The 144,179-nt window shown below is 42.8% G+C and overlaps 2 protein-coding genes across 6 annotated transcripts; one reads left to right on the top strand and one right to left on the bottom strand.

The window, feature by feature from the left end:
* Window positions 1-36,665: 36,665 nt before the first annotated feature.
* tmco4 (transmembrane and coiled-coil domains 4) lies at window positions 36,666-125,877 on the top strand. Of its 5 annotated transcripts, none has more exons than XM_041206607.1 (16): window positions 36,709-36,750; window positions 40,248-40,452; window positions 40,833-41,023; window positions 43,431-43,605; window positions 43,765-43,792; window positions 49,829-49,967; window positions 55,769-55,866; window positions 57,649-57,792; window positions 62,739-62,858; window positions 66,059-66,223; window positions 67,973-68,109; window positions 80,713-80,797; window positions 100,141-100,258; window positions 101,424-101,541; window positions 123,454-123,534; window positions 125,231-125,877. In XM_041206607.1, the coding sequence occupies exons 3-16, from the start codon at window positions 40,893-40,895 to the stop codon at window positions 125,444-125,446; spliced, it is 1,755 nt and encodes a 584-aa protein (XP_041062541.1). In that variant the 5' UTR covers window positions 36,709-36,750; window positions 40,248-40,452; window positions 40,833-40,892; the 3' UTR covers window positions 125,447-125,877. The 5 variants fall into 5 exon arrangements, with proteins under 5 accessions (XP_041062539.1, XP_041062541.1, XP_041062540.1 ...); XM_041206606.1 differs by lacking the exon at window positions 36,709-36,750 and adding an exon at window positions 37,563-37,682; XM_041206605.1 differs by lacking the exon at window positions 40,248-40,452 and having other exon boundaries at window positions 36,666-36,750.
* Window positions 125,878-133,544: 7,667 nt separating this feature from the next.
* Window positions 133,545-137,629, bottom strand: htr6 (5-hydroxytryptamine (serotonin) receptor 6). Its single transcript, XM_041206973.1, has 3 exons — window positions 136,898-137,629; window positions 135,318-135,476; window positions 133,545-133,979 (listed from the first exon to the last, which is right to left on the bottom strand). Exons 1-3 carry the CDS (start codon window positions 137,627-137,629, stop codon window positions 133,545-133,547), a joined length of 1,326 nt encoding a protein of 441 aa, XP_041062907.1.
* Between the last annotated feature and the right edge of the window lie 6,550 nt (window positions 137,630-144,179).

The following is a 144,179-nucleotide window of genomic DNA, read 5'->3' as shown; positions in this document are numbered from 1 at the left end:
GCGTCAACTCGCAGACACTTCCTCCTACCTCTCCCTGGACCATGACCCCACCACTGAACATCAAGCCACTGTTTCCAGGACTGTCACTGACCTCATCTCCTCTGGGGATCTCCCTCCCACAGCTTCCAACCTGATAGTTGCCCAACCTCGGACGGCCCGCTTCTATCTCCTACCCAAAATCCACAAACAGAACTGCCCCGGTAGACCGATCGTCTCAGCTTGCTCCTGCCCCACAGAACTCATTTCTCGTTATCTTGACTCCCTTCTCTCTCCCCTTGTCCAGTCCCTTCCCACCTACATCCGTGATTCCTCTGACACCTTACGTCACATCAACAATTTCCAGTTCCCTGGCCCCTACCGCTTCCTCTTCACCATGGACGTCCAATCCCTCTACACCTCCATCCCCCACCAGGATGGTCTGAGGGCCCTTAGCTTCTTCCTCGAACAGAGGCCCGAACAATCCCCATCCACCACTACTCTCCTCCGTCTGGCTGAACTTGTTCTCACGCTGAACAATTTCTCCTTCAACTCCTCTCACTTCCTCCAAATAAAAGGTGTGGCTATGGGTACCCGCATGGGCCCCAGCTATGCCTGTCTCTTTATGGGGTATGTGGAACATTCCTTGTTGCAGTCCTACTCCGGCCCCCTTCCACAACTCTTTCTCCGGTACATCAATGATTACTTTGGTGCTGCTTCATGCTCTCGTCAGGACTTGGAAAAATTTATTAATTTTGCTTCCAATCTCCACCCCTCCATCATTTTCACGTGGTCCATCTCTGACACTTCCCTTCCCTTCCTTGACCTCTCTGTCTCAATCTCTGGTGATAGACTGTCCACCAATATCCATTACAAACCCACCGACACCCACAGCTATCTCGACTACAGCTCCTCACACCCCACTTCCTGTAAGGACTCCATCCCATTCTCTCAGTTCCTTCGCCTCCGTCGCATCTGTTCCGATGATGCTACATTCAAAAACAGTTCCTCTGACATGTCCTCCTTCTTCCTTAACCGAGGTTTTCCACCCACGGTCGTTGACAGGGCCCTCAACCGTGTCCGGCCCATCTCCCGCGCATCCGCCCTCACTCCTTCTCCTCCCTCCCAGAAACATGATAGGGTCCCCCTTGTCCTCACTTATCACCCCACCAGCCTCCGCATTCAAAGGATCATCCTCCGCCATTTCCGCCAACTCCAGCATGATGCCACTACCAAACACATCTTCCCTTCACCCCCCTTATCGGCATTCCGTAGGGATCGCTCCCTCCGGGACACCCTGGTCCACTCCTCCATCACCCCCTACTCCTCAACCCCCTCCTATGGCACAACCCCTTGCCCACGCAAAAGATGCAACACCTGCCCCTTCACTTCCTCTCTCCTCACCGTCCAAGGACCCAAACACTCCTTTCAAGTGAAGCAGCATTTCACTTGCATTTCCCCCAACTTAGTCTACTGCATTCGTTGCTCCCAATGTGGTCTCCTCTACATTGGAGAGACCAAACGTAAACTGGGCGACCGCTTTGCAGAACACCTGCGGTCTGTCCGCAAGAATGACCCAAACCTCCCTGTCGCTTGCCATTTTAACACTCCACCCTGCTCTCTTGCCCACATGTCTGTCCTTGGCTTGCTGCATTGTTCCAGTGAAGCCCAACGCAAACTGGAGGAACAACACCTCATCTTCCGACTAGGGACTTTACAGCCTTCCGGACTGAATATTGAATTCAACAACTTTAGGTCGTGAGTCCCCTCCCCCATCCCCACCCCCTTTCTGTTTCCCCCTTCCTTTTTTTTCCCAATAAATTATAAAGATTTTCCTTTTCCCACCTATTTCCATTATATAAAAAAAAAAACCCACTAGAGCTATACCTTGAGTGCCCTACCATCCATTCTTAATTAGCACATTCGTTTAGATAATATCACCAACTTTAACTTTAACACCTATGTGTTCTATTGTACTATTGTTGTTGACATCTTTTGATGATCTGCTTCTATCACTGCTTGTTTGTCGCTACAACCACACCAACCCCCTCCACCTCTCTGTCTCTCTATCTCTCCGCCCCCCACACACACACCTTAAACCAGCTTATATTTCAGCTCTTTCCTGGACTCGAACTCAAGTTCTGTCGAAGGGTCATGAGGACTCGAAACGTCAACTCTTTTCTTCTCCGCCGATGCTGCCAGACCTGCTGAGTTTTTCCAGGTAATTCTGTTTTTGTTTTGGATTTCCAGCATCCGCAGTTTTTTTGTTTTTATCAAATTACACACTCCAGACAAACTGTTGGGTGTTCTGTTGAAGAGTCATACGGACTTGAAACGTTAACTGTGTTCCTCTCCGCAGATGCTGCCAGACCTGCTGAGTTTTTCCAGGTATTTTTATTTTTGTTTTGGATTTCCAGAATCCGCAGTTTTTTGCTTTTATCAAACTATTGGGTGTGTCTTGTCCTTCAAGGGGACCAGTCAGTAACTTGGCCCAACCCACTTGTGTTGCAAATAAACACAGCCATAAATTACTGTCAGCCCTCTCATTTTTGCATGTGTGTGTGAGCGTGTGTGTAAAACATGGGGAATATTAGGACCCAGGGGAATTAAGACACAGCACACCAGCAAGTCTCCTTGAGCAACGTGCAGGCACTCAGGGACTATTGTCCACTATTGTCATTGTAACAAATTCCCAAAATAAATTGAAACTACAGTAATTGCTTCTGACCATTAACAATTAATTCTGTGCACTCCTGGTACAGTTGCATTTCCAGAGTGTGTATAGTATGTTATGGATAAAATTAAACAGCTTGAATAATGTCTGTCCCATCAATGCCTAATCCTCTTACCTTGACTCAGTCCTGGATGGAGTTGGCCAGGCTCACGACCACGCAGGGGGAACGGATTGCAACCAGGAGAATGGCGACACAAGATCCTAAATCCTTTTCTTTTAACAGGCCCTGACTGCAAAGTTCAAGATGAGATGTACAGCGTTCTCTGCTCTTGAGTCACAGACGTGTTGGGTCAAAGTACACTGAATGGCATAGCACCCAGTGTAAGAAAGTTAGCTAATTTGCTTACTTGGCAAGAGGACTCTCAGGACTGCCTGAATTGAGAAGCCTGTGCACTTCACAGAGATAGTTAAGTGGTTGCTGGAAACGGGCACATGGGAATGGCTGTTGCCTAGTCATGGGGCCAGAAGTGGCAGTCTCTTGACATGTGGGTAACATTGGTACTGTTTGCTTCAGGTCTGCATTGGCCTGTCATTTTCAGCCACCTTAGGCCCTGTTGCTGCAGTTTTTGGAGACCCCATCAGGTAGTTTGTACCTGGACCTGGTCTTTAGCACATGCCATCTGAGTATAGGCTGGATATAGCAGCCTACAAAAGGCACATTTACGAGAATGCCTGTGAAGAATCCTGAGATTTCAGAGATCTATTGTGAGACTCAGTGTGGGTTAAAACATGGAATTTACTCCTCTTGCGATGAAATTGTGAGATTTGGCATGTCTATATAAGTTCTCTTTAGGGTGGATTTTAAGATGACACACCTGGTGATGGATGATGGGAACCAAATTAACTGTCTCTGGCAGACTTAAGAGTTGAAACCCTGAACCAGGCAGGTCCACACTGCCTGAGGGTACTATTTATGATCAATCAGCTAACCTTGTTTAGCAAAAGATCTTGGAGGGGAAGACCTGTCATTGGGGACTGGGCATGTCCTTGCCGGCTAAAGCCCCAGTGGGTTACTGGACAAGCAGCAAGAAGTTTAATGTTGCAGGTTAGCTGCATGGTGTTGGTTGGCTAAACCTCATCAATGTGTCTGCATACACTTGTGAGTTCCAAAAACTGTGCTTAAGCTTTTTGGACTTGGGTGAGTGTAATGTGGGGGCCAGTTAACTCAGTTGGCCACCATATGGCTACCATTCAGTGTAATACCAATAGGTGTGTTTGACTCCTGTTCTGGTTGAAGTAGACTTGGGGTCTACCTTCTCGCTCTGTCCCTGAGAGCAGAAGGCAATGGCAAATCATCACTGACAAACACTGCCCAAGAATACAGCTCAGGATGAAGCAACAGCAGACAACGAGCCTGAATTGTTAAATTGGTTTAGAGACTTGAAGCGCATTGATGAATTTTAGTGCATATTCAGCTTGGTAAAAAGAATTTTGTCTATACCTGCCAATATGCCCATGTACTTAATTGGGTCCATTTTTCACACTTTAGTTTTGTTTGCTTAATCCTTCAAAGATTTAAAGTGTGTTGAGGAAACTTTGCCTCTTAAAACCTGACCAGCGTAATGTATCTTTTAAATTGACCTATGCCCATCCTTAAAAGGCCTGAAAGAGGCCTTTACTGTTTTGCTGCCTCTGATCCAATGCGGTCTGTTATTAAGCATTGAAAATGTTAGGGAATTTAATTTGCAGCCCAGATGAAAATGAGATGTTGATCTTGTCTTTTCGTAGTACGCATCCGGATGGGAGGATAATTCTGATAGTCACTCCAGGAGTGAAGAATGAGTTTGGGAATTGTAGCATGATTTGTGTTCTCTAATATTAATAATGGCTAAATTGCTCAACTTTTTACAGGACCCCACCAATATCCATGTTGGCTGCCCTATAGAATCTCATTCCCATTCTTCACGTATGAGCCTAGATGGTGAGTCTCAGCAGGCCACTGTCATAATCAAACCCAATCCTATGCTTACCTACAGCAGCATAGTGGTAATGTTCCTAGACTAGTAATTCAGAAGCCTGGACTAAATGTTCCAGAAATAGTTGAAATCCACCATGGCAGCTGGGAGAGTTTCAATTCAATTACTTAGAAAATCTGGAATAAAATGCTAGTGTTAACAAAAATGATAAAGAAATGGCTGGGTTGTTATAAAAACCCTTCTGGTTCACTAGTGTCCCTCACTAATCTTGCCATTGTTACCTCATCTGGCCTACTGTGACTCCAGACCCACAGCAATGTGGCCGACACTTAACTGCCTTCTGAAATGGCCCAGCAAGCTGCTCCGTTTTTTCAAAATGCTACAGAAAAAAAGTACTGTGAGTGTACCCAGACCACACGGACTGCAGTGGTTCAAGAAAGTAGCTCATTGCCACTTTCTCAGGAGAAATTAGGGATGGGCAACAAATGGTGGCCTAGCCAGTGATGCTCACATCTCAAGAAAAAAAAATTAAAAATCACTTCCTCTGGGGCACATTGTATAGCAATCAGGAGTTGGAGGTCTGGCTGCTATATTTTAAAGCCCCTCGCCTCTAGCTCGGGTGTCAGCCAACTGTAATGATCCAACTGAGATGAACTAACTCAGCCCTGTGGTTGAAGATTTTAAAGTGATTAGTGCTCATAAAACCAATGCCAAACATGGCTGTGTATATAAAAAGGAGAAACAATTAAAAAGAAATGAGGCTCTCCTTGAGGCCAGTAGTTAGAAAATTCCCGATAACTAAGAAGTCTCTAGAAGCTAGTATCTGGTCCCCTCTTTACCTTATTAATAATTATTACAAGGAAGGGGGCCCAAGTAATGTGATCCAGATCCTATTAATATTCAGCCGCTTTCCTTTTCTTCTTCATTGTTTTGTTCTGTTCGAAAGTAGTTGTGCTCCCTGAAATTTTTATAACAATGTTAGTTTAAACATGAGGTTGAGAATTTTAAAATCAGAGCATTGCTGGACTGGGAGCCATTGTAGGTCAGCTAGCACAGGGGTAATGGGTCAGTGAGTCTGGTGCGAGTTAGGGTAAGGGCAGCAAAGATTTGGATGAGCTTATATGTTGGGAGAGTCGATGATGGGAGAGTGGCCAAGAGATCAATGGAATCGTCAGGCCTGGAGATAATAAAAGCATAGATGTTGATTTCAGTTGCATGTGGGCTGGGGCAGGGGTGGAAATTGGCAAATATTACAAAGCAGGCAGTCTTTGTGAAGAAGAGAATATGGAGATGGAATGTCAGCTCTGAAATAGGCCACTGAGGTTGCAAACCATCTGGTTCGGCTTGAAACAGTAGCCAAGGAGAGGGACAAATCAGTGGCTGGATTTTGTGGTGGGGACTGAAGATCATGGCTTCAGCCATCCCAGTGTTTAATTGGGGGAAATTTTGGCTCATCCAGGGCCTGATGTAGTTAGAAAATTCCCGGGAACAAGACGAGCAGTAATGACAACACAAGTAATTACCACTGGCCTAACTTGACATAGTCATGCATTATATACATATTTCCCAATTCCACTTACATTTTGCTTTTAAAACTACCCTTAGCTCATCCAATAAATGTGATTGCTTTGAGTATTACCACCCTTCGACCGAATACCAGGCTAGGCACATAAGCTTGGTGTTATCAGCAAATGTTATTCTACTGTATTTTAGGAAATATTTCCATCCCCCTTCAGGAAGATTGGGTTTGCTGAGGCAAAATGTATTTTCTGATTCCATGATTATGAGGTGGAAGTCAAAGTTGTAACTAAAATTTTGGTTCTTGTGTCAATGTCCCCACATTCATTTTCATAAGGCTTTGTATTTAATTTGTTGTTCATTTGATGTTCTGTCCTCCAGTACAGGGGACTATAGATGTTTATTAACTGATTACAAATGCTATCAAAGGTGTTCAGATGTCATAAGCAGTCTGACATTGTCTGAATGATGCCCGCTCCCACCCACGCCCCAACCCAAGACCCCCAACAACACCCATAATTGTCTCACTGCTTTGATACAAACTAACAGAAGTGCTTGAAATTAAATGATGTATCCCAGCATCCAAAACCTCGCAGGCAAAGACTGCCCTGACCGCAAAACCTAGAGTCTGAACTGTGAAATCGGTCTTTATTTAACGGAACCTTATCTTAACTGGAATATTAACTGAGTGATTTGTAAAATAGAGTCTGGGAACTAAACTGAAAGACTCAGAGAGATGTACACAAATTGACTGGGATTTGGGATGCAGGAATTAGGGAATGTGACACAGGCAGACAGAGAGAGAGTAGGAATCAGGCAGAGAGACACAGACAGACGAGGAAAGAAGGAGACGGAGAACAATCAATGAGGATAAAGATTGGTCTAAAACTGGTACATTCTTGCAAGCTATCTATATTTTATATATATGCAGAAACTAACAAAGTGAGAGTAAAATGCAAGAAGAAAAATATTTAAAATCAATGTTTAATGTGGAATCTCTGAAATTCAGGGAATTTCCAAGATTGTTTACATGTTTCTAATGCCAAGAAGGTGCAGTACAGCTCCTGCCAACTCCAGTATTCGTACTGGTCTGAACCAGTAGCTATAAATGTAGCAGGCAATAGAACCATAGCCGCCTGGAGGCCTGCCTTGTATTTACTCATCTGCAGGAGGTCACTTTCTTATTGTGTACTAAGTGAAAAAGAGCTGATAAGAGAGGCATAATTTTCAATCAAAAATTCATCCATCGTATAAGAGCTCTTTTTTTATTCATTCATGGGATGTGCGCATCACACAAAGTCAGCATTTTTTATTACCACTTCTTGAACCTCTGCAGCCTATGTGGTGAAGATAGTCCCACGGTGCTGTTAGGGAGGGAGTTCCAGAATTTTGATCCAGTTCTTTGGTAACTAAAAAGGAGGTGGAACGGGAGTCTCATGGCCATTGGGTTGATGTGTCAGAATGCTGCATTCCAGCAATGGACTCCTGTGGCTGATATTTCATCATAGTGTCCATAGAGTTTCCAGCATGGAAAGAATCCCTTCAGCCTCAACGATCACTCCGGACCCCAACAGGGAATGACAACAATAACAACTTACATTTGTATAGCACCAAAGTAAAATGTTTCACTGGACTGTTATCAAACAAAGTATGACACTGAACCAAGCTGACCAAAAGCCTGGTCGAAGTGGTACGTTATAAGGGGTGTCTGAAAGGAGGGAAGATATAGACAGATGGGGAGATGTAGGGAGGGAATTCCAGAGCTTTGTGAAAGCACAGCCACCAATTGTGGAGTGACTAAAATCACAAGTGTGCAAGAGGGCAAAATTGGAGGAGGGCAGAGATCTGGTGGAGAGAAATGATGACAATCCAGCCTCACAAATTCCAAACATTGTGCCTTTGGAAATAAAGTTGGGCAGACTGGAATGCTTCTCTTGCCCATGTTTCCCCAGCCTCTGTTGGTATTCCAGAGCCAGTCTCGCAGTGTAGACCAGATTTCCCATTCTGTTGCAGACCTGGATTTAGCCAGCTGTGCTCTTCACCCTGACTTCAATCTGCTGAAAGTTCTGATGAAAAAAAGCCATCGACCTGAAATGTGAACTCCATTTCTCCCTCCACGGATGCTGCTGGGCCTTTGCAGCATTTTCTGTTTCTAATTCCAAGCCTGTGTCACCTTGTTACATGCCCAGCCACTTGAGGTTCAGGTACAGAGTTCCTAACAGCTTCCCTGGTGGTCTAGTGGTTAGGATTCGGCGCTCTCACCACCACGGCCCGTGTTCGGTTCCCGGTCAGGGAATGACGGTTTATTCACCTGGTGCGGAAGGGGGTCGGGAAGGAGGAGGACCTCCTCGTGAACATGCTCCTGGGCCTGGCCAAGTTGGTCATTAACAGGTCCAGGCAGCGGGCGATCGAGGGGGGAGTCCTGCCCGATTGTTTGTCCCTCTTCCGCGGCTACGTTCGGGGCCGGGTGTCCCTGGAGAGGGAGCACACGGTGTCTGCTGACACTCTCGAGGCCTTCCATGCTTGGTGGGCACCACGGGGACTGGGGTGCTTTATTGACCCCCTTAATCACATTTTGGTTTAAAGTTTGTAAGTTTCCTTTAAACTTTGTCCTTGGTTTTACAACTGACCTGAATTAGGGGCTGTGCTTGATTTGTCCTTCATTTTGTTAATTTAGTTTAATTGTTTTAACTCTAAAAGAGTTACAGAGTTCCTAACCTCACCCTCGAGTGTCAAGCAGCAGAACCAAGTCATATCGGGATGAAAGTTGGTCAGCAGGCAGCTCCCTAGCACAGGCCCAGCCTCTATTTAGTGTCATTGACACTAAAAGCAATAACCCTGAAAGAATTTCAATTAGCAGCACCAGCCCCTGTTGGACTGGGTCAGTTAGACCTTATCAAGTCAAACTATAAACTCATTAAACTAGTTACACATTACACTTGATACAACCCTTGGGTGAATTGTGCAATAACACATTTGAGCTGGAAAAACATGCAAATGGCCTGCTGTAAAGCTATAAATATACCGAATGCCCGCAAACAGGAGCAGTCCCGAGGAACTTCAGCTCTGCCTCTGAGAATTGGTTTGAAACTCCCAGTCGAAGAATGGAGAAAGTGGTTGTTGGAAATGCCTCGATGCCAGACTACGACTGTCCAATTTGCTTCAACAAATATGATTATTTAATTCGCAAGCCCAAGGTACTGGCGTGCCAGCACTGCTTCTGTGCGATCTGCTTAAAGATCATGGTGTCAGACAAGAATGGCCCCTGGGTCGTCACTTGCCCCCTCTGCCGATGCTCCACGCCTGTGATGGAAGCACTGGTCAGCAGCCTACCGGACAATGCAAGCCTGATGGAGGTCCTGTCCAGGAGGATGTCTGCCTTGCCCGAGTCTGTGCCCGAGGTGCTGCTGTCTCCCCATCTTCTGGTGCAGACCCACGCCAGCACTTTCACCCTCATCGCCGACGCCACCAGTCACCCAGACATCGAGGACGAGCACTTCAGGAATCGGGTCACCGCATCAGCCATCAGACGCTTTCTGCTGACCATGGTCTTCTGCTGGGTCCTCATGTTTGCCCTACAGTATTTCTTCAAAAACCCGGCGCTGACCTGGATCCTGATTATCCTGACTGCTCTGTGTGCCCTGACAGCACTGGTCCTCCTGTACATCACTTGTCAGAGTGACAGCCGCAGGCACTTAACGGCGTGTTGCAACTGTCTGTCCTTCTTAAACCTCTAACCAGACGCAACAACTTCGTTGCAAACACTGTAACAGTTCGAAAGTCAAACGTTGGTGCCTTAAGATTACATGTTTTGCAGCAATAAATGGGAGCTCATTTGAGAGACAAATGGAATAGGGGGTTCAGTGTTTCACTGAGCTAAATATAAAAAAAATGTCATTTGAACTGATTAACATTGTTAGTTTGGACAGAGCGTTAGTTTTATTAGCGAGCCCTGCTTTGAAAGGGGGTTGTGATGTCGCTTTTGTTGTTCTGGTGGGATCCACCAGTCAGTTGTTTCAGCAAAATAGGACACCTGGAATCTGTATTTACTGAACATCAGTAGGAAAAGAGATTCAAAACGCCCTTCCTGTGGAGTGTAACATTCTGCGATATGAAATGTATGCCCAGGAGTAACAGAGGGAGCCAGCTGGGTCAGTGTCTCTGTGCGATTGTCTGTAACCTGAAATGTTGCCACTGCCTAGAAGTACCAAATAAACTGATTTTTTCTATCCATGTCTTTAAATTGTTTCCACATCAACTCAGGTATTTCCTAGAAAATGTCAAACTAGCCATTCTAGTGTATCTTAAATTATAACAGTTCAGAAGTATAGCAGTCCAATATTGACCAGTCCAACAACTTTTACAAGGAATCAAAGGGGCAAATGAACTCAGAGCACCCTGGAAGACAGAAGAGGTAGAAATTAAGATGAAGAAGAAAAAGTGTGCTTATGACAAGTGTCAGGTAGAAAATATAACTGAAAACCGAGCTGAATATAGAAGGTTCAGAGGAGACGTGAAGAAGCAAAGAGGGAGTATGAATAGAGACTGGCAGCTAATATAAAGGGGAATCCAAAAGTCTTCTATAGGCATATAAATAGTAAAAGGGTGGTAAAAGAAGGCGTACAGCCTGTTATGGAGCAAAACAGGATTTTCACATGGAGGCGGGGGGGCATGGTTGATGTACTAAATGAATACTTTGCATCTGTCTCGACCAAGGAAGAAGATGCTATCCAGGCCATGATAAAATTTGATGTTAGTCAGGTCACTAGATGGGATTAAAATTGAAAAGGAGGAGGTATTGGATAGGTTATCTGTACTTACTTGGACTAGATGAGATGCATCTAAGGATACCAAGGGAGGTGAGAATGGAAATTACTGAGGAAATAACCATAATGTTTCAGTCTTCCTTAGACTCAGAGGTGGTCCCAGAGGACTGGAGAATTACAAATGATATCCCTTGTTTAAAAAAGATTGTAAAGATAAGCCCAGCAACTGCAGGCCAGTCTGTTTAACTTTGGTGGTGGGGGAACTTCTAGAAACAATAATTTGGGACAAAATTAATCATCACATGGACAAATGTGGATTAATTAAGGAAAGCCAGCATGAATTTCTTAAGGGGAAATCATTTTTCACTAACTGGCTGGAATTTTTTGAAGAGGTAACAGTGAGGGTTGTTGAGGGCAATGATGTTGATTTGGTTTACATGGACTTTCAAAAGGCATTTGATACAATGCCATTCAACAGAAACTGTTGAACAGTTGTGAGCAAGATTATAGCTCATGGAATAAAAGGGACAGTAGCAATATGGATATGGAACTGGCTGTGTGAAAAGAAACAAAGAGTAGTGGTAAATGAATGTTTTTCCTGGCTGGAGGAAGGATTGTAGTGGAGTTCCCCAGTGGTCGGTATTGGGACCCTTGCTTTTCCTGATATATATTAATGACCTAGACCTTGATGTTCAGGGCACAATTTCAAAGTTTGCAGATTATACAAAACCATGAGGAGGATAGTGTAGAACTCCACAGGGACAGAGACAAGTTGGTGGAATGGGCAGTCAGGTGGCAGATGAAGTTCAATGCAGATTTATTTGGGTAGGAAGAACATGGAGAGACAATATAAAATAAAGGGTATAACTCTAAAGGGGATGCAGAAGCAGAGGGACTTGGGTGTATATGTACATGAGGCATTGAAGAAGCAGGACAGGTGGAGAGAGCAGTTAATAAAACATACAGTATCCTAGGCTTTATTAATAGGGACATGGAGTACAAGAGCAAGGAGGTTATATTGAATTTATAAAGTCACCAGTTTGGCCTCAGCTAGAGTATTGCATTGCACTTTAGGAAGGATGTGAAGGCATTAGAAAGCATGCAGAAAAGATTCACGAGAATGGTTCCGGGGATGGGAACTTCAGTTTTGAAGATAGATTGGAGAAGTTAAGACAGTTTTCCTTAGAGAAGAGAAGGCTGAGAGGAGATTGATAGAGGTATTCAAAATCATGAGGGGTCCAGACAGAGTAGATAGGGAAAAGCTGTTCCCACTCATGTAAATTTCAAGAACAAGAGGGCACAGGTTTAAAGTAATTAGCAAAAGAAACAATAGTAAGATGAAGAGAAGCTTGTATTTGCATTAAGTGGTTAGGGTCTGGAATGCACTGCTTGATAGTGTGGTGCAGACAGGTTCAAATGAAGCATTCAAGAGGGAATTAGATTGTTCTCTGAAAAGGAAGAATGTGCAGGGATACAGGGAGAAGGTGCGGGAATGGCACTCGGTGAGTTATTCATTTGGAGGGCTAGTGCAGGCATGATGGGCCAAATGGCCTCATTCTACACCGTAATAATTCTGTGATTCTGTGATCTACAGCACAGGAATTGACATTCAGCCCAACTGGTCTATACCAACACTTATGCTACATACCAGCCTCCTTTCACTCCACATCTAACACTATCAGCACAGCCTTCCATTCCTTCCTCCCTCATGAGCTTATCGAGCTTCCCCTTAAATCCATCAATGCTTTTCACCTCAGCTGCACCTTGTGGTAGTGAGTTCCACATTATTACCACTCTGCCCTAGGAAATATATCTTAAGTGTGGGTGTGATGTTCTGGTATGCAGTTCTTGTTTGTGAGTGCCTGATGTTTAAAATTCAAACCTGTGTTTTAAATCACATCTTTCTGTGCTTCAGGGCTTAAATTTACATTTGTCTCTGTTTCACCAACTATAAACTGTTAGCAAGTATTAATGCAAAATCCGCCAATCACATTTCCTGTGAGATTTTACAGATAAATTTAACCTGCTTTCATGTAAACATCCCACTAAAACTCTCAATGTGCCATGTGTTAAATTCCAGGCAATTTGCAGGTAGATTCAGTGGCAGGCACAATGTTCCATATTTTCTGCTGAATTACAAACTTTCTGTTTTTTTTTTAAATAATAGTTTGGATTAAACTTGCAGATAAATTTCTGCCTCAGCTCATCTACTGCTGAAGCCCTCCCCATCCATGTATTTGTTACTTTTTGGCTTAACTATTCCAATGCTATCCCAGACAACTTCCCATCACCCACCCTCCAAAAACTTGAGTTCATTCAAAAGTCTGCTGCCCATGTCCTAACTTGCACTGGGTCCCATTCACCAATTGCCCCTGTGCTCACTAACCTATATTGGCTCCCGGTGTGGCAACATCTTGACTTTCAAATTCTCATCTGTATTTTTAAATTCCCCCCACGGCCTCACCCTCCCTGTTTCTGTAAGCTCCTTTAGCCCTATGATCCTCTGAGATCTCTGCACTCTTCCAATTCTGTCCTCTTGAGCAACTCCTATTTTAATCGCTCCACCATTGATGACCATGCCTTCAGCTGTCCAGGCCCGCAGATCTGGAATTTCCTCCCTAAACCTCCACCTTTCTCCTCCTTTAAGATGCTCTTTAAAACCTAACTTTTTGAGCAAGCCTTTGGCCACCTGTCCTAATATCCTTATGTGGCTTGGTGTCAAATCTTATTAAGTAATACTCCTGTGAAGCACCTTGGGATGTTTTATTACATTAGAAGTGCTATTTAAATGCAAGTTGGTATTTTTGGTAACAAGCATGTGTAAGTCATGCTTAAGTTAACAGCAAGAGTCCTGTTCGCTTTCATGTTTCTTTTTACATTAAGAAGCCCAGATGAAGGCCCGAGCTCCATAATGTGGGCACCATCAAGGTCGAAAAGAGTAAAATGGAAGATGAAGCGAATGAAAAAATGGTGACTAGATAATGTCAAGGATTTAATTTTAAATACCCCGAGATGGTAGGAGTTAAAGGAGGAAGGAGTTGCACAGCTTGAAGCCCCAAGAAAAAATACTCTAGGAGTAGGTGAGGATGCAGTATGTCCTGAATTCAACAGCCAGAATGCGTGGAATTGAAGACTGTATAGGACAGAATTTGGAGTTTGGAAACAAGAGGAAAATCCAAAGTAGCATTGATCACAGTGATAGTGACAAGATAGATAAAGACAAGACAGAGAAGCCGGAGTCCAGAGGTGAGAGAGATTGTCAGATGATAGCCTTTTTCTTGTATCCTACTTGGGAGTGAAAGACAGGTGCAAGCAGGCTCTTCTAGACATGGGATTAATACTCAAGTTTTGGGATAGGCTTGGGCCTAATAGAGTTAGGAGTTATTGATCAGAAAAAGATGCACTTGCTATTTAAAGAGGAAACCAAACCTTTTGGAAGCCTTTTTAGCAATGGAGGTGCAGGAGTTTTAGTTGCGGTTTAAGAAGATAATGACATCAGTAGTATTATGAGATGAAGGACTAAAGTTAGAGCCTTCGCAGGTCGGAAGTGGAAGTTATTGGTTAGTATTGGGAGAGATGAGAATGAAGGTGTCTTTTAAGATTTGTAGCAAGATTTTCCCTGCCCCTCTGAAGGGTATATGGGAGATCAAGAGGCAGCGATTCAATTATTGCACTGTAAGAGTACTGGTGCAGGTGAAGTCAGTGGATTTGCAATATGGAGGAAGTTGCCTCCATATTGCAAATGCGTGGAATACTCAAATGTTTATTCGGTTGGATGATGAATGGAGCAGTTTTTTACATATTCCCACTTGATGGCGCTGTTTACTATTTATTAAATCAGTAGCATACTGGTAATTCCAGTTACTTTACTATGGTTTACACATTTACAAACCTGCAGAACACAATTTTGTAAAGATATTATTCAGAGTAAACCAACTGCATTCTTGATCTGCTACTCAGCAGGGATGACCCCACATTTGAACACTCCACCAACACAGAAAAAATAACCTCTTCTTGGTGGTGCCTGTAGGACTGTATCTCAGACGGAGACAGCTCCTTCAGGAGACGAGCAGAGAAAATCATTTCTATTGTTGAAAAGAACAGTTGAAGATATACTAACAGGAGCTGTCAGGACTAATCCTTAGTCCAAGCAGCCATGTATCTTGCATAAAAAGATCTATATCTAGTTGCTATTGTTTAAATTTGAAATAGCTCCCAAACTTTTTTTAATCCATTCCTGGGATTGAGTAAAACAGAAAATTAACTGTTTGGACCCTGAGGTTTAGTTTGGATTTATAGATTTTGTTCACTGTATCACATCTGCTATGATTGCAGACACCTACATTATAATCTGATTTAATATCTCTGTAATTCTTATTCAGCCCCACAACCCTCTGACATATCTGTGCTCCTCTAATTATGGCCTTTTGAGCATCCCCAATTTTAATTGTTCCACCATTGGCTGCCACCCCTTCGGTTGCCTAGGCCCTGAGCTCTGGAATTCCTTCCTTAAACCTCTCTGCCTCCCACCCTTGCTTTCCTCCTTTAACAGGATCCTTAAAACCTACCTCTTTGATCAAGGGAACCTGATAATCTGACCTAATTTCCTTGTGCGGCTCAATATTATATTATGGTGTTTTTTTTATTCTTTCACAGAGTGTGGGCTTTGTTGGCTAGGCCAGCATTTATTGCCCATCCCTAGTTGCCCTTGAGAAGGTGGTGGTGAGCTGTCTTGAGCTGCTGCAGTTCATGGGGTGTAGGTACACCCACAGTGCTGTTAGGAAGGGAGTTCCAGGATTTTGACCCAGCGACAGTGAAGGAACGGCGATATAATTCCAAATCAGGATGGTGTGTGGCTTGGAGGGGAACTTCCAGGTGGTGGTGTGACTCTTCTTCGGAACTGAAGAGCAGTCATATTGGACTGAAAGCGTTAACTCTGTTTTCTCTCCACGGAAACCAGCTGAGTTTTTCTAGCCACTTCTGTTTTTATTTCAGATCTACTCAGACCTGCGCCTGCTTCTAGTTCGTTATGTTCGTGTGTACATATGTTCGTATCTCCAGCATCTGCGGTACTTTCCTATTATTTATCCTAGTTGTGAAAGGCTGGCGTCTACACACTGCACCATCCAGTCCTACATGGCAGAATGATTTAGATTCTGTGCATAATCAGTTGCAGATCGCACCCTGTGAGCCAGGAGAGCTCCACTTCGCACTCTGCATGTTTTCCTATTTCACATACCACAGCAAAATGTGGAACTTACCATATTTGAAACTGTTCATCTTGTTCAAATGCAAAGTCTGCATTTAATCAGTCCAATTTATTTTTCAAAGATTGATGGAAGAGTTTGCTCAAATTGATGAGGTGAGTATTATGTGTCGCCCTCAACAGGAAGGTCCCTAATTGGAGCTCTGAGACAGCAATTATTAACTACTGTACTCTACTGCTGTACGTTGTAAGCAAGTGATTAATAAATATCTGTTTTAGGCTTTGCAGTACAAATAAGTTCAAAACAAGAATATGCCAGAATACTGTTCCTAAATGCCAGTTTGGCTCACTTGAAGCAATCTCACCTCTAAGTCAGAAGAAGTGTGTTCAAACCTTACCCGAGGACTTGAGCACATATCATACAGGCTCACACTCCAACTCCTGCCTTGAAGCAGTGGTGCATTGTTAAGAAGTGCCTTCCTCTGGATGAGGCAGTAAAGTCAGACAATACAAACAGGAAGTGCTGGAAATATTCAGCAAGCCAGGCAGCATCTGTGGCGAGAAACAAAGTTAGCATTTCAGGTCAATGATTGTTCATGGTTACTCTTACTGATGCCAGCTTTATCATTTGAAGTCTTATTAAAATGAATTCAAATTCTCAAACTGCTGAGGGAGGGATTGTTACATTAGTGTATCCTGGTGAATCTGTGCTGTGCATCCTATGTGGCTCAAAAGTCCTCTTTAATGGGGCACCCAAAAGTGCATATTGTACTTTAACTGTAGCCTAACCATTGTCTTGTATGAACATAACTTTGGTATTAGTACTCTTGGCCCCTGTTTATAAAATTAATGTTATTGGCCTTTTCAAGACATTAGCTACCTAGACTCACACTTTCAGAGAAACACACTCGAACGCCGAAGTCTCCGTATTCCTCTATGCCCTTCAGCTTTCCCCTATTGAGTGTATAAAAATGGGGGGAGACAGTGGCTTAGTGCTAATGTCACTGGAATCCAGAGGCCCAGGCTAATGTTCTGGGCACATGGGTTCAAATTCCAACACGGCAGCTGGAATATTAAAATCTGCAATTGAAAGCTAGCCTCAGTAACAGTGACCGTGAAAGTATCATTGATTGTTGTAAAAACCCATCTGGTTTATTAATGTCCTTTGGGTAAAGAAATCTGCCATCCTTACCTGGTCTGGCCTACACATGACTTCAGATCTACAGCAATGTGGTTGACTCTTAACTGACCTCTAAAATGACCTAGCAAGTTACTCAGTGGTGGCCTTACCAACGAGGCACATGTCCCATGAAAGAATTTTTAAAAACTTATTTACACAACACCTTTCAAAACCACAGGACATACTCCCAATCATTGCCTTTCTTCCCAAGATGCTTCTTCCCTTTATTAAATTACATCTGATAATTCACCTATGTTCTCTTGAAATCTTTCACAGTGCTCCTTGTTTTTTGTCAAGTTCCCAACAGTCATCAACTACTTTTTTTAGACTTTTAATTCCAGAATTCTTTTTTTTTTAAATTCAAATTCCACCATCTGCTGTGGTGGGATTCAAACACAGGTCCCCAGAGCATTACACTGGATTACTAGTCCAGCGATACCTTCCACCAGCGTGATATTGGCTAACCTCCAGTGATAAAGTGTGATATAAATACATCTTTCTCTTATTCCCCCTTTTCTTATGGAATCTTTATCCCTCTATTATTGAACTGAATATGTTTTGGTTGAGGGAGGAATGATGATCAGGATGTCATCCTGCTCATCTTCAAAAAGTGTGATTGGATCTTTAACATTCACCCAAGCCACCAGTCAGGAAATTAGTTTAACATCTCATCTGAAAGATAGCATCTCTGACAATGCAGCACTCCCTCAATGCTGCACTGGAGTTTCACCCTGGATTATATGTTTAAATCTTGAGGTAGGGTTTGAAGCCATTATCTTCTGTCCCAGTCCTGACAACTGAGCAAAGCTAATGCATTATAATGGATTCTAAAAGGTACCAGTGGATTGACATAAAGGGACATTAAAGAGCATTGACTTGAGATTTAAAAAGCTGCCCACCATGATTTAGTTTGTAAATATGCCATCTACTGAACCCTACAAACCAGGAAGATCTAAATATTTCATTTCTGTTTCCTGTTGAGCTAGCCAACACCAGCCAAACATATCGGGAATGATAAGTAGAACACTGGCTCGGAGAACACTTCTGGTAAATACAGGATTTATCAGATTTGTACTTGGACCGTTTTCACCTGTTGGCAACTGATTATTATGTGATCTGGGCATGTTACAGAGGGCAGGTTATTTATTAATCCACATCTCAATAGTGTTGATGTCAGAAGCATGAAAATATAGAGGCATGTGAACAGGTACAGATGATTCAAACCATCACTGATTGACTTTATACAGCCAGAATGTATGTTATCAGAAATAGAAAGGCTGTTAAGAATGAGCTCCGCTCGCGTCAGCTCCTAATGTTGCAATGTTCCCTGATAGACAACAACAGTTCCGACAGTTTTGATTTGTCCAATGTGCAGTTGTCCCCATTACGGCAAAGGTCTCCAAGCTATTCTCAATGGAAATATGTGCGAAGTGTAATGATTCCGCTTAACCATTAAACCAACTGACATCAGGTAACATGTGTCATGGATCACTTGGCTGCCAAAGTGCAATCCAGACTACAAAGCCCAGAGTGTTAGCTTCTGAACAATGCTTCTGATTTGCTGAAGCCTCGACCGAATTGAGTAAAGGGAGTGCTCACGGGGGGTTTCTGGTTGATGTTGATTTTACGTTTTGCTTCAGTTTATATGATGAAATTATTCAAAAAGCTATGATTTTTGACTTGCGATCATGTATTTTGTGCCTTTTGCCTGAATAGCGGCTAAAAAAGATAATGATTGCTGAATTGTCCAATGCCTATAATGCAGGTGGTTTCTTTGTTGGGAGACTTTGATAGAATATTTATAGAAAAAAATTCCAGGAGGCATTCCTGAGCTTCTGCTAGCACCTCAGTTGCTCACACCAGAACAGAGAGCTGGCCTAAGTCCTTCTACCTTTGTGAGGGTAGATGGAGAGACTAAGGAAGCTAACGTGAATGAAGTTGCTGCCAAACATCTCACAGATTTGTTGTTCCTCAGGATCCATCTGATCATTGTTTCTATACAACACTTCCTTGTTCTGAACTTCATGTCTGAATGACAGTTGACCTGGGAACTCAGCAATCAAACAGGGTAACACCAACCAAGAGTCTGACTGGGAGGGAATTGGCAGTGGGAATGGGGGCTGGGGCTGGAATCTGGACCAAGTTACTCCAGCAAGAGACTACGGTTGCATCAAACATATGGCTAAAACATAAATGATGGTTCTGGGCTGTTTTTCATGTCTCTGTGCTTTGAGCAGGTGGCACTTTGTGAATAGATGGCATATCAGTCATTATATAAACCACAGATACAAGCAATTGGAGAGAACATCTAATCCACTCAATTATGTACTCTTTCTCTCAAGTGCTAAGGAACGCAAGCTCCAACAACTCATCGACACCAACACCCATCTAGGACCCTCCAACCCTGCCCATCCCTCCGCCCCCACCCCATCTTCCAATCCCAACCCCAGCCGTGTATTCACTATACCCCCTGACCTTCCCGTCTCTGATGCTGAGCGTTCAGTGCTCAGCAAAGGACTTAGTTTCATACCCTTATGCCCTCACCTCAATGAATTTCGGGCTCGGCATGATACTGAACTCTTCTTCCGCCATCTTCGTCTCCGGACTCACTTCTTTGGGCAGGAGTCCTCTCCCAGTTCAACGGATCCTTTTACCCATCTCCAATATTCTCCCTCCACCTGGACCCCTCCCTCTGGATTCTTACCTTCTCTTGATCTTTTCATTGAGAACTGTCGGCGCGACATTAGTCGTCTCAATTTCTCTGCTCCTCTCACCCATTCTAACCTGTCTCTCTCTGAACTTACTGCATTCCATTCTCTCAGGTCCAATCCTGACATTGTCATCAAACCCGCTGACAAGGGTGGTGCTGTTGTTGTCTGGCGCACTGACCTCTACCTCGCGGAGGCTGAGTGTCAACTTGCAGACACTTCCTCCTACCTCTCCCTGGACCATGACCCCACCACTGAACATCAAGCCATTGTTTCCAGGACTGTCACTGACCTCATCTCCTCTGGAGATCTTCCTCCCACAGCTTCAACCTGATAGTCGCCCAACCTCGGATGGCCTGCTTCTATCTCCTACCCAAAATCCACAAACAGAACTGCCCTGGTAGACCGATCGTCTCAGCTTGCTCCTGCCCCACAGAACTCATTTCTCATTATCTTGACTCCCTTCTCTCTCCCCTTGTCCAGTCCCTTCCCACCTACATCCGTGATTCCTCTGACACCTTATGTCACATCAACAATTTCCAGTTCCCTGGCCCCAACCACTTCCTCTTCACCATGAACATCCAATCCCTCTACACCTCCATCCCCCACCAGGATGGTCTGAGGGCCCTTAGCTTCTTCCTCGAACAGAGGCCCGTACAATCCCCATCCACCACTACTCTCCTCCATCTGGCTGAACTTGTTCTCACGCTGAACAATTTCTCCTTCAACTCCTCTCACTTCCTCCAAATAAAAGGTGTGGCTATGGGTACCCGCATGGGCCCCAGCTATGCCTGTCTCTTTATGGGGTATGTGGAACATTCCTTGTTCCAGTCCTACTCCGGCCCCCTTCCACAACTCTTTCTCCGGTACATCGATGATTACTTCGATGCTGCTTCATGCTCTCGTCGGGACTTAGAAAAAATTATTAATTTTGCTTCCAATCTCCACGCCTCCATCATTTTCACGTGGTTCATCTCTGACACTTCCCTTCCCTTCCTTGACCTCTCTGTCTCAATCTCTGGTGATAGACTGTCCACCAATATCCATTACAAACCCACCGACTCCCACAGCTACCTCGACTACAGCTCCTCACACCCCGCTTCCTGTAAGGACTCCATCCCATTCTCTCAGTTCCTTCGCCTCCGTCGCATCTGTTCCAATGATGCTACCTTCAAAAACAGTTCCTCTGACATGTCCTCCTTCTTCCTTAACTGAGGTTTTCCACCCACGGTCATTGACAGGGCCCTCAACCGTGTCTGGCCCATCTCCCGCGCATCCGCCCTTTCGCCTTCTCCTCCCTCCCAGAAACATGATAGGGTCCCCCTTGTCTTCACTTATCACCCCAACAGCCTCCGCATTCAAAGGATCATCCTCCGCCATTTCCGCCAACTCCAACATGATGCCACCACCAAACACATCTTCCCTTCACCCCCCCTATCGGCATTCCGTCGGGATCGCTCCCTCGGGGACACCCTGGTCCACTCCTCCATCACCCCCTACTCCTCAACCCCCTCCTATGGCACCACCCCATGCCCACGCAAAAGATGCAACACCTGCCCCTTCACTTCCTCTCTCCTCACTGTCCAAGGGCCCAAACACTCTTTTCAAGTGAAGCAGCATTTCACTTGCATTTCCCCCAACTTAGTCTACTGCATTCATTGCTCCCAATGTGGTCTCCTCTACATTGGAGAGACCAAACGTAAACTGGGCGACCGCTTTGCAGAACACCTGCAGTCTGTCCACAAGAATGACCCAAACCTCCCTGTCACTTGCCATTTTAACACTCCTCCCTGCTCTCTTGCCCACATGTCTGTCCTTGGCTTGCTGCATTGTTCCAGTGAAGCCCAACGCAAACTGGAGGAACAACACCTCATCTTCCGACTAGGCACTTTACAGCCTTCCAGACTGAATATTGAATTCAACAACTTTAGGTCTTGAGCTCCCTCCCCCATCCCCACCCCCTTTCTGTTTCCCCCTTTTTTTTCCAATAAATTATATAGATTTTTCTTTTCCCATCTATTTCCATTATTTTTAAATATTTTAAAATCTTTTATGCTCTCCCCACCCCCACTAGAGCTATACCTTGAGTGCCCTACCATCCATTCTTAATTAGCACATTCGTTTAGATAATATCACCAACTTTAACACCTATGTGTTCTTTTGTTCTGTTGTCTGTGACATCTTTTGATGATCTGCTTTTATCACTGCCTGTTTGTTCCTACAACCACACCACCCCCCTCCATTTCTCTCCCCCCACCCAAACCCCACCCCACACACACCTTAAACCAGCTTATATTTCACCCCTTCCTTGGATTCACCTAGTTCTGTTGAAGGGTCATGAGGACTCGAAACGTCAACTCTTTTCTTCTCCGACGATGCAGCCAGACCTGCTGAGTTTTCCAGGTAATTGTGTTTTTGTTTTGGATGTAACTGTGACTCTCTCTCTCCACAGGGTGGATGTGATTATGACTCTCTCTCTCTCTCTCTCCACAGGGTAGATGTTACTGTGACCCTCTCTCTCCACAGGGTGGATGTAACTGTGACTCTCTCTCTCCACAGGGTGGAAGTGACTGTGATTCTTTCTCTCCACAGGGTGGAAGTGACTGTGACTCCCTCTCTCCAATAGGGTGGATGTGACTGTGACTTTCTCTCTCTCCACAGAATGGATGTGACAGGGACTCTCTTTCTCCACAGGGTGACTGAGACTGTGATCCTCTCTCTCCACAGGGTGGATGTAATTGTGACTCTCTCTCTCCACAGGGTGAATGTGACTGTGACTTTCTCTCTCTCCACAGAATGGATGTGACAGGGACTCTCTTTCTCAGGATGACTGAGACTGTGACTGTGACTCTCTGTCTCCACAGGGTGGGTGAGACTGTGACTCTCTCTACAGGGTGGATGAGACTGTGACCCTTTCTTTCCACGGGGTGAATGTGAGTGTGACTCTCTCCCTCCACAGGGTGAATGTGACTGTGACTCTCTCCCTCCACAGGGTGGATGTGACTGTGATTCTCTCTATCTCTCCACAGGGTAGATGTGACTGTGATCCTCTCTCTCCACAGGGTGGATGAGACTGTGACTCTCTCTCTCCACAGGGTAGATGTGACTGTGACCCTCTCTCTCCACAGGGTGGATGTAACTGTGACTCTCTCTCTCCACAGGGTGGATGTGACTGACTCTCTCTCTCTCTCTCCACAGGGTGGATGTAACTGTGACTCCCTCTCTCCACAGGGTGGATGTGACTGACTCTCTCTCTCTCCACAGGGTGGATGTGACTGTGAGTCTCTCTCCACAGGGTGGGTGTGACTGTGAGTCTCTCTCTCCACAGGGTGGATGAGACAGTGACTCTCTCTCTCTCTTCACAGAGTGGATGTGACAGTGACTCTCTCTCTCTCTTCACAGAGTGGATGTGACTGTGACTCTCTCTCTCTCTCCACAGGGTGGATGAGACTGTGTCCCTCTCTTTCCACAGGGTGGATGTTACTGTGACCCTCTCTCTTCACAGAGTGGATGTAACTGTGACTCCCTCTCTCCACAGGATGGATGTGACTGTGACTCTCTCTCTCTCTCCCCACAGGGTGGATGTAACTGTGATTCTTTCTCTCCACAGGGTGGATGTAACTGTGACTCCCTCTCTCCAATAGGGTGGATGTAATTGTGACTCTCTCTCTCCACAGGATGGATGTGACTGTGACTTTCTCTCTCTCCACAGAATGGATGTGACAGGGACTCTTTCTCCACAGGGTGACTGAGACTGTGATCCTCTCTCTCCACAGGGTGGATATGACTGTGACTCACTCTCTCCACAGGGTGGATATCACTGTGTCTCTCTCTCTCCACAGGGTGGATGTGACTGTGACTGTGACTCGCTCTCTCCACAGGGTGGGTGAGACTGTGACCCTCTCTCTCTCCCCTGGGTGGGTGTGACTGTGACTCTCTCTCTCTCCACAGGGTGGGTGTGACTGTGACTCTCTCTACAGGGTGGATGAGACTTTGACTCTCTCTCTCCACAGGGTGGATGTGACTGTGACTCTCTCTCTTCACAGAATGGATGTGACTGTGACTCTCTCTCTCCCTTCACAGAGTGGATGTGACTGTTACTCTCTCTCTCTCCACAGGGTGGATGAGACTGTGTCCCTCTCTTTCCACAGGGTGGATGTGACTGACTCTCTCTCTCCACAGGGTGGATGAGACTGTGACCCTCTCTCTTCACAAAGTGGATGTAACTGTGACTCCCTCTCTCCATAGGATGGATGTGACTGTGACTCTCTCTCTCTCTCTCCACAGGGTGGATGTAACTGTGACTCCCTCTCTCCACAGGATGGATGTAACTGTGACTCCCTCTCTCCACAGGGTGGATGTGACTGTGACTCTCTGTCTCTCCACAGGATGGCTGTGTCTGACTCTCTCTGTCTCTCCACAGGGTGGATGTGACTGTGACTGTCTCTCTCCACAGGGTGGATGTGACTGTGACTGTCTCTCTCCACAGGGTGGATGTGACTGTGACCGTCTCTCTCCACAGGGTGGATGTGACTGTGACTGTCTCTCTCCACAGGGTGGATGTGACTGTGACTGTCTCTCTCCACAGGGTGGATGTGACTGTGACTGTCTCTCTCCCTTCACAGAGTGGATGTGACTGTTACTCTCTCTCTCTCCACAGGGTGGATGAGACTGTGTCCCTCTCTTTCCACAGGGTGGATGTGACTGACTCTCTCTCTCCACAGGGTGGATGAGACTGTGACCCTCTCTCTTCACAAAGTGGATGTAACTGTGACTCCCTCTCTCCATAGGATGGATGTGACTGTGACTCTCTCTCTCTCTCTCCACAGGGTGGATGTAACTGTGACTCCCTCTCTCCACAGGATGGATGTAACTGTGACTCCCTCTCTCCACAGGGTGGATGTGACTGTGACTCTCTGTCTCTCCACAGGATGGCTGTGTCTGACTCTCTCTGTCTCTCCACAGGGTGGATGTGACTGTGACTGTCTCTCTCCACAGGGTGGATGTGACTGTGACCGTCTCTCTCCACAGGGTGGATGTGACTGTGACTGTCTCTCTCCACAGGGTGGATGTGACTGTGACTGTCTCTCTCCACAGGGTGGATGTGACTGTGACCGTCTCTCTCCACAGGGTGGATGTGACTGTGACCGTCTCTCTCCACAGGGTGGATGTGACTGTGACTGTCTCTCTCCACAGGGTGGATGTGACTGTGACTGTCTCTCTCCACAGGGTGGATGTGACTGTGACTGTCTCTCTCCACAGGGTGGATGTGACTGTGACTGTCTCTCTCCACAGGGTGGATGTGACTGTGACTGTCTCTCTCCACAGGGTGGATGCGTCTGACTCTCTCTCTCTCACCACAGGGTGGATGTGTCTGACTCTCTCTCTCTCTCTCTCTCTCTCCACAGGGTGGATGTGTCTGACTCTCTCTCTCTCTCTCTCTCTCCACAGGGTGGATGTGTCTGACTCTCTCTCTCTCCACAGGGTGGATGTGACTGTGACTCTCTCTCTCCACAGGGTGGATGTGACTGTTACTCCCTCTCTCCATAGGATGGATGTGACTGTGACTCTCTCTCTCTCCACAGGGTTGATGTCACTGTGACTCTCTCTCTCCACAGGGTTTATGTGACTGTGACTCTCTAAGTGTCTTTGACTTTCCCCAAGGTGTAGAATTGTTTAAAAATTTTGCTAAAATTTCAAACCACAATTTGTTCTCTAAAGCATCTTAAAAATTTGGATTGAAGCAGCACCAAAACATTTTTTTTTTGGTTTAAGATGTTCAAATTTTACTGTTTTAATTGAGCGAGTCTCAACAGAAAGTGACTGGAATGGGAGAAAAGTGTAGGCTACATTTTTAATATAATCTTTTCCACACTGCCTTTTAATACATACAGTGCAGGTTTATTTGTAACCATTAAAATTAAACACTCCACTCCTCTGGGTGTTTAATAGAAGAATGTTCTGTTTATTTTAAACAATAACCCTGTTCCATGTGTTATATAAAACATCACTAAGATACGTATACATACATATATATTATCTTACCTATAAGTTATTGAAAAAAAATCTTATGAACAACCCACATTTCCTGTACACCAATCTAACTTCCTGTTATCTTGATTTTTGTTCATACCTTCCTGTCAACATTTCCCATTGTAAGCTGCAATGTAAACAATTCCCATTCAATTTTGCTATGTGAACAGCCACAATAAATATGCAGGCTCTGGACACCAGGTGGCTTTGTGGAGAAAATCTCTGGAGACTCCCTCCCATCTCTATTGTTATTTCATTTATTGGAAAAAATTCATATTCATCAACAAATGATGGACATTGCGAAGAGCAATTTAACATACCTTGTACATGATTCTGTTATTTATAGTAGAACCAGTCTGTGTAATATAATTACTATTATATACAAAATATCATTCTACATTATTTATAGCATCTTTATCATATATAATCACACTGATGTATCCAATTATATATTATTATATTTTCTATATCTCTAATATGCAAAATAATTGCTCTGTATTTTATATATAACACTGCTCTGTATTATTTATAACACTGGTCGAAGTGTTATATAGAATAGCTTTGCATATTTATATGTAATGTACACCAGAGTGTCTTTTATAATTATGTTATTGTCTATAATATCGCTTTGTATTATACAATAATGTTATTGCAAATGATGTGCAACACGGTGGTACAATTACCTAGGGCAATGTTACACATAATACAGCAATATTATTCATGATAGAGTTGTTTTATATATAGACATATATAAGTATACAGTGACATTATATATACAGCACAATGTTATATATATGAGTGGTGTCATATATATTACACAAAGCAGTATTTTACATTAAATCATACATGGTATGATATTTGTGCAGCTAAGGTATTTATTTAACTAAGGACAACATTTTTCCAGGGGCCAAGTTACAAAATAATTAATCAAATGTTTGCATAGATCTGTTAGAAACTTACAAACCCAGTGCTGCCAGGTCAGTCTCTTTCACTGTGGGGTTCTCAAAACCTTGCCCGTTAACTATTCCATTAACTAACTGACAGAAGTGAGAATTCAGCATTTAGCCAAAACCTACATCCCACTGTCCAGTTTGGCACAACCCTAGGCTGTCAGTCCTTTTTACTGCCACACCATAGACACTTTTCCACACTGTCAAACACTAATGTTTCAAAACTCCAAAGTCCCATCTCCAATGCTTCTAAATACCTGATACCTACCTTGAACCTAATACATCCTGTATACCAATTTGCTGTGTATTTCCAGATCAGAGACAAAAATGAACAACTTTGGAGAAGGAATGTATGGAAAATAAATGCCATTCATTTGTGAATATAAGAATTATCAAGGCCACTGATCTACAGCTTTCATGGAAAAATGAAGTCATGGGATTCAATGTCCAAAGCACTGATAATCCCAGAATACCGAGTAAGAGAAACACAAGTTATTTAGGCACCATAAGTGAGTAACAATGATAGCATATTTTGCAATGCATGGCATAATATCCTGTTGTTTTGATAGCGCCTTCTCTGACTCAACACCATTGGAAATCTGTTACTAATATTTTACAAACAGCACATCTAGAATGTACAGATAGAACTCCAGATGTCACACTTTGTTAAAAGAAATGTAAACTGTTTGATGGTTCCTTGCTCCAGCATAAACCAATCTGTAAATTTCCCTGACCGTCTAGCAATTAAACTCTGATTGACCTGAGCCTTTGTTGACTTAACAATTAAAAATTTTGGGTCTTACAGGATTTCAGCTTCTCAATAGTTCTATATTATGTAGCAGGTTGCATGGAAGAACAGACCAATCCTTATAAACCAAACTATCACTTGAATTATCAGGAGCAAAATGGTTAACAGCTCCTATACATGTTTATGATTGACAACAAGACTAACCATTCACAGAGAGGGACAGGATGCTCCACCTCACCAATGGAAAATGAAGAAAGCACCCAGACAAGCCATACTGAATGATGAAGACTTCTGCTATATTGAGAAGAAACTCATAATTTTCTGGGCTATCACTGTGATAGATTTAACTTAAAACAATCTACTACTGAATCATACAGTATAAAATTTCATTTTACTTGCAAATTGAAGACATGAAAACTGTTTAATAGTTTAGATGTCATAGGCAAAATCTTTTCATTTCATGATTTGTATTTCCAGCCTTTTGTCCACTTATGCACTTTGTTAGGAAAATAGCTTTCCAGATGCATGTTTCTGTGAAATATCACATCAGGCAAAAACTTTGTACTCTCTTCCCAACAGCACTGTGGGTGTACCTACGACACATGGACTGCAGCATTTCAAGAAGGAGGCTCACTACTACCTTCTGAAAGTCAATTAGGGATGGGCAGCAAATGCTGGCCTTGGCAATGATACTCACATCCCATGAATGAAAAGAAAAAGTCAATGTTGGAGACGGTAACTATGTTTCTCTCTCCACAGATGCTGTCAGACCTGCTGAGTATTTCCAGCAATTCTTGTTTTTATTTCGGGTTTCTAGAATCTGCAGTGTTTTACTTTTGTACACGTTAGTCACTGGTGGTGTGTTTTTGTTTAACTAAAAGCAGGCTTTATATTTCTGTGTCAATGCTTTTATAGAAAATAATCAATATAAAAATAACTGTTTCAGGCATAAAATCTCAAAGGTAAGGTAAAACATCAAACTTCCCTGTGGTTATTTTCCTGCAAAACAATTTAAATTCCTAAACTGCTTTATAGAAAATTACATAGGGCAAATTAAACATTGAACAACATCAAATTTCAAAGTGAAAGTAAAGTGATTTTTTTTTTAATAATTTATTCTCTACAGTTGCAATATTTGCCCTTCATTTGTTTTACCCTAAGTCTTTGAAAATAATTTTTCAAGCAATTAGGAGAATAGTAAAAAGTAGCTCTTACTTATTAAATAACAGAAGTATTTATTTATTTTGTTTAAAAGAAGAATCATACGGACTCAAAAACATTGACTCTGTCTTTCTCTGTCTCTCCACAGATGCTGCCAGACCTGCTGAGCTTTTCCAGCATTTTCTGTTTTTGTTTCAGATTTCCAGCATCTGCAGTATTTTGCTTGTATTTAGTTATCAAGTTGAGTTGATAAGAAAAGGATTATTTATTTCTTCAAGAATCAATCAAAACAGGACAAAGTCACAAACTTTTTTTCCACATTCTTTCACTTGTTGCATCTATCCCTTTCCCACTTCCATTCCCATCTTACAATATGTTTTGGGCATATACACGCTATAACTGTACCTTCAATGTGAAGCAGATTCACTTCATTATTTTTCTAACAATATACTTTATTCATAAACTTATGAGTGCATTACATAACAGTTCAAATTTGACATTCCATAAATTGCAATGCAATTCAATTTGAGTAGCACTGAAAAAGGGACAAGTCAAAGTTTTTCATCTTGCACTCATCAGGACATTTGCAGGAATACAAATGTAAAGGGAACAACAATTTATACTTCATGAGAAGAGAGCGCAGATTGGTTAGCAAGTGGACTCTGATTGGTAAATGTATTGCCATGGAGAATGCACCAGTTAATTGATGACTGACAGTTAACTGCCAAGCAGTGTTTAAATTCAAACCAGACAGTTTGACTTTGATTGGCCAAGGCATTGCCCTGTGGAATAAGTCAGGGCATGGCTGTCACCTATTTCTACTACCATCTACCACAAACCTACCTTCACTGGTCAATATACACGTTGGGATTCCTACAGTTCCACAAGCTATAAGATTGGCCATATTGGCAACCTCGTAAATAGGACCCAAGACATTTCCTCACTGTGCAAGCTTGTTGCTGAAATAGGGTGCATCAAAACCATCCTGTGAGATAACGGATACCCTGATCAGATCATTGCTCACTGTATGTCTCACAAACTTATGAATGTTCCTAAGGCTGCCACTTTTGGTCCTGAAAAGTGCCCAGTCAATCTCAGATTACCCTGGAAGTGTAAGGTACCTCAAAAATTTGAGCAGGTGAAGGTAGCCATCTCACACTGGTACTATGTAGTAGCAACATGAGTGGTGTTCGCCACTAACAGAATGCTGCCATCAAGACAAAAAGACATTCTGCCTATCACACAAATTAATAATGTGATATATGAATGTATGTTTAGCACCGCCTGCTATATTACATTGAGGGGCAGGAACCTGTGTAAAATCCTTTGAGTTTTATGTTGGATATATACATTATCATTATAACTTGTAATAGTAAGTATAGTGAGGTACCTCAAGTGTCACATACTGTAACAAAGGAAATTGAATTGTTTGGTAGTACAGAACTTGAGTATCACTGAAAAAAGAGACAAGTCAAAGCTTTTTGTCTTGCATTCATCAGGACATTTGCAAGAATACTAAATGCAGTATGATGCTAGGTATGTAGGGCGTATGTCCCAAAGGCTGCTGGATCGCATGTCTTTCAGCTGTTTGCAACAAGCAAGGTGCTGACTGTACAAAGCCAGCCCCTGCTTCCAAAACTCAAAACACAGTGCCCAACATATGATGTAATTCCGCAATTGGACAACATTGCTAAACAATCCTGAGAACCAGTTCTAAGAATTACACTAGCAACCAATCTAAGATTATCAGTTGGGCTTGCAGTGTGGTGCGCTAGAAGCTACATATATTAATACACAGGGCCCTGTTCTTTGCACACAGAAAGAACATGTACACACATAGCGCCTGTTTCAACTGATCAAAATGGGCAACTGTGATGCTCTGATTCATTTCCAGGGCAATGCCTTGAGCAGAGTCGATCTGCCTGGTTTGAATTTAAACTATTGCAGTTAACTGTCAGTCATTAGTTAACTGGTGCATTCCCCATGGCAATGTCTCTGCCAGAGTCAACTTGCTAACCAATCAGCACTCTCTTCTCATAAAGTGTAAATTGTTGCTGTGTTCGCGTTTGGTATTCTTGTGAATGTCCTGATAAGTGCAAGATGAAAATCTTTGACATAGAACCATAGAAAAATTACAGCACAGAAGGAGGCCATTCGCCCATCTTGTCCATGCCAGCCCGAGGACACCCGGGTGCCTTTTCTAATCCCAACTTCCTGCACCCTGCCCTGCAGCTTACAGCACTTAAGGTGCAGATCCAGGTACTTTTTAAAAGAGTTTAGAGTTTCTGCCTCTACCACCAACTTGGGCAGTGAATTCCAGACACTCATTTTTTTGGTGATACTCAAGTTGTGTAATACCAAACAATTCAATTTCCTTTGTTACAGTATGTGACACTTGAGGTACTTCACTACACTTACTATTACAAAAAACATTCAGTTCCCCATGCCTGTTCCTGCAGACCACAATTTCTATGTACTTTAGTGTTTTTTTTAATGTTATACCATGCAATATTTTTTCCTTACATAGTTTAAGAATATAAACCTTTTTAACAAGTTCAAAAGAGCAAAAGGGTAACATAAGCTAGAAATTATTGTCCACAGCAATAGTGCATGAATGTTCAATGTGTTTGTTTGACATTTCACCATCTACTATTTTAAGAGATAACCCAGCTACCTTTTAGATTATGTCAAACCAAAACCTGGTTTGCCTATTCCAGTAATGTTAAAGATATCTTTACATTATTCAAAGGGAGCTGTCCAACTATCCTGGCCAATGTTGTTTACCCAACTGACATCATCCAAAACAGATTAGCTGGAGAGTTGTCCAACTATTGATTGCAAAACCTGCTGTGTGCCATACTTACCCACATAACAGCTGCTGCCATTCGTAGTATTCATTGTATGTGAAGTACTTTGGGATATTTCTGAGAAATAAGATGCTACATAAAAGCACTCTTTTTTTCTTGTGTGCCATGTCTTATCCCAAAACTAACAAAGTTTTCTGAAATCATGTGATTTCTTCACCTCATGAATTTTGCCTTGGTATGCCTTGTTTCACTGCACAGGGACACAAGACAGTTTGATGTTATCTGTAACATTTTGTTTTGTTTCCTTTTCAGCAAAACATCAAAATACATGTCCCACAAGTGATCATTAGACCTGTGGCATTTTTATTTCACCTCCACAAGAGCCAGACCCCACGTCATGATCCCCACAGAAATTCTTGGTCTGTCACTCTGTCATGTCTTCGTTTCCCAGCACTTCTGCCTCCCCTGCCCTGCATATATCTTAGCTACAACCCCATCTCTGCTGCACCTAGATGGCCCCCAAAATTAATCTGAACTAAAGCAAATATGACATGAATCACCAACCCATTTGGGAATTTTAAAAAATGATCAAAACAAATCCTTCACCCCAAAATGAAACATTTTTCAGATTATAATCTACAGCTAATTCAGAAGTCTTTTTTGCACTAATTTGTTTTCAAATTATCCAATAGTTTTAATGAGATATTCATGACAATAGTAGCTTTGCAGGAATATTTGTTTTGCTTGTTTTTAAGCCCTTTGAAATCCATGAAGAGTGGGATGCTAAAATGATCACGCGCTATTCATTTTGACATAACTTTGTCAATGTGAGGGCATGTTCAAAAACAGCTTGAATGTTAATATGATTTAACCCAACTTTGATGGTTTACAGATGCTTCACTTCTGCATCTTTATGAGCCACAGAAAATTCTTTAAAGTGTGTTTGGACATAAAGTAGCATAAGATGAATAAAACTGTAATTCCCATGTTCTTTGTAGCTTCTAAAAGACTGGAGAAAACATCAAATAAAGGATCAAAAATCTAATTTATCCCAGAGAACATATCCCCAAATTCTCCCAGAAAATAATCCTGGTGCCTACAACATTTGCATCTGCTTTCATGTTTCGTGCACTTAAAGTGAAGGAATGCTTGGTTTACCCACATCTTAAATTACAAGCCTAAACACCACTACACTTTCAGTCTAATTCCTTGTTCTCACACCAGGGCCTTTGTGGAGTTGTCAGCTGTTCTGGGGCTGTCTCAGTTTTTTGCAAGTTTTCTAGGTTGCAAGTCACAAGGCCTAAGGCCAAGCAGGAAAGGGGCAGGTCAAACATTACATGGTAAGGGATCACATGGGAACATACATGAACATCCCTTAGCAAATCCACTTTAACTACCGAACAAATTCACATTAAAAAAAAATAGCAGATCTCCCGTGCTTAATGTTTATAGATCCATTAGTCATTTTTCCAATATATGAGGACAAATTGCGATAATGCATTTTCTTACTCCAGTGATGTTAAACAGGAGAAATATCTTGTTTCCTTTCATTGAACCCTTTGGAATGCCTACATGTAAGTACCTTGGGTTAAGCAGGGGCAATCTAGCCAGGCTTCCCCCTTCTGTTCACTGTGCAGTGACTCCTGCTTGGAAAGCACATTCACGTCAGACATCTGGTGAAAATTAGATTGGGAAATGTGATGCTCCCCACAGGTGAATAGCCCACTCCTTAATTGTCCATGAGCAATAGACTGAGGTATGGGAGGGTGATCAGTGTTCCTGGAACCTGTACGACAACAGGCGTCAGCACCTTCAGAGAAGGAGAGCGAATAGGAGGAAAGAAGCAATAAAAAACTTGCCATAAATATTAAGAGGGTAGTCTCAGGAAGGTGGGGGCCAATTAGGAGGCAGAGGGCATGGCTGAGGTACTAAATCAGTACTGTCATCTGTCCTCATTAAACAGAAGGATGCTGTCAACATAGCAGTAAAGGAGGAGACAATCACAACTTTCCATAGGATAAAAATAAATAAAGACATTGCACCTAAAAGGTGGATGTCAGTCAAAGTAGAAGAGTCACCTGGTCTAAGCTGGATTCATGCTATGTTACTAAAGGAAGTTAAAAATGAAAATTGTGGAGACTCTGGTTACATTTTCCTAATCCTCCTTGGATATGGCAGTGGTGCCAGAGGACTGGAGAATTGCAAATGCTACGCTCCTGCTTAAAGTAGTTGGGAGGAATAAATCTAACAATTATAGGCCGGTCAGCCAAACATCAGTAGTTGGGGAAACTTTTACAGGCAATGACCAAGATTAATTGGAATTTGGAAAAGTTTCAACTAATAAATGAAAGCTAGCACAGATTTGAAAAAGTAAATTGTGTTTGACCAACTTGATTGTGTTCTTGTAAATGAAGGGATTGATAAAAGTAGTGTGGTTGATATTGTGTATATGAGCTTTCAAAAGGTGTTTGACAAAGTACCACATAATAGATTTGCTAGAAAAATTAAAATCCATGGGATTAAAGGGACATTGGCAGCATTGATACAAAATTGGCTTTAGGGCACAAAATAGAGACAAGTGTTTTTTTTAGTCTGAAGGGAAGTAAACAATCGTGTCCCCTAGGGTTCAGTATTAGGCCTACTGCTCTTTTCAATATATATTAATGACCTAGTCTTCGATATACATGATTTCAACGTTTGCAGATGATATGAAACTCATGTATGTAGTAAACAATTAGGAGGATAGTAACTGACTTCAGGAGGACTTTGGCAGACTGTTGATATGGACACATCAGAGATAAATTTAATACACAGAATTAAAGTATAAAGTGATACATTTTGTTTGGGGAGAGACAATATTCTTCTTCATCTTCAACAGTCCCTCGGGATCAAGGATGACTTGATTCTACACCGGTTCAATGGGTTCTGAGATGGATGGTAAGTCCAATGTGTGATTTGCAGATTCTGCCACCTGCAGGACTGGTGATGCTTGGAGTGTTCGGTAGATGAGTTGCTTGGAGGTTTGTACGTGCTCTCCCTCACTCCAACCTTGCCTCTGTGTGTTCCCGAAAATGTCTCTTGATGTGTTTGGTACCTTCCTGGATAAGCCTTCTCAATTTTGGTCCGTCACAAACCAAGGACTTTCATGAGTCACGGGGATGTTTGACCTCTTCAAGGATGCTTTGAGGACATTCCTAAAGCATTTCTGTTTCCATTTGGAGACAATATAAACTAAATGGTACAATTTTAAAGTGGGTGCAGCAACAGAGTGACCATGCATGTGTACAAATCCCTGAAATAAAGACAATAGTACTGAAGACCTGTGCTCCAGAACTTGCCACGACCTTAGCCAAGCTGTTCCAGTACAGCTACAACATTGGCATCAACCCTACAATGTGGAAAATTGCCTAGTTATATCCTGTACACAAAAAGCAGGACAAATTCTGGGCAATTACCGCCCCATCAATCTACTCTCGATTATCAGTACAAAGATGGAAGGGTTCATCAACAGTACTAGAAAGTGGCACTTGCTTAGAAATAACCTGCTCACTGACACTCAGTTTGGGTTTCACCAGTGTCACTCAGCCTCTGACCTCATTACAGCCTTGGTTCAAGCATGGACAAAAGAATTGAATTCCAGAGGTGAGGTGAGAATGACTGCCCTTGACACCAAGGCAGTACTTGACCGAATGTGGCATCAAGGAGCCCTAGCAAAACTGGAGTCAATGGGAATCAGGGGGAAAGCTCTCTGCTGGTTGGACTCATACCTAGCACAAAGGAAGATGGTTGCGGTTATTGGAGGTCAATCATCTCAGTTCCAGGAAATCATTGCAGGAATTCCTCAGGATAGTGTCCTAGGCCCAATCATCTTCATCTGCTTCATCAACGACCTTCCTTCCATCATAAGGTCAGAAGTGAGGATGTTCGATGATAATTGTACTATGTTCATCAGCATTCATGACTCCTCAGATACTGGAGCAGCCAATGTTCAAATACAGCAAGATCTGGACAATATCCAGGCTTGGGCTGGCAAGTGGCATAATATCTGTGCCACACAAGTGCCAGGCAATAACTATCTCCAACAAGAGAGAATCTAACCATCACCCCTTGATATCCAAAGGCATCACCATTACTGAACTCTCCACTATCAACATCCCAGGGGTTATCACAGACCAGAAACTGAACTGGACTAGCCATATAAATACTGTGGCTACAAGAGCAGGTCAGAGGCTAGGAATCCTTCAGTGAGTAACTCTTCCTGACTCCCCAAAACTTGTCCACCATCTACAAGGTCAGGAGTGTAATGAAATACTCTCCAGTTGCCTGGATGAGTGCAGCTCCCACAACATTCAAGAAGCTTGACACCATCCAGAACAAAGCAGCGCACTTGATTGGCACCACATCCACAAACATTCACTCCTTCCATCCTGACACACAGTACCATCTATAAGATGCACTGCAGGAATTCACCAAGGTTCCTTAGGCAGCACCTTCCAAACCCATGACCACTGCCATCTAGAAGGACAAGGGCAGCAGATTAATGGGAAAACCACCACCTGGAAGTTCCCTTTCAAATCACTCACCATCCTGACTTGGAAATATATCGCTGCTTCTTCACTGCCACTGGGTCAAAATCCTGGAACTCCCTTCCTACCAGCACTGTGGGTGTACCTGCACCACATGGACTGCAGCGGTTCAAGAATGCAGCTCACCACCACCTTCTCAAGGGTGATTAGGGATGAGCAATAAATGCTGGCCCAGCCAGTGATGCACACATCCCCTGAATGAATTAAAAAAAAGTTCTGGGCGTCATACTTTATAAAGGATGTCAATTCTGTGAGTTCCCGTGCAAAAAGGATCAGAATTATTTATAAATGAATTGAACCCGCCTGTGCCTCAGATTGAAACCATTCACTTTCCCCCAGGCACGCGCGTTCCCGACTGCCCATTGGGCGCGCCCCTCCCCCGCCCGCGCTGGGGGCCCTGTACGTGCGCGCTCCTGCCGGATGAGCGGAAGCGGCGGAAACCCGGAGCTAGCCTCCTGCAGGTAATCGTTCCCACCCTGGGCCCACTCCCAACTGCAGCCTGAGGCCGCGGCCTAGCGAGCGGCTCGGTGTCCCCGGACCCCGGAGGTTCCTCTAACCCATCCCTCCCCAGGGCCCGAGTCGCTTTTTGTACCGGAGGCTCGGTTAGGGAACACGGGCCAAAGCTGGTGTTAACTAATTAAGTGACTAACTGCTACTACTGCTGCTGATGTGAGCCTAACCTCCTCTTCACACAGATAAATAGTCTAAAGTGTTGTCTGCCTTTATCGGGAAATCACTCAATAATACCCACCTGCCCTCAGGTAAATACAGGGAGCAACCTGAGTAAATAGTCCACCTGCAATAATAACTAAATGTAAATATCCCGAGTAACCCGCTCCCTCAGTCAGAATAATAACTGCCCTCATCTTGGGAAAATATGCTGAATAATACCCACAGCCCCTTGATGAATACAGAAAGCAGTAATGCTCTCCGCAGGCCAAATACCCAACTGATGCCACTTGTTTGCTGAATTTGTGACCATTGAATCCAAATCTGATTGGAAAATTCATTTTGTTTATACAAGTAGATTCCAGGTTCAATGCCATGAGAAGCCTTAGGTCGCACTTTCTGCTCCATCCTCTATTACAACCTCTTGTAGCCTCCAATGTGGAGCTTGGTGCACTGCACATAACCAATTAGTCACCATATGTTTTTGATGGCACCAAAGTTTGCTGTGAAACTAATGTGTGCAATGAAGCTTCCTTTTTTTAATCCAACTCATTGGCAAGTTGATGACAGGGTGCAAATCATTTATGTGTTTTTTTACACTTAGCTTCAAAGGTAAATTGCTAGCTTGTTTCTATCAACTGAAACCACTATTGAGGATTTAAAAAAAACAGGGAAACAAGATCCCATCTCGTATTGCCAGAGGGACAGAACATAGGAGCCGATGGTAAAAATGATCTTTATAAAATATTGAAATGATTTCACATTGAGTGCAAAGCATCTCCTAGGCTAACAGTCAGCTTGTATAGAGCACTGACTTGCTCAGCAAGGAAAGCTTTTGAGTAGTCAAATCTAAAGCTGCCAAACATTCTTGATAGGGTGGGCACTGAGAGATTGTTTCTATTGATCAGGGGGATCTAAAACACAGGGACACAGTCTCAGGATAAGGGGCCGATCATTTAGGACTGAGATGAGGGGAAATTTCACTCAACAGATTGTGAATTTTTGGAATTCTCTACCCCAGAAGGTTGTGGATGCTCCATTGTTGAATACGTTTAAGGCTGGGTTTGACAGATTATTGGGGTCTCAGGGAATTAAGGGATGGATATAGGGAGTGGGCCGGAAAATGGAGTTGAAGCCCAAGGTCAGCCATGGTCGTATTGAATGGTGGAGCAGGCTCAATGTGCAATGTGGTCTACTCCTGCTCCTATTTCTTATGTTCTTATGAAACTATTTCACCCAGTAAACGATGAGTGTCTGGAGCTCACTGCCTGAAAGGGTGATAGAGGCAGACGTTTTCCATGCATTTAAAAAGAATTTGGATATGCATTTGAAATGCTCTAAGCTACAAGGCTCAGACCAAGAGCTGGAAAATTATTTTTCAGTTGGCATGGACATGATGGGTCAAATGGCCTCCTCCTGTAGGGCAGTAGATTTTCTGCATTTCTATGTACAAAGCTTGTGGTAGTGGATGTTTGAGACCTTGTTGATATCATGTTTGATGTGAAACTTGGTCCAGGTTGAATAGGATGTGAAGCTTGTGAATTTCACCACAGCTCTTCCGCCATCACCATGGGAAAACATTCACATGGTTCATAACCCTGAGCACTGGACCCTCACATGGGTCTGGAGCGACTTGCAAAAGGGCAGAGACAACTGAGGCCCTGAGGCCTCAAATGAGCTTGCTATCCAAGTGTATTAGATTTTATGAAAGTACAGGAAGGGTTTGTCAGAAGTAGAGAATCCTGCTCTCCATATCTCCTTTCTTCTACAAAACTTGTTCACAGTCCATTACCTGTTCCCTGTTGACTGAAATCACTTCCTATCATGGGGCAAGTCATTTATTTTGGGGATTCTATTCGACTGCTTGGTCCATACCAGGCACATCTTTAACAATGAAGTGTCATAACCCTTAATGAGATCTGGCAGGCCCAGTGTTAAAATCCAGCACTAAAAGGTGTCAGCCTTGATTCATTGGCAGCCTCAGTTGGAAGGTTGTGGGATCAGGCCTCACTCTGGAGACTTGAACACATAATCCAAGCTGACACTTCAGTGAAAGACTGACAGAGTGTTGTTATCTTGAAGGTGTTATCTTTCATATGAGATGTTAAACTGAGATCCCGTCTGCCCTCTTAATTAGATCTGAAAGATGATCAGGGAAATTCCCCTGACCAATATTTATCCTGCAACCAACATCTTGAAAACAGATTATTTAGTCATTATTACATTGCTGCTCATGAGAACTTGCTGTGTGCAAATTGTCTATAGTCGTTTTTACACTGCAACAGTGACTACACTTTAAAAGTATTTAAATGGCTGTAAAGTGTTTTGGGACATCCTGAGGTAGTGACAGGTGCTATATAAATTCATGTACTTTCTTTCATCAAGATATTTAATACCCACAAACTTACAGTACTGATTATCTCTGCATCCATTATCTGAAACCCTTGGGGCTGATTGCATTTCAGTATTCAGAAATTTTTGGTTTTCGGATGTGATATGTCTACTGTGTATACAGTAAGCCTCACCTACTGACATTACAGTAGCCTAAGCCCAGGCTAGCTATCGTCTACAAATTTGACATAGTAAAATAAAAGCACTAAATAGCCGCAAAAATCAAAAGGTAACGCAAACAACAAGACTTTCCGCGATAAAGGTCAGGTCTGATCGGCGAGGTTCATGTTGGCTTGGGTCACAGACTTCCCGTGTAAAAAGTGTTCGGTTTTTGGATGTGTTCGGTTTTTAGATGCATGCGTAAAGGATACTCCACTTGTAGTACCTAAGCAGGAGGTGGTTCATGGACAATTAAGGACCAGTCAACCTTGTTTGAGATCAGTGTGCAAAAATGTGTCATGTAAAATTCATGCAGCCCCTTGAACTGGCTCTGGGGTGTGGAGCCAGGGAGGTTGGTCATATTTGAGATGGGGCTCTGTGGATTCTGGATCTTTGACTGTTTAACTGAATGCATTTTAACAACTGTTGTGAGAAACTTATCCTCAGAAGCCTTCGCTCCATTCTGAAGCTCACTTGAGTTATTGTAGCACGCAAATAATCCCCTTTCTGTGTGTCAGGAGTCTGTGTGTGTTATTGGAAATCGTTCACTCGCCAATTGATCGTACATAGCAGTTACTTAGGGAAATGCAGTAAACTAAGATTTCTTTAACCTCAGCTGTTAATGAAAATCTAGTCCTCCTCAAGTTTGAGTACTGGATTGATGCAGCCCTCACTGACTTGTGGAGCTTGTTTTGAGCAACTTTTTTACAGTTGGATCATATTTTACACTTTGCTGCAGGGCATCTGTGAATTTGAAGGTCACAACCTACTCATAAGGTTAATGAACCACACTGTGAGCTGAATTTTTCACAGCCTCAAGTTTGAGGAACATTGTAAGAAGTTCCTGTTTCCGTACTGAGATTTGCTATGCTGCAGTTGAGTATGCATGCTCAAAACTGAATGGAACATTTCAATATGGAACAATACCTGGATCTCATTAGAAGGTAATGGTCTGATTAAGGAGTTCAGGTGACATTTTTAGCTCCAAGAGTGATGGTTGAGTCATAACTGAGTTATTACTGTTAACTGAAGAGTTCAATTTGAAAACACACTGCTGCATTTGGTATATTCTGTGGTTCATAATGTAACTTCCATGGGGGCTTTTTTAAGTTCAGTTTACTGTTGGCAATATCTATCAGTATGGATGCAGTGTTGAAAATTGTTATCCACACAGAACAATTAACGAATGTGATTTATTGCCACCAACTTATTGCAGAATAATCATCAGGAAAAGGTGTGGCAGTTGTTTCATGTTAATGCTATTCTTGCTTTTCTCTTTATTTTTGTTGTTTAATTTTTTTGTTAAAAAACTTCCTTTTCTCAGATACCAGCTGAAAATGTCCACACCACTGACCAGTTCAGAGCAGCTCACAGCCCTGTGAAGATGAACTGCTCAGGTGAAGAGAAAGAACCACTGGAGTTGGTTGGCCGACTACTGAGTGAACCAGGAAGGTTTGCGTATGGCGGCCTGTGTGGTGTTACATTGTCATTGTTGTTTTCCGAAGAAGAACACAGGTTAGTACTCTGATGTAAGACGCTAACACAGCAGCTTAATACTGAGTGTCTTAGTTCAACATCCGTTATGCACACAGACTTCCAGCAAGGAACACTGAATAGCAATCAGACGATGGAATTCAAGCTGAGTTTTCTTTTCGCTTACCTTAACCTTGGGGCAGAGGCCACTTATTGTAGTTCTACTCCAGCCCTAACTGAGTTCGGATAACTTAGTCCAGACCAGGGATGGAAATTGAGACCAGTCCATATGGGGCAGCTGCCAAGCCCAGGATCAGTTTCTAGTGGATTTCCATTTTGTACAATGCCCTGCGATCAACTGTCTCCTTTAAGTACTAAATTTGGAGAGGTTCTAAGCAAGCTGAACTGATCCACAAACCTGTGTGTGTTTGTGTACATTTATGAGCATGTTGATATGTGCTGAACGTTAGCTTTCAACCCAACTGTTACGATTTCTCACTGGTATTGGAGGCTATCAGTATTAACCAAGCAGATCATTGAGAAAGCAAGACTATGGTTGGAAGCAGATAAATTGAATGGTAGGACTGAAACTAATTCATCAGTGTTATTTTCTCCCATTGTTTGTTATCTAGATTTGAGGCAGAAAAAAATAAACTAAGCTCTCGGTTATGGGTGTGTTTGTTTAGAGTTTGTCCCCAGCAAGGTTCATATACAACAAGGTTCAAAAATGCAGCTTCTAAAACCCTTGTATTATCTTCAAAAGCCACTTTCTGAATTATATCCCGCTGTTGAGTTATGCAAACTTTATTTTCTTTGATGCTGGTTGCGACTGTTTTTTTGAGACAAGGTAGATGTTCCCTGGTGTGAACGTATTAACTAGCTTCATTTGATCATTTCATGCCACTAAACATGTGGAATTGCCATGGTTTGGAACTAAGTGGGATTGAAATGATTTGTTTTCCTTAAATAGAAAATACTGAGGTGTGCTTTCAGAATCGCAGTAGATTCCAAAATGGAATTAAATGCAGCTAATCACTTGTCAAGTTACAAAATGTTTGCAAGTATGTGCTTCAGAAGTTATATCCTCCTCCTGTAATTTCTAAGTCACCACTGTTACTAATTGTGCTTTTATGTACTGTAATAAAAGTGATGCAACATTGGGTAACCTTGCAATTTAGGCTATGACAAACCCATGTCCCACAGAGCTTTCAGTCTAACTCCTCGTTTTCACGTACCATCGGTCTAAATCCAGGACTCATTTCGTGGAATGGTCAGCACAGGAGGAGGCCATTCAGCCTGTCATGTCTGTGTCTGCCTGTTCTCTGCAAGAGCAACTTACCTAATGCCACTCCCTTGCCTTTTCCTATAATCTTGCAATTTTTTTCCTCTTCAGATAATTGGTTGTCAGCTTATTCTAGGATGCTGTCAGTGTCCAACATTAGATGTGATTCTGCGATTGGATGTTTGTTAAATAATGCTCTCTGTGCTAAGAATTACGTTGACAACCAATTTAAGATTTTCAGTTGGGCTCGCAGTGTGGCGCACTTGCGTGTACTGGAAGCTACATATATTAATACACAGGGTCCTGTTCTTTGCAGACAGAAAGAACATGTACATTCATTACAATAAAAGCAAAATGCTGCGGTTGCTGGAAATCAGAAATAAAAACATAAAATGCTGGAAAATCTCAGCAGGTCTAGCAGCATCTGTGGAGAGAGAAACAGAGTTAACATTTCAAGGCCGAATGAAGAAGAGTCATATGGACTTGAAATGTTAACTCTGTTTCTCTCTCCACAGATGCTGCCAGGCCTGCTGAAGTTTTCCAGCATTTTATGTTTTTAGTTATGTACACACATTGTGCCTGTTTCATCTAAACAAAATAAGTGAGCCATTCGCTGACTCATTCCTTGACTAATCAGGGTCAAGCTGCCTGGTTTAAATTTCAAACAATGCTTGGCAGTTAACTGTCAGTAACCATCATTGGTGCATTCTCCATTTAACTGTCAGTAACCATCACTGGTGCAACACCACTTGCCAACCAATCAGCACTCTCTTCACATACAGTAAAAATAGTTGTTTTCCACTTAAATTGGTTTTCTTGCGAGGTATCCTGATGAGTGCAAGGCGAAACGCTTAGAAATTTCTCTTTCTTCAGTAGTATTCTTTGAAGCTGTTAGTTAGTCTTTAAAGGGTTTACAGATTGATCTGTAGGAGATGCATGTGTACAAATGCACAAGTACGTTTCATAGTGTTGAGTCAGTGTACATGCATGCATGTACATGGGTATGTTTGTGTGACTGCACATGTGCATAAAAGTAGGTCTGTTAGTATACATGTTTATATGCATGCTTGCATATTATGCATGTATGTATACTTGTATGTACTAGACAGTTTTATTTACAAATCTTATTAAAGAAAGGTCACTAAATACATTTCTTTGGTTTTGTAGACAGTTCAGAATGAAATTTATTGAAGGGCTTGTACATTGGCTGCAGCTTTCAGAATCTGTCTTGCCCGTCATGGAGGCTTTTGCCAATGGAATGGGAGGCGAAGGAACAGACACATTTGCAGACCTCCTGCTAAAAGAACTGGCTTTGAAGGACAGTCCAATTCTAATCACTCAGGTACATATTCTGTTTGGCATCCTTTTGTGCTGTTGTGCCTGCATTCCCTTATCGTATTTTTGATTGTTTTCTTGGTTTGTGTGAAAATTTCTGTGAAATGTTTTCTTTTATTTTGGAAGAGCTCAAACATTCAATCTAATTTTTGCCCTTCTGTTTCAGGACCTTGTTTCCTTTTCACTGAAAGATGGTGAGTTCTGGATTCTGTAACCGTAAAAGCAGAAAATGCTGGAAACGCACAGCAGTTAAATGAGTTTATATGTTGTGTTGTAACATCCCTCCCCTTCTACTAATCAAATCACTGAACTGGAGACCATAGTCCAGTGTTTCCTAAATTTTTTCTCACTGTGACCTCATTTTAATTCTTAGAAATTGGTGCAACCCCAGAGTGAGAATGGGAATGATGGTGGGGGGTTTGAAGAATTGTTGAGCGGGGACTGATACTTTTGCCCACAACCATTTTGCACTCTGATGGGGCCTTGGAGGTAAGAACCATGCATTCGAATAATGCAGCCTCAGCATTGATCCCACAATTGTCCCACCAGAGTCTCTGCTTGGAGCTCATGACCCCAAATAATTGTCCCACAACCCCAGTGGGGGTGGTTGCAACCCATGGTTTGGGAACCGCTGCAATTGTCATTTCAGTCTAGCTATTCAACCAATGAGATTCTAGAATCAGGAAGCAGATCCTGGAAACATCTCTATAGTGTCATTTCTGATTCTTCCATCACAATAATGGCCCTTCAAATCAAAATAATGTTTTATCCACCTCTCCCCCCCCCCCCTCCACTATGGCTATCTGTACCTTGCTCGTCCTGCTTTCTACCCTTAATGTCACCTATTAGCACATTTCTTAGCTAATATCACCACTGTCAACACCTCTTTGTCCTTTTGTCTATGACATCTTTTGGCAATCTCCACCTATCACTGGCCCTCTATCCAACTCTACCTGTCCCACCCGCTTTAAACCAGCTTATATTTCACCTCTCTTCTATTTTTCCTTAGTTCTGTTGAAGAGTCATACGGACTCGAAACATTAACTGTGTTCCTCTCCGCAGATGCTGTCAGACCTGCTGAGTTTTTCCAGGTATTTTTATTTTTGTTTTTGTTTTGGATTTCCAGCTTCCACAGTTCTTTGCTTTTATCCACATTATTCTGTATCATATAGCTGCCATGATTGTTCCTGGCACACCACGTTATATACCCTTAATAATAAATCATGCATAAAAATTCAATAAATTCATATATATGCTCTTAGATTTCCCTCTCCTAAACAAGATTGGCTCCAGCCCTTTTCCATCATGCAAGCGTCTCATCTTGGTTATGGGACCGTTAGCACTATGCCTATACACCCATACCTCTGTGCTACAGGGCCTGGATCAATTTGACCTTAATATTCAATATCATGACCATATATACATGAAACATGGGTGTATACATTTGTTAACAATTCCATTGCTACTATAACAGTGATGTCTAAGAGACAGCCCATGAGCTTCTTTGACCTGTGAATCTCTTGTAAATGCCTTGGGATGATTTACTACATTAAAAGCGTTGTATAAATACAAGTTGTTGTTCCCTTTTTAGCTTGTATAGAAAGCCAACATCAGCACTCTGAAGAGGTTTAACATTTTTGGGCCTACAAATAACTGCTTTCTGATTGTGGAGCAGTCCCTGCAGCTCCTCATGCCATGCCATTCCTTCCCTCTCCAATGCTGTGGCAGTCTCTCCCTTACCCTGTGCTGGCATAGTGTTTGTTTTGACACGTCTTCACCCAGAGTGCAGGATTCATTGGCGTCAGAATGATCACCACTCATCTTTGGAATATTCTGAAGGTCCTTTATTGGTATTTGCAGCACAAGTAATTTTGACTATGACAAATTCTCCCCACAAACTCCAATTTCAATCCAGCTGAGTGAAGGCATCATAGGATGTGGATCTACAGTGGGGGAAGGAAGGGATTTCTCTAAAGCAACAAATCTGGCATTGTAAAATGAAAAATTGCAAATGATTTATTTATTGTAGAATCATAAAATGCTGAGTGTTCTGATAACGTGAAGTTGAGTTTTTGTTGGTGCCTGAAATATTGAATTTTCTCCTGCAAGCTATGGCTTTTCGATTGTTGCATTGCAAAACATTCTGAATCAGGTCATCATTATTCATAGAAGAGCCTCATAACCCTGGCTTGAAATTAATAATGCAGCAGCTGCTTTTGGGATTAGCCTTGGACATTTTCCTGATGCAGAAAATCACCAAAGTATGGATATGGTTTGTAAATTGCCAGCCTGATTGCAGAAAAGCTTCAAAGCTGCTGTTTTGATAAATTGATTGAGAAAGTAACTAACCTGGGAGGAATTGAACAAAGCTCAGGATTCCAATAAATTGAGTTCTATACTGGGGTAGTGATTTAACTGATTCTGTAATGTCACAAACCTTGACCCAGTTCCTGGTTTTAAGTGAGCCACTTACTTCCCCACCTGTGACATTGAACAAAAAGTAATATTACGGGGAGAAGAAAACATTGGGAATGCTGTAAACTTGAAAGGCAAAAAAATAATGGCAATGCATACAACGTCTGTTAGCACAAGAAAAGTTTAATGCTTGGGACTTAGAGTGAGGAAGGTTACATGAAATGTTCATGAGATGTTACTGTATCTAACATGTGCAACAGCACATGACTAATCTACATCTGATACATGATGCCCATGACCTGGGGATGCTTGATGCAAACACTGCTGTGCACCCTAAATAAAAAGTCTTCCAGAAGCATCTTGAATTCAGGGGGGCAAGAAGTAACTAAAGAATGACCAGTTGTGCATCTGAGATGCTTGGCACCTGTGTAACTAAGTCACCAAGGGGCTGAAGCCTTCAGGAGACGAGGAGGACAGGTGAAAAATTGCCCATGAATGGAAAGGAGAGAAAAGAAAAGGACCTGTGGAAAAAATGAATTTCATTAGGGGATAATTCAGTGAGTCTTATTTTCAACAGAGTGAGTATATAGGGAGAAGAGCAAGCGTGTAGGACTGAATATTTCAAACTTAAGAAGAAAAGAAGAAAGAACTTATACAAAGACGAGATTATAAATATTTCCTTGTTTCTTTTCTTGCCGCACCACCATTCTCTTTGACCCTGGAAGACTAATTCTTCTGTCATTCAACTCTCCTGTCTTTCACCCTTTCACAGATCTTTTGTCCTTGTCCCACCCACCTTGCTCAAAACTTATTGCAGTTTTACCTTTTCCCAGTTTCGATGAAAGGTCACAGGCCTGAAATATTAAATCTATTTCTCTTCACGTATGTTGCCAAAACCTGCTGAGTATTACCAGCGTTTTCATTACAAATATTCTTCATTGGCTTCACACACCAAGTGTGAGATAGCCAAAGCAACAAAGGAAACCAACACCATTCTGCATCCTTTTAATAGGCTCCTGTGACAATGCCTCCCACACTGACATATGGGCCACATTTTAGAATTTCTGTACAACATCTACAACATCTCCCCCCACCACCACCGCCATCAGCACCACCCACCATCCTGTAGGAGAGAGGACCATCATTTTCCAATCCTGTCTAGCTAACGGGCATGTTTCTGGAGGACTGATAACATTGTATCTTTGTTTAAAAAGGCAGAAAAGGATAGACTAAGTAATCACAGGCCAGTCAGCCTAACCTTGGTGTTGGGTAGACTATTGGAAAAAATTGTTGTTAGAAAGGCACAGGTTAGTCAATGGCGGTGAACATGGATTCACTCTGGAGAAGTGTAAGGCAGTGCTTTTGGGGAGGGCAAACAAGGCAAGGGAATACACAATGAGTGGCCATTTAATGAGAAGTAGAGGAGTAGAGGGACTTTAGAGTGCATGTCCGCATATCCTGCAGGTAGGACAGATAGATAAAGTGGTTAAGAATGCATAGAAGGCACTTTCATTAGCCGAGGCATAAAATATAAGAGCAGGGCAGATATGCTATAACCTTGTAAAACACTAGTTAGGCTGCAGCCAACGTGCTGCATACATTGTGATCACCATATTACAAGAAGGATGTGATCTCTGGAGATTTACAAATATGTTGCCCATGCCTGGAGATTTTTAATTATGAAGAAAGTTTGGATAGGCTGGGGTTGTTTTATTTGGAACAGAGTCAGCTGACAGAATATTTAATTGAGGTGCATAAAATTATGAAGGGCCATGACAGAGCAAATAAGCAGGACCTATTTCCCTGTCAGTAACAGAGGTGGGGCGGGGTGGGGGCATAGATTTAAAGTAATTGGTCGAGGGATTAGAGGGAAGTTGAGGTGAAATATTTTCACCCAGAGGGTGGTGGAAGCCTGGAACTCACTGCCTGAAAGGGTGGCAGAAGCATAGAGGCTGAAAGCCCCATTTCATTAAAAAGTACATGGATAATCATTAGAAGTGTCATAACATACAAGCATATGGATCAAGAGCTGCAAAGTGGAATTAGGTTAGAAAGCTCTTTAGGGGTCTTGTAGTGCACTGGTAATGTCCTTACCTCTGGGCCAGAAGCTCCCACTCCAGGACTTGATAGCCATGGAAGTTGCATTCATAATGTGGCTAAACAGGTGGACTTTGTCCCAGCTGATACCAAGTACCTAGAATAAAAAACATTCATAGAAATTCCTCACCTTGATAAGCACAAAGATTTTTAATGTTTATTATCATTAAATATCATGTTTAAAAACTCCTTTGTGTACATTTTTTGCATGTATTTTGTTGTCTGTGCTTATGACAGGAACATTCACTTTAGAAAGTAAAGAATTTGCCACAGTACTGTGTAGTGTCTTGGTGAAGGCTTTAGCACCTTTTGACCTTACGCCTATCTGTAGAACAGCACAGGACAAAGAGAAAACAAAATGTACCAGTTTGGGGTAGATGTTTAGCCAAGTACAAGCTTCACAGGACTAATCCTGCACAACCTAACAATAATACTGTAAAAGGGGCTGACTTTACCTCATTACACCACCAACATTTCAGGAGTGGTTTGCGAATAGGGTGGTAAAATTATTGATCAGGGATCACTGGAGAGAAGATCAAACTGTCATCAGTGGGTGGTCTTAAGCTGGTGGTTGAGTGTGGGAAAATTTAGCTTTTTACTGTCCTAGTGAATGTGTGGGACAAGAGAGTCATTTTATGTCCCAGAGTAAAGAAAGACTTGCATTTATATAGCATTTTTCACTGGGCATCTCAAAGTGCTTTGCAGCCGATGTGTATTTTTAAAGGGTAGTCTCTGTTGTAATGTTGGAAGCGCAGCTACCAATTTGCTAACAGTGAATTCCCACAAACAGCAATGTGATAATGACTAAGAAATCTGTTTTTTTTCAGTGATGCTGATCGTGGGATAAATATTGGCCAGGACTCTAGGGATAATTCCCCTGCTCTTATTTGAAATAGTGCCATGGGATCTTTAACACGCATCCAAGCTTGCAGATGGGGCCTCGGTTTAGCATCTCATCCAAAAGACGGTGCCTCCAACAATGCAGTGCTCCCTTATTACCGAACCGGCGTGTCAGCGTAGATTTTTGTGCTCAAACCCTGGAGTGGGACATGAGCCCAGAACCTTGTGACTCAGGGCTGAGAATGCCACCAACTGAGCCACAGCTGACACACATTGTATTTTTGTGCCATGCTTTATTCCAAGATACAAAATGAACTGTTTGCTTGTCCCACACTCTTGCTCTTTGGTCTGATGGTTGGATCACTGTGGTGTAGGTTTTCAAGGAGAGTGGGTCAGATTGACGGTTGATGTGGTATTAGAGGAGGATTTGCTGATGGTTCCAGTATGCGAACTATCATGCCTTCCCTTGATCTAATTGAATTTATCAAAATACCAGTTGATGGAAATCATGTATTTTCATTTTATTAATCAATTCATATATTAATTTTGAGCCTGGTAAGGATAGTCTACAGTAGTATCCAGGGCAGTGCACACATGGATTTACACTGGCCAATACACTCAGTCTCCCACCAGAGAGCACAATCCAGATCTGTAGTGCTCAGCCTCACTCCGGGCAGTGTGATTCTGGCCTATGTTGTTCGATGCAGAATCATTTGTAAGATCTGTTTACAAACTTGGACCTACCCAAGGTCAAACCCATTGCTTGTTTTCCAACACAGTACATCTAGATAATGCTGATCCAAAGCATTAAAAGTTGTAACTGTGCCAGAGTTTTCTAACTGGAATGCAGCATTCAACATTCCATGTTTGTGTTGCAGGATATTATGACGCACGTGCAAGGGTCCTCATTCGTCACATCACATGGCTCTTGCGAATTTCGTTTGAAGAACTGGAGATCTTTGAGGAATCATTGGTAGAAAGTCTGAAAGAACATAAAGAAACAGAAACAGAGTCAGAGTAAGAGGAAAACCTAGACTTATAAAGCATTTCACAATTTCAGTATGTTCTGTAATAGAGAAATAACAGCCTACATGCTTAAACAGAGAAACACACAGCCCTGAATAATCAGCCCTATTTTCAAACAGCATCATTTATGAATCGTGGATTTTGATTTATTTTCTTTGGGAGGGAAATAGGGTGAGATCACAATTTTGTAAATGTACAAGAAATGTATAAATAATCAAAGCACAAAACAAAATGCCATCACTGCAAAATATTCCTATTTGACCTTGAGCACAACTGTATATCTGTCTGGGTCATTTGAAGATTGTTTGGTTCTGTGCTTTGTACACAGTTTGACAGGGTTTTGAAGGTAATTGGGTGGAGAGTGATCAGGAGATTCAGATAACAATGAAGTGATTATGTGCTTTGTCCAATCAAGGGGGTTGAATGATGATTAAAAAGCACTCAGGTTTTTACAGTTGTTTTATAATTCTCTCATCAGTCCTAAAACTATATTGCAGTTTAAAAAGTCACTAGAGTGTGTCTGCAGTTTTCTTTTGTTCTGCAAGAGTTCCACCAATTGTTCAGTTCATAACTTAGCAAAGCATATATTAAATCTTTGTGTCTGCGTGTACATGCATGTGTATTCCCTTGATACTTTCATTCACACCCAAACAAGTGGCTAAGCTCAACAGCACAACATTAAAGATTGGGTGCTAGAAGGGGGCAGTGTATGCAATTACATAGAATTATATAGATTTTACAGCATAGAAAAAGGCCATTCAGTCCAACTAGTCTGTGCTAGTATTCATGCTCCACATGAACCGCCTCCCACCTTCATTTCGGTGTATCAGCATTTAAGTTCTTGTTATTGTATCCTTTCTTCCCTAGGTGTTTATCCAGCTTCCCCTTAAGCCATCAGTGTTATTTGCCTCAATTACTCTACATGGCAGCAGGTTCCATATTCTCACCACTCTGTGAATAAAGAAGTTTCTCCAGTATTTCTTTGAGGATTTATTGGTGACTACCTTATATTTATGACCCCTAGTTTTGGACTCTCCACAAATGGAAAGATCTTTTCTATGTCTGCCCTATCAAACCACTTCATATTTTTAAAAGCCACTGTTAGGTCACTCCTTAGCCTTCAGTTTTTGTGAGAATAGAACCCCAACCTAATTATTCAGTCTTTCCTGATGGTTATAACCTCTCAGTTTTGGTATCATCTTTGTAAATCTATTTTCCACCTTCTCCAATGTCTCCATATCCTTTCTGTAATATGGAGACCAGACCTGTGCACAGGGCAGTTTTGCGGTTTCTTCTGTGTGACATTTCAGTTATGCCTAGCCCTATGAGGCACACTCACTGACCTTGACATATATATTGTGCTCCCAGCTCCCAAAAAGTTAGACATCTCTAAATTTCCGAATGGGTTAGTTTCGGAGTAAAGCGGTTTGACACTGACTCATGAAATACACCCAGGTCCAGTATACTGTCAGGTGCAGAATAAAGTTCCCTGTACTCAGTCTTACTGGTGCAACATAGATTGGATGTGTGTTACAGCCCAGCAATGTACTTTAGAAGAATCTCCCTTGCTACGCCAGTCTGAATTTTCCTTTTTGGCAGCAGCAGCAGTCAATCTCAATCCCTGAACGATACTGACATTCGACCAGGCTATTGTGCCATCTACAAATGTTGAATTGATACTTCCAGTTGGCAACAGTCCTTCATATTTAACTACTGAAAATGGAATATTGGCCTTCACCCAAATTACACAAGTCAGCATATAACCAGCACTGACTGGCTTCTGTCAATGATTCAAAGATTGACAACTAATGTACAATAAGACTCATTACAAGTTCTTACTGCACATTAGCTTGTGATTAAATGGGATACAGCTTCAGAGAATTAATAACGCAAGATCTTTCATGAATCTTGGCTTTTTGACCTGTTTAATTTCTCCAACCACTGCACCCGTACAAGCTACATACTATGGCAAATAAAGGACGTTTTAACTATAACATTTATAACCATAAACAATATTCACATATTTTTGAAAGCTGATTCGGGTGGCTCAATCAGTGATTATGAACCTGCCTTCTCAGTGACATGAAAATGTTTAGCTAGATTTTGGCTCAATGTCACCAGTGGCTTTCTCAAATGAAATGTTGAATTCTGATGGTCTGAAAAGTGCAGGGGCCTAGAACCCTTGCCCTTTCCTCATGGATCCAGGGTCAGCCAAACCCTGACTGATGGGTTGAAAGTCTCTTCTAAGTGAAATGAGTTTGGCGCAGTCTCAATCCACTTTTTGGTGAATATGAATCTAGAGAACAAAACAGTCAATAATTGGCAAAAATGGAAAGAACAACCCTATTCCACAGTATTAAAATTATGCTACATTTATGCTACAGGATATTGCACGCTATGTTCTCTGGGCTTGCACTTCATCTGTGATTTTCATTCTGCCTAGCATCTTACTCTAGCTATATTTCAGCTGTTTTTTCCTCAAATAATCTTTTTTATTCATTCATGGGATGTGGGCATCACTGGCAAGGCCAGCATTTATTGCCCATCCATAATTGTCTTTGAGAAGGTGGTGGTGAGCTGCCTTCTTGAACCACTGTGGCAAGGTGCACCCACAGTGCTGTTAGGGAGGGAGTTCCAGGATTTTGACCCAGCAACAGTGAAGGAACGGTGATATATTTCCAAATCAGGATGCTGAGCGGCTTGGAGGGGAACTTCCAGGTGGTGCTGTTCCCGTGCATCTGCTGCCCTTGTCCTTCTAGATGGTAGTGGTTGTAGGTTTGGAAGGTGCTGTCTAAGGAGGCTTGGTGAATTTCTGCAGCGCATCTTGTAGATGGTATGCGCTGCTGCCACTGTGCATCGGTGATGGAGGGAGTGAATGTTTGTGGGTGTAGTGCCAATCAAGAAGGCTGCTTTGTCCTAGATGGTGTTGAGCTACTTGAGTGCTGTTGGAGCTGCACTCATCCAGGCAAGTGGAGAGTATTCCATCACACTCCTGACTTGTGCCTTGGAGATAGTGGACAGGGTTTGGGGAGTCAGGAGATGAGTTACTCGCCACAGGATTCCTAGCCTCTGACCTGCTCTTGTAGCCACAGTATTTATATGGCTAGTTCAGTTTAGTTTCTCGTCAATGATAAACCCCAGGATGTTTATAGTGGGGGATTCAATGATGATAATGCCATTGAATATCAAGGGGTGATGGTTAGATTCTCTCTTGTTGGAGATGGTCATTGCCTGGCAGTTGTGTGGTGCAAATGTTACTCGCCACTTGTCAGCCCAAGCCTGGAAATTGTCCAGGTCATGCTGAATTTGGACATGGACTGCATCAGTACCTGAGCAGTTGTGAAGGGGGCTGAACATTGTGCAATCAACAACAAACATTCCCACTTCTGGCCTTATGATGGAAGAAACATCATTGATGAAGCAGCTGAAGATGGTTGGGCCTCGGACACGACCCTGAAGAACTCCTGCAGTGATATCCTGGAACTGAGATGATTGATCTCCAACAACCACAACCATCTTCCTTTGTGCTACCTATGACTCTAAAGAGCGGAGAGTTTTCCCCCGATTCCCATTGACTCCAGTTTTGCTAAGGCCCCTTGATGCCACACTCGGTCAAATGCTGCCTTGATTTCAAGGGCAGTCACTTTCACCTCACTTCGGGAGTTCAGCTCTTTTGTCCATGTTTGAACCAAGGCTGTAATGAGGTCAGGAGTTGAGCGATCCTGGTGGAACCCAAACTGAGCATCAGTGAGCAGGTTATTTTTAAGCAAGTGCTGCTTGATGGCACTGTTGATGACCCCTTCCATCGCTTTACTGATGATCGAGAGTAGCATGATGGGGTGGTAATTTGCTGGATTGGATTTGTCCTGCTTTTTGTGTATAGGACATACTTAGGCAATTCTCTACATTGCTGGGTAGATGCCAGTGTTGCAGCTGTACTGCAACAACGTGGCCAGAGGCAGGCATGTTCTGGAGCCCACTTAGTTTTCTGTGCATGTATCACATTTTTAAATATTGTGAATTAATTGCATGTAGGGCTGGATAAAGATGTGATTTCCCCAGCTGGTGAGTTTTTAACTAGCGATTCATAGAAATCCTGAAGCAGCAGTCAGGCTATTATATGCAAACGGGAACAAATTAACCAATACACTCTATACAAATATTGTGACATTCAACTGATCACCTGTGTGGTTGTTTATTTTCTAACACTTTTTGATGCTCAAGGTAATCATGTAACCAAAATTGCACAGCAGTGGACTGCCAGGGAATCAACTTGCGAATGAGTTTGTGAAGATATAATGCTTTATGATGCTTCTATTTCATATATATGCTAGCATAATACACTTCTGTAATGTGCTCTTTTTTGGAATCTCATTAATTTGTCAAATCAACCTGCACACTCTTAATGGGGAGCGTGTTGGGTGGAATAGGATTAGAAAATAACGTGGTACTGCTTCATTTGCAATTGCTTATAAAAAAACTGTGAAAGTGCTGTGGAATGTTTGTTCGATTTAATCTTATGTCATCTTGAAAAAATCAATTAATGATATGCAACACCACCGTCAACACCTCTTTGTCCTTTTGTCTATGACATCTTTTGGCAATCTCCACCTATCGCTGGCCCTCTATCCAGCTCTACTTGTCCCACCACCCCCCCCCCTTTAAACCAGCTTATATTTCATCTCTCTTCTATTTTTCCTTAGTTCTGTTGAAGAGTCATACGGACTCGAAATGTTAACTGTGTTCCTCTCCACAGATGCTGTCAGACCTGCTGAGTTTTTCCAGGTATTTTTATTTTTGTATTGCTTTTTAAAAAATCACTTCAGTCAAACTGTTTGTGTAAACAGATGAGACAGGCAGGCAGGCTGCCTATCGTATGTTCAACCTCCTCCAGCAAAAGCTATTGCTCAGGTTCTCTTTCAATTGCTGTCTCACTCTGACCTGGAGCTGTGTGGATCTGATATTTGAATTGTCCATTACTTGGCCTCGCAGTTGCTTTTGAAATCTCGATGCCAATTCATTTGAAGAAAAGGAGCTTGAGTGATCTGATTGAAATTGTTTTGGTTATGAAAGAAACTGACCAAGCTGATTCAAGCAAATTATTCAATATCATGAAGTATTCAAATCACAGGAAATACAAGTTAAAAATGAGGACATTTGAAGTGAGAAGGAAAGTCAGGGCAAACTTTTTCACTTGGAATAAACTATCAAGGAAAGGAGAACACTATCAATGGAGTCAAGAGACAATTAAATGTGTGTTTAGAAAGTGAAGGAATTGAGAGGTATAGTGAGGAGGTAGGTGGATTTAATCCCCAGAAAGGGGAAGACTTGGTGGGCTTACTGACATTCTATCTCTTTAAAAAAAGCTTGTATACAAAGTGAACCATAGCCTGAAATCATGTGACCAAAGTAGTATTGCAGTGTGAAATCTCCAGTACCTTCTCATCAATGATGGAAACATCCTGTATCAAGAGTTTGAATACCTTTCAAATGAGGAGACCAGTTCTCCGCCAATAATCTATTATAAACATGCTTATTGATGGAGATAATATTGATTTTACTTTATCAGTAATCTTGCATTATAAAGGTGCCTGTAAGTGAATTCATACTGATGCCATTTTTCTTTTTAATTGCCGTTCCATAAGGATGCTGCTCACTGTAAGTATTCTAATTTTATTTACACACGTTTTAAGTACTGAGAACTCCCTGAGAAATTTATTAACTGTTTCTTTGCTTCACTAATTTACTTTGGTACATTGCACCTAACCCATTTTGCTCTTTAACATTTCCAGAGAATTTGAAATTTCTCGGAAAAGGAAAGATCGTAAAAAGAAATTGAAGAGATATTTCCTTATTGGACTTGCCACTGTGGGAGGCGGGACTGTGATTGGTATGTTATAACGGCAACAAAGTTACAGTGAGATGGGGGGGGATTGTGATGGTTATGGGTATGGTTATAACTGAAACCGGATTACAAAACTGATAGGTATGTTAAAGTTAAAACAGGTTATACAGGAGATAGAGCTGTGATAGGTACTTTAGTTACATTGCTGATGGAGGTGTAATAGATTCATTATAACTTGAGTACATTAAAAATCATGGAGCTGTGTCTGCAAATTGAAATTGTAACTCTTTCGGGTTACAACCAATTAAACTAAAGCCTACCGATTAATGATAAAAATTGTCAATGAGTATAGTTAGAGTAATTGCCTCCTGTGGCTCATCAGAGTTGGTTTCACAGTAATGTGTTTCAGCTGGGTTGACGTGAAAGACAGATATAAACCTGGTACTTTTTGTTTTGGAAAAATATACTTTATTCATAAAATATCTGAAAGAACATTACAAAACATTTCTAAATGGCCATCACAAAAAGTGCAAACATATTCAACTTTTACACATGGATCACGAGGTGCTTCAATACAATCAATGAATGTTACAGTCATTATGGTCAATACAGTCAGACAGTGCAATGGTATTGGAGTTATCAACATACATCATGTTGCACTCTGAGGTGCTTCAATTATGATACTTTTAGTTTTCACTACATACATTTATTGTGAGTCGTACAACCCGAGGGGTCTATACAATTCCCAGCCCCTCGGTGCACTATAGCAGAAAGGACAGCAACCTTTCCCCATTGCATCCATGTACTTACTTTGAGAGTAGGTGTAAATAGATAGCACAGATTTTCACTGCTCAATCTCAATACATGTTGCTCAAGGAGAGCAGAGTTTCCTTAAAGTGATGCTGACGTTTTTTTAACATTATAAAGGAGCCAGGACATTTAATTCTTTACCAGCATTAGGAGGAGCTTGGAGCATTGAGCCGGCTGCCATTGGAGTGATTTGTTGAGTCTTCAGGGAACAGTAGGAAGATCCATGACTGAGAAACTTATCACATGCTTGGGGGGATCCTGTCCATTATTTGTTTCACTTAATGAACTGCCACATATAGTTTCATAGGGCAGGATCTTCCAGTCGGTGAGCGGGAGCGGGGCCTGCTCGCCGACTCATAAAATGACGTGGGATGACGTCGGGTGGAATCCCCCTCTGCCCACACAGGGAGCGCATAGCACTTCCCGGCGGACCTCATGCTGGGCGGGCCTTAATTGGCCCACCCATGTAAAATGGTGGTGTGCTCCCAATTGGAGGCACGCCCACTCCCTCACCTCCCCTCCTCCAACTGGGGGAAAATTTTTCCCATATAGAATTTAATTTAATGATGGAGATAAAAGTGACTGTTTAATATTTAGATTACCCTGGGCTAATTGACTGAAAAGTACTGTTCCCTCTAATTGTGCTCTGCACCCCACCACACTGGAATGACATGATCAAAATTCAAGCAAAGTCAGAAACTGTCAACCAACTCAAACCAACAAAATGCAGCACTTAGAAATACATATCTGTAAAAGTTAGCTCAACTCCAAGATGAATGACAGCAGTTATTACAGTGCAATCAAAAATATGGTGGATAAATTGTGCCTTCATACTTTTGTATCATCTGCTGTAAATAAGGCAGTGGCTTATGTATGAGATTTGAGGCTGCTTCATGCGTGGTGGTGATTTTCATGGTGATTCAGTCAATGAAAGCTACACCTTTGATCTCAGTAAAGCAATGACATGAGCACTGTTTGTGCGTAAAGCTGTTAACACATTCTAGTTGTTACCTGCAGGCCTCACTGGTGGCCTTGCTGCTCCCTTTGTGGCAGCCGGAGCCGCAGCTATTATAGGGACGGCAGGAGCAGCTGCAATCGGTTCCACAGCAGGAATTGCCATAATAGCATCTTTATTTGGGGCAGCAGGCGCAGGATTGACAGGTAAGCATGTTTTAATTTTTTTTGTACTTATCAAAGTGAATGTTGTTAATGTTGCAGAATGGAACACTCTTTCAATTTGTTCACTTATTGTTGGGTTTAATTTAGCTGAATGAAGAGTGGAAAAAAATAATAAAAGCAAAGAACTGCGGATGCTTGAAATCCAAAACAAAAACAGAAACAGAAATACCTGGAAAAACTCAGCAGGTCTGGCAGCATCGTTGGAGAAGAGCACAGTTGACATTTCAAGGGTCATGAGGACTTGAAATGTCAACTGTGCTCTTCTCCAACAATGCTGCCAGACCTGCTGAATTTTTCCAGGTATTTCTGTTTTTGTTTTGAATGCAGAGTGGCACAGGTGCAATGCGCTCCATAAGAGAATAGATCCTAAACTCCCATACAGGGCCGTCCCTAGGAGGGTGCCGGGCCCAGAACAAATCACACTCTGTGGGCTCCCGTAACATTTTTATACAGGTTTCCTCTGAAGGCTGGGCCTCTGAGCATGTGTGTGAAGAGGAGCACCAGCAGCATCCTACCTACTGGGCACTCGGTTACAAGCCCGTACTACACTATTGACTGTGATAACTGTGCCGCAAGTAAAACTACACCTTACTTCCATGGCTGAGCATAATTGTTGGCTCTCCTTTTGTTATGGAGAAATCCATGATCTCTATGGGATTCCATTAGAACATTTTTACTAACACACCCCACACCCTAACTGGAGAAAACTTTAAGACCAGAATTTTCCAGCCCCTCACACTGGCCGGATTTGAACGGAGATTTCAATGGCTCACCGGAGGGGGGAATCTGCCGCAGGGGAAACCGGAAAATTCCAGCCTAAATGTCGGAGTGAGGACATTCACTGTGTTCAACATTTTAAAAAATTTACAGACACGATGCAATAAATAATTCAACTTTTTTTAAAAAAAAGATTGACTGTCCATCTTCCAATGTTAAGCAAATGTTAGTTGCAAATGTGTACTGGAAGAAAAATAAAATAAGAAGCGGAGGGTTTAAATTGCCCGGGACCGAAAATAAACACAGCAAGTGAGTGACTTGCCCCGCAGATCGGCTGCCATGTGCACTATGCCTACTTTAAAGATGTTAAGTAGCGCAGAATAGTATCACATCTGACGCTGTGATGTCGAAGTGTGGGGCCCAAAAGCGCAGAACCCTGGGTAACCACCCCAGCTCACCGGACCATAGGGACAACTCTGCTCCCATGTGATGGCTTAACAGACAGAACTAGAAGGAGGCCATTCAGCCCATCTTATCTATGCTATCTCTTTGATGGAGTAATCCAAAAATAATCTGACTGCCCTGTTTTCTCACCATAGCCCTGCATCTTCTCAGAGTGAAGTAGCAAGGATGGGAAAAAGCCATTCTGCCACTGAAGCTCCTCCCTCCAGTATGCAAGCCCACTTGTCAATTCCAATCCTTCTAGTACCCTAACATGCAAAAAGGATGGTGAAAGACCATGACACTCATTACCCAAAAAAGTAAAAAAAGAAATCTGATATCATTTCAGGAAAAATTTGGAAATTACTCCTCAACTCCCTAAGGCAGCCAGGCAAAGTTTCAGGTGATTATAGCAACTTATAAATCCCCAACAACTTGCCCTCTAAACTGGAACTGTCATTCTTTCTCAGAAATGTAGTTTAGCTTCCACTTTGAAGGACTGAGAGAAATTCATATTCACTATGTACTGCAGTAATCTGTTCCAGAAGCTGATGGCTCTCTGAACCGAAATGTTTCCTACCTCGTTGCCCGAGGATTTATATGCATATCCCTTCGTTGTACTGTTTGCATGCTTCTCAAATAACCTATCCAAATGGATGTAATCTAATCCTTTCAACATTTTAAAAAGCCCAAACATATCCACTCTAATTCTGAACGGCTATAAATAGTATCAACTCCTAAAGTCTATGCTGATTACTGCAAGTCTTAAGTCTTGATTTTGTCCTCTTCATCTTCTCTGTCTCCCACCACATGGGGACTCAAAATAGGACACAATACTCCCAATTCTGTACCAATTTCTTGTATAGACAAAATAATTTTATATTATACAGTCCTAGTAATTATCCCTAAAACCTTTCTTGACTCCCTGTGGCCTTGTCACACTCTTTGAGCGCCTTTAATGGTTTATCAGTTATGTTTCTCATGATCCTTAATGTTCAGTGGCTGCGTCTGTATAGTATGAATGTGCCTGGTGCTTCTTAAACTCAAGTGTGCCCTTTGAAGCCCTTATTACACTAACTCAGTAACTAAAACATGAGCTACATTTTGATTTTCCTTGATACTCAGATTATTCCAAGTCTTTCTCATTCTTCAAATATTGTTCCTAATGTCAGTTTTAAATTTAATATTTTGCCCTTGCTCCTGCATTTCTGGTTTAATTTAAAGTAATAATGTGAGTTTACCTTATCAGTACACTTAATATTCATGATGAGGTTCCCCTTTACCTGACCTCTTTGTCAAGAGTATAATTTGAGCTTCGATGATCTTTGCTCAGTACCCATTGCTTTTCTTTGCACACTGGTTACAGTTCTGGTTACAATGCTACAAGCTTCCAAGTGAGGTGTGTATAGTGACTGTGGAAATCAAGCATCCCTTATGCACATTTGTACTGCTCTGGTTGTATATCCCAGCTTTCCATTAGCTTACCAACTGCTGCATCATATTGTCCAGACGTTGAAAGTGATAAGTCTGCTTTTGCTCTAAGGCTTTTTTCTAAGTCTCCTACTAGCTCAATCAAATTCATTGTATGTATATGATGGGTTTTTTTTATCTGATGTGCAATATTTTATATTTATCACTGATTGTAAGGGCCAGCCCTTTCAGGAAAGGAGAAGCGAAACATGCAAAAAATAGATCCAAGACAACATTTCAATTCCACTTTTAAACAGCAATAATGCCAGATATTCATTTCCTACCCGCATCACCCCTGTCTTTTCTGAATGAGATTCTTATTTGTATTAAGTGAAGTTTGGTTTTGTGCCGTGGGCCGACAGCAACTAGGAACTGTAGCAAAGGCTGCCTTTCTTCACGTTGGACTCGTAAAAGCATCAATTAGTTGGGTTTTGATTCCACCCAAAAATAGTGTGAAATGGTGTGAGAACCCATAGCAGCACTTTGTCCAAGTCAGCATGCTTTATGTAGACTGGTGGGTTATGAATTTGTATGGCTGGGTCCAAAGCCATGTGAGGCTTGTACCCTTTTTATGTTTTTTTGGATGAATTCAGTTACCCTCAATTCAGCCTCGGGTGGGATACCATTTGGGAATGAGGAATCAGAGACAAGAAGAGAAAAAGAAATGAGGAAGTTGGAACCAAAATGGGCTGAATTGGCCAATCTCATTTTTGCCTTGTTGAACAGAGAACAACACAGACAGCAGTAATGAAGGCTGCTGGCTGGGGAAAGATATTTCCAAGAGCACCCTCAAACATTTTAATTTATGGGAATTTATTGCTGCTTTAAAATTTATTAAAATGAAATTAGCTATGTTCTTAAGTAAATTTATGTCATACACTGGCAGGACCAGTGCAAGAGTGTTAGGTGCCTTGGTGAAGCTTCAGCCTTGCAGACCCCGCCCCTCCCCCAATTAACTTTTGAAAATTAATATTGTGCATTAGTATGAATAAAAATTTTGCATTTATAGTTTGATGTATTTTATATGAAAAAGGAGAATATTATGACATTGTACATTCTCACCCTCTACATCTTTCAAGGATATGTATTAGCAGAATTGCACATTATAATGTGTAATATGGCTCATATGATGTAATGCTATGTGTTTCTGTTACTAATGATTTTATTGCAGCGTACACCATCAGTAATTATTACGATATAGTGGGCGAGATTAAATTATGTTCTTTAATATTATTTACTGGTTCGCAGATTTGGAATAGTCATGTAGATATACAAATTTGTAAAACTCGCATGAACAGAATAAGGCATATAATATGAAATTTTGGGAAAGATTGCAATGTAATTATATGGAAATCTATATGCATGTCAGTATATATGGATGTATATCAGTGGACCTAGACCTTTCATTTTCACTGCTGAGGCCTGTTTGTTTTCATGAATATTTCATTCTGATTTTTGCCCCCTCCCCCAAATTTTGCCACTCTAGGTAGGTGCCTAGTTTGCCAACTGGTTGCACCAGCCCTGTACATTGGACCAAACTCACTTTCTAGAAAAGAAAACTGGTGCTGGTTTTGTTTTGCTTATGTAAACATAGAATTGAGGAAAAGAGCAGCATGCGCATTAAGTATGTCTACATTTCATTCACAAAACTTCATGTTTTACAAATTTTGGGAGTAGAAAGACTCAGTCTCAGATATGTGTGTGATTTTAATCTGAGTCCACAAACACTTTGGCACAAAACTGCAAGATGCCCATGCAAGTCACTGAACTAGTAACCCAGAAGCTCAGGCTAAAGATCTGGGGACACTGGTTCAAATCCCACTGCAGCACCTGGTAGAATTTGAATTCAATTAATAAAATCTGAAATTGAAAGCTTGGTGATCCTGAAACTATTATCAATTGTTGTAAAAACCCATCTGGTTCACTAGTGCCTTTTAGGGAAGGAAATCTGCCATCCTTACCTGGTCTGGCCTACATGTGACTCCAGACCCACAGCAATATGGTGGACTCTTAACTGGCTTCTGAAATGGCCGAGCAAGGCACTCAGTCCAAAGGTGATTAGGGTTTGGCAACAAATGCTGGCCTTTCCAGTGATGTCCATATCCCATGAAAGAATATATTTTTTTTAAGTTTAATGTATTTCCAGATATTACCCAATGCACAACAATCTCTCTCATCAATTAAATTCTATCATGAGAGAAATTTGTTTTGTTTTCAAAGTTAAGTTTGTTGAAATTTATTCATTGGTGTATTTTATTTACCAGCGTAGATAGTTAAATCTATTTTTCATTCCCTTTCAGGATACAAAATGAAAAAGAGGGTGGGAGCCATTGAAGAGTTTGAGTTCCTTCCTCTGACTGATGGAAGCCAGTTGCACATCACAATAGCTGTTACTGGCTGGCTATGCACAGGAAAATATGGTATGGAGAATGATAAGGCACAAATCAAGACCAAATTCTCTTTTTTTTACATTGTATTTGCTCCAGAGACAAAGTTTGCCTTAGGACATTGTTTGGCAGAATAATTTAGCTTTCTCCAGGAATTGTTCCAAAAATGTTCCCTTGCTGGAATTTTCTCTCCATAGCACACAAGGCTTGGCAATAGATGTAGCCTGAGATGCTATTGCACGAGCTGCAGTCATCTAATTTAGCACGAATCAGAGATTGATTCTGGGACCTTTCTGATCTGTATGGCTCAGTAGTATTCCAGATGGCTCCTTCCTCTACTGGAGCTATTGGGGAAGTTCCAAGCAACTTTTTGCAAAAGAGTTAAAAAGTTGCATTCATCTATGCAACTGAAAATAATATTCACCTGAGTGGAGTGAGGCAAATAACTTTGAAACTTTGTTGTAGTGCTCTCTGCCTACCCCAGTTGAGCTCATCTCTTTGGTTCCAAAAGACAAGTGAGAAATTAATGTAAAAACATTGCACAAATTTATTAAAGTGACACTTTTTAAAATCAAACTGCATTAGTATCCCACACGGTATTAAAAGATATTATCATTTAGCATTGTATTTCCAATTGACAGGCTTTGGCAGGCAGAAATCAAATTTGCTTTGAAGAGATTGGCAGTAATTTCAGATAAGGGAATTTGTATGTGACAATGTTACTTACTCTCTTTATTTCTGTACCTTGAGTCATTCTGCCTTTGCAAGTGTTAGTAGTTGCTCTGGTTCACATTAGTCTTCACAGTGGGTCAGACTTAATTACAGATAATGCGCTACGCTTGCCTGGAAAGCTTTCAGATATAAAAATAGCTAACAAGGATGTTGTGTGCTACAGACTGCCATATTTTAGAATCTCTTTTGCCAGGAAACTGCTATGCTTATTGGGATGGAGATTTTGGAGGAAGCAGTTAATATCTTCCCACTCTAGAATGAAGGAAGGAAGAACAAACTTGAATTTACAAAGCATTAATCTCTCAGGATGCCCTAAAGCTTCACATACAATGCGTTACTTAAAGTGCAGTCATTGTCATTGTATAGGTAAATTGGGGTCAAAGCTAGCACAAAACCGAGGTCTAAAAAGTTGCATTTGCACACTGAGCGTGTATGCTGCTGCAGGTTATACTGGCAGAATCGCTTCAGAATAGAATTAAAAGTGTAAACAAGATACAGTGTGAGATGGAGCAACAAAGAGCTGCCTGGACACACCAGGAAACTGATCACTTTTCTGATTAAAAATCTGGTTGTTACAATATCTCAAATAATGAGATATTTGAACTTAGAGACTAGAGCAGCACAGAGTGGAATTAGGTAATATATCACTAGAGGGCATGCATAGCCCTTGGGATTGAACTGACTAAATAAAGGAGTGGAAGCACTACTTGATTCTTTGCTTCTCCCTAGCTCAGGAAGGTTCAGGACACTTGTAGTGCTTGGACCTTATTCCGCAAGATCAGTTTCAGCTGTGATGCCTTCCATGGTTAAGCAAACTACAATCACTGTATGAACTTACACATAAAATATAACCAGTTGGTAAGGCACGTTAATTCAGCTAGTATCCTTTGAACTGTACGCCAACAACAGTCAGTGTCTTCAGGAGGGACAGAGAGATAATCGAGCAAAAGCTGCATCCAATTTCTGTAGGCGTACTTTGATTCAACAAATTAATTGGCTAGCTATCGGATAAAAATCAGAGCTGGTAATGACTAAGGAGTTTGTATGAGTTGTGTTTCATGGTATAACTATCTTTTACAAATGTTGAAATTACTTTCATTAGTGTATTTACAGCTTACAGATATGGTCTCATCTTACTCAAAAATCAGGTGCTGAAAGATTGTGCAATTTTTGTGTAGCGCCCATCTGTAGCAGCACCACTTTTATTCTCGGCTTATTGTATGGTCTCAGAGTTATCAAGTATCCATAGGGCAGAAAAAAAGCATGATTGCCTCAGTGAGAGTGTAGAGAGTGAGCCCAAGAGGAAACAGTGCAAGAGTCAGCCACATTGGAGCAAGAGAGCCCAAGGGGAAATGGTTTGAGTCAGTGAGGTAAGGGTACATAAGCATCCGGAAATGAGGGTAAAAAACACCTAAAGTGATGGCAGCAGAAGGAAAGGAGTTGATTGATGAGTAGCTGGTGAGTGTTTTTTTTCCAGATCAGGGACAAGTCCGAAGATTATTTCTGGTAAACTAAGACAGCAGTCTACTAAATAGAGGCAAAGGGAAATTTCGAATGCACATTCTGTACCATGTGGGAACTCCAGAATGCTTTCCATGTTCTGGACAATCACGTGCAACATCTGTTGCCAGTGAGAGGAGCCCGACCTCAGGTTTTTAGAGCTTGAGCAGCAGCTGGTGTCTACAGTGCATCAGGGAGGGTGAGAGCTATGTGGATAGTACATCTCAGGAGGTGGTTATCCCACGGTTTAAGAGTGTGCAGACAGATGAGGAGGACCAAGAAGGTAGTGCACGTGTTCCCTGAGTGTACCTTGATCTCTAACTGCTATTTAGTTCTGAGCACTAGTGAGGAAGCTGGTTCCTCAGGAGAGTACAGGCCTGAGCCAAGTCTCTGACACCATGAGTGACTCAGCTATACAGGGGGAGAAGGGAGGACTGAAAAGCAATAGTGATAGAGGTTTCAATAGGGAACAGACGGGTGTTTCTATGGCTGCAGTCATGATTCCAGGAAAGCACTTGAATTGCTAATCTATTGCTTCTCTTTCAGAAATTGCATATTCGCTTTTCTGTTTTAATTGGAGGTATCCAGCTTCCACAGGAAAACTGAACATTGGTTACATAGCAGCATCCTTGTCTCAGAGATAGACGATTATGCATTATAGTCTCATGCCAGGATTTGAGTGTAATCTAAGTAGACACTTTGGTGTAGTCTTGAGGGAGCGCTGCACTTTTGGATGAGACATTAAACTGTTAAATTTGCTTGCTGAGGTAGACATATTTCTTGGCACTATCGAAGAACAACATGGGAATTTGTCTCATTACTGTCTGGACCTTGCTGTGTGCAAAGTGAATGTCATGTTATGCTACATCACAACAGTAACTACACTTCAAAAGTACCTCATTAGCTGTAAAGCATTTTGAATGCTCTGAGGTCATGATAGTTGGTATATAAATGCAAGTTATTTTATATTCTTCTTAAATAATGCATTTGTTCTCCATCAGGAAGTTTTGAGGCACCTTGGCGAAGCCTGTTGCAGTCCAAAGAACAGTACTGCCTTGCCTGGGAATCAAAGTATTTGATGGAACTGGGTAATGCCCTCGAATCTCTGCTGAATGGCTTGGTCAATATGGTGGCACAGGAAGCCCTAAAGTACACTGTTCTGTCAGGTAAGGCAAACACCCACAATGAATATTCTAGTGGCATTTTCAAGAAGATTAGATTACCAGTAAGATATTTGGCATAGTAAACATTAGAATTTTATAAATTAGATTTATTTTTAAAATAAATTGTAGCTCCATGCAAAGCACAAGAACAGTTGATAGTATGGGCCAGAATTAATGACCAGCAAAATAGCAACCATTCAATATTAATAATCTCCCTACAGTATTCTAATTTTTGATTATTTCTCTGCGATATTCTGTTAAAAAATCTCAGTAAAGTATTATAATTCTTAATGATCTCCCTGCAGTATCCTAATTGTTATTAATCTCCCTATGGTATCCTAATTGTTAATAAGTTGCTGCAATATTTTTATTGCAGTAACCTCCTTGTGGTGTTCTAGTCTTTGCAAACACCTGCTTTCTAATTACTAATCTCCCTGCAGTATTCTGATTATTGGTAATACCCAGCAGTATTCTGTCTCATTTTGTCAATCCACCCACTTCAGCAAACTTGTAGGAAGTCAGGATGTGCTTGGATTCTCTGAGTGTACAATGTTATTGATATAAGTTAGGAAGAATATTGTGAAGATGTCACTAAACTGTGATTTGAAGTTTGAAATTCTTTGAAACTGTATGCGAAAGTACCATGATACTCTCAAGATTTATAGAAAAGACTTATTTCTATGAACAGTTTATATGTTCCTAAAGTATGTAATTCCTTGTGAACATTTTATTTGTGTTTATGGTCTACGAGTTCAGTTAGTGTACTGAAGAAAGGTGCAATTCTGCTGAAGCCATTCGGAATAAAATCATGGAAAAAATTGTTCTATTCTTGTTAGATAACTCAAATATTGTGATATATTCTGAGTTCACTGAACTTCAAATGGGGACAATTTTAACCCACTCACCATGGAAACTAGGTAGGACAGCAGTTAAATTAGAGCAGGGGACTTATCTCCTTTTCTGCCCTGAACTGCTGATGGCAATACTGACTGCCAGCCACCTGCCTCAAGACAACGATGTCCTCTTCTACTATGTAGATTGGGCTCCAGTGACATCGGAATCCATTTGTAACCTAAGCCAGGGATAATGATGGCTTCCCTGCCAGGCAAAATCAGCTGGCAACAGCAATCAGGGAAAGAAGAGACTGAGATAAAACCAAAAAACTGCGAATGCTGGAAATCCAAAACAAAAACAGAAATACCTGGAAAAACTCAGCAGGTCTGGCAGCATCGGCGGAGAAGAGCAAAGTTGACGTTTCGAGTCCTCATGACCCTTTTCCACCGATGCTGCCAGACCTGCTGAGTTTTTCCAGGTATTTCTGTTTTTGTTAAGAAGAGACTGAGCTGGGCCTCCCCTCTCAGAGCACTTGCATTGTGCCAAGACTATTCGCCCGGATCCCTGACAGCAACCTCCTGCTGCCTGATTTTAAAGGCTGGTCAGCCACTTCCTGCTGACTTTCTAGCCATTTTGGTTTTGCTACTGCTTCTGGACGGTCAACTATTTGACTTCTCACTTTTTTGCCCAGGTATTAAAATTGCTCACAAGATCTTCAATATCCTATTTGTACAGTATTACGCAGCCACTTTGAACAATGATTCTCCCAGTGCTGTGGGTTACACTGGGGACCAGAACCCACATGAGAGGAAAGTAGCTGTACGTGAGCCACGGTTTCTCCAGAGACAGCAGCTATGATGATGAATTTGGTTCATACCCAGGTCACACCTTTAACTCTCTCATCTTTGTACTCGACAGGTATTGTGACTGCACTGTCTTGGCCAGCCTCACTACTGACTGTTGCTAATGTCATCGACAATCCCTGGGGAGTCTGCCTCAGTCGTTCGGCTGAAGTTGGAAAGCATCTGGCCCAGGTGCTACTGAGCAGACAGCAGGTAAAAGACATATTTCAGGTTGGGTGATATAACTGACAGATTTCTGAACATGAGTAAAAGCAAATTCTCTAAATTTGCCAAAGCATCAATTAGTTAAATTATTGAAGTAAATGCACCCAGAAATCAATGTGGAAAACATCAGCATTATTTTTATTCTCCGGCGTTTCTTCTTTCCTCCCTTCTTTTGAAAGTTTTGATTTCCTATTTCGAGCACAGTTTACATCCAGTATGTCACCCACGTGGCTATTATTTTTGACTGAGTACTGACAGGTTATTGAACTGTCCAAACCAGCCATCTACGAACATACACTCACTATGGAGGTCACTTTATAGCCAACATGCTGCAATTATATGAAGCTTTTCATGTAATAAAGTATCCCAAAGCTACACACAAAGACAAGAAACAGAAGCTGAGCAGTGAAGGGTGAAATGTTACTGGTGGTAAGTGAAGATGTGGTCAAGGAGAGTATTTTTGAAGGGGGTAGAGGGAACTGGCAAGAGTTTAGAGTGAGGCTGTCTGTTTTGGACCAAAGCAGTTGAAGGTTCTACCAATGATGTTGGAGCAGGAAGAGAGAGGGACACAGAGAGTGAAGGGAACAAATTGTTGGAGTTTCCGAAAGTAATGAGGGTTAAGGATTCTGAGGGACTTGTAGATGAACACAAGACTTTTGAATGTAATTGATTGGGGGATGGGGAGCCAAAGGAGGTTGGCATGGTTGAAAATAAAGCAGGCCATCTTGTGGGATAGGATGCGGGTGCTGTATATCTGAACAACTTGCAGCTTATGCATGATGGAACTTGAGAGGTTGGCAAGGTGAGCAATAGAGTAATTGAATCTCGAATTCTAGAAACCATGGATGAAAGTTGCAACAGTAATGAGGGTGAGGTGAAGGCGGATGTAGAAATAGACATTATTAGTGGTGGTTAGCATGTGGAGTTTGAAGTTCAATTATGAGTCACAGAGGATACTGAGGTTATGCCTCTCAAGTATATATAAAACAGTGGATCCTTGTACTTATGAATAATATTTCCATGGGAAAGAATGTAAACAAGTAAAACAAGGAGGCCAAGGATATTTGATTTCCTGGACTCCTCTGGTGCTGCTCTATTGGACTACACCGTGATGCCTTGGCTACTTTGACTCTGCTCTGCCATTCAGTCTCTTCATGTGCAAAGTAACTTGTTCAATTCTGTAGTGTCATCACCCACCTGTTGTTGTTACTGCAGAGCCTCAGGACTGTGCCTCAATGCATTGCTGGCTTCTCACTCTGCTGCTGTGTTGAGTCCTGAATAGAAATCCATTTTCTCCTGATCTGAGTTCCATGTTTTGCACTGTCTTATGGGGATTACTGTGACCTCCACCTCTGCTACCACTTTCTACTGGTGTTATATTCTCTTCCTCTATTTCAATACATGTTTTTTTTTTGGGGCTCTGTTCCTGCACTGCTGGGAATTTTCACTCTATGCTGACCTAGTTTTTGATCATTCCTGCTCATTTTCTCTTGTTCTGGATGCTTCCATGCTGCTAAACAATCTCTGCACAGCTGCTGTCTGCTGGTTTCCTTTGGCCACTGACTCCATTTATGCTTCAGAACTCATAACATTGCTGCAGCGGTTTGGACCAGCTCCTTAAGCACCTCCTGCTGTTCTTGGTCATGTGTGCTCCTCATCCCCTTGGAGCTGTCCCTTCAGACCAGCTCCCTCATCTGCACAGATCCTTTCACCTTTCCCTGACTCCCTGTACTTCACAGGACTACATAAGATATATAGGCCATTCAGCCCAACCAATCCGTGGTCCATTCAAGCCTCCTCCTATGTTTTCTCATCTGACTTTACCAACATAACTCTCTATTTTCTTCTCCCCCATACTTAACTAGTTTCCCCTTAAATGCATCTATACTATTCACTTCAACCACTCTCTGTGGTAGCAAGTTCCACATTCTTACCACTCATTGGGTGAATAGGTTTCTTCTGAATCCCCTAATGGATTTCATTATGACTACCTTATATAGGCCTTGCCTCAAATTATGCTGTTCCCCACAAGAGGAGACATTCTCTCTGTATCCACTCTATCAAAACCTACTTTTGTTCCTCACTGCTCCATGCTCTTCTGCTTGTGTACCGCATCATCTGGTGTGTACTTGTCTGCTCTGGTCTTAGGTGTTACCTCTGCTGGATCTCTGGATCCTTTATTCGTCTCTTGTGTCCAGTTTTGGTCTCCACCTCTCCTGAGAGAGATAGGCAGTTCCAGATCATTTGTATAAAAGGAAGACTGAGTTAATTTGTGGGTTTAGTATTGTGTATCATGAGGAGAGGCTAATGGAGATTGAGACATTCAGTGGGTACTGATGGGAGATCTGATTTTGGTAATTAAATTAAGATAGGTAATTTTGGTAGATGCTTTTGTCCAAATAATGAAGTAAACAGTGGGCCTGATAAAAATCAGAAACCACATGAAAATTGCATGAATTAGATTAGCAAATAGCGATTAGAGATTGAATCAAGTCAATTGACTTGTAAGTATTCAAAGTTGGGAAGACACAGTACATATAATCGTGCAGCACAGAAGAAGGATTTTCAGCCCATCAGGTCTGTGGCGGCTCTTTGAAAGAGCTATCCAATTCATCCCGCTTCCCTCCTCTTTACTGAAGTGTTTTGTCACTTTTTAAGTATTTAAAATACACACACACGCATACACAGACACACGCACAGCTATCTGCTTCTGAACCCCAGCCTCCTGTGTGAAAAACAGAAGGTTCCTTTATTCCATATTCTACACCAGAAGGCAATATATCAGGACTTAGCACAATCTACTGTTAGTCTTTTTTATATAACACTTCTTTTTAACTAAAATGCCTTTTTACAAAAAAGCATAAATGTTAAACACAAACATCACATCTTCCCCCTCTTTAGCCAGGAACAAATCGGTCAGGTAATTTGTTTTGGCCTGGAGAGGAGTGTTGGCTTAAGTATCTCAGTTTGTTTGCTTAGAAATGGAACTTTCTGCTATTCCACTTGTTCAGGTTCAACAGTTGCTACAGGTGCTACAGGTTTGTCAGTTAAATCAAGTCGGGTTTCACCAACTGCAGCAGATGTTTCCCAGAAATCTTCCACTGTGACTGGAGATCCCTGGAAATTTGGCTCCTTGGATTTGGCTTCTCTAACCTGGTTAGTGTGTCTCTTCCGGATTCCACAGAAAGATTCAACATCATAGGTCAGTGGTCCTCGTTGCTTGATGATTCTTCCCTGGAGCCACTTTGTTGTTCCACAGTAATTTCGGACCCAAATAGACTGATCCAGATTAAACTCACGAGCTGGTTTACTTGTATCATGTGACCCTTTCTGATCAAGTTGCTTTGAACCAATCTTTCCTTTCAAATCCGAACACAGTAAATCCACCCTGGTACGCAGTCGTCTTCCAAACATCAGCTCAGCAGGAGATACGCCAGTTGTTGAATGTGGAGTGTTACGATACATCACCAAAAAGTTCTTCGGCTTCAACTTCCAACCTGTTTGTGTCCTCCCTTTCAATGTGGCCATCCTGAATACCTGGACAAAGCACTTCGCTTCACCATTTGAGGATGGGTGCTATGGCAAGATGAGAATCTGCTTGATCCCATTGTTTTTCAGGAATGTTTGAAATTTGCATTATGTGCTAATGTCAGACACAATCTACTCCAGCAATCCAAAAGTAGTGAACACATTCAAGAGAGCATCAGTGGTCTTTGCTGAAGTAGTGGACTTCATGGGAATAACATGAGGCAACTTTGTGTGGGCATCCACCATAATCAGGAATGTGTGTCCGAGAAGTGGTCCAGCAAAGTCCACGTGAAGTCCCTGCCATGGATGGTCAAACCAAGCCAATGGGTGTAATAGGACAGGCGCAAGAGAAGACTTCATTTCTTGGCATGGAAGGCAATCACTGACCATGCCTTCGATGTCTTTATCCAGGTGTGGCCACCATACATGTAGATGAGCTAATGCTTTAATTTTGATGATTCCCATGTAACTGGGGTGAAGTTCTTCTAACATTTGTGTTTGGAATTTTGGAGGAATAACAACTCTGATTCCCCTTAAACAACCACCTTGCAGAGTCAGCTCAATCTACGCATGTAATAAGGTATAAACTCAGTAGTCACTTCTTAAGGTACACACCAACCCTTCTAGGTGTATAGGTAAACCTCGGATAGCACATTCCCTCTGCAGTTCCAAGTCGAATTTGATCCGTTTTAACTGGCTGGCTCACATTGAAAGCAGTGATTTCACTTCAGGTTGTGGAGCTGTGGTGTAACGGAAGTCTGGACAGTGCGTCCACATTTCCATGATTCTCGGTAGAGCGAAATGTAACTTCGTACTGGTAAGCAGATAAGATCAGTGCCCATCTTTGTAGGCATGCAGTGGCAAGGGTTGGGGTTTGTGACTTCGGGCTAAGCAACCAGGTCAAAGGCTTGTGGTCTGTAATTAAAGTGAATTTACACCCATACAAATATTGGTGGAATTTCTTGACTCCATAGATTAGTCCAAGAGCTTCCTTCTTAATTTGGGCATAATTTTGTTCTGCCTTGGTCAATATGCATGAGGCATATGCAATGGGCCTTTCACTGCCATCAGGAAGTGTGTGGGAAATGACAGCTCCAACACCATATCCAGACGCATCACAAGCCAGACTGACAGGTAACTTTTCATTAAAATGTGCCAGGACTTTAGCAGAAGTGAGCTCTTGCTTGAGTTCCTTGAAACTTTCCTGACATGCTTGTGACCAATACCATTTTGCATTCTTCTTCAGATTATTCAATTGTGCTGCCTTGGTAGCCAAACTGGAAATGAACTTGCTGTAGTAATTCACAAGTCCAAAAATGAACAAAGCTCCTTAATGTTTTTAGGGTGTGGTACATTCACCACTGCTTCCGCCTTTCTGGGTGAGGTTGAGGCACCAGTTTCGTCGATCACATGTCCCAGGTACTCCACAGAGGGCTTCAGGAACGATCATTTGGATTTCTTACAGTGGATGCCGTACTTTTCCAGTCTACGCAGGACCCTGCCTAGATTCTCCAAATGAGTTGGGAGATTTTTCCGTTGATGAGCATATCGTCATAGAAGCAAATTACACCAGGGAGGCCCTGCTGTATTTTGTCCATGGCCTGCTGGAATAAGACTGGTGACCATGCAATTCCAAGTGGTAGTCATTTGTATTGATATAGACTTCTGTGCATGCTGATGGTTGTATGCTTCCTGGAATCTTCACTCAGCTGCATTTGCAAAAGTGCCTATGATAAGTCAAGCTTTGTGAATAATTCACCTCCATTCAGAGCAGCGAACAGTTCCTCAATTTTCAGTAGTGGGTGCTGATGTATTTCCAGGAAAGGATTAAAGGTGATTTTATAGTCACCACATATCCTCATAGACCTGTCATCTTTCGCTATTGGGACTATTGGAGCTGCCCACTCTTCATAATCAACTTTCTCAATTATCTGAAAGTTTACAAGTCGTTCTAGTTCCTGCTTGATTTTCTATCACGTTGAGTAGGGAACTGAATGTGGTTTGAAGAACTTTGGAGAAGCTTCGACCTTCACAGCAAGTTTGGCTTCTATGTCTTTAATAACTCCTTCAAAGACCTTCTTTGAAGACAAATATGCTTGTCTAACAAGGACTGCAACATGGGGTTGAAATGCACCTTATTTATTTTATTCCGGTCCAGCCAAATTTCTTATAGCCAGTTTCTGCCCATAAGCAATGGATGATCCCCTTTCACAATGATAAATGGCAGCCTTGCTATTTGACCTCCATATTTAGCTTGAATGAACATTTTTCCAAGTATATTCACAGGCTCACCAGTGTAGGTGCTAAGCTGGAGGAGGGTTTTCTCCAATGGGCATTTCTTGAAAATTTTCTCCCATGTCTTCTCTGAAGCAATAGAAACAGATGCTCCAATGTCAACGTCCATTTCAACCATTTTACCATTTAAGGCAATGCCAACTTTTAGTCCTTCATCTAGTTTCAGATCAGACTGAACGCAATACAATTGCGCTTCTGCATTGTCGCTGTTAGTTTCACTTTCTGTCTCGCCTGGACTCGCATTACTTTTGTATTATGTTTCCAAGTCATGCATCTTTTTAAAGTGTCTTTATTTTCAAGCATAACTTGTCTGTGTGCTCCTCATGATGCCCTTTTCTTGGCAGTACTGCTTTACTGTGATCAGCCTTTGATCTACATGCACACTGTTCGTGTCCTTTTTTTCCACAGTATTGACAGTCAGCAGCTTTCCACTTATAGACTTTTGCATTATGTTCTATTCCATTACAGTGGTAACATGTTTGAAAGCGAGTATACCCTGACTTTACTATTTTAACTTCGGCATTGTTAGAACGCACTTTCAAATCTCCAGCTTGTTTCTCTGCCATTTCTGTGCTTTGCACAATCTCAAATATTTTCTTCAGTGTTAACTCTTGCTCCGCTAACAATCCACGCTGAATTCTTTAATTTCTTAGTCCACAAACCAAGTGATCACGCAGCACTTCTTCCAGGTAATCTTTAAAGACGCAATGTGCCGCTAATTTTCTCAACTCAGCCAGGAACTGGGAAACTGACTCACTCTCATGCTGTTTTCTTCGGTGAAACTTGGATCTCTCGGCAATAATTGCTGGTCTGGGATTGAAATGCTTTTTCAAAACGACCACAAGCTCGTTAAAGCTTTTATCTGCTGGCTTGTCAGGAGCAATGAGATTTCTCAGTAACGTGAATTTTTTCATTCTGATGCCTGTTAGAAACACTGAAGCCTGCTTTTCCTCTTCAATCTTATTCGCAATGAAAATCTGTTGCATTTGCTCGACATAAACTACAAAGTCCATAGCAGCTGAGTCAAAGGCCTCTAAAGCCCCTAATAATGATGGTCTCATCCTCATCGCCATTTGAAGTGTTTTGTCACTTCTTAATAATTCAGAAAATATACATGCATGCACGCGCACGCACACACACTCTTATCTGCTCCTGAACACCAGCTTACTGTGTAAAAAAACAGAAGGGCAATACATCCTGGACTTAGCACATCCTACTGTCAGGTTTTTTATATAACGCTTCTTTTAAACTAAAATATCCTTTTACATAAAAGCATAAATGTTAAACACAAACTTCACATTTACCCTGCAAATTTCACCTTTTCCAATACTTATGCAATTCTTTTCTGAAATTTACTGTTGAATCTGCTTCTTCCACCCTTTCATGTGGTGATTGTGTGTTACAATTCACCTAGGGAGGCCGAGTTGCTGTGGCAACGTGCACTTTTACATACAGGTTGTAGTCTGAAGCTATGGATCGTGATGGTGGAGGCTCCAATGTTCTTTCCATCACACAACTGACCAGGAATCTCTCCCACTCTTACTGCCTGCTATTGACATGTGTTGGAAGGATTTAAAGATAGATAATCAACCATGTTATGAATTCAGCTTCCTTAGCCACTAAGTTCTGGGGTGGGACTTGAACCCGGAGCTTCTGGCTCAGAGACATGCTACCCACTGTGCCACAAGATTTCCTCACTCTTTCATGCAGTGCATTCCAAATCATAACAGCTCGCTGGGTAAAAAAAATTCTCATTTCCCCTTGGCTTTTTTACCAGTTATCTTAAATCTGCATCCTCTGGTTAGACCCTCATATCAGCAGAAACAGTTTCTCCTTATCTACCCTGTCAAACCCCTGAAAACTTTGGGCAGCCCTATTAAATCTCTTTACCTTCCCTGATTTAAATAGAACAATTCCAACTTCTGCAGTCTGTCATCCCTGGTACCATTCTGGTAAGGTTTCTTGGCACTTTCTCAACAATTATAGCTTGCATTTATATAGCACCTTTAACATTGTAAAAGGTCCCAAGCCCTTCACAGGAAAGTCACATAGAGATATTAAAGCAGGTGACTAAAAGCTTGGCAGTTTTAAGGTGAGACTTACAGAATAGAGAGACAGAGAGGTTTAGGGAGGCAATTCGAGACTTAGGGCCTAGGCAACTCATAGCATGACCATCTATGGTAGAGCGATGGAAATCAATATTCACATAAGGCCAGAATTGGTGGCGCCGAGTTCTCAGATGGTTGTAAGGCTGGAGGAGGTTACAGAGTTAGGAAGAAGTGAAGCTATGGAAGGATTTGAACACAAAAAATGAGCATTTTAAAATTGAGCATTTTCGGACCAGGAGCCAGTGTCAGTCAGTGAGACACGGGTGTTCCAATGCCTAATATTCTTCTAAAAGGTGTGCAGAATTGGACACAATACCCTAGTTGAGACCTGATGATTTATAAAGTTTCATCACAATTTCCTTGTACTTTTGTACTCTTTGCACCTGTTTATTAAAGCCAAGGATCCCATTTGCTTTTTTAACAACCTTATTAATATCCTGCCACCTTCAAAGATTTGCCTATGTGAATCCCCAAGGTCCCTACTTTTATTTATTCGTTCATGGGATGTGAGCATTGCTGGCAAGGCCAGCATTTATTGCCTGTCCCAAATTACCCTTGAGAAAGTGGAGGTGAATCACCTTCTTCAACTGTTGCAGTCCATGTAGTGTAGATACACCTATGGCACTTTTGGGAGAGAGTTCCTGGATTTTGACCCAGTGACCGTGAAGGAACTTTGATATGTTTCCAATTCAGGATAGTGTGTGACTTGAAGGGGAACTTGCAGGTGGTGGTGTTCCCATGCGCCTGCTGTCCTTGCTCTTCTAGGTAATACAGTTTGTAGGTTTGGAGGGTGCTGTTGAAGGAACCTTGGCAGAATTCTGCAGTGCATGTTGCAGATGGTAGGAACTGCAGCTTTGTGTGCATTGGAGGTGGAGGGAATGAATGTTTCTGCTGGTGGATGGATTGCCAGTCAAGCAAGTTGTTTTGTCCTGGATGGTGCTGAGCTTCTTGAGTGTTTTTGGAGCTGCATTCATCCAGGCAAGTGGGGAGTATTGCACTCCTGACTTATGCTTTATAGATGGTGATCAGGCTTGGATAAGTCAGAAGGTGAGTTACTTGCTGCAGAATTCCCAGCATCAGACCTCCTCTTGTAATCAGTGTTTATATGGCTGATCCAGTTATGTTTTTGGGCAATGGTAACCCCCAAGATGTTGATGTTGGGGATTCAGTGATGGTAACTCAATGGGAAGATGGTCATTGCCCGACACTTGTGACGCAATTGTTACTTGCCACTTATCAGCCCAAGCCTGAATGCTGTCCAGGTCTTGTTGCATGCACCCCCTGTAAAATTGTACCAGTTAGTTTATATTGCCTCGCCTCATTTTTCCTCCAAAATCCATCACTTATTACTACCCAGCATTAAATTTCATCTGTCACGTGTCTGCCTATTCCACCAGCCTGTCTTTTTCCTCCTGAAGTCTGCTACTACCCTCCTCACTGTTTACTACATTTCCAAGCTTAGTGTCATCTGCAAACTTTGAAATCATGTCCAGCACCCCAAGTCCTGGTCATTAATATATGTCAAAAAGATCAATGGTCCTAATGCTTACTGAGAGGTGACATCACTGCCTACTTCCCTCCAGTGTGACGAACAATGGTTCACCACCACTCTCTGCTTTTAGTATCTTAGTTAATTTTGTATCCAGGCTGCCACTATACCTTTAATCCCATGGTCTTCAATTTCACTAACAAGTCTATTATGTGACACTCTTTTCAAATATCCTCTGACAGTCCATTTACATGACTGCACTACCTTCATCAACCTTCTACATTTTCTCATTAAAGAACTCAGTTCTTAATGTACCACAGTGGAGTATACTGGAGGTTACTTTTCTCTGGTTCTATGGTACAGATAAAACAAGGAAATTAAGTGCTTGGGGTAACTAAAAATGGTTCGAAGTAAAAACAAAAATAAAAAAAGTATAAATGTTGCCAAACTGAAATGGAAATGAATAATGGTGGAAATACTTAGCAGCTTTGTCAGTAACTATAAATAAGAAGGATCTGCACCCAAAGCATAAATCTATCTTTTGTCCTTTCAGAAATAGAGCTGGATTATGTAAGAAAGAAGCTGCGTGGGCCACTAGGCATTTTACTGTCTGGCATGACACATTAATGGCAGTTTCACAGTCCCAGCTGAGACTACTTGAGTTGTTAATACAGGGGATTAAATATTTCTTTCTAGCAGAAAATGGTTGACATGCATTTGTAGTAACATACAGCATAAGGATATATGCAATATGTTTGAGGCAGCCTACCCCCACTTCTGACACTTCAGTTGCTCTGAAAAGGAACATTATAATTTTTAACAGCCGCAAATAACAAGTCAGCTCAACAAGGCCACCCATTTATCTTATCTCAACTGCACTACCCATCTCCTCACTATGTCTTTCAGCCTCACTTTGGTCTTCTCATCATGGTCCTGAATCCCACCTACCTTCCTTCTCACTGTATCACTCAACTCCACCTTTGCACCCTATCCTATGATCTTACCTACCCACCTTGTTGCCATTTTTCTCAATTCCAACTACTCACCTTCTCATGTTGTGCCTCAGCTTCTATTCCATCGACCACTCTGCTGGCTGCATTGTGTATACCTGCATGATGTATTTCAGCAACTCACTAAGAGTTACTGAGAAGTACCTTCCAAGCTCATGACCTGTACTACCTAGAAGGACATGGGGCAACAGATATGTGGAAGCACCATATTCTCCATGTTCCCCATGTCACGTCACATCCTGGGCATCGATCACCATTTCTTCACCAACATAAGTCAAATGTCTGGCACCCACTAACAACTTTGCAGGAGCCACTTTTACCACAAGTCAGCAGTGCTTGAAGAAAGCGACTCACTGCAACTTTCTCAGGGCAATTGCAGGTGGAGAATAAATGCCTGCTGTACAGTGGTGCCAACAAGCTGAGTGAGTGGGCAAATGCATGGCAGATGCAGTATAATGTGGATAAATGTGAGGTTATCCACTTTGGTAGCAAAAACAGGAAGGCAGATTATTACCTGAATGGCTATAAATTGAGAGAGGGGAATGTACAATGAGATCTGGGTGTCCTTGTACACCAGTCGCTGAAGATAAGCATGCAGGTGCAGCAGGAGGTAAAGAAGGCAAATGGTATGTTGGCCTTCATAGCGAGAGGATTCAAGTACAGGAGCAGGGATGCCTTGCTGCAATTATACAGGACCTTGGTGAGACCACACGCGGAATATTGTGTGCAGTTTTGGTCTCCTTATCTGAAGAAGGATGTTCTTGCTATAGAGGGAGTGCAGCGAAGGTTTACCAGACGATTCCTGGGATGGTGGGACTGAAATATGAGGAGAGATTGAGTCGGTTTGGATTATGTTCGCTGGAGTTCAGAAGAATGAGGGGGGATCTCATAGAAACTTACAAAATTCTAACAGGACTAGACAGGGTAGATGCAGAAAGGATGTTCCCGATGGTGGGGAAGTCCAGAACCAGGGGTCACAGACTGAGGATACAGGGTAGACCATTTAGGACTGAGATAAGGAGAAATTTTTTCACCCAGAGAGTGGTGTGTGTGTGGAATTCACCACCACAGAAAGTAGTTGAGGCCAAAACATTGTATGTTTTCGAGAAGGAGTTAGATATAGCTCTTGGAGCGAAAAGGATCAAAGGATATGGGGAGAAAGCGGGAGCAAGCTGTTGTGTTGGATGATCAGCCATGATCATAATGAATGGCGGAGCAGGCTTGAAGGGCCGAATGGCCTACTCCTCCTATTTTCTATGTTTCTAATTTTGTTTCAATTCCACCTGCCCACTTTACCATATCACTCAACCTCACCTACCCACCACCTTATCATAACCCTTTAGTCCATCTTGCTACTGTTGCACCATATTCCTAATCTCAGCCTTCCATTGTCTCACTGAATTCCTTCTTTCTGTAGGAATACAACTAATCATCTGTTGAACCCACTCATTTTGATAGCCTTACCCGGGTACATATTCCATAACTCTGTCACTCTTTGAGAGTAAATGTTTCCCGTGACTTCCCTTACATTGAACTTCCTCATTTTTAATTGGTGCTCCTGCAATTTGAACGCTTCTTCACGATGAGCAATTTAGCTGGATCAAATTTGTCAAGTTTCCCAGTTTTTCCAATATCTAGCTATTTTCGAAGTAACATGTTACCTAATTTAGTTACTTGTTAACAAAAAAGAGTTGGAACTGTTTTAGACCTTTGACTTCAGAACAGTCTGAACTGGATTTCCCCATCCTCCACAAAAATCGACTTCCTCTGTATGTACTCTAATCAAAGACCTGTCAGCCTTTTCTGTTACTGCAGTCTGAGCTCTAATATATTGAATGAAGCACTTTTGTATAGTTTCACACATAATGATTAGTGAGCAAATGTACTTTCTCACATTCATTGCCAATGACAATTGTTCTCCTTTCATGTAGCAGTTGAGTCAAATTAATAGAAAATGTGTTTCATCTTGAGTGTACCCAAGGTGAACAGACTGCTATATATACCCTGCTTTCTTCTTGTGCTCACTTATAGGTACTTGATGACTACAGTGTGACAAAATGATGCAAAATGTATTTTTCAAGAGGCTGACAGTGTACCTTCAAAGGGTTGATATTAATAAGCAAACTTTCTCACTCTCCCCCTATATTGATGTTTTCCACAGGGCAAGAGACCAGTCACTTTGGTTGGCTTTAGCCTTGGAGCACGAGTGATTTACTTTTGTCTTCAGGAGCTGGTTAAAGAGAAAGGTACACAACAGTTTCTTCCTACATAGCTTTCACTATTGAAATAAAAATGGAAAATATTGGTAAGTGCCCAGCAGTTAAATTAGCAGCTGGAAGAGGAAAGGGGGTTTCCAATTTCAGATGAGACTTTAATCATATTTGACTGTCAGGCTGGAGGTGCCCCTTCTGTAGGAAAATGAGGACAAGTCCGATAGGAAATAGAGGATTTCCATACAGCAGTTAAAGGGAGAATGTTTCCTCTTTTGGGGAAGAGCATAATTAGAGGCCATCAAATATAAGGTATTCATTAAGAAATCCAGTAGGGAATTTGGAAGAAACTTCTTCACCCAAAGAGTGGTGAGAATGTGGAACTCGCTACCACAGGGAGTGGTTGAAGTGAATAGTGCAGGTGCATTTAAGCTGAAGCTAGACAAGCAGATGAGTGAGAAGGGAATAAAGGGTTACAATGATCAATTTGGATGAGGAAAGATGGGAGGCTCTCATGGAGCATAAATGCCGGCATGGACAGGTTGGGCCAACTATATTGTTTTTGTACTGTATATCCTTTGTAATATGTATGTAACCTATGTAATTTATCCTGGTTAGTTCTGCAGAGGGGTTTCCACAGCGCAATGATGCCAGTTCTGATCAGGAGTCTCACTTGAAGCATTAACCTGTATTACTCTTAGCCTACTGTGTATTTTACTGTTCAATTTTCAGTGCACATTGAGATTTCATAGGATTTTTTTTTGCACAGTTAAATAAATTGTTCTGATGGTCAACCTTTAGTAACAGATGATAACTATCTTTGTGATGTGAATTAAAACCATTGGACCGGACTTTCACCATGGAGGCAAGAAGCTCAAGTTGGGAAATCTCCCAACTCAGCAGATCTATCTCCATGGAAACAACTCCTGCAAGAATGATATTTGCTCTGGGGGGTGGGGCCATGGGTGTGTGGGGTGGTGCAGAGGTTTGATCAAGTTGGGTCTGCCAACTCCAGAGGAGGCCAAGGAGGTGGACAAATACTGAGGTGGGCTAGTTAAAAGAACTGCCTTAGTTCTCTGAGACTTCTATAAAAGGCTGTTAGGCCTGCTGGCCCTCACCCCACAAAGCCCCTCCCACTCATCCCCATGCCACTTCATACCCCCATGTTGCCTCATACCCCCACATTATCTTCATAGCTACTCACCCAATATCCACTGTGGACAGACCTCAAGAAGCATGTGGAGATGAAAAAAGCTTAAACTTCTAACAACCTAAGAGAACTCTCACTCATACACACTGATACAGAAAAGAGAATTTTCATTATGAAACCCAGAAAAAGATTTTAAATCTCCTCAGGTGGTCAATTATTACAAAAACAAATTACTATTCAGAACTTGAATATTGCTGTAAAAAGAGACATGTTGAAGCTTTTCGTCTTGCACTCATCAGGGCAGTTCAAAAGAATGCCAATATAAGGGGAAAACAACAATTCAGTGTCTTTTTTTTCAGCAAAACTACTATTCAGTAACCAGATCAAAGACAGCAAATCCTTTAATAGCTCCCAGAACTGTCAATAAATACTTGAACTCAACACCCCCACTGTGATACGTGGGTTTTGAGGTTTTGAAACTCAGCCAAGCATTCATAATGGACTCAGCTGTAATAACAACACTTGAGGAATGCCAACAGTGAAGTCTATTGAAGCTTCAGGAAACAATGGTAATGGCTATTCCTAAACTACACCAGATTGCCTGTCAATCAATGCACTTCAACAGCATGTGTTTATTTTTATATTGTCAGCCACAGCTTGGTTTTTCTCATGTTTAAAGAGATGGGGATTTAAAAATCTTAAGATGACATTTTACGGATCTTACCCACCCTTCAAGAGCTTTCTTACGTCCCCCCATAAATTTGTAACTCCTACAGTCCCTTGGAACAGGCAAATAGGGTCTATTTAAACGCAGTACTAATTTGAAGTGGCCCTGCTGAGTTTGGGTTTCCTGCCTGTGTGATTTATAACCTGCCACCTTCCCCCTGCTGGCAAAAATGGGATCTGCTGGAAATGGGGCAGGACATCCATGTCTGGGTTCTGCCTGCCAATTTAAAAGGCCGTCAGAGTCGGCCTGGCTCTAAAAATCCAGCTCATTGTTTTTCCGTTGTAAAACTTTTAAGTCAGGAATATAATTCATGAAGATTAATTCAGTGCCATTTTTAATCTCTTGCTAGTGTGCTTCCCTCATGTTCCTCCTTCTGGTCCCACTTTAGATATTTCAGAATTAATGCAAATCAGTAGTACTGACAACTCACAATAGCATAAGTGTTTCCCTTTTGATTTCATTTAAAATAACTTATAACCTTTTCTGCTCCCTGAGCATTGGTTACCATTTAGTCTCTTTTTGAACCCTGGCCTTTTTTTCTCATCTCTCCCTTTTCTTATCTTTAAATCATGATTATATCCACCCAACCCCCTCCCCCAATCTCATTCCATACTTATTAGTTTCTGAAGTCCTTTATCCAGTTCATTTGGATCTTGGTCCCATGCCAGTTTAGTTGCAGCCAATCCCTGAAGTACCGCTCCTTCCTGTGCCAGTAATGGTGCCTGTGTCCCATACCAATCTCTCAGCATGCATTTACTTTCCTGATCTGTTTCTCCCTGTGCTAGTTAGCCTGTGGCTGAGATAGTCATCCAGAGATTGGTCTCAAGTTCCTGCTTTTTGATTTAGCTCTGTGCTTCTGATGTTCCCTTAGCAGGATCTCTTCCCTGTTCTTTCCTTTGTTATTGGTTACTACATGGATCATGACAACTGTTCTTCTCCCTCCCTTTTTAAGTTCCTTTCCAGCTGCTTCAAAATAACCTTTGTCCTAGCACCAGGTGGGCAGCATTGCTCTGGTCTCCTAATTGCGACTCCAGCAAATTTCCCCTTGGCCTACAATCTTTCAATTCTGCTCCTCTTCTACTCGTCCCGACACCCTCCCATCCCCTCTGCTCCAAGTTTCTTTGGCTAGTATTCCGGCCACAACCTCCTGCAGGTCCTCTTTATCCTATACATAGTGGGTCCATCATTCCTGTTGAACAGGATGGGTTTCTGCAGTTTGTTCTTCTCAGTTTTAACTATGTTCTCTTTACCCTTCTTACTGTCAGTCACACACTTCTCTGAAGCTGATCTCTGTATTGGTGTTACTGTGTGGGGTGAACAATCCAGATAATCTGAACCCTTCCCTACATGTCATAATGTCGCTAGCTTGTGCTGCAGCTCAACTACTCTGATTCAGAGCGACTCATAGACATTCCTTACAGGTATGGATATCCGGAACAGTCTTACTGTCCACAAACTCCCACATTAAGCAGTCGTGACATTATGCCTGGGCTAATACGTTGTTCATACATTTAGTTACTGCATAACAGTTACTTATTGTGCTAACAGGTTCACTTTCAACAGTAAATTATGATTAACAGATGGATTTAATTTAATTTCTATTGGTTACTTCCTTAACTCAGTTTAAATATTTAGCCTGCTATTGTCTATTGGCAATAGACAATATAGTTAGTTTATATTTATTTGTCAGGAGATGGTGTCATAGTGGTAATGTCACTGGACCAGTAATCCAGAGGCCCAGGCTAACGCTCTGGGAACACGGATTCAAATCCCACCATGGCAGCTGAAAGCTCAATTGATTCATTAATCAGTGTCAGTCATCAATTGTTGTAAAAACCATCTGGTTCCCTAATGGATGGAAGTCTGCCATCCTGGTCTGGTCTACACATGTGACTCCAGATCCACAGCAATGTGATTGACTCTTAAGTGGCCCAGTAAGCCACTCAGTTCAAGGGCAATTAGGGATGGGTAACAAATGCTGGCCTTGCTGGTGGTGCCCACATCCCATGAAAGAATGAAAACACTTATTAATTCTTACTTTTTTAAAGCAAAGTAGCCCTGAATCTACTCTCACTCACTCACTTTTCCAGAACCACTTCATCCACAGGAAGTCGGATCCTATCCTGACAGGCATTGGGTGCTAGACGGGGTACACCCAGGACAGGATGCCAGTCCATCATTAGGGCACACACACACACCCACATGCTCTCACATGCTCACACACACTGGGGGACAATTTACCATAGCCAATCCACCTAACCAGCACGACTTTGGACAGTGGGGGGAAATAGGAGCACCCAGCAGAAACTCACGCAGACACGGGGAGAACATGTGAAGTCCACACAGGCAGTCTCCTGAGGTCGGGATCGAACTCTGGTTCCTGGAGCTGTGAGGCAGCAGCATTAACCACTGAATCTACTCTATAGTTAAATATTAAAGTGTGATTCAAGAAATGAATACTTGGCTTTGGTTCCTCAGGCTCTGTTCCTTTCCCTCCGTGACATCATGTTTTCAAATCCTTCCCTCTATTTCAGCACTCCGATTCTCTGCTCTTCTTTAAATCCTGTCTCCGAGTCCTTTTTGTTTTAGGTGGGTGGTACTGGGGGGTAGGATTATTGGGGCTTTACAATGAAAAAAACAGATGGCTGACTCACCAGTTAGCATCTAACTTGTGGTGACATTGCATGCAAATAAGTAATTCTGAGTGTTCGGGGAAAATCCCATCAATTCATCTGAATGAATGACCAGATAACCAGCAGCAAGTTCAAAAGAAAAATACCAGAATAATGGAACACTGGAATGAAAACACAAAATGCTTGAAATACACAGCAGGCATATGAGCAGCAAAAACATTTCCGATGTAGATCCTTCAGAACTTTGAGCATTATCCTGGCTTTTCCTTTTCAGCTGCTGATTGACCTTTGCATTCCATTATTTTTCTCCTTTATTTCAGCAGTCTTATGAGAATTTTCACCCTTACCTGGGAAATATTAATTGGCCTACCTGTAAGAATTTGAGTTTATTGCACAGCAACAAAACTAAACCACATTGTATCCCATTTGCCAATTACTAGTAAAGGTCGAGATGGGCAGCACTAAATCAAGTTCCTCACAGACTAGGTTAAACCTAATACGTTGAGGGGGTGAAATTCTTCCAGGTGATTATTTACAGGAACTCCAACGTGAGTGCTCCTGCTTTATGCTGAAACTGCCCTTTTTGCTAAGGTTATTGTCGAACAGTTTAATCACTCAGGTGTTACTTGAAATGACAGTAAATTTTCTGAACATATTGTGACAGATGGTATCATACTTACTTATTTGGCTTGGAACAAATAACACTCTGACCTTGAAAGTGATGTATTTCTGCTGGTTAGGAGAAGTTCTTCAGATAACACTCTGCGGACAGATAAAGATCTGCAGGTACAGTAAGAAAGTACAAGCACAGTATTTTGAAATAATTAATGAAGATAGTTTCAATATTGTGGTTACTATGGGGCTGCTAATTAGGATGCTAATTAATCAATAAGTAGTTTCATATTTTCAGACATTGTGTGCTGACCCTAATTACTTTATTTCTATTTACATTTGTATCAACTGTTGCTATAATGGAGTCTGATTGCAGTGAAGCCCACTTAATACCATGTCAGATGGGAGATCACTTGACAACTAAAAAGAATTGTGGCTCATGTTTTCCATTGAAAATACCTGAAAGCAAATAGAAAGAGAGTAAGCAAAACTTAAATCATCACCAACCAGACTATACTACCATGGTGGTGTGGGGGAAAAGTGGATCTCTGCTATGTAAGATGTATCATTACCTTGCTGTTCCAAATACTTCATCTGAAATATTGAGGGCCATTACACCCCTAGAGTCATTGGACTTGTGTTCATTCCTGCCCACTTTCAGATGCATATGAGCATACGTTGGCATCCTTCCATCCATGAGAGATGATGGACATGCAACAAGCAATCCATTTAGATGGGGCGTCTTCATTTGGTGCATCTTTGCTGATGGCTGTGAAGGCTAATCCTTGAGAGGCAGGTTCTGCCACAAGCGCATGAAGTTGCCAAATGACATTGTGGGTGATTGTTTCCAGCATTGGCATGTTTTGCCTAGCCACTGTTGCCACTGGTCGTCGTGGTAGTGCATGTCAGCCCACAGGAGGTGTCACCATTTGCCCCTTTCGCTAGCTAGTGACTCCTAGGTATGATAATCGATGATGGCCTTCATGATATGCTTAGAAGCATCCTTGACGAACCTTGGACGCCCCACTGGTCTTCTGGCTCCAGCTACCTCAAATACAGAAGGTCCTTGTGTACATGACCATCTTCCATCCTGTGGACACAGATGAGCATAATGGATAATGAAATAGGTTGTAAGTCGTATTCTATCCTCCTCGATTGTCCAGCAAGTCTACCTGAAACAGATGGGAGCATCATAAATATATGACGATGTTGCCAAAGTCGTTAGGACATTCACAGTGTCACATCCTTGCTTCCATCCTCACAATCATATTAATTTCTGTTGCTGCCAACAGACAGAAGCTGAAATCAGGTGCTGCTTCTAAACTGCAAACACTTATACAGCCCAGCAACTGATACCAGTTACAGGTACTCGAATGTTTATCATTAAAGGTACTATGTGTGTGAAGGGGATTTGCAGGAGGAATATTACTGAGCTTTGGGAATGCCACCATATTTGGCTTATTTAGAAAAGATGGTGGAGAAAAGAAACAGGGTTGCTACTGGGGAAAATTGTCTCTATTCTCAACTGTGTCATAGGCCAAGGAGAACATTTCTACAGTTAATTTAAGAGCAATGCATAATGATGCTACACTTCTAACTTAGTAGTAATGAATTTATATCATTTGCTCCAAATGAATTTACAACGCCAGAGCAAACAATGGCAACAACTGTTATAGTAAAGACCAAAGCAACCCTTAACTTATTGCCTTCAGATTCTTCCAGACTGCCACAGTGGGGGCATGAGTGATATCAGACCATGTAGGTATCAAAGAGTTGGCTGAAATCTTCTGAAAGGAAATATCATTATCAGTTTCCCCATGGACACCTGGAAACAGCAAGACGGGGCTCAGAGATTTGCCCAGATTGCAGGATTCCTCAGAGTCCAGAACTTCACAGATTTCAGACATGAGGCCCTGTTGTGGTGTGGTCCTCATGAATTGTAAGCCATTCCATTCAAGTGCAACTAATCTGTGATCATCTGCAATAGATCCTTTAGAATCTGGCCATTTTCCTAGCAGCCATGCTGCCTTTATCTCAGTAGTGTGATGCAACCACCAAGCACATCTTCCCCTGCCCTCCCCTTTCAGCATTCTGTATGGACTATTTCCCCCATGGACCCTAGTCCACTCCTCAGTCACCCCTAATAGCCCCTCCCTTCCCTATAGCACTTTTCCATGCAAGAGTAGTCGATGCAACACCTGTCCTTTCACCACCTCCTGTCTCAGTGTCCAATGTCTCAAGTGAAACAGCGATTTACTTGTACTTATTTCAATATCATATTCACTGTTCACAATGTGGTCTCCTCTCCATTGGGGAGACCTAATGCAGACAGGGGGGCTTCTTTGCAGAACACCTCTGTTCAGTCCACAAACACGACCCTGAGCTTCTGCTTGCTTGTCATTTTAATTCTCCACCTTGCTCCCACGCTGACCTTTTTGCCCCTGTTACAGTGTTTCAGTGAATCTCAGTGCAAGGAACAGCACCTTATCTTTCAACTCAGCACTCTCCATACAGCCGTCTGGACGGAACATCGAGTTCAACGACTTTAGATCAAAGCTTTTGCCTCCATCTTGTTCTGTGTGTTTTCTTTTCGTTTTACTGGGTTGGCCTTGTCTTGATTCTTTCTTTATCCCTTCATGTTGCATTCAGATGGTTTTTATGTAGCCATTCATGCATCATTTGGACACAATCTTTGTTTCTGTACTGTATCCATTACCATGTACTCTCTTTGGCTGTTGCATCTTGCAATCTTTTTGTTATTTAATCTCTCCTGGTCTCCACCCTATCACAGACCTTCTTCTTTGTTCTTCCTGCCCCATCCCCCTTCCAAAAGCTTAAAAACTTTTACATTTCTATTGTTATTCAGTTCTGATGGAAGGCCATCAACCTGCTCTCTCCACAGATGCTGCCAGACCTGCTGAGTATTTCCAGCACTTTTATGTTCTTATTTCAGATTTCCAGCTTCCGCAGAATTTTGTTTTTGTATTACTGCCTCTATCTTATGGTCACTTTTCCATTCCTCTGACTCTAGACAATAAATACAATGTTGGCTCCTTGACAAAAGAGAGCTGTCCATTACAAATCTGGCTTACAACACCTAAGGCACACATACATACACCTGAACACAAATACATTGAGCTTCATGCTTCTAAAAAGCCGTCATCAAAAGACTGTTGGCCTCCTGAAACAACAAATCCAATGCCTTGCCAGATAAGTGCGAGTCCTGCAGTCCCGCGCAACCAGAGCGTTGTACATCGATGTGGTTTGATGCAAGGTGCACAATTTCGCTGTGTTACCAAAAGCTACAGATGGAACTGCCAATAAGAGGGGCATTTGGCTGTATAAGGAGGAAGTCATTTATGTCTTGAGGGGATGTGACTACATTTAATGGCATCCATTACATTCTTATGATGGAGCCTGGAAGCTCCATAGGATGCACCTAATGGCCCCCAAGGCACCAAGTATGAACTTAAAGGCCTCCCAAGGCTCCACAGTACATACCTATTGGTCGCCGAGGTTCCATAACTAGGAAACCTAGGCCCCGATACTTAATAGCCCTCAAAGCTCTATGAAACGAATGGCCTGGGTTTCCATATATGCTCTTAGTGGCCCCAGGGGCTCTTAGTGTGCTCCCAGTGACCCCAAGGGCAACATAGCATGTATCTAATGCAACCACATACTGAAGATGCACCTTATGATCATAGAATACCAAATTAAAATTGGATGAGTAAAGGAACCATCTCTGCCATTTCCAGTGAAGCCCAATTTTGTTTAATAAAATTAAATATTGAAAGAAAAATATTGAAATAAAAATTTCAAATGATGGAATGGATGGATTTAGTTGATAAGTCTGTACATCCACCTTACGTTAATTACCATTTCTGATACTGTATTTAATTAAATACCTATTTACTTGCAGTAATGTTTAAATAATTAAGTTAGTTGCAGAGCTGTCACTAAATTAGTGCAGACTTATTTAAGAACGTAGTAATTTTATCACTTATAAACTTATGAGGCCCACCTAAGCACCTTTTTCCCAGATCCCTCAATTCCATCTCCAGAAACATTTCATTGTTTCTCAATATCTTTTGTACTGTTTACTTCTGTGCCCTTCAATATAATTTGCTGCGCAAACTCGTTAACCTTTGGGTAAAAATGTTCCATCTGATTTCCCTCCCTTGTCCTAACTTCTTAGTTCTAAATGGTTAGAACCCTCTACTACTAATTGGCTTTGTTTGTCCTTTTCATATTCCACTTGTTTTCCCTTTTGTTCTTTTTACCCTCTCGTGCCTGCCTTATTATACTTCTAACTTTTCCCAGTTGTAATGAAAGATCACAGACCTGAAATATTGGGCTGGATTTTGGGTTTTGGATTGGACCCCCGAGATGGGGGTCAAATCCCACACTTTTTGGGAAGCAGTCATCCCAGTAGCAATTTTATCCAAATTGTCAATAAGTGGCCAGAGGGCGGGTTTGCTGTCCAATTAAGGATGGTGGGGGCTGAGTGGGTCTCTTGATCCTGGAGGATCAGTAGGCCCATCAGAAGGAAATGAAGACTGCAGTTCAGGTATGGAAGAGAACCTTGAGGCACCCTCTCCAACTTTTCAAGCCTTTAAATTTAAAAATGCCTTCAGCAGCCTGGCCACCATGCAATAGTGGCCAGGGAGGGCCTCAGAGCCTGCCTGGAGCACTGGTCTCCCTGTCTGCCATCAGGAGACTATGTTCAGCCTCTGGCCTAGCCTCTGCTTGTGGGGCCCTCCAGTCAGGCTCTGACTATAGGTCTGGCCTACAACACCTAAGGCACAAATACATACACCTGAACACAAATACATTGAGTTTTATGCTTCTAAAAAGCTGTCATCGAAAGACCACTGGCCTCCTGAAACAACAAATCCAATGCCTTGCCAGATAAGTGCTAGTCCTTCAGTCCCGCCAGTAGGCTTTTCAATCCCCTTACTTGGCCACCTGCCACATGCTGGCAGATAGCCCTTCCCTGCTACCTACCCCATCCTGCCAGGGGGCAGGATAATGCCGGGAATTTGGCACACTGGCCGTTGGAGTTCATTTTTCCATCTGTCGACCTCTATACTTACCCCCGTATGGGGCTGAAAATCATGCTTGTTAATTCGGTTTCTCTCTGCACAGATGCTGCCAGACCTGCTGAGTATTTCCTGCACTTTCTACATGTGTTTATCTCAAATGGACTGGTTGGATCAAATGGCCTGTTTCTGTGTTGTAACTTCTATGTATTTCTATGGTGGGAATCATCCGTTTATTCTAGTCGTTCATTCAGGTCTGTGTAGAGGCTCTTGTGACCACACGGTAACAGCTATTGTGACAAAATCTAAATGTTGACTGTGCCTGAATAAACTCATTGCCGGGGTCATACTGAATGTGTCTGGACCAGGTGGGTTACCAAGCTGATAGATCTGTTGAAGAACAGGAATTTTTTCATCCTGTGTTCTGTTTGCAAATGTTTGTGGTTCTAAGATCAGTGATACTTACATGATGTTCTGATTGTCTACTTGCCTGAGTGTAGAATCATGACTGTACCATTTACTGTAACAAACATGATTTATGAAGAAATACTATAAAAAGGGGTTTTCTCAAATTGTGCTTTAAAACTGTTTGATAGTGAATGAATTTCAATTAGTATTTAAGTGTGTAGCACGAATGCTAATAAAGCTGCCTGTATCAGCCCCATTGCAGCAATGTAATGAACACTTGACCACTCCACCATATAAATAAAATTCCTTATGTTTTATTAAGGCTTTGAGCATAAAGGTGCAGTTTATCATAGATGATGAAACAGGCAAATTGAAAGATCAAGGGGGCTATTTTTGGACTGTTGGATGTTTAAGGAGTTTAGATGTTTATGGAAAAGTATACATGCACACACAGTCCAGCTGGGAAAGCTCCATGTTTTGATGTCCTTAGTCTAAGCTTAGTAACAAATTTTTGTTTGTGGTAAGGAGACCAAAGGTCAGTTTTGTTTCTCCATTATTTTTCCTTTTTACCTCTCCTTCCCCTTAGATGCTGACTATTGCTGCGTTATGGGTTCCCTGACTGCTGACCGCCCAAGTTGCTATTCTTAATGTGCAAGTCTGGGCAGTGAGTATCAGTGGCTTACATAACTGCGGAGGCTGATCCAATATCCACACATGTTCACTTTGTTGAGTCATTGGACACTGGTTAGTAGCAGGAACCCCAGCCAGCATTTCCACTCCATAACCAAGAGGTTATGGGAAGATGGCGGCATAGTGGTAATGTAATTGAACTAGTAATCCAGAGGCCCAGGCTAATGCTTTGGGGGCAGGGGTTCAAATCCCACCTTGGCAGCATGTGGAATTTAAATTCAGTTAATAAAATCTGGAATTGTAAAGCTAGTTTCAGTAATGGCGACCATGAGACTATTATCAATCGTTGTGAAACCCCATCTGGTTCACTAATGCCCTTTAGGGAAGGAAATCTGCCATCCTTACCCTGTCTGACCTACATGTGACTCCAGATTCGCAGCAATGGGGTTGACTCTTAACTGCCCCCTGAAATGGCCTAGCAGGGGCAATTAGGGATGAACAACAAATGCTGGCCTTGCCAGTGATGCCCACATCCCATGAAAGAATAAATAAAGGTGCTAATGTGAAATGTAACACCAGGCTCCAGTGACTCTCGAAAGTATGTTTGTGGAAGTTGAGAGAGAGTGGGATCGGGCTTGGTTGTGATGATCTCTCCTCTTGGCTGAATGGCTTCCTACCACTCACAGTCTAGTTTTGCAAATGAAGCCACTTAGCTGAGCTACTGAAGGGCAATTGACCCCTGTGCAATCCATATCCTAACCAGAGTCAGCACCACTGGGTGAAGAAAGGGTAGGTGGAGGAGAACATGAGGTAATAAAAGCAGCAAGTAAGTATAGCATTAAACTTTACTAGTGTAAAAGCAAAATATTGTGGATGCTGGAAATCTGATGCTCTGAAGAAGTCATATGGACTCGAAATGTTAACTCTGTTTCTCTCTCCACAGATGCCACCAGACATGCTGAGTTCTTCCAGCATTTTCTGTTTTTATAAACTATATTAGTGCTCTGTTAACTGCTTACAGTTTGAAATATTCCGTAGGGCTTCTGGATAGTACAAGAGATTATTTTTCTATATTGTTCAACTTCATAGAAAACAGCAGTTATTGTATTTCACTGGAGTTATGATGTTCTGGGATGTTAATCCCCACTACCAGGATTCTGCCGCAGATGGTTGCAGGACATCTGTGCAGAAACAAGTATCTTGATTCTTGCCTTTCTTAAGGCAAAGTAAGTTAGATTTACTGAGCAAGAAAATGATTTAATATTGTTCCTGCACTGGTATTTCATTATTTAGTTTGGCCTCTCCCTGTTGCATAAAGCAGTTTGATCCCAGTCCCTACTTTAGAGCAGTGAGAGTCAGCCACAATTATTTATACAGTGAGATTGCATTAATCTGTCTCCAGGTAAAGCAGAACCCCACACTGTAAAATATAAAAAGCCAGATGTTGAGATTTTAAATTTATTTTTTAAACTTTTTATAAATTGGCCTTGAATCAAAATTTGAAGTAAGCACACATCAGGAACTTCAAACCATACTTGAACTGCAGTTTCTCCATCAGTGCGAACCTGCTTTGATGTTACCTCAGTGAAGAAACTGCTCTATCACTGAGCCAAATATTTATGCTCCCAGAGTTGCCACTTCAGATAATTGCTTTATAAGTGTAGTTGTGGTTTCCTTGTTACCAAGCAACCCTCTTTTCGTCAGAACAGTGGGATAATCCTGGTTACAAGCTTCCTCTCCCCACCATCAAAATCAGTAAATTATCAGTCAAGGAAAAAGCTCAGTGGTGTGAAGCTGTGTCCCTTTGCTGCCTTTCTCCTTCCTTTCATCTGAAAAGAAATGTTCCACTTCAGCAAATTGACTGGGAGCCAATAAAAGCCAACAAGTTAGAGGTGATGGATTAGCAGAACTTGGTGCAGGGTAGGATACAGACAGCAGAGTTTTGGATTTATGGAGTTTATTGAGGATGAACAATGGAACAAAGGCCAGAAGAAAGCATGGTATAGTCTAGTTTGGAGGTAGCAAAGGCGTGAAATGAGGGTTTTAACAACAGATGGACTGAAGCAAGGCAGAAGTGGGTGGTATTACGGAGCCGGAAATACAGTCTGTGATGGAGAGGAAATGAGGTTGGAAGCTTTGCTGAGAATGAATAAGATGCCTAAGTTGCAAACAGACTGGTTTCGCCCAAGATAGTGGCCAGGGAGAGGGGTGGAATCCAGGCTTGAGCTGATGTAGCAGCTAACAATTGTGCCTCATTAATGCCAGGCAGTGGCCATCTCCAACAAGGAAAAGCTTGATCATCTCTCTTTAACTTTTGATGGCAATCATTGTGGCTGAGTACTCTACCATCAACATCCTCGGATCAGAAGCTGAATTGAACCAGCCATATCAACGCTGGCTACAATAGCAGGGCAGAAGTTGGGTACTCTTAAGTGTCTTATCTCTTGGTCACTCAAGGCCTTTCCTTCATTCCCTACATTCAAGTCAGGAGTGTAACGAAATTCTCACTGCTTGCCTGAATGAGTGCAACTGCAACAACAATCAGTGCTCAGTGCCATCAAAGACAGAACAATCCTCCTAAACAGTGCCACTGCCAGAGAACTCAACATCTATCCTTACCCCACCAGTGCACTGTCTTGTACTTTATATAAATGCTCTGCAACAACTCACCAAGTTTCAAGGAAGCCAAGAGCAGTAAGATTATAGAAACACCATCACCTCTAAGTTGAATGTTAGTCTAACTTGAAAATATAATTACCATTCCTTCATCATAACTGGGTCAAAATCGTGAAATTCCCTACTTAGCACCATTGTGAAAATATCATCAGCACAAAGACTGCAATGATTCAAGGAGATGGCCCATCACCACCTTCTCAAGGCAAAGCATGATGAGTAATCAGTGTGGCCTTGTCAGCATCACCCACATCACAAGGGATTTAGAATTAAGAGAGAAGGCTGATTAACAATGCTGAATCCCATTTATGATGACACATACGTGAATAGAGTCCCAAAGACATGTGGAACAGCAGGGCTGCTAAGAGCTATAGGTGAAAGGCAGTGGGTAACAAGCAAGCACTGACTTTAAGGCTGGAACTCAGTATGTATAAATAGCAAAAATCAAATCACAGCCCAAAGTGCAGTTCACATTGGAGAATAAATCATTCTGTGAATCATGTTCCAAATACTAACTATAGTATAAAGAAGACGCATCAATAAAAGTCTAGAATTCCTCTCTCAAATACTGAAGCTTAAAAGATTGTTCACCCTCCAGTAGAAGCCATGGTGGGCATGGAGTGGGTTGGGCATGTTGGAGGGCCATTTCATAGGTCTGCCCCTGGGCTTGGCCAAGGTAGCTATCAACAGGATAGATTAGACATGGTAGATGTAATCACTCCATCTGCCTGCCTCTATTTCGTGGCTATGTCTGTGCCCACGTGTCCATGGAGAAGGAACACATGGTGTCCACCAGCTTTGCCTGACCAGTGGGCACCAAAGGAACTGGAGGATACTATGGAGACAGGTGGCAATATTCTGATTTAATTTGATATGTTTCCTTTGTTTTGTATAATTTGGGTGTTTATTGTTTGTGCCCCTTTACAAAGGGGCACTTTTATTAGATTAATTTTATTTTGATCAATGACACTGGTGCAACCCATTGTCGTCCTAACTGGCAGTTAAAAAGTCAGAATATATGCTGTTATAGCAACTAATGCATTTTAAATTCCCTTCTGAAACCACACCACCTCTCCACTTCTCTTTCCTCCTTTGAGACCCTCTTTACAACCTAACTCTTTAACCAAGCCTGTAGTCACCCATCCTAAGGGCATTCTGTGGCTTTGTGTTAAATTTTGTTCAAGTATGTTCCTATGAAGTGACATGGGATGTTTCCCTGTGTTAAAGGTGCTATATAAATGCAAGTTCTTATTGTAGAAGTTACAAATATTCTCTATTTTTAAACAGAGTAGGGTATTATTAAGCTTTTGTATAGATTTGATTTGTTTACCCTCAGAGCTATTCATGGTTTCCAGCTTTTAGCTAAATGTATAGCCCCAACACACAACTCTTCCATATGCAGTCACCATCCTTTACTCAGCATAACATCATGCAAAGAAATGTAGGCTTTGGAAAATGGCATCAACTCAAGTTCAAATTGCTGGCTGATTTATAAAAGATGAACCACAAAATTGAAACATAACACTGATGTTACAGTGCAGTAAGAAATTCAATTCGACATTGGTCCAGGATAAGGGGAAAGTTATTTATCTCTCTGATATCTCCTATTGTCACAGCTCATGCATGAGCAGTCGATATTGAGAAACTTCTGATTAAAGTGCAAAACCATCTTGCCATCTGGTGTAATCATTGTTTCCATTAATCCATCCAAAATAAAATGAAAAACAAGCTCGGGCTGCTTCTCTTGCAGTGCCATTCGCCCTGTCTCCCATTGCTTCCTTTTCTCCTTGTACCCCTGCTCCAATGCTTTCTCTTTCTCAATGCTTCCTGTCTCCCATTGCTTTCCTTGTCTCTCTCTACCAGCACCTTCCTCTCCCTTTCCCAGTATCCTGCTGGTGGCTCCATTCGCTTAGCACCCTTGTTCTCCCAGTATTCTCCGTGTTCTCCTTTCTTAATGCGATATATTGGCTGAGTGCTTCAGATAATTGTTTTTGAAGCAGCATTTTCTCATCTGCAGAATGCAGGTCTGAATTCTGCTTAGTTCATTTCAGCTGACTGTTGGTTATTATGGAAAATGGACTCCTAAGGCAGCTTAGACTCCTAAATGACTTGGAAGGTGGGGCAGGGCTGAGTTAGCGCTGATTATATTGTGCATCAGAATTCAGGGTCTTAAGTCACACCCTCAGTGGAGCCAACTAAGTTTAAATCCACAGCCAGGTCACAGCTTCCATGGAACTGTTTGCAGAGGCAGTGATTTACAACTTGGCATCTTGTACAATAAGTTGTCTTCCTGGTTTATGCAAATACGCCTGTGAATTCAACATCAAATTAATAGTTTGCCAACATTAATAGAAGAAACATCCCATTCCTGGAAACTGTTACCCTCACAGCAGTAATGTTGCTGTTTAAATGAAACTACTAGAGATGAGCTTACATTTAAGATGCTAACTGAGTAGAGTAAAATCTCTGCCTACAGATATACTACACACTTTGAGCAGAGTTTGCTGTATGATCTCTGTCTACAGCTGTGCTGTAAGTACAATCGACTGTGTACTCCTGCTTGTCGCATTATAGTCATTCAATGGTCTCTGCCTGTTGATTATTTATATGCTACTCTCGCCAGCATCAAGTGGAAGCAGAGGGTAAGCTTCCCCATGTACATGACAACTGTCACCTCTGCTATCTCAGTAACCCCAAAGTTTTTCCCATTAATAACAACAATTTATCCACTTTGGTGAGGTAAATGTATCTCTAGCTAAATGTCAGCAGAGCAATCTTCTTCAGCTTCTCTCCTACTTATGCACTCACATTCTATACTTGTGCACAGACACTGGAGTGGAAGCAGTGTGATTAGTGAAGATAAAGCAGCTCTTGAGAACACAATTGGAAAATCCTATATTTTACTTAAATCACCTGGTTTAAACTGCTGAAGTCACATTCTCCACGGCATGCAGCTTCAGCCATGTGAGCTTACAGCATTTAGCAGATGGGAAAGTTTGGCTATTGTTAAATTCCAGCCCCAACTTTGACTGTTCTCTCACACCATGCAGACTGACATTCCTCAGTTGAGGCATTAAATTTGCCACAAATAATGAATGAAAATGTTCAAATTGTCAGTACTGGGCATTAGATCTAACATGAACTGTGGGTACTCTGTGTCAGTAGTAGACCAGAAAATACCTTGTTCATCTCCACTGACAATCTTAAACCTCCTTTGTTCTTTCAGCCACAGTGACTCCTTGTCTGTTTGAGCCTGAACTCTTTGTGCGAATGAGAATATTCCAAAAAAGCTAAATAAAAGGGGATAGAAAGAATCAAAAGAACCATGAAGGTAAAACCAATCTAAGCTTTGAAAGAGGCACTGATAGTGAGGATATAAAATCCTTCTCATTTTCTGTTGGTGAAGCACTAGTCAGTTAGGCTGCTGTGTGCCCCTAGTTGCCAACTGAAATTGCCCATTACCTTGGCCACAGGAAACATATGACAGAACAAGATATATCTGAGGGAAGCAGAGATCATTCAGAGCTTCAAATGGTGGAGTTCTACCAGTATTCTGGTAGGGGAAGGCTGCCTCGTGCTCTCTGACACACAAACTTGTTGGCCCTTGCTTCAATTCTTAGTTGGTGGTGGGTTGGCTGATCTTAACTGAGCAAATAATTTGGAAGGAACAGTTCACCTCAGCAATCCAAATCAGAGGCGGAGGAAATAAAAGCAACCAGTCCCAGCTGTCCAGTGGCGTCTGCTGGAGTGTGAATTTGTGTCAACATCAGGGGATGTCAAGACCGAGGTCAGCTGTGACGATTCTAGACTCAGAGGCAGAATGACTCTTAAGAGAAATGCCATAAGGTAGGCAGTACCCATGAAACTCATGCTCAGCACAGACCAGGAATTGCAGGGAACTTGTGAGGACCTCAGCACTTGACTGTTTATACCTTTAAGTGCAATTCAGAGAATGAAACCATTGCCTTCAGAGGTGAGGAAAGAAAATGAACATGGTGGGTAATTAGTTTCAAATTAGCTCTGTTATGAATTTGCTGATCATCCTATGCTAAACTATATAAAGTGGACACAGCCTCAGGGTTGATTTTGGGTAATGGCTCAGGCTCTAAGTGGCAAACACTTTAAACTATTGCTACAATATGGTTGTAAACATGACACGTTCTGCAAAGTGTGACAGGTATTGCTTTGCAGGGCAGACTAAACTGGTGAGAATTGCTTTATGATCCTTTTAACAGTCACCATGTTAAATATTTACTGTGAAACTGATTTGTGCTACTCAACATGTGTAAATATCAGCGTTATTCAGCAATTGCCTTGTAGAGCAGAAGTGCCCTTCTTGCTGTGATGCAAGGATACAGACCAGACTTTCTTTCATTTTTTTTCATCAGGTCACAAATTGGATGTTTGTACCTGTAGAAATAAAGTAAGAAGAATAGGTCTTGAGCTGCATGGGCATTCTGGCACTAAGTTGTACAGGCCAGCAGGTCACTGCTTTGGATCCTGTGTTCCACAGGATTCTCCCTTATATGGTATTTCACCCACTTGGCTGATCTATATGAGAGTTTAGAATCATCATTGCTGAGTCCATCCTGCCCTTACCTGCTGTTTACATGGACACAGATTCCTGCACGGATTCCCTAGGTAGCTATAAGTTGGAGCACTGCTTCCCCCTCCTTCCCTCCCTACACCCCTCCTCTGCCCTAATTGCTGAGGTCAACTGTAGCTTATTTAATTATTCTGAATTAATTTTCTCAGGTTTATAGTTTTAAATTAAAAACCATGCAATTCTATTATAATAAAAAGGTTTGAATATTGTCAGATACATTCTATAACGCAGCATCCTGAAGTAGTTTGTGTTTCTGCTTGGCTCATTTCACAACACTCTCGCCTCTTGTGTCAAGAGGCTGCCAGATGAATTCCCATTCCAGGACTTGAGCACGTAACCTAAGCTAACAATTTGGTGCAGTGTTGAGGAAATGCTGCATTGATGTAGATGCTGTATTTCAAATGAGATGATAAAGCAATCAGTCATCTGCCTGCTCCAGTGGTTGAGGTATACAATAAAAATCCGATGGCACTATGGGATGATGATTAGGGAGCATGACGGTGTCCTGACAAACATTTCCCCCTCAACCAATGTCAACAAAAGAGATTGACTGGATTTTTTTTTATCATTCCTGATTGATGGATCTTGCTGTGCATAAATGGCTGTTGCATTTGGTGATGTAACACGAGTATAATATTCATTCTACACTGCATGGCCACAGAATCATACATTTACTTGAGAAGAAAACAAAATACATCCCGCACAAAATCAATGAAGAAGCTAGCTCTGAGCTCAATAAGAAAGTAAGCTGAAAGCTGTTGAAATAACCTTGACTGTGTCTGTGCTTTCATATTTTTGTGTCATATTGGGATTCACATGAAAATGAACCTGCAGGATGGGAATAATCATCTTCTAATGCACATGAGGTTTCATCATGTCCTCTTTTCCTTTTGTTTTACAGATTCTGTAGGAATTATTGAAGATGTTGTGTTACTCGGAGCACCTGTGGAAGGTGGGGCCAAACATTGGAAGCCCCTCACTAAAGTGGTTGCTGGGAGAATAATTAATGGCTACTGCAGGTACATACAAACATATCCTGCACTTTGAGAGTGTAATATTGGTGACTTAGTATCAGGGCCAGAATTCCTGACTTTGCTAATATAACAGAAAAGTAGATAAGTAAGAAGTGATGGATTGGGATAGGGAGCACTAATCTGAATACGAGTTTTTAAAAAATGACAGTTTATGCATATTAAGATCACTAAGTATGAAAGGCATGCTACGTTTCACTGCTCAGTCGAATTGAAAAATTAGTTTTTGATACACATTTTACAAAAAAGTGGCTTAGGTACAGTTTGGAATTCTCAGTAGAGGAAGTATATTAAAAGGGAGAGAGCTTAAAGCATGAATTTGCTAGAATGTTCAGCAATGAAAAACTATAGCTAAGAGGATAGACTTAAGATATCAGGGCTACTTCCACTGATACGAATGGCTATGAAGTGTTTTGCAATGACCTGAAGTCATGAAAGGTGGTACTATATGAATACATGTTAATGTTTTCTATAAAAGGAAGCCTAATACAGCTTTTAAACTTTGAGAAGGTTAATAGCGTAAATAGAGAAAGACTCCTTATTTCAGTCTTTGGTTACCGATTTAAATTTACACTGAGAAGGATTATTCATGTAGAGTGTTGCTGGTGCATGAAATGCCTTACCAGACTGAGAAGTTGACGCATAGGCCATTGCATATTTTAGCATAGGAAGATACTTGGCTGTTGGGAAAAAAGTTAGTGGAATTAGTTCGGGATTTGTTAATGAACCAGCGCGGCCACAAAGGACCAATTGGCCTCCTTCTATGTGCTATCAACTTCCGTGGTTGTATAGGACCAGGAAGATTTTGAAATATTTTTATTACTGCACCAGCCAGGCTGGTACAGTGGGCTAGATGTAGTAGTAAATTTATTTCTATCTGGAAACCTGGCTCTCTTCCTAAACCCCCTGGTCAAGATAAAGCCTAAATCAATTTGTATCTGTAAATATTATCCTAATGTGGTGGGTAATTTATTTGATAAAAAGAGGGAAGAATAGTTGTAGAGATTATATTGAGCTCCAAGCAGACCCAATCTTATGTAGAGAATAAAGTCATAGTCGAGGCAGAATTTTTTTAGGTTACGCTGATCTCGCTCTGAACAACAGATTTTTAACCAGACCTTTTCTGTGAAGTGAATTCTTTCTGCTTCAACAGGGGAGACTGGCTTCTGAATTTTGTCTATCGTAGTTCTTCAGTACAGCTGAATGTAGCAGGTCTACAGCCAATTGCCATGGATGACAGAAAAATGGCTAATGTAGATCTTTCATCCATTGTAAGTATTTATCTCTGCTGTCTTAAGTAGTGTTTGACCTACATGAATAGACTTTCCTGTACAGGACAGTGTCAGTCTTCCTTAATTGGAAGACTGTTTATTTCTGAAATGCTGCAGCCATTTTAGACTGATCTTAAATTAATTTTAAAAATTTTGAGGTGTCCCACCTTGTGTGTAAATCTGGTTATGGAACCCTTTTCAGCTTCAAATATTCTTGGTTCTTTTTTCATGTGAGGTGAAGATTCAAATCAACTCCTGGTACCAAGTGTGGACTTCTAGCTGGCCCCATTTCAGGTGTAGCATGAATTAGATGCTTTTCCCCAACTTTGTCTCTTTAACCAACCCTTAGAAGAGCAGCCCCTGCAGTTATACCAGTGTGAATGTTTCCATTCCCCACAGCTCCCATTTGAATTGTAGTTTGTGCGGAGTCATGTGCTGTCTACCCAGATTATTACCCCAAGGAACTGGTTTGAAAAGCATTGCCAACACACTCAATTCTCAAAGGTAATCCTGATGGAGAATCCAAACTTGATATTGCTGCTAAGATGTTGCATCAAGAATCCTTTTTTAGAATTGCAGGTGTTGGTAACATTGGTTGTAATTACCCAAGTTTCAGACCCTCGCTGTCAGCAAACAAGGGAGACTTTAATCTTATTGAATCCCTTTTTCAAACCTGGATAGATCCCTCATGGTTTTTTTCCTCCAGTGATATAAAGTTGAAGACTTCCTCGGAGAGCATGCGATATTATGAGATCAGTTAATACGACCATAATAAGATGATAATAGGAAATAGGAGTAGGAGTAAGTCATTCGCCCTTCAAGCCTGCTCCGCCATTCAATAGGATCATGGCTGATCTGATTGCGGCCTTATCTCCACTTTCTTGCCTGTCCCCACCCCCATAACTTTCAACTCCCTGTGGTTCAAAAATCTATTTAATGCAGCCTCGAATGTAATCAATGACCCAGCTTCCACTGCTTTCTCAGGAAGAGAATTTCAAAAACTAATGATCCTCTGAGAGAAGAAATTCCTCCTCAACTCTGTCTTAAATGGGAGACCCTTTATTTTTAAACTCTTCCCCCTAGTTCTAGATTCTCCCATAAGGGGAAATATCCTCTTAACATTCTGTCAAACTCCCTCAGAATCTTAGGTTTCAATAAGACCGCGGGCAGGATCTTCCAGCCCCACCTGCTGCTGAGATCGTCCAATCCCGCCAAAAGTCTTTTGGCTGGGCTGCTGAATCTCCCGCGGTGGGTCCTGCCCACAACAGGGCCGGAAACTCCCGGCACACCTCTTATTATTCTAAGCTCCAATGCATAAAGGCCCAACTTGCTCATCCTTTCCTCATAAGACAGCCTAGTGAACCTTCTTTGAATTGCTTTCAATGCCAGCATATTTGCCCTTAAACAAAGAGACCAAAACTGTACATAGTACCCTAGTTGCAGTCTCACCAATGCCATGCATGACTTCCCTACTTTTATTTTCCATCCCCTTTGCAATAAAGGCAAACATTCCATTTGCCTTCCTAATTAATTGCTGTACTTGCATGCTAACTTTTTGTGATTCATGTACAAGACACCCAGATCCCTCTGCAATCTGCAGTTAAATAATACTCTGCCAAAGTGGACAGTCTCACATTTTACCACATTATGCTCTTAACTCTTCTAGTTTAATTCCCAACAAGGAACAATTAGAAATACTAGAAACGCTTCTCATATCCAGAACTGGTGAGATAAATTTTCAACGTTTGGATTTGAAATGTTAAATGTTATTACTGTATTTTAAAAAGTATTATCAACAAATTTCTAAGCTTTACAGTGTAAATACTGTCAGATGAGCTCAGTTTGTTTTTAGACCCTTTGTACAATCAATAAACAGAAGGAAGTTTTATCCCCTACACATCAAGGAGAAGAAATTCTCTGGTGTGTTGTGTGGCAACACCAGAAGCATGCTACTGTTAAATGCATTTACTCTATTTGACACATTCCAGTCAAAGCATTTCTTCAAAGTGGAGTAATTGTAGCCAGCACCTCAATAATATTTATGGGAAGAATGGCCAGATTTCAGAAAATATTACTATTTCGCCTCGTGTTTCATTAGTCAAGTAGTGTGTCATGTTCCGCATTCCTCAAAATTGTTTGCATTTTCATTACTACATTGGGTTTGTCAACAGATCACACCTCTGAAGAAATAGGAATGAACAAACAGCAAATCCAATCACAGAATCATTCACTACCATAATGTAGATACCTGCAGATCACAGCACCAGTATTCACAAGACAATATGTTGAATTTTTTTCTGTGAGCTCTGACGTTCCCAGTGGCAATTTTAATCAGCATAATACCCCGTGCAACCACCATTTTTTCACCCCACAACCTCCACAAGCAACTTTATACATTGTGCTTTACAATACTCCAGTTTAATTCGGTTGTTGCTTTGGAAAGTGCTAATGTAAAGTTTCTAATGTTTTCTGATGCAGTGGTCCGAGCCACTATTCAAAGAAGAGATAGGGAGTGCTCTGGAATCCTAACCACCCTCAACTAACATCACCAAAAACAAATAATCTGATTATTTATCTCACTGTTGTTTGTGAGAATTGCTATGTGCAAAATGATTGCCATGTTTCCTTTCTTTACAACAGTGACTATACTTCAAAAAGTACATCATTGGCTGTTAAATGCTTTGTGGTGCTCTGAGGTTTTAAAAGGTACTGTATAAATGCTGGTTCTTTCTTCAGGGTCAGTGTTTATGATGGTAATTATGATTGAGTGCAGTTAATGTCCAGTCTCATCACATTACACGGTCATTGTGCAAATGAAAATTTGACACTGTGACTAGTAAAGAAAATAATTGCAGCTACCACAAATGGTTTATGCCATTTCAGACCTCGCTTGTTTTGGGAAAATAGATGCAATCTAAACTTCATAGTAGTGTAATCTTTAACTTGAGGCGAGTAAAGATGAAGGGTATTAAATCATCAGGTAATGTATACCGCAATGTTGGGAATTTTGAAGAAGATTGAAAAACAGCAGCAATTCTGATAGAGAGATAGACAGAGAGAAACACAAAGAGAAAGAGAGAGAGAGAACAAGTCAAACAGAGAGAGACAGAAACATGGGCAGCTTAAAAGAGGGACTTGTTATTGTGGGATGAAGCAAGGCAGTACATCTGTGAACAGGAGGCGCAGAAACAGGAGTCAGTCCTAATCTCATGCTAGGTAATGAAAGAGACAGTGACAATGATTGTCTGACACAGTTGGGATTATCCGAAGTTTTTCTCTATTTTTATCAGACTCTTCAGTCTGGTGTGTTAAGTATTCAGTATTTGCCATTCAGTATTTGCAGTCTAGTCCAGCTATCTGGATTGTAAATTCAAACCTATGATTCAGAGGAGATGAATCACAAGTTAGAGTTCACAACTACATAATTGTACTACTATTTTTTCATAAAATGGAGAGGATTGAATTGGTAATCTTACTTCAAATTAGTGTCACTGTAACTTCTTTCAAGAAGTTAGCCCAAAGAGGCCAGACATGAAGTGTGTATATTGATTAGCTATACTTGTTCTTTTTTATATTCTTTCACAGGATGTGGGCATCACTGGCTAGGCCAGCATTTGTTGCGCATCTCTAATTGCCCTAAAGAAGGTGGTGGTGGTGAGCTGCCTTCTTGAACTGATGCAGTCCATGTGATGTAGGTACACCCACAGTGCTGTTAGGAAGAGAGTTCCAAGATTTTGACCCAGCGACAGCAAAAGAGCAATAAGGCGGGAGGTGAGATACTCATTGCTGAGATCCCAACCTCTGACCTGCTCTTGTAGCCACAGTATTTGTATGGCTGGTCCAGTTCAGTTTCTGGTCAAAGGAATGGTAGTAATGGGAGATTCAGCAATTGTAATGCAATTGAATGTCAAGTGGAAGTGGTTAGTTTTGTTGGAGATGGTCATTGACTGGCACTTGTGTGGCATGAATGTTACTTGTTCTCAAAAAAAAAATTTATCAATGACCACATTGAGTTCCTCAAAACCTGAAATATGGTACCCTATCTAACCTTATTACCATATGTTCAATTGTGAGCTTTTGAAAAGCTGACTAGAAAATTCTAGGGTATAGCATATGTGAAAGCACTTCTACATATGGTATTCCACAAAACATAGCAGACCAATAACATTAGTTATGCTGCATTACCAAACAACTTGAATAACATTGCTGTAACTTACTTCACCATAATAGCAACGGAACATGAGAAACAGTCATTTCACCTGTCGTTTACAGTTACTCCATACATCATGTACACTCTAGCCTATTATGTACCACCTAGTTACTCTCCTGAGAGACAGTTCTGTATAAATATGTCCTAATTCCTAAACACAATTAAGCAACACCTCAGAATATTCATCCAACTTCACACCTGTACTATTCAGCTCTGGCCTGCTGCTGCCCTATTTCCTTGAGACATTTTAAGTATTTCCCTCTTCTCAGGTATTGTCATTGTCCTTTTCAAAACCACCATCATCAGTACCCTCCTCAAAGACCTTTCCTTTGTCCCCTCTGCCCTTGGAGATTATGGGCTGATCTCCAACTTTCCTTTCTTCTCCAAAGTCCTTGATTGTGTTGTCGCCACCCAATTCTGTACCTGTCTTTCCACGTTTGATTCTGTCCAATCAGGCTTCCACCCCTTTCGTAGAAATGAAACCATCCCAATCCAAGTCATCAATCACATCCTCTGTGACTGTGAACATGGTACATCTTCCCTTCTCGTGCTCACCCTTGACACAATTGATTGTACCACCCTCCTCAAACTCTTCTATTCTGTTGTCCAGCTGATATCTCCAGAGTCTCCCAAGGAAACCATCCTTGACCTTTTTCTCTTCCTCATCTCTTGAAACCCCTTGCTGGCATTATCCAATGACATGTGGTCCATTTCCAGATGTACTTTGGCAACACCCAGCTCTACCTTCCAACCATCTTTCTTGAATATTTCGCAACCTCTTTGCCCAGTTTTAAATGAATCTCAGTTTCCTCTGGTTAAATATTAGGACCACCATTGTTTTCAGGTCCAGCTCCAACACAATATCCTTGCCACCAACCATGTCCCCCTCCCAAACATTGTCTTAGATTGTACTGGACTGTTCACAAGCTTGATGTCCTATTTAACCTGAAGATCAACTTTTGACCCGTTATCTTCTCCACAAAAAAATGCATACGTCATGCTTCCATTATGTTATACACCACCACGCCTATCTCAGTCTATCTGCTGCTGAACTCTTGTTCATTCTTTTGTCACTTACGGCCTTGACTATTCCAATATTCCTTTGGCCAGTTTTCCCTCCTCCACCAGTAAATTTCAGCTCACCCAACATTTGGGTGTCTAGATGCTACCCTATGCCAATTACTACTCACACATCACTCCTATCCTTGCTGACCTCTATTGGCTCCTGGTCATCCAGCACTTTCAATTTAAAATTCTTATCCTTGTCCTTAAATTCTTTCATAATCTTGACCATCTCTATAACCAATTCCTGCCTTATCACCCTACACAGAACTGCCTGTTCCCCCGATGCTTGGGGGTTGTGCCTTTAGCCATTCAGGCCCCATTGTCTGAAATTCCCACCCTAGAACCCCAAAACCTCCTTTTAGCACTGGCAAAAGCTCCTCTTTATCACTGGCCCAGGCTCCCTTCCAGCACTGGCCCAGGCTCCCTTTCGGCACTGGCCCAGGCTCCCTTCCGGCACTGGCCCAGGCTCCCTTCCGGCACTGGCCCAGGCTCCCTTCCGGCACTGGCCCAGGCTCCCTTCCGGCACTGGCCCAGGCTCCCTACCGGCACTGGCCCAGGCTCCCTTCCGGCACTGGCCCAGGCTCCCTTCCGGCACTGGCCCAGGCTCCCTTCCGGCACTGGCCCAGGCTCCCTTCCGGCACTGGCCCAGGCTCCCTTCCGGCACTGGCCCAGGCTCCCTTCCGGCACTGGCCCAGGCTCCCTTCCGGCACTGGCCCAGGCTCCCTTCCGGCACTGGCCCAGGCTCCCTTCCGGCAGTGGCCCCGGCTCCCTTCCGGCAGTGGCCCCGGCTCCCTTCCGGCAGTGGCCCCGGCTCCCTTCCGGCACTGGCCCCGGCTCCCTTCCGGCACTGGCCCCGGCTCCCTTCCGGCACTGGCCCCGGCTCCCTTCCGGCACTGGCCCCGGCTCCCTTCCGGCACTGGCCCCGGCTCCCTTCCGGCACTGGCCCAGGCTCCCTTCCGGCACTGGCACAAGCTCCCTTCCGGCACTGTTTCAAGCTCAACCCTAGCACTGATACAGGCTACTCTTTATCACTGGCATATGGTACCTCTATCTTCCAGCACACACTTTCTCATAATTCATAACAAATCTTCCACAGTATTCTCGATAAAACTTCATAGCTATTCCTGACACACACACCTGGTATTCTTGACACATGCTTCTTCTTTATTACTGCCACTGTCTCCCTCTGTATTCCAGACACACATCCCCACTATAATCCGACATACACACATCTTCTGCATTCCAGACACGCAAACTCTCTGCACTCCAGGCGTAGACTTCCTGTGGATTCCAGACCTTCTACATTCCTGATTCAGGTTGCTATTTCTTGCACTGATTCTTTATGTATTGCTGATACATGCTCCCTCTGTACTACAGAGCTTTACTCTCTCAGTATTGCTGACATGTGCTTCTTTGGTATTCCGGGCATGTATTCCCTCTGTTTATCTCACCTTGCTTCCCTGTTGTGTGTTAACTTTGTCATCTTCTTAGGCCAGATGTTCTATCACTGTCCAAGACCTTGAGAAAACTTGGAACAAGGAGGTAAGGCCAGTCAAGCTCCCTCCTTCCACATGCTTTCTGTGGCATTAATGTGCCAAGTTCCCAAACTATGCTACTGCGCACAGTATGAAATCATCTTTGTTTGTGCTACCCCTCAGCCCTATTCCTTACTGCATATGTGTTCAATGATTTTTTTTAGCAGTGTTAATCAACACTGCTAACTTTCTACACTAATCTGTGAAAAAATAGTTCCTCCTAATACAGCATCTCCAGGCCTTTCCTCAATTACAGTCCCTTGGCTTTGTGTTGTGCACATTTTGGGACATATGGAAAATGGATTATGCAAATGGGAATGACTCCTATTTCCAAATGAGAGTAAATGGAACACTATGCATTTCAATCTGTAAAGGTTTTACAACTCGGGAAGAAATTTATGTATCTGAAGTGTTATCTCTTGCAGGGAGAAAAGGTAGCATAGTGGTAATGTCACTTAACTAGTAATCCAGATGCCCAGGCTAATGTTCTGGGGATACGGGTTCAAATTCCCACCATGGCAGCTGGTGGTATTTAATTTCAATTAATAAAATGGAATTGAAAGATAGTTTCAGTGATGGTGACCATGAAACCACTGTTGATTGTTGTAAAAACCCATCTGGTTCACGAATGAACTTTAGGGAAGGAAATCTGCCACCTTTACCTGGTCTGGCCTACATGTGACTCCAGACCAACAGCAATGTGGTTGACTCTTAACTGCCCTCTGAAATGGCTAAGCAAGTCACTCAGTTCAAAGACAATAAGGGATGGGCTACAAATGCTGGCCTTCCTAGCAACACACACATCCCATGAAGGAATTTTTTAAAAAACCTCCAACCCAAGATTATTCTAGTTCTGAATTAAAATAGATAAAGCTTGCAGCAGTAGAGGTGGAATTAAGCATGAAGTGGAAGCCTATTCTCTTGGACAAATGCACTGTCCAAGGTTGACTGAGCCACACTACTGGAAGGTGCCACTGCAGCTCAACCTGAGCTGAATTAGCTGATCTCAGCCAGAGCAGCATAATGTTATCAGCATCACTGGGTTACAGAAAATGAAAATCAGGTAGGGTTTCTGTTCTTGTCTCCCAGTAATCCATTCTGGAAATTGAGTATGGACCGATGAAAACAGGATCAGGACCCATTATGAAGCTGTATGCTGTCATGAAACCTGCCAACGCCTGCTGGTCAGACTCACCTATGCTGAATGGCCAAGGAGGCCTGCATGTATCCACAAAACTGGACCCACTGCAGGAGTCAGCAACCTCAGGAATTTAGGGAAGAAGATTGGAAAAAAGATTAGGAAGGAAAAAAAAAATGGGAACATGGCTATCATTGTATTTCCTTCTTGTTGCTTGTCCCTGGATCAGCAATGATATACAAATTAATTACAGCAGATGCCATACATCTTAATATACCAGGTGTCTTATACCTGTATGCCTATTGTTTCACAAATAGATTGAGTGCCAGAAGAATATTTTACTGTAAGTCAGCCATCTCTTGCCTGACTTCCAGCACAAGACAACTTTGATGAGCTAGCTAATTATTGTTATCCATCCGTCCAGCCCTGTACTTATGAAACCACAATGAGTCAACAGTGAGAGAGAAAACCAGACCTATGAGATAAATATTCGATATGTAACAGAGAAATGCAAGTCAGGGGCAAGAGTCCTTGAGCTCTGAGTGATCTGATACAGCTTTTATACTTCAAACTCATTCTGACATCATATAAGAACTTCGGAAAGTGTGGGACTGGAAAAGACTTTGTAGTCCATCTGGCCAGCCCCAAAAATTTATATACCTCAATTTCCCATTCACTCAAATATCTATCCATTCCTCCTGTAACCGTTTCTGCAATTTGTGCCTGCCTCCACATTCCAAACCACATGTTCACAATCCTTTGCATCACGTGATTAACATCCAAACTGTCTGTGTACCTGCCCTTTTCTAATCTTGAGGCCGTGATCCCAGTTCTAGGTTTTGTGGCAGTTTCAAACACCTTGGCCCTCATTTGTTGCAAGGGGACATCTCAGGACATGCCCCATTAGTTAGACTTTTTCCCTGCACCCTCCAGCTTGAAAAAAACTTTGCAATGCAAATTGCTGGAAGGATGAGCAGATAACTGGACATCTGGGATCTTGATGAAAAATGGGTCCACTGTCGTAACCAATTAGCTTTAAATGTTGCAAAAGATACAGAGAAACGGCAGAGAAGACAATAGGGTGGGTAAGAGTCAAATTAGATACAGAAAGCTAAATAGAGGGAAAGAAATGTTGGGTTAAGAGAGAAAGGAAAAGTAAGATAAACATTTCAAAATTTTAAAACTCTCTAACAACATTTGAATACCTGCAGGAATGAGGTATCACGGTGTCAGTTATCACTTTCCCGGGCTGGAGAGGTTGAATGGCATTTCGAGAACATAAATCTCAACTTTAAAAGGGTCCTTACACTGTTAAGTGCCAGCCCCAATTTTCTGCAGCAATCTTAACCCATGCAGAGATGCAGCATTTTCTCAAAACTCTCAGAGAGGTTAACAATAAGCTGCCATTTTCAAAAGGTGAAGGACAGAGCAGTGCAAATCATCCAGCAGTTTGCGGCAATCCTTAACACTCATTGTACAAAATTGTTATGGAACTTGAAAAACTTAAGAAACATGCCATTTTCCTCCCAGCAAATTCTGGGTTACTATTATTGTGCAATGTCAGTAAGATCAGCAAAGATAGATTTTTTAAAATATAAATTTTGGATGACAAAATAGGAAACAAATGGATGAATCTGTGCATTGTTTCCAACTCCTTTATCTAAATTAACTGGGGAATTTAATTTTTTTTTTAAATCTTGGTAGTTGCAGCTAACAGTAGGTGGCAGGGTGGCAGTCTATCAAGTGGAAGAATGTGGGAGGGTGGAGTGAGCCATGATTCATCCTAGTGACCTGACCATCCTTAGTTACTTGGAATAAACAGCAGAGGAACCATGTTGGGTCGATGAATAGGCACGCAGTAATTCACAGATACATTTATTGCAAAATAAAGTATGTGAAAATGAATCAGTGACAGCTCAACTGAGTGTTTCTGGTAATGTGATGTAAAGTTACAAGATCACATCTCAATTGTAAATAGCAGCAGAAACAGATTGAATTGCAATCAATGGAGGTTGAATTATAATTCAATGGAAATGTCTAAGGGCAGCAGGCCAAGGTTTACATAGCATTTACAGCACAACTACAAGGCATTCAGCACGGTGTTTATGCTCCATATGAACCTTCTCTCATCTCCCCTTATCTAAACCTATTTCAGCCTTATCTAAACATTTGAGGGGAGGGAAGTCGGTGGTGTAGTGGTAATGTCACTGGACTAGTGATTCAGAGGCCCAGATTAATGCTTTGGGTTCAAACATGGGTTCAGATCCCACTATGGCAGCTGGTGGAATTTAAATTAAATTAATAAAATCTGGAATATAAAAGCTAGCCTCAGTAATGGTGACCATGACAACTATCATCGATTGTCATGAAAACCAATCTGGTTCACTATTGTCCTTTTGGGAAGGAAATCTGCCATCCTTACCTGGTCTGGCCTACATGTGATTCCAGACCCACAGCAATGTCACTGGACATTTGCCCTTTGAAATGGCCTAGCAAGCCACTCAGTCCAAGAGCAATTAGGGACGGGCAACAAATCCTAGTGTTGCCAGCGACGCCCACATCCCTTGAAAGAATACAGAAAAAAAACAAGCAAAATGCACTCACAGATAGTTGGATCTCATGTAGTTGAGATAGGTTTAAATATTGTTTATCTTTATATACCAAGTGATGCAAGTGGCAGCCTGTCAGAAATCAAGGAATAACTGAAGGCTCAATGTTTTGAGTGCTTAGACTCTTCAGACTTGGGGTGTTGTACTTTGTTGGTATGTACGCCACCAAGTGTTTGTGTCCACTGTACTGTGTGTGCACCCGGCATGTGTTAGTGTGTAGGCCTGCAGTGTGTGGCAACCAGAATGTGCAGGCCACTGATGTAACATGTGTCCACACCCGTGTTTATGGTGTAGAGGGCCCACCACCATATGCCAGTGTTGAGGCACATGGAATAGTTTGTGTGCTCATCAGCATGTGTTAATGAGCATGGTGATTATCTTAGCAGCGAGTGTAGAATCTCCATTAGCCCCCACAGCAAGGAGGAGAAGCAGGTTGTGAGAAAAGCGCCAATCAGATCCCTGTGTGAAATAAAAACAGAAAACGCTGTAAATACTCAGCAGGTCTGGCAGCATCTGACAGAAGTGGAGTTTGTTTCAGGTCAATGACCTTACATCCGAACTGTAAATAGAGATGTTTTAGCAAGTGCAGAGGCTGGGAAAGGAGGAAAGAACAAAAGGGAAGATCTATTGCAGGCAGAAGACAGGAGAGATTAAATGACAAAAGAGTGATGGTGCAACGCAAAAGATGATGGTAGTGGAACAAGGTAAGTAAGAAAAGATGTGTCTGGAATATATGTAAATAGGAAAAGAAGAATCATCACCAAAGCTGCCGTCTTAAAAAAAAAGAGCCCTGTATGACTGTTTTACACAACTTAAATGTTGGTTTAAAAGTGAAATATTTTTCGTAGTTAGCTGAAGCCCAACAGAGTGGCAGTGTGTGGTAATTTCTGACAGACCCTAGGTAGCTTTCATAGTTTTCATACCAAGATTTTTCTTAGTACTGCTCCTGTTTCAGCTGCTTCCTGTTCACATTTTAACATCACAGTTTTCATCTCCGTCAACACCACTTGTGTTTCACTGTTGCATTTTGCCATAACAACACTGAATGTTACATGTATCTCCATCTGATGTGGTGGGAAGAATCTAAGACATTGGGGTCATAAATGAATTAGCTGACATAAAAAGAAAGTCTGATTAGGAAATGTCATTGAGATTTTAAACCTAGTACCAGCCTTATAAGTCAGTCATTGCAGTTCTTCACTATTAAAACTAATTCATGTTGACCACAAAAGCAGGTTTGCTGTTACTATTGTATGTTGGTTTAAATCTTAAACAGTGCTGTCTTGGGGTAAATGGGAGTTAATCACAACTGTCTGGACCTGTTAATCAAATGGCACAAAATATATTCTTTCATGGCATCAAATCAAATTTTAAGCAGTAATTTGATAAAAATGGTCCAAGTTCCATTTAATTTACTGTACACTGCATTGCATATGTCCAATGAGATTGGTAGAAATTGTGTGCTTAGATGTGCTTGTTTATTGATTCCATCAATGAATGCCAAGATATTACTGTTTTGTTCTATTTTAATTGTCAAAAAAACATCCATCCAAGCAACAGATGCAACCTGCTTATTTGTAGAGAGGGAAAGGTTTTCACTAGCTATAGATGGGATATGTAAACCATCTGTTTGTAATGAGATGTGTAAAGATTTGGTTTAGCTCCTAGTTTGTGTTTTTTTCCACGCATAAGGAAGCAGTTTGTTCTCTCTCCTTCAATACACGCACAAAATAACTATTGGATGTGGTGTTGGCTTTGAGTGCCCTGTTATTGTGAGGTTAGTGTGTTGGCGTTGAGTGTCCTGTTACCATGACGTTAGTGCACTGCCTTTGAGTGTCCAGTTACTGAGTTATTAAGTATGCTGGCTTTGAGTCTCCTGTTACCTTGACATTAGTGTATGGACTAGGAATGTCCTGTTACTGTGAAATTTGTGTGTTAGCTTTGGATGTTCTACTACTGTGAGGTTAGTATGTTGGCTTTAAGTATCCTGTTAACTGAGAGTTAAGGTGTTGGCTTTGAGTGTCCTGTAATTGTGAGGCTAAAGTGTTTTGTTACTATGAGGTCAGAGAATTGGCATTGCTCCCAAACTGTAGAGGCCAGCACTTACACATGCTTATCATTAACAACTAATGAGTGAACCAATTCAGAATGACAAGAAGGTACCCATCCATACGGAGCAGAGAGGTGGCCCTCACTGCACTGTGCCAATGGAAAACTTGTCTCTCACTGAATAAATCCCAGAGCACAATCCACAAAACCATAGAAAGTTCTGCATAGTTGGGCGAGGAACAAAATGCAGAAAGGGAAACACCCAATACATAGGCGAACATTCAGGGGTCACAGGGAAAAAAATGAACAGAGTGCAGTTTTATTCCTTGTGGAGATGTTGAACAATGTTTCTGCTGCATTGATATACAGAATTTAAATACGCTGGGGAGAGGAATATTTATCACTAGCAAATTATTCCAATTAATTTTTTAAGTATTTGATTTTATACTTTGTAAAGAGTTTGGATGAAAAGCTGCAAATAGAAGGGGCTTTAATTTCCTGTTGGAATATTTTCAGTTACATTGGCAACAAAGTGCAAACAAGAAATTATTTTCAGTCCAATTTGGCTTTGAGAATTATTAGGTGCTAGCAAATCAGCAAATAACAGAAAAGCAAAGAAGTGCAGTGAACTTCTGGGATCGCCTTGCGGACCCTGTAGGGTGTTAGAATCTTAGATTACAAAAGGAGGTCATTTCACCCATTGTGCCAAGAGCTTATTTTTATTTTTTTCACAGGATGTGGGCATCACTAGCTAGGCCAGCATTTATTGCTCATCCCTAATTATCCTTAAGAAGTTGGTGGTGAACCACCTTAAACAACTGCGGTCTGTGTGGTGTAGGTACACCCACAATGCTATTAGGAAGGGAATTCCAGGAATTTAACCCAGTGACAGTGAAGGAATGACATTATAGTTCTAAGTCAGGATGGTCTGTGGCTTGGAGTGCAGCTTGTAGGTGGTAATGTTCCCATACATCTGTTGCCCTTGTCCTTCTAGGTAGTAGAGGTCGTGGGTTGGGAAGGTGCTGTCGAAGGAGCCTTGGTGAGTCGCTGCAGTTCATCTTGTAGATGGTACACACTGCTGCCACTGTGTGTCGGTGGTGGAGGAACTGAATGTTTAAGCTGGTGGATGGGATGCCAATCAAACGGGCTGCTTTGTCCTGGTTGGTGTCAGGCGTCTTGAATGTTGTTGGAGCTGCACTCACCCAAGCAAGTGGAGAGTATTCCATCGCACTCCTGACTTGTGCCTTGTAAATGGCGGACAGGTTTTGGGGAGATAGGAGCTGAGTAACTCGCCACAGAATTCCCAGCCTATGACCTGCTCTTATAGCCACAGTATTTATATGGCTAGTCCAGTTTAGTTTCTGGTCAATGGTAACCCCCATGATGTTGATAGTCAGGGATTCAGCGATGGTAATGCCAATGAAAGTCATGAGGAGGTGGTTAGGTTCTCTCTTGTTGGGGATAATAATTGTCTAGCACTTGAGTGGCATGAATGTTACTTGCCACTTGTCAGCCCAAGCCTGAATGTTGTCCAGGTCGTGCTGCATATGGACACGGACTCCTTCAGTATCTGAGGAGTTATGAATGGTGCTGAAGATTGTGCAATCTCCTGCAGTGATATCCTGGAACTGAGATGATTGACCTCCAACAACCACCACCTTCCTTTGTGCCAAGTATGACTGCAAACATTTAATTAGTCCTTATTAGCTATTCAATTAATCCCACCTCATGCCAATCTTTGCTTTTAAATAAATATCCCATTCTCTTTTGAAAGTTACTACTGAATCTTCGTGGGTCCCATTTTGAAACCAATGCATTACATGGAGTAATGTAACCACTATCTAGGAATATTAGGTGGAATTTAATGCCCTCCCCTGAGGCGTGTTTGCTGACAGGACGGTTGTTTAATCTGGCAGGAGGCTGTCACGTGGTAACCACATCACCATTCTGTATCCACCCTGATTAAGTCTGGGCCGGGAAGGACAGCCTTCCCATCTCACCATCAATTGAGGCCCTTAACTTTGCAATAAAGGCCCACTTAAGGCCCTCATGCAGCCACCGCTGGTATTCATCCAGCAGTGGGCAGAAAACTCACCATGCTGGAAGCCCGATAAACAAACCCTGACAGGGTTGCTTGCAGCGTCCCAGGACGGATCCCTCATTGTCAGGCATTCTGTGTCTGATCGAGGGACCTGGCGTTCAGGACCCACTGAGAGCAATCCCTCTGTCCTTGCTGCATACTCCCCTTCCCTGCAATCCTCATCCCGTAACCTCCCCCTCCCGCCATTAGTCGTCTTTGGCCTGAATCCCTCGGCGATCCTGCACAGCCTGCAGGGGCAATAACAGCAGCAGCAGCCTCCCTGGAGATGCTGCCAAGCAATGCTCTTGGAGGGGAGGGGGGGTGTCTGGCCAGATGTCCACCCCCAGAGTCCTTACTGTACTTTGATTTTGGAAGGTATTTGATAAGGTGCCTCATCAAAGGTTATTGCAGAAAATAAAAGCTCATGGTGGAGGGAGTAACATATTGGCATGGATTGAGGATTGGCTAGCTAACAGGAAATAGAAGGTAGGCATAAATGGCTTATTTTCTGGTTGACCACAACTCTGCCATTCTGGGCCTTAACTCTTTACAACTTATATAAATTATTTGGATGAAGGCGCCAATGATATAGTTGCTAAATTGGCTGATGACACAAAGGTAGGTAGGAAAGTAAGTTGTGAAGAGGACATAAGGAGGTTGCAAGGTTCAGTGAGTGGGCAAAGATCTGGCAAATGGAGTATAGTGTAGAAAAATGCGAGGTTGTCAATTTTGGCAGGAAGAATAAACAAGAGGCATATTATCTAAATAGTGAGAGATTGCAGAGCTCTGAAACGCAGAGGGATCTGGGTGTCCAAATGCATGAATCGCAAAAGGTTAGTATGCAGGTGCTTATTGCATGTTATTGTTTATTGCAAGGGGAATTGGATACAAGAGTAGAGAGCTTATGCTTTAATTATACAGGCATTGGTGAGACCACACCTGGAGTACTGTATACAGTACAGTGGGGAGGCGATGGCATAGTAGTATTGTTGTTGGACTAGTAACCCAGAGATCCAGGGTAATGCTCTGGGAATCTGGGTTCAAATCCCACCATGGCAGATGGTAAAAAAATCTGGAATTAAAAGTCTAATGATGATCATTAAACAATCTGGTTCACTAATGTCCTTTAGGGAAGGAAATCTGATGTCCTTACCCGTTCTGGCCCACATGTGACTCCAGAGCCACAGCAATGTGGTTGACTCTTAAATGCCCTCTGAACAAGGACAATTAGGGATGGGCACTAAATGCTGGCATAGCCAGTGATGCCCACATCACATGAATGAACAAAAAAAAGTATTGGTCTCCTTATTTAAGGAAAAATGTAAATGCATTAGCTGCAGCTCAGGGAAGGTTTACTAGATTAATAGCTGGAATGGGCAGGTTAATTTGTATCCACTGGAGTTCAGAACAGTAAGCGGTGACTTGATTGAAACATACAAGATCCTGAGGGGACTTGACAGGATGAATGTGGAAAGGATATTTCTTCTTGTGGGAGAATCTAGAACTCAGGTTCACTGTTTAGGACAGAGATGAGGAAACTTTTTTCTCTCAGAGGATTGCGTGACTTCGGAATTCTCTTCCTCAAAAGGTGGTTGAGGCAGAGTCCTTGAATATCTTTAAGGCAGAGGTAGATGGATTCTTGATAAGCAAGGGGGTGAAAGGTTATTGGGGGTAGGCAGGAATATGAGGTTAAAATCGTGATCTTATTGAATCGCAGAGCAGGCTTAAGGGGCCGAGTGGTCTACTCCTCCTAAACTGTATGTTAATATGTAACTGGCTCTTCAGCTGAATTTGTCTAATTCTGCTTTTATATTCTTCCTTTTCATATAATTCTCCAATTACCTTTTAAATTATGTTATAGTCTCAGCCTTAGTAGCCACCTGTTATAAAGCATTCCTTGTTCTAATAACCCTGTATGGGGAAAAAATATCTTTTGACTCCCCTTAGTGATAACCTTGAGACTGTGATTTGCTGACCTGTAAAATCTATTTTTCACTGTTTACACCTTTATAATTTTAAAAGTTTCTATTAGATCCTTTTTTTAAATAGTTTTTGTTCCAGTGGAAAAGCTTAATTGTTTGGACGTTTTATTAATATCATCTCACATTCCTAGTATCATTCCAGTGAATCTTTGCTATACCCTTTGCATAGCTCAAATACCCTTCCATAATGGGTGCAAAGCTCCTTCACATAAAACTTTAGCTCTAACCTAAGCAATTGTCTTGCACAAATTCAGCCTGACTTGCTTGCTCCTACAAATAATTGCCAGAATTCAATTTGCCTTTAATCTGCACCTCCATTTTAAAGTATCACTCTATTAGTGCCCCTAAATCTCTCTCTTCTTCCACTCTGAGAGTTTCACCTTTTAAGGTATATTTACTCTCTTTTTCCTAGTTTTACTTCACATTTTTTGCATTGAACTGTGTCTGCAATATATCTAGATAAGAGATGTTCATTGGTCCTCTGACCTACAGGTTATTTATTTGTCCTGCTTAGGAAACAGTCTGGGTGCATTCTAAAAACCTCTCCTCCATTATGACTGTTTGTGTCATCCCAGTCTACCATAGAATAGATAAGTTTCCTCATAATTACAACTGTATTCCAACCACAGATTTGTCTATAATTTACTCCTGATATATTAGCAGACCCTTACTATTTCCTAATTCTCTAACTCTAACCAGACAGGTACCACCATTAGTGAAAATTTTCCTTTCAATGACAGTAATTATCTCTTTAATTAATAAGGGCAAGGCTCTTTCCTTTTTATTTTCTCCATCTTTCCAGAAACAATTTCGCAAAGTTTCTATGAAGACTACATCATCATGTTCCTCCATCGTAATTAGTGACCCCAGTTCCCTGGTTGTATTTATGTTTGCACATTCTCATATAGACACTGTAACCCTGACATTCATATTCCTCATATAATTTCCTCCCTTCTATTTCCCTTCAGTCTTTCAAGATTAACCTCCTTAACCTCTCTACCCCAATATCCATATTTCCACTTCACTCTGCCTAGAGTTTATTAATTTAGTCTACTTAGGCACTCTACTATATTTTCATTGTCACTGAATTAGGTGATGCCCATTCCTTCTGTAAAATTATCTTTTTGTCTGGAACACTTCCAGTTCCTTAGAAATGGCAAACCCTCCTTTATATACATTTAAAGCCACAATATGACGTGTCTAGTTTGTTTCTCTCTAACTGCCCATTGTGTGGCACTGGAGATAATCCTGAGATTACTGGCCTGGAAGTTCTGCTTTTTAATCTACCAAATCTTAATTCCTCAAGATCTCTTTTCAAGGGCTCCCACCCATCCTGCTCTTCCATTTATCATTGGTTCCAGTATGAACCACAATGCTGAGCTGCTCAATTTCCCTTTCCAGAATAATTTCCACCCACACTGTTATGTCCTTCACCCTCTCACTTGGGAGGCTGCAGATAAAGTTATCTATTTGTCTAATTATAGAATCCCCTTTAACTATCATTTGCCTTTTCTCAGCACCTTAACAGGCAAATTGTGGTCAGTACGAACTATAAATTACACATGGAATAGCAGATACAGCTGATTATCTAATGAGGTGCAAACATTCACATCACTCCCTGCAGAAATGTGGCAGCAGGTGCAATCTCACTTCCTCTCAACTCAGCCTCCAGTACGTTGTTGGATCTCTCACTTTTCTCACTCAATGGATTTGGTCCTCGAGTCACCTGCAGCAGTGGCTCCACTTCTTCCGAGTTCCCTGGAGAAGTCATCACCCAAATGGCACACCCCTGCAGAACCTCCTTAGCTAAGTTCACAACAGTCTTGATGGCACAGATTCCCCAGACATTCCTTTATTTGACTCCTTGATTTGACTCCTTTAATAAACCTTGTTAAACAGTTCTAGTAAAACTGAAGCGTAGCAGTGGAATTGTCCAAATCTCTGGTCTAACCCTGTCTTCAGCTTCCTGTCCCTTTTAACTGTATTGCACACACAGCTCGTTGTAAATGTGCCTTTTCTGTTCTTCCCCTGCTGCAGCTTCTTTTTCTTTGGCCACATGACATTCATATCTTATTTTCCTTACTGTTGCTACTGCTTCCGGGTCAAGGGCGACCAGGTCACATGGGCCAGTATTTCTGACTATCCAAGAAAATTACAATTGATCCCATTATAATTGATGCAAACTCTTAAAAGTCCTTTTCAAACTTCTTTAATAGAATTACAGATTCCTAGGACGTTTTAAAGAAATTACACATTTTCCTTACTGTGCTTCCGGGTCAAAGGTTGTCACAGGCTGAACTCATGTTCAGGCTTGATTGTACTCACTCAGTTCCTTCTTATTCTCTGCTAACCTCTCACAGTTCAACCAGTGGTGAAGAATCAGAATACAAGTTATGTTGCAATCTTGATGTGAATCATATTGCCCTTGTGGTTCAGAAATCAATTCATTTAGGCCATTTCCCATGTTCTTTTTTAAGAAAATGTTCTTCCCTCTTCTGAAAGCACTGGCCTTCACTGGGGTACTGGCTTCACAGACACCGATCCTTGATAGGATACAGTTCCAGAAGTGCCAGTCACTCCCAAGTACCTTTGTCCAAGTGATCATTCTGCATGAGTGAATTTAGAAAGTGAGAGTCAGTTGGCTATGCAGCAACCAAACACAATCTTTTCTTCACTCAGTATCGACATTCATGAATTTATGTGGGTTGGTACATTGTGATCAAGAAGAAGAATTCACTTTGATATTTCGTTATACCCCCTGCCCCACCGTTACCACCACCACCATCCAACCTAATGACATGGAGGCCAATAATTAATTGAGAAACCAAAGTGAAGTGTCAAGCCCCACAGTGCATGTTAAGGGGAAAGGTTGGATCCAAACTGTGAGATATCAGGATAAGGATTAAGCCTCTCATTGCAGGACACCAGCAATGCGCAAAGAAGATGAGGTAAATCAGAAAGTAGTGATTAAGTGACACCAAGCTTGGGTTTGAAAAATCAGTGCAGGAGAAGAAAAGACTAAGGGAAATTGAGTTTCATAGTTTCAAATTCCTGGGGAAAATAATAAGTTAGACAAGAAGATGGTGGGTGAAGGAATGGTTCTGGATTTCAGCTCAGTGAGAATGCAGGGAATTAGAAGAACATGTAAGATTGAGCTATTTAAAGGTAGGTTGGAATTTTTGGAGGAACAATGACTCACATTAGAAGCACCAGGTGAAAGACTCGCCGCACAGTGCAGGACACCAGGGGAAGGACCAAGCCCCACAAGTGTATGGCATCAAGTAAGAGGCTTTGTCTAACAGTGATAATCACCATGTGAAAGGTCATGTCTTTATAAAGTAGTGAAATCTGTGCCAGAAGAATATCACAGTTCTAACTCGGTCTTAAATTAACCTGAGCTCCTACAGCAACAATCATTCTTAATTTTAACAGCCAAATATACTGATTTCAACCCTAAAAGTTTCTTGCCATTTATTCCATCATGGACAATAGATTCATAAAAGATCAGGCTGGGTCATTAAGTTGGCAAGAGTGTCTCACTCATGCATGAGAAATGGCCATTTGAAGGATTCGGCTAGTTTCTGTCTCATTGTACCATGGCAACAATTGATAGCTCCAGGAAAGAACTAGAGAGAAGTACAAAGATTGAAAATAGAAATCAAAGACTTCAACGTTTTGGCTTTCAGAAAGTGATGGAGTGAGTAAAACATTCACCATTTGCTGCTGGCCACTTAATCTGTCAGTGAACAACAACAAAACCACATTGTTCTTTCTCATAATCACTTGAGTCATATGAACCTTGGTGTAGCTTGGCATGAGATATTTGTGAGTAGTTGCATTAATTTATGGTAACCATATTTAATCTAGGAAATATTTTTAGACACATAGGGAAAGTTTAGGCACTTTACATCTAGTTTGTTTTGCAAGCAAAATAATTAGTTAATGAAATGAATGTGGCAGCTTGGGAAATAGGATTCAGTCTGTGTATGGAACAGCTTGTCTGCATGCATCACTGAAACTGTCATCATATTCTCTCAGTCCCTGTGGCAATCTTTAGTGCTTTCCTATAAAACTAAGATAAAAACAAAAAAACTGCGGATGCTGGAAATCCAAAACAAAAACAGAATTACCTGGAAAAACTCAGCAGGTCTGGCAGCATCGGCGGAGAAGAAAAGAGTTGACGTTTCGAGTCCTCATGACCCTTCAACAGAACTCAGAACTCGAAACATCAACTCTATAAAACTTGCTGAGAAAAGGCCATTGGGCCCACCAGACTTTCTCTTTTCACAGCCCAAGTACAATCCATCTGATCATGGACTCTACCCCACTCATTTAATTTCCTACCACAGCCCATGTAACCTATGCTATTTTGTGCTCTACTGCACCAATTTAGCTTCTTTCTCCAGCCTAAGCAGAAGCTACTTTATCATGGATACTATTGACCCATTTAATCTGTTCCAAATAGCATAGACAATCAACCCTTTCATGCAGCCTAACCGATTCATTTAATATCCTGAGGAAGTTGTGTCTAAATATTTCCTGAATATTCATTCTCGCACATTTGGACTCTTCAATCTTGGCCTCTTACCCTCACCAGGCAGCAATCCCTTCATACAGTGCCAGAAGCAGGATATTTGATCATCTCAGTCTGTATGTATCCCTCTGATCTCCATCTGATCCCCAGGAAGACTGTTCTAGCTTCTTTTGTTTGCAGATCTGATAGAGATTAGTGCAGTATCCCCCATCAGCTGTGGCCCAAGTCAGCCCTCCAACAAAACAATTCAGCAGGTTCACTAATATATTAGAAAATGTTTGTCAGATGTTTACTGGAACTTGATGTCACATTTATGTAATTACCACAACTTGCCAAAGATTTAAGCAATAGTGTGTATTTTGAATGTCATAACCATTTATGTAATGAAATAACATTCTTTGGACACCTTCATTTGTAAAGGGTGTGTCAGATATATTTGTACATAGCTTTTCCTGGAGTGTAGTATTTGAATGAAACATGTACAGCTTGACATTGGCAGTTTAAAATACTAGACTTAATGTTTAGGTATTGTTTTAAAAAGTTGTGTTTATCTTACCTTACCGTGCAATGCACACAGTGTTTCCAGCATTATTTCCTTTTGCACAACTTCACTAACTGTACGAAGTTTTGAAATGCCCATAGCTTTCGAGACACTAGAAAAATTGGCAGGTGACTGATTGAAATTTGTGTCTCATCGGCTCTTCCTTCAGAATTTCCTTAGGGATGTGTGTGTCTGGACCAGCACTGCTGAAGAACTTGTTCCATTATCTCTGCATGGAGTCAGACAGCAGGTAGCACCATGCTCCAGTTAAAATGTTTTTTTTATATTCTATGCTACATTTAATTACAGCTTGAAAGAGGCCACTATTTAATGTCATACAGCAGAACTGGTGACTCAACACTGACACAAGTATTTTGTTGAATCATCTGTTACTAACAGTTTAAATCAGTAACGCAACTCTGACCTTGGGCAAAATGCTGTGTGCTCAACAGAATCAATTTCTAATATAAGTGCTTGTATACCTCCATAAAATCCACCTCTTATTTCCTTAAGTCCCTGTATTTCTCTCTGCCTTTAAAAGCCACCTTCATTTGACAACGCCTCATTTGGTCACCCCTCTCAACTCTTCATTAAAAGGTATTTGTTCTCCTGTGTGAAGAGTTTTTCTGTGTTGTTGGTACTTTATAAACGCAAGTTCAAGTTGTTTTTACATAAACCCAGAGCATAATTTTTAAGAACTTGCTTGTGTTTTGAAGCACACACATCAGGCTTTAGCCTTAAAAGTCTTGAATATTGTAGTGTGGGTCAATTAACCAGACATAGGAATTCAGCCTTAAGCCACCATGACTATAATAAATATACACTGTTGTTGCAGTCAGCACCGAAGTCATTCTGGTCAACGGCCACTAAAAGAGAAAATTGTTTTATTTTAAAGCATAACACAAAGAGGAACAATTAGGATGCTCCCAAGGTGACTCAGTGAAGAAATTCATTCCCTACTGTAGTGGACTGTGATGCTCCTATAGTTGAATATCTGCGGGCACTCAATATCTAGACTCACATCTGTAAGTTGGCTGCATAAGTGAGGTACCTGAGCCCCACCGGTGCTCTAGAACCATATCCCAGGGTAAGTCAATGTTTTTGAAAAAGAGGACAGTCCCAGGATGAGACTGTACTTCAGGATGCAAGGTGAGAAAGGGAGACAGAAATAAGAATAAGAACACTTAATGATTAAATCTCTAATATTTATTTCTTCTAGCAATTATTTGTAGGCTTTTCCAGGGAGTGTTGTATAACTTCCAGCTAAACAGTGATTTGGTCATATTAAAGCTGATGTAACCTCCAAGCAAATTCCCTTGGAATGTGCCCACAAGCAGGCGTCAATTCTTCAACTGTTCTTGAACCAACAATGAATTATTGATTTTATTTAAATGGCTCCGTATTATAATGTAGATGTACCCAAATATATGATAATACTACCTTCCTGGGACAGGAGGAGACAAGCAGGGTCTCTTTAGGATCAACATGGAACAAGGTTTCAAGATGGCACGGCACAGGTGAATGTTTGAAATGAAGTCAACCCTCTGAATGCAGTGTTCCAGATCACTGTAGGTGATTGACCAGCCTGGCTCATTAATGGAACCTGAAAACTCAGACCTGTCACAGGAGTGTTGGAATTCTTCCCACTCACCTCCAGGTAACCTTGCAGGTTGATTGGACTGACAGGAGGTAGTCTGCGCTGTGAAAACTCAGCTAGGCTTAGTGTTCTGCGCTGGTAAGCTGTCTGATTTTAAATTTTACCAGTACCCCCTGCACATTGGTGGGGATCCCCAAATTGTGGCTGTACCACCCTACACCTAAACTCTCTGGACTTAAATAAGTGTTGCGCGGTCCAGTGTACAGAGTGAGTATACTTACTGTATTTGATACAGTGTACAAACATAATTGTTTCACCTATAAAAAAAAGTCATCCTTTTGTTTTGCAGGTAAATGGACATTTAGATTATATGAAGCAAATGGACACAATATTAAAAGCTGTGGGTGTAAAAACCAAGGAATGTCGCTTAGAGGATACGTGGAATATTGGCTCCGTTTTTGACATGGGTAAGAAGTGTGCAAAGGAAGGAGAAGCAACTATAGACAACACAGAAATAAGTTCTGCTGGAAAGAACGAGTCACAAGCGGCCAATGCTCAGCCCTGATTCTTTATCAGGGGATGATCGTTTGGAGAAAAGCAAATCAGCACTTCTCTCATACAGAAGATGCATCACCAGCAGTGCAATCCATATCTTCTTCTGATAAAGACAAAACTGCTGCTCATGGGGTTAATATAGCCTCTGAGTCCTTCAAAGACAAAGAGAGTTAACTACAAATTGCAAATGACCTAACAGCGCCGGGTCTGATGGCAAATATTTTCACCAAATGTATTCAAATTCAAGCATAATGGATGGACACTTTTGAAAATCTGAAAAAATGAGTCTGAGAATGAGGAGCTGCTTCACATCATGTTTGTTGTAAGAAGAAATTGGACCAGTGACTGTTGCTTCTATTCTGTGAAAATCTTAGAGGTAATTAACTAATATAATTTAATATTGACCTGAAGTAATATTCAATAAAAAGGTTTATAACATCACTCTGTTAGAAGTGAACTGTGAACAAAAAGGGATCACTGGATTCTCTCTCATCCCATGCTTTCTTTCCTTTCCAGCTGATTCTAGCTAGGTTACAGAGTCACTTTGATCCCTGACCTGTGCTGAGTTAGCTAGTCTTAGCTGGAATTCTACAATTGGTGTTGGTGTCCTGGGTTAAGAAGGTTGGCAGGGAATCAGGCAGGGTTCCAAAACACCCACCAGAAAGCTCTGATGGGAATTGCATTTCTGTGATGGCTTACCATATCCCAAAGGGCTTCACATCAATTATTGTAGAAGTGTAATAGCTGCAGTTGTGTAGGGAAATATCCCTGGCTGTCGGGAGTTAACTGGATTGATCCTGACTTTAATACACCCCTGTTTAAATATTCTGTTCTGATACTGTCTACATTTCTGTAAGGAATGACCACTGGGATAAGGAACCAGCTAACATGTGTGAATCGATACACCATGAATTGGTATTTTCAGAAGGGGAATGGAGGTGCTGGGTCCAATAGATCATTCAACATCAAAAATTTCTGGCTTGAAAGTGCGGAGTTCCTGTTTATGAAACATGTTTGGTAACATTGAAGCTAATAGGTCGGCAAACAATATCAGTGAGAATTAACAATTAACTTTTTGTATCAGTTTGACAAAGCACAAAAAGCTAGTAAGGAGGGGAGGACAAGACAGTGGACTGTAAATAGTAGTTGGGTCTCACTGCTATCAGTGAGACCGAAAATGGACTGCAGATTGTGATGAGATATATCTGCAAGAAAGAGGACAGCAGACTACATTCAGTAAATGGAAAGGACAGGGGAATATAATATCAGCAAAACTATGTTGATTTGCAAAAGGTGGCAAAATAAATGTTTTGGTTTTTGATTTGGAAGTGAACGTTATCAACAATGCACACTAAGATCTCAGATTGCTTGTATTAATATTGAGTCAGAGGGCAGAGTTTCAAACTATTTGTGTGGTTGGTTTGACCTTCAGCAAGTGCTTTGCACCTTTATTCAAAGCAGTTTGTTTCACATGAGCCTGGCAATCGTATGAAGTATCTACCGCAGCCCCTGTTGCCCCCAGTGTTACGCAGCCTTCAATCTCTACAGCACAGCTAGGATGAAATCGGTGCAAATCCTTGCCATGATTTCCTAAAGCAGTGCTTGATGAGGTGTGTGAGAATTTTATGATGCATTGATGAGACTGATGTATGTGACCTGTTGTGTAGTGCTGTTCATCTCAAGTGTGAAAAGTTTTCACCAACCTGCACTATATAGTTGGATAATTATGAATGATTTCTGATTCATAAATTGATGTTTCTCCATCTACTGTGCCAAACTGGCATCGGATTAATAGCTTTGGCTCAGGCCTCCATAAAATGCTGAGGCCTCCTTTAATAATTTTTTCAAAGGAAATCGTGGATCATTGGCCAATGAGCTCATTAATTCACTTTTAATTTTGAACAGTTCCACATTAATGAAGGTTAAGAACAATTCTAATATGATGAAGTATAAAGGGAAAGAGAGAATTAGATTGCAAAATTATAAAGAGAAATTATGCTGCAGCTTTGTTCCTCTCAAATCTGAGATGTTTCAATTTATAAACTTGATTGAACCACCTCTTCCTCCCTTGTAAGATTCACAGAAAGGCATCACATATGGCTTCAGAAGCACAGGAAAGCAAATAAGATGAGGTCAAAGTGATGGAGATGGTTAAGACTGAGTGACTGGCAATTGCTGCAATGAGAAGGTAGGTTTTACAGTATCAGCCATTCATTTTGCAATCAGAGCCTTAACGTTGCCGTCGGCGATGGTGCCAAATGTTTAACACAATCACATGACCAGTCTTTTGTCTGACATTTTAACGGAGATCTTAAAATAGGTGGGTTTAAAAAAGCTGAGGAACACCGGACGGAAATTTTGAATTTATAAGTTCAGAAAAGTCAATGGAGTAGCAGCAGAAGAAATCATGTTAACTTTACTGTGATGTATACGATTTACCATTGTAGTTGGATCAGCTCTGGAACAAATTCAGTGGGGTATATTCTCCCAGTCGTGTACATTCTGTCGGGGCTATACTCACAATATGCAGTATCAGGAATGAGTAAGTGCGGACAATGCAGGAAATATACCAGAAAAGGGCACTTTCTACCCACTGGTCCCTTCTCAGCCCCCCCACCCAGGGACGGTGTACTTTCCCTACCCACGGGTTCAATGGTGAATCGCTGGAGTTACCAAATGACAGCGGCAGAGTGCCCTTTAGAAACGGGTTTTACCTGTTTTATTTTGTTTATCACAATCATCATTAACGTGACCTCTTCTGCTGCTACTCCATTGTGTTTTCTGAACTTATAAATGACTGTTCAAAATTTCCGTCCGGTGTTCCTCAGCTTTTTTAAACCCACCTATTTTAAAATCTCCGTTAAAATGTCAGACAAAAGACTGGTCATGTGATTGTGTTAAACATTTGGCACCATCGCCGACGGCAACGTCAAGGCTCTGCTTTGAACCGTCAACATGAGTTATTAATACATTCAAAACGAACCCAACTGAGATTCTGGGACTTCAACAACTAAGGAAAGTGAAATGTTAGAAACTGCCATGAAAAGCAGAGAATTCACTCAGTAAAATATTCGCGTCAGGTTATGATGGACTGAGCTTGTGTCCCACAGTCCAGCAGAAATCCGATCTGGTGAAGAGTTAAAGCCCAAATAGTAAGCGGCCTTCTATCGCTCAGACTTGCTGTATGTTTTCGGTCTTTTCTGTTTACTTCAAGTTTCGCTGGTTGCATTTTATTCCTGTGGTTTTTACACAAGGATTTTGTATCCTTCGAAAAAAAGTGTTCCGGGAGATCTGAGGAATTCATGAATGCCCTTCACACAAACACTTGCAGTATTTTGTGCCAGGTATGCAACTGAGATTGGCTGGCCCAATTTTCAGGATTCCCTGCTCAGTCGACCAGCCTCTCCAGCCACTGGGGCTTTGGGAAGGGCGGGGGATTGTCCCTCCAGCCCATGGGAGGGTGGGCACTGTTCCTCCAGCCCACTGTGGGGGTATTGTCTCTCCTGCTCGTTGTGGGGGAGACTCTCTCCAGCCCATTAGGGGGACGGTACCCTCTCCAGGCCATTGGGAGGGGGTGTTGGCACTGTCTCTCCTGCCTATTGTGGGGGGTACTGTCTCTCCTGCTCTTTGAGGGTTACTCTATCTCCTGCTCTTTGGGGAGGGGATACTGTCCCTCGAGCCCATTGGGGAGGCGGTACTGTCTCTCTTGCCCATTGGAGAGGGAGTACTGTCTCTCCTGCCCTTTGGGGGTTACTGTCTCTCCTGCCCATTGGGAAAGGGGTAGTGTCTCTCCTGCCCATTGGGGAGGGGGTAGTGTCTCTTCTGCCCATTGGGGAGGGGGTAGTGTCTCTTCTGCCCATTGGGGAGGGGGTAGTGTCTCTCCTGCCCATTGGGTAGGGGGTAGTGTCTCTCCTGCCCATTGGGGAGGGAGTACTGTCTCTCCTGCCCATTAGGGACGGAGTACTGTCTGTCCTGCCCATTGGGGAGGGGTATTGTCTCTCCTGCCCATTGGGGAGAGGGTAGTTTCTGTCAGGCCCATTGGGGAGGTGGTATTGTCTCTCCTGCCCATTGGCGAGGTGTTATTGTCTCTCCTGCCCATTGAGGAGGAGGTAGTGTCTCTCTTGCCCTTTGGAGAGTGAGTACTGTCTCTCCTGCCCATTGGGAGGGAGTATAGTCTCTCCTGCCCATTGGGGAGGGGTTACTGTCTCTCTTGCCCATTGGGGAGGGAGTATTGTCTCTCCTGCCCATTTGGGAGGGGATACTGTCTTTCCTGCCCATTGGGGAGGGAGTACTGTCTCCCCTGCCCATTGGGGAGGGAGTACTGTCTCCCCTGCCCATTGGGGAGGGAGTACTGTCTCTCCTGCCAATTGGGGAGGGAGTACTGTGTCTCCTGCCCATTGGGGAGGGGGTACCGTCTCTCCTACCCTTTGGGGGTTACTGTCTCTCCTGCCCATTGGGGAGGGAGTACTATCTCTCCTGCCCATTAGGGAGGGGGTACTGTCTTTCCTGCCCATTGGGGAGGGAGTACTGTCTCTCCTGCCCATTGGGGAGGGAGTACTGTCTCTCCTGCCCATTGGGGAGGGAGTACTGTCTCTCCTGCCAACTGGGGAGGGAGTACTGTCTGTCCTGCCCATTGGGGAGGGGTATTGTCTCTACTGCCCATTGGGGCGGGGGTAGTTTTTGTCATGCCAATTGGGGAGGTGGTATTGTCTCTCCTCATTAGGGAGGTGGTATTATCTCTCCTGCCCATTGGGTAGGTAGTATTGTCTCTCCTGCCCATTGGAGAGGTGGTATTGTCTCTCCTGCCCATTGGGGAGGTGGTATTGTCTCTCCTGCCCATTGGGGAGGGAGCACTGTTTCTCCTGCCCATTGGGGAGGGAGCACTGTTTCTCCTGCCCATTGGGGAGGGAGTACTGTCTCTCCTGCCCATTGGGGAGGGAGTACTGTCTGTCCTGCCCATTGGGGAGGGGCATTGTCTCTCCTGCCCATTGGGGAGGGGGTAGTTTTTGTCATGCCAATTGGGGAGGTGGTATTGTCTCTCCTGCTCATTAGGGAGGTGGTATTATCTCTCCTGCCCATTGGGGAGTAGTATTGTCTCTCCTGCCCATTGGAGAGGTGGTATTGTCTCTCCTGCCCATTGGGGAGGTGGTATTGTCTCTCCTGCCCATTGGGGAGGGAGTACTGTTTCTCCTGCCCATTGGGGGGGGAGTACTGTCTCTCCTGCCCATTGGGGAGGGAGTACTGTCTGTCCTGCCCATTGGGGAGGGGTATTGTCTCTCCTGCCCATTGGGGAGGGGGTAGTTTTTGTCATGCCAACTGGGGAGGTGGTATTGTCTCTCCTGCCCATTGGGGAGGGAGTACTGTTTCTCCTGCCCATTGGGGAGGGAATACTGTCTCTCCTGCCCATTGGGGAGGGGGTACTGTTTTTCCTGTCCATTGGGGAGGGAGTACTGTTTCTCCTGCCCATTGGGGAGGGAGTACTGTCTCTCCTGCCCATTGGGGAGGGAGTACTGTCTCTCCTGCCCATTGGGGAGGGAGTATTGTCTCTCCTGCCCATTTGGGAGGGGATACTGTCCTTCCTGCCCATTGGGGAGGGAGTACTGTCTCCCCTGCCCATTGGGGAGGGAGTACTGTCTCCCCTGCCCATTGGGGAGGGAGTACTGTCTCTCCTGCCAATTGGGGAGGGAGTACTGTGTCTCCTGCCCATTGGGGAGGGGGTACCGTCTCTCCTACCCTTTGGGGGTTACTGTCTCTCCTGCCCATTGGGGAGGGAGTACTATCTCTCCTGCCCATTAGGGAGGGGGTACTGTCTTTCCTGCCCATTAGGGAGGGGGTACTGTCTTTCCTGCCCATTGGGGAGGGAGTACTGTCTCCCCTGCCCATTGGGGAGGGAGTACTGTCTCCCCTGCCCATTGGGGAGGGAGTACTGTCTCCCCTGCCCATTGGGGAGGGAGTACTGTCTCTCCTGCCAACTGGGGAGGGAGTACTGTGTCTCCTGCCCATTGGGGAGGGGCTACTGTCTCTCCTGCCCTTTGGGGAGGGGGTAGTGTCTCTCCTGCCCATTGGGGAGGGGGTAGTGTCTCTCCTGCCCATTGGGGAGGGGGTAGTGTCTCTCCTGCCCATTGGGGAGGGAGTACTGTCTCTCCTGCCCATTGGGGAGGGAGTACTGTCTCTCCTGCCCATTGGGGAGGGAGTACTGTCTCTCCTGCCCATTGGGGAGGGAGTACTGTTTCTCCTGCCCATTGGGGAGGGAGTACTGTCTCTCCTGCCCATTGGGGAGGGAGTACTGTCTGTCCTGCCCATTGGGGAGGGGTATTGTCTCTCCTGCCCATTGGGGAGGGTGTAGTTTTTGTCATGCCAATTGGGGAGGTGGTATTGTCTCTCCTCATTAGGGAGGTGGTATTATCTCTCCTGCCCATTGGGTAGGTAGTATTGTCTCTCCTGCCCATTGGAGAGGTGGTATCGTCTCTCCTGCCCATTGGGGAGGTGGTATTGTCTCTCCTGCCCATTGGGGAGGGAGCACTGTTTCTCCTGCCCATTGGGGAGGGAGTACTGTCTCTCCTGCCCATTGGGGAGGGAGTACTGTCTATCCTGCCCATTGGGGAGGGGTATTGTCTCTCCTGCCCATTGGGGAGGGGGTAGTTTTTGTCATGCCAATTGGGGAGGTGGTATTGTCTCTCCTGCTCATTAGGGAGGTGGTATTATCTCTCCTGCCCATTGGGGAGTAGTATTGTCTCTCCTGCCCATTGGAGAGGTGGTATTGTCTCTCCTGCCCATTGGGGAGGTGGTATTGTCTCTCCTGCCCATTGGGGAGGGAGTACTGTTTCTCCTGCCCATTGGGGGGGGGGGGGAGTACTGTCTCTCCTGCCCATTGGGGAGGGAGTACTGTCTGTCCTGCCCATTGGGGAGGGGTATTGTCTCTCCTGCCCATTGGGGAGGGGGTAGTTTTTGTCATGCCAACTGGGGAGGTGGTATTGTCTCTCCTGCCCATTGGGGAGGTGGTATTGTCTCTCCTGCCCATTGGGGAGGTGGTATTGTCTCTCCTGCCCATTGGGGAGGTGGTATTGTCTCTCCTGCCCATTGGGGAGGTGGTATTGTCTCTCCTGCCCATTGGGGAGGGAGTACTGTCTCTCCTGTCCATTGGGGAGGGAGTACTGTCTCTCCTGCCCATTGGGGAGGGAGTACTGTCTCTCCTGCCCATTGGGGAGGGTGTAGTCTCTCTCTTGCCCATTGGAGAGGTAGTAATGACTCTCATGCCCTTTGGGGGTTACTGTCTCTCCTGCCCATTAGGGAGGGAGTACTGTCTCTCCTGCCCATTGTGGGGCAGGGGGTGGGGGTTTGGTTACTGTCTGTCCTGCCCATTGTGGAGAGGATAGTGCCTCTCCTTCCCATTGGGGAAGGGGTAGCATCTCTCCTGCTCATTCGGGATGGTGTACTGTCTCTCCTGCCCATTTGGGAGGGATTACTGTCTCTCCTGCCCATTGGGGAGGGGGATACTGTCTTTCTTGCCCATTGGGAAGAGGGTACTGTGTCTCCTGCCCATTGGGGAGGGGGTATTGTCTCTCCTGCCTATTGTATGGGGGTACTGTTTCTTCTCACTGGGAGGCACTCTCCAGCCCATTTGGGAGGTGGGGGCTACTGCATCTCCTGCCCTTTGGGGGGTACTGTCTCTCCTGCCCATTGGAGGGGGCACTCTCTCCAGCCCATTATGGGGAGGGTACTGCCTCTCCAGCCCATTGGGAGTGGGGGACGTACTGTCTCTCTTGCTCACTGGGAAACACTGTTTCCAGCCCATTGGAGGGAGCAGTCTCACCAGCCATGAAGGGATTGGGCACTGGCTCTCTCGTCCATGTCGGGAGGGCGATGGGGGTGCACTGTCTGTCCAGTCCATGGCGGGGTGGTGCAGTCTCTTCAGCCTTTTTGGATACCATTGTAGTCCATGTGTTGCCTTGGATCTAGACCAAAGGGGAGTATTGAGGAGCCGCTGCCTCGAGTTCATTGTAGGATCCGCTGACTGCATTGGCAGGCGGCCTATCACTTGCCCATGAAGGACACCGGTGTACAATCCATAATGTGATATCTGACTCTACCCTTGGAAGGCGATATCTCTAGTCCATTGGTGTGTTCAGCTGGTTTACCTGGAATTCCTGATCCGTCTGCTCCAGCTCAAAAAGATGCAATGAGTCCGCCCCCGTGGCTTCCAAATGCTTGTCCTCGGTCACCTTGTGTTCCTTGCCGGCTGGGAGGAGGATGTGGCCGTTCACCTGGATAACAGACTCAGCAGAGTCTGTTTCTGGCCGCAGAGACAACATATTTTTGAGGGACAGCGCCAACCGAGGGGCGCTGTTGGAATTCCTCATGGAGAAAGACACGACACTCGGCCGCCGCTCCCACCATCGCCGGCAGCATGGCAGGTACTTGGCCATGGCCCGTTTGAAATCCCGCATGAAGAGAGGGTAGATGATAGGGTTCATGGTGCTGTTACAGTAGCCGAGCCATGTCAGTACATCAAAGAGCAGGGCCGGGACACAGTCACAAACCGCCTGCGGGCAAGAGGCACATTGTTTAGGGGTAAATAATGGTAAAACACAACAGTAAATAAAGCAGTAAGATAAAAGCAAAATACTGGGGATGCTGGAAATCTGAAGCAAAATCAGAAAATGCTGAAAAAACTCAACAGGACTGGCAGCATCTGTGGAGAGAGAAACAGAGTTAACGTTTGGAGGTTGCACGACTCTGCTACAGAGCTCTGAAGAGTCATACGGACTCGAATCGTTAACTCTGTTTCTCCCTCCACAGATGCTGTCAGTCCTGCTGTGTAAGTAAAGCAGCTTCAGTGATTCGGCTCATGACCCTGAGAGAAAAATGGGATCTCGAAATGACATTGTACAGTGATTCCAAATTCGTAAAACCCAACCTTGCATAGACCAGCAAACAAAAATCATTAGAATAGGTAAACTTCTCTGAACCATCAGGTAAATAAAACAATAGAAATGAGCTAAGGTCCAGGTCTGGGTATCTCCGAGAGCAGATCACAGTCAGCGAGCTCCCCGGATATCGGAGAATGAGTTTTTTTTCCGAGCTAGCATCTCTAAACCGTTTAGCAACCTCCTTTCAGAAAACCTTCTCAGCGAGGAGCCGGAGCCCCAGGGATCCTGTTTAGTATTTTCAGGCAGAAACGATGATCGCGATTTGACATGCGGCTTTTGCGAAGACTGGGCACTCGCTCAGTGTACCGAGGATTCAGCATCCATGGGTCATGCCTCGCCTTGTTCTTAGCAACGCCAACAATAGCGAAAATATGTTTTACATGCGTGAGAAAGCCAGGGAAAGAGAGAAGGAGACTGAGACCGATGCAGAGCGAGAGAGAGAGATGGAGACTGAAGTAGGCACTCACACAACACAAAAACACAAGGACTGACAGCAAGATGGAAACACACACACACAAAGACTGACAGATATACAGAGGGCAACTGGTCATTCACTGACATTTGTGATCCCCGTTTAGTATAAATGAATCTCAATGCAGGCGAATGTAAAGGCCTTCCCTTCATCCACCCCTCCCAGAGTGACTGGTTGAGGGTCAGTCGAGTTTCTTGTTGAAGACTCGTACTGAATTTGACCCTGACCAGTGCTGTACGCTGGACCCGCACTTGTTAGGAACGGGATTCGGATGGGTCCAACCGTTTTAATTTAGAACCCTTCCCCTTCCATCCATCATCGTGAGGGGGAGGGGGGGGGGGGGTCATTGAATGGAGCGGCGTGGACACCAAATGGTTAAAGAGGCCACAGGGCAACTTTGAAACGAAGCTTCCCGCCTCGGTTATCTCAGTGTGGAGAGATCGCAGGACACTGCGTCCTCCGCTCGGAAACATGCTCACCTGGGTAACATTGGCCACAAAGAACGGCAGCCAGGTCACAAAGAACATCCCCAGTAAAATTCCCAGCGTCAGGCTGGCCTTCAAAGCCCTCTTACTGTGTTTGGTTGTAAATTTTCGACTATCGATGGCTCTCGCTGATAGATTCTGGGCTCCCCGAACCTGGAAGTAAAAACAGCGGCAGAAACTGAACGAGAAATGCTTTGGACCATGGGCATTGCCAGACGGAATCCTAGTAAGGGCGCCGGTAAATAAAACAACCATTAATTTACAGGTTCTCTCTGCTATTCTCAGTTCTAGAGCTTTGATGCAGTCATTTACCTGAATGTTAACTCTGGAGTCGAGGTGGTTTGGTTGGTTCTGTAACTTTACACTACTTTAGAGTTTTTAAAAAATTAAATATTGCCTTCAGGAATTGATAAATGAAAAATTACAAACATCGGACTTTCAAACATTTTCGCTCAATCTGTTTGAAGGGTGTGTTGTCAGACCTAATTGTGGACGCAAAACATTTTCCCAAGTACAGAGTGACCACTGCTGAGAGGGACCGTCCTGAGGGTGACCATTGCTGAGAATGACCGCTACTGAGAGTGACCATTGCTGAGGGTGACTCTGCTGAGAGTCACCATCCTGGGAGTGACCGTTGCTGAGTGATCAGTGCTGAGAGTGACTGGTGCTGGGAGTGACCTGTGCTGAGTGACTCTGCTGAGAGTCACCATCCTGGGTGTGACCGTCCTGAGAGTGACCATTCTGAGAGTGACCATCCTGAGAGTAACCGGTGCTGAGTGACTTTTCTGAGCGTCCTGGGTGACCGGAACTGAGCGTGACCGCTGCTGAGAGTGACTCTTCCGAGAGTGCTGAGACTGACAGGAGCTGAAAGAATCTCCTGAGAGTGACTGGTGCTGAGTGACTCTCCTGAGAGTGACCGGGTGCTGAGAGTGACCGGGTGCTGAGAGTGACCGGGTGCTGAGAGTGACCGCTGCTGAGAGTGACTGTTGCTGAGAGTGACTGGTGCTGAGAGTGACCGTCCTGAGAGTGACCGATGAAAGGGATCTTCGGCCCGCAGATAATTCCTTCCCTAATCCCTGCTGGGCGAGCTGGACGGCACCGAAGAGGCTGATCGAAAGGGCGGGATCGGGTCGCTGTCTAAGGTGCTGAAACTAAAACACTCGCTCCGGGTTGGCGCTGGCGGTCAGTGCCGAGCTCCTGTTATTTGGTCTAAAACCGATTGCAACGTCCGAAGAGTAACATTCCAACCATCCACCCCATCACCAAACTCCCAGCACTGTCCTCCTCTGGGTTCAGCTGTTGGCTGTGGATTAAACAATAAACTGAAGCTCCGTCATCTGCAGTGAAAGGGGAGATTGGATTTGATCTAATAGGCCGGCATTGGGATCATTGACTTAGGAGAGTTGGAAGCCCTGTCTAAACCGATTAGACACTGTATGGGGAGGTGGCCCGTGCCCGGCTCCCTACCATCTCCATCTGTTCCCGGCTCTCCCGGGCACCTCATGCTGAGGGCAACCTTCCGGCTTCAGACAAACTAAATGGCATTTATGAATTGTTCAAAGAGACTCCATTACCTGCACAGGGTCATCAGAAGTAGTGGCCACATTAGTGGTCAAGGAGGCCACTTGCACCGCTTGCTTCCTGGCGGCCAGCAAGATCCGGCAGTAGGTGAAGGAGATGGCGACAGACGGCAGGAAGAAGGTGAGAGACGAGGCTATGAGAGCATAGGGCAGGCTGACCAAGAGCCGACATTGACCTGGCTCCACCTCCCTGTCCAGGGTGGAGTTGAGCTTCTGAACCTCAAAGTCCACCTCGTGCCAGCCCATCTCAATGGGCAAGAATGAAGCCAAGGCGACCAGGGTCCAGGTGGTGGAGATGAGAAGCAGAGCTCGACACGGAGTCATCCGCAGTTTGTATTTCAGGGGGGAGGTGATGAGGAAGTATCTGTCCAGGCTGATCACACACAGGTTGAGGATGGAAGCGCTACAGCACATCACATCAAAGGAGTACCAGATGGAGCAGAACTCAGTCTCCAGCACCCATCTTCCGTACAGTTCGTTCAGCATAGCCGGGGGCATCACAACCAGACCCACCATCAGATCAGACATGAAGAGGGAGACCAGGAAGTAATTGGAAGTGTTGCGTAGAGAGCGCTGCGTGAAAATCAACAAAATCAGCAGAAAATTGCCGGCTGTGGTCAATATGATGATGAGACAGAGGAAGGCAGCGACCCATTCACTGCCCTCCTGAGCTGCCCGCTCCCCCAGCTCCGTGCCGCTCCCCTCGGCGGACAGCCCCCTATCCATGTGGAGGAGGTGAGTGAAGACGGCGAAAGCAGCGACCACGGAATCAGATGGGGCAACCCACCTGTCCCATCGGGCAGGAGTTGCGGAGCCGAGGAGTAGCAGTCAGACAGCAGATCGGCCAGCCAAGGTGGCACCCGGAGCTGCACACGGCGTTTGCTTTCCAATAGCAACTGCGGCTCGTAAATGTGGTTAGAGAAGTGACAGTTGTAGCACAGAAAACACACAAAATACTACAGCCCACCCAGTGTGTGAGCGGTGATGTGTGAAACACACTGAAATTCGGATATCCAGTGTAATTCCTTCAAATCCAGTTTTACTTGCCATATAGATATATATATATGATGTAGCTAGATTGGAGAGAGAGAAAGAATAGATGCTATTAATGAGGTACATCCATCCTGAAAGATTTCCTTGAATAAGCAGCTATACCAAACTCCTTAATTCTGAGGGTCTTGCTCCGCGAGAGAAGTGGGCACTGGGGGAACTGGCTGCTTTTCTGCGGGCACGTGTTAAAAAAAAAATCACAAGTAGAAGTGGAAATTGGTTTGTGACAATTAACCCACTGAAAGACCTGAGGGGGCGAAGCCCCAATTACTGATTACCAAGGGCAAGAAGAGGAATGAAACCAACATAACCTCTGCCCCAAGTCAACTGGAGGAACACGTGCAGCAATTCAACAGAAACCTCAACAGACACGAAGGGAGGGCGACATTCTCTACCTCCCCTGTAGCTGGATCGCGTCCAAAAAATAATAAAATAAATTGCAAGGGCCCGATGCTGATGCACAGAAGTGTTTTAAATGCCCCCACCCCATGATTCTCTCCACTTGCACGGGTATAAATTGGAGCTCGTTTGAATCGACTTTCCAAATGCTCAGCATTTCCACGTGTTAAACAGAATGCTCACCCTCCCAGAAAATGAGATCAGTGGCCGGTCTCACGAATCAGGGGATAATCCTGCCCGTTTATTGACTATCGTGCCCTCCCTCTAGCTGCCCCCCAGGCTTTCGCTATTTCGGTTTATGAAGCGCACTAGCGCGCATTTCCAAGACTTCACCATTCCACGTGAAGCCAGCAGTTTGGAAAATAAGTGTATTGAGAAAATAAAAGATGGGAGGAGACTGGGGGGTAAAAGGAACGAGGCCACCCGTCCCCTATCCCGCAACAGAAAGGAGAGTTTGAATGATCCATTGAATGAGAGCTCACCCCCTTCCTTCTCTTCTCTCTTCTCTCTTCCCTTCGCTGAAGACTGATTCATGCTGGGCGAGCGACACCAATTTCCCCCCAATACGTTGTCTATGTGATTACTTTTAGAGTATAGACAGGGAGCATCCGCAGCTTTTGAATTCTAGGGTCTGTTTTACCCGTTCTCCAAATGTGCCACCGCCCCCACTTGGCATTAAACCTCAGACGATAGTCACCGAGACTGATATCGCTTTCAGCCAAATTCCTCCATCCCGCCCCACCCCCACCGAGCTAAGCTGCCCCTAAGTTCCCTTTGTGCGAGCCACAACCCCACATCTTGTTTCTCCTTTCCCTTCTATCTCCCCTCGTGCACTTTCCAAGCTTACCACCTGCTCCCTTCACCCTGTTCCCACCAACCTGGCGATAATTTCTTTTCATGCCCCCCCCCCCCCCCAATCCCCCATGTTAACTGTAAACCGCCTCGTCTCCTCGGATACTGTCCCCTTCCATCTAACACGGCATGTTAGACATTTCTTTCTCTAGAAATTTGAGAGTCTCTGGAATACGTGACTGCCTTGTGTGCTGGACGCTGACTCTTTGTACATGGGAGTTCAACCAGCTCCTCGCTGGGGAAGCGATTGCATCATCTAGAAGGAATGCCTTAATGGATAACACTTCATCCAGGTGAGCTAGCCCAGGGTGCCTTGTCCAGAAAAAGCAGGACAAATCTGATCCAGCCAGTTACCCCTCCATCAGTCTGCACTCCATTGCCAGCAAAATGATGGAAGGTGTCAACAGTGCTGTAAAGTGGCACTTATACAGCAGTAACCTGCTCACTGATGCTCACTTTGGGCTCCTCCAGAACCCCTCCACTTCAGACCTCATTAGAGCCTTGATCCAAACTCCAGAACCAAGCGGAGAATGACTGACCTTGACATCAAGGCAGCATTTGATGAATGATATATCAAGGAGTGCATCAAATTGAAATCATTGGGAATCAAGGAGGAAAACTCTTCACAAGTTCAAATCATATCAAGCACAAAGGAAGGTGGTTGTGATTGTTGGAGACCAATTAACTCAGCCCTAGGACATCATTGCTGGAGTCCCTCAGGGTAGTGTCATGGCCCAATCACCTTTGACTGTTTCATCAATGACCTTCCCTCCATCATATAGTCAGTAGTGGGGATGTTTGCTGATGATTGCACAATGTTCAGTACCATGCATAACTCCTCAGATACTGTAGCAGTCTGTGTCCACAGGCAGAAAGACCTGGGCAACATTCATGCTTGAGTTGACATAACATTTGCACCACACAATTGCCAGGCCATCTCCCCTTGACATTCAAAGGCATTACCATCATTAAATTCAGAGGCTGAGAATTCTGTGGTGAGTAACTCACCTCTTGATTCCCCAAAGTCTGTCCACCATTTACAAGGCGCAAGTCAGGAGTGTGATGGAATACACTCCACCAGCCTGGATAAGTCCATCTCCAACAGCCCCCAAGAAGCTTGACTCTATCACCTGCAGATTCCCCTCCAAGCCACACATATCCTGACTTGGAAATATATCTCCATCCTCTCACTGTCATTGGGTCAAAAACCTGGAACTTCCTTCCTAACAGCACTATGGGTGTACTTAGAGCAGATGGACTGCAGTGGTTCAAAACGTTGGCTCACCACCACCTTCTCAAGGACAATTAGGGATTGATAACAAATGCTGACCTTGCCAGCAATGCCTACATCTCAAGAATGAATTTTTAAAAACATTTCCTGGGCTAGTTTTGACTGCTTGAGGAGATTTTACCTTATTCGCTGGTCCTGGATTTTTCTTCTTTGTTGTTTCTGCCTCTCCCAGGAGACCACATTGAATATAAAAGCTGGGAAATCATGCTGCAGCTGTATAGAACCTTGGTTAGGCCACACTTGGAATATTGTGTGCAATTCTGGTCACCACATTACCAGAAGAATATGGAGGCGTTGGAGAGGGGGCAGAGGAGGTTTACCAGGATGCTACCTGGTCTGGTGGCTATTAGCTATGAGGAGAAGTTGGAGAAACTCGGATTGTTCTCACTAGAGCGACGGAGATTGAGGGGCGACTTGATAGAAGTTTACAAAATTATGAGTGGCATGGACAGAGTAGATAGTCAGAAGCTTTTTCCCAGGGTGGAAGAGTCAATTACTAGGGGACATAGATTTAAGGTGAAAGGAGAAAACTATAGAGGAGATGTGTGGGGCAAGTTATTTACGCAGAGGGTAGTGAGTGTCTGGAATTCGCTGCCAGAGGAGGTGGTGGAAGCAGGTACGATAATGGTGATTAAGAGGCAGCTTGACAAATACATGAATAAGATGGGAATAGAGGGATACGGACCCCGGAAGTGCAAAATGTTTTAGTTAACGGGCAAAATGATCGGCGCAGGCTTGGAGGGCCAAAGGGCCTGTTCCTGTGCTGTACTTTTCTTTGTTCTTTGTTCTATGCTGCAGGGGTAAGTGCGAGACATGGACGTGGGAACTAGTAATCCAGACACTGTATTGTGGGGTGGCTTGATGAACCGACTGGTCTTTTCTTGTCTGTCAACTTCATATGTTCACACTTCAAATCTACTGTCATCATCATCCATGAAAAACACCTTCAACCCCTGTGTCCCTGTAAACGATCACTCACATCTCCAACCTGCTTCTCATCTCCAAGGTCCATGAAAGTATTGTTGACCTCTCAAACCCATACTCACATTTTTTGCAATTCTATGTTTGAATCTCTTCAACCAGCTTTCTGCCTCTGCCACAGTACTAAAACCACCCTAATCAAAGTCACAAATAAAATTCCCTGTGCCTGTAACCATGATGCTCTAAGCCTGCTCATCCTTCTCACACCTCTCCTCAACCTTGACACACTTGACTACAGCATCCACCATGAACTCCTCCATTCTCCAGCTGAGTGAGATGACCCTCTCTTAATTCCACTCTTACCTCTCCAGTCATACCCAGAGAATCAACTTACACAGCTGCACTATTACACAGCAGTCCTTCAAGCAGCTATCCTTGATCCCTTCCTATTTCTCATCTACATTCTGCCCCTCAGTGACATCTTCTGACATGATGTCAGATTCCATGTGTATTCTGATGGTATCCAGCTCTATCTCACCTTTGCATGTAAAGATTGACATGTTGGTGAGGTAATGCAAATCTCTCGACCCCTCCACTGCCTCTGTTGTCAGGCTGCTTGTCTGATATCCAACATTGCATAAATTGCAACTTCCCCTGACCATTGGGAAGAAAGAAGCCATACCTTCTTCCTCACCACAAACTGTTCCCTTGGCACCAATTTCAGTCCACTTCCTTGCCATTATCTCAGGTTTACCCAGACTGTTTGCAACTTCGGCATCCATTCAGCCATGAGCTAAGCTCCTCACCCCATATCCTCATCATCATGAGGTCTGCTTAGTTCCACCTTCATAACGTTCTGGACAGGGAGCCGATGTAGGTCAGCGAACAAAGGAACAATGTGTGATGAACGGAACTTGGTGCGAGTTAGGATACAGGCAGTAGATCTTGGGATGAGCTCAAGTTTACAGAGGTAGGAGGCCAATCTGGAGAGCAATGGAATAGTCCAGTCTATAGCTAACAAAACCTATATGAGGATGAGGGTTTCAACAGCAGAATAGCTGGAGTGGGGCCAAGACGAACAATAGTACAGTGATGGGAAGGGTTAGTTTTGGTGATGGAGAAGATAATTGATCGGGAGCTCACCTCAGGTCAGGATCACTCCTATATCTAGAGGAGTCACTATGATACAATCCACATGTACATTTTTAGTATGAAACATTGTTTGAATTTTTGAATTAATGCAATTACCAAAATGGTTTATAAACTATTTAGAAAGACAATTCTTTCTTTATATTGAAAAAAAATACAATTGAATAAGAAAAATTACATATTCATTTCCTACTCTGTAAGAATAAAGACTTGCATTTGCATAGCACCTTTCATAAACTCAGAACATTCCAAAACACTTGACAACCAATTAAGTTTTTTTGATGTGTAGCTACTGTTGTAATGCAGGAAACACAGCAGTCAATTTGCACACAGAGAAGTAACCAGAGTCTGTGCCGGCATTAGGTAATTCCACCTTTGTAACATCAGCCCCAAAATTGAGGATCACAAAAATGCAACAGGATAACAACCGGATTATGTGTTTTTATTGATGTTGGCTTGATGGACAAACATTGGTCAGGACACCAGGGAGAGCTCCCCAGTTCTTCTTTGAAAGTGTGCCATGGGATATTTTGGGTCCACCTGAGAGGACAAAGTGATCCTCAGTTTAAGGTCTCATCAGAAAGCCAGCATCTCCAACAGTGCAGCACTCCGTGAATACTGCACTGGAGTATCAGCTTAGATTTTAAGCTTAAATTTCTGAAATGGAGCTTGACGCCACAAACTTTCTGGCTCTGAGGCAAGAGTGCTATGACTGACCCATGATTGACACCAAAAGTTATTAAACCATCTCTCTGTGAATCTCTTAGCTGCCTGCCATGGAGTTCTCAGGCCCATAAAAAAGTGTAAATATATGTTCCAATTATGTGGCTCTTTCTCTCTCATCCTGTGATCAGGAATAGCCTTTTCGAAAACTTGAGCTGTGAAACTAAATGGGACAAATTAGAGAATAAGAAATGTGGACATGAATGAAAGTAAGAGTTGCTAGGGATTTGTGGGTGGATAGCAAGGCACAGGTTTGACATCAACTTAGTCATCAAAGTCCTGTGGAGTCCTATCATTAAACTCTCCATTGCACCCAGCAAATCCATTAATTAATAATACCCGTCAATGCTCTGCATGGTGTAAAGGCCCTGTTAATTGAAATTGTGAGAATTAACTAATTGCTAGGTACAATTGCTGTGTGTAAATGGTCATCCTTTTTAGTTAAACAACACTTGAAGCTGTGCCAGTTATCTCACAGGTTAGTGTCAGAGAACGCTAAGAAGCTGTGGCTCCTAGGATAGCTGTTGTGAGCTAGTGTGATGAGGAGACTTGATAGAACATTGATCCTCAGGTAAGCCTGCGGCCTTCTGATACCTCACCAACTTGTCATTCTTTACATGCAAAGCTGGGAGTGAACATTATCAGGCTATTTGGCCACTGGGGCCATAATGGTGATGTCCAACTCTATTCCTCACCCACTGCCCATAATGCATGCTTTCTACATGGATCACTAGATGGCGATTTGGAGCAGAAACCATGGCTGATCTTTTCCTTCTCTAACCAAGATGCACTGTAGCGCTTGTAGTACTGCCCCAGTTGAAATAAGTTAAATCCCATTTATGTACCCAGTATATCAGGAGACACTGTGGGCAGGAATTCAGCCAAGCTAAT

Source organism: Carcharodon carcharias, chromosome 15, assembly GCF_017639515.1.
Source record: "Carcharodon carcharias isolate sCarCar2 chromosome 15, sCarCar2.pri, whole genome shotgun sequence".
NCBI lineage: Eukaryota > Metazoa > Chordata > Chondrichthyes > Lamniformes > Lamnidae > Carcharodon > Carcharodon carcharias.
Note: the sequence above shows the minus strand (reverse complement) of the source record. Positions and strands in the feature narration are given on the sequence as shown.

What these genes read in the sequence shown, in the direction of transcription:
- tmco4 (XM_041206604.1), top strand. An exon ending in TTTTCCGAAGAAGAACACAG is followed by an intron (nt 41,024 to 43,430) that starts GTTAGTACTCTG and finishes TTGGTTTTGTAG; the next exon opens with ACAGTTCAGAATGAAATTTA. An exon ending in TGCATGGAGTCAGACAGCAG is followed by an intron (nt 123,535 to 125,230) that starts GTAGCACCATGC and finishes TTTGTTTTGCAG; the next exon opens with GTAAATGGACATTTAGATTA.
- htr6 (XM_041206973.1), bottom strand. Translation starts at nt 137,629, where the DNA reads ATGGATAGGGGGCTGTCCGCCGAGGGGAGCGGCACGGAGCTGGGGGAG. An exon ending in CTTCTGATGACCCTGTGCAG is followed by an intron (nt 135,477 to 136,897) that starts GTAATGGAGTCT and finishes TTTTACTTCCAG; the next exon opens with GTTCGGGGAGCCCAGAATCT. An exon ending in TTGTGGCCAATGTTACCCAG is followed by an intron (nt 133,980 to 135,317) that starts GTGAGCATGTTT and finishes TCTTGCCCGCAG; the next exon opens with GCGGTTTGTGACTGTGTCCC.